The sequence below is a fragment of the Prionailurus bengalensis genome, chromosome D4 (assembly GCF_016509475.1).
Source record: "Prionailurus bengalensis isolate Pbe53 chromosome D4, Fcat_Pben_1.1_paternal_pri, whole genome shotgun sequence".
Classification (NCBI taxonomy): Eukaryota; Metazoa; Chordata; class Mammalia; order Carnivora; family Felidae; genus Prionailurus; species Prionailurus bengalensis.
Window position 1 is genome coordinate 58,296,833 of NC_057359.1, and position 144,179 is coordinate 58,441,011.

General features: G+C 40.9%; 2 protein-coding genes across 2 annotated transcripts; one reads left to right on the plus strand and one right to left on the minus strand.

The window, feature by feature from the left end:
• The first annotated feature begins 2,115 nt into the window (after positions 1-2,115).
• On the plus strand, positions 2,116-94,332 carry MELK (maternal embryonic leucine zipper kinase). Its single transcript, XM_043565613.1, has 18 exons — positions 2,116-2,272; positions 9,075-9,170; positions 11,903-11,988; positions 14,176-14,292; positions 17,710-17,853; positions 19,780-19,848; positions 21,622-21,714; positions 26,477-26,575; positions 47,834-47,902; positions 49,486-49,584; positions 60,737-60,823; positions 68,015-68,146; positions 72,011-72,133; positions 76,797-77,028; positions 80,415-80,511; positions 82,581-82,749; positions 91,571-91,674; positions 93,809-94,332. The coding sequence occupies exons 2-18, from the start codon at positions 9,113-9,115 to the stop codon at positions 93,984-93,986; spliced, it is 1,956 nt and encodes a 651-aa protein (XP_043421548.1). The 5' UTR covers positions 2,116-2,272; positions 9,075-9,112; the 3' UTR covers positions 93,987-94,332.
• Positions 45,302-47,543, minus strand: LOC122475103 (14-3-3 protein epsilon-like). The gene is made up of 2 exons (XM_043566785.1): positions 47,533-47,543; positions 45,302-47,065 (listed from the first exon to the last, which is right to left on the minus strand). The coding sequence occupies exons 1-2, from the start codon at positions 47,541-47,543 to the stop codon at positions 46,186-46,188; spliced, it is 891 nt and encodes a 296-aa protein (XP_043422720.1). The 3' UTR covers positions 45,302-46,185.
• Positions 94,333-144,179: the final 49,847 nt, after the last annotated feature.

Sequence of the window (144,179 nt, forward strand, 5' to 3'; positions counted from 1 at the left end):
GCAATCAAAAAGAACAAAATCTTGCCATTTGCAACTAGGTGGATGGAACTGGAGGGTGTTATGCTAAGTGAAATTAGTCAGTCAGAGAAAGACAAAAATCATATGACTTCACTCATATGAGGACTTTAAGAGACAAAACAGATGAACATAAGGGAAGGGAAACAAAAATAATATAAAAACAGGGAGGGGGACAAAACAGAAGAGATTCACAAATATAGAGAACAAACTGAGGGTTTCTGGAGGGGTTGTGGGAGGGGAGATGGGCTAAATGGGTAAGGGGCATTAAGGAATCTACTCCTGAAATCATTGTTTCACTATATGCTAACTAATTTGGATGTAAATTTTAAAAATTAAAGTTAAAAAAATTATATATTGTACACATATATATTGTACACACATACATATTTATATATAATTATATTAATTATACATATATTACATATTATGTACATAATTAAAAAAAATTTTAACATTCATTATTGAGAGACAGAAAGATACAGAGCACGAGCATGGGAGGGGCACAGAGAGGAGGAGACGCGGAATCTGAAGCAGGCTCCAGGCTTTGAGGTGTCAGTACAGAGCCCGTCACGGGGCTGGAACTCACAAACTGGGAGATGGTGACCTGAGCCGAAGTTGGACGCTTAACCAACTGAGCCACCCAAGGCGCCCCTATATATAATGTTTTACTGCAATGAAGTAAAATAGAGTGCTGGATATATATAATGTATACTATATATATATATATGTATATATACACACACACACACACATATATATATTGTACAAATATGTTATATATAGTACACATATATATTGCATATATAATTTGTTACTGCAATGAAGTAAAATAGGCATATACAATATAAGTAAAATAATATATACCATATATACAATATATGTTATATATTGTACACATATATATTATATATGGGTAGGTAGAGCAGAGAATTTTTAGGGCAGTGAAACTACTCTGTATGATACTCTAATGGTGGATACATGTCATTATACATTTGTCTAAACTCATAAAATGTACACACCAAGAGGGAACCCTGATATGAACTATGGTCTTTGGGGGTCAATGTAGGTTCATCAGTTGGAACAAATGTACCACTCTGGTGATTTGATGAGGGATATTAATAATTAATTAATATTAATAATGCTGGGCTATGCATGCGTGGGAGCAGAGTGTTTAGGAGCCCCTCAAACTTCCTGTGAACCTAAAACTGCTCTAAAAGTCAGGTCTATTTTAAAAATAGATATGCAGGGGCATCTGGGTGGCTTAGTCAGTTAAACGGTGGACTTCGGCTCAGGTCATGATCTCACAGTTCCCCAGCTCAAGCCCAGCGCTGGGCTCTGTGCTGACAGCTGAGCCTGGAGGCTGCTTTGGATTCTGTGTCTCCCTCTCTCTCTGCCCCTCCCCCACTCACACTCTGTCCTCTCTCTCAAAAATAAACATTAAAAATTTTTAAAAATGCATATGCAAATTTATACTTAATGTTCTTTCCTGTGGCTATAATTTTTAATTTTTTCTTCCAGATAGAGTTACCATTACCATTGTAATTCATACAGCAATGAAAATCACATAAATAATGACCAGATAGTGAACTGTATAAGAAAGATTTCCAGTGTGATGCTGGGTTAGTGATTTTGGTACCCTTAATAACCTAAAGGACAATTAATTTGGCCCCTGAGGGTTTTACACCTGGTGGCAATACATTTTAGTGTGATTTGGAGCGGTGAGAGTATACTAGTATTTGATGGGTGAGAGAAGGGCCACTAGGCAAGGGTAGGACGAAATGAGAACCATTAAGACCAGCGACTTCTCTGCAGATCAGTTTTAGGAAGCAGGGCGTAAGAAGGTAGAATTACGTGGAAACTTTGTATGTCCACGCCCCCTGCAGACTCTTTACATACCCTCCGGTGAAGGCGTACCCCGTCTGAAGACCAAGACGTCACGTCACAGGGCCTCGCCTAGCCGACAAAAACTGGCCTCCCGGTTCCCTGCCCAGCCCTTCCGGTCCCGGTTAGAGCGAGCCCGCGCGTCCCCGTCTCACCCACTCCCGGCGCCGCGCGCGCCCCCGCCGCGCCCCGCCCCGCCCCTTCCGGCCCGGGAGTTTTGATTTCCTTGGCGGGCGGAAGCGGCCAGAACCAGACGATTCCAAAGCTTACCAGGGGCTGTGGGCGCTCGCTGCTTCGCTCGGGACGGCTGGCCGCCTCCTGTGTGCTTCTACCCGGCCCCGCCCCCCCGGCTCTCCACCCCTCTGCCCCTCAGGTCAGTGTGTCCCGCCATAGATGAGGGCCAGGGTCGGAGCTATGCGCGGCGTGGGGGAGTGGCGGCGCGAGCCCGGCTTGTTCTTGGCTCTCCGGAGACTGGAGAATTTCCCCGGAACCCCACCTTGCGAACCCACTTCCCGGTTGGTATAGTCAGCCTTTCCGACGCCCCAGTTTTCTCCTTTGTGAGTGGGGATAATGATCCTACCTACCTCAGGGTTACTGAGGTGCAGGCAAAGCGTTTGCCGCTCAGGAGACTGCGAGAGTTGTGATTTCCATGCCTGCCACGTTTCCGTGACCCTGTCTCCGCGAAAAGAAGTTGAAGGAAGGGTTCCAAATTAATTCTGTTCGTACAACCCAGTTTACTGGGGCAGTGCAGTTCAAAAGGAAATGTGTTGTGTGTTACCACCCCCTTTTCAGAGTTCAAATCCTTCCTCTTCCTTCGCCTTCCCAAAGTAGTGGCTTAAGAGGCTTACGCAAAAAGGGATATGCCCTGACTGCCAAAGCAGTACAAGGAGCAGCACCACCAAGAAACCGGTGGGAAAAAGGGGAACTCCTAGAGGCGAGCGTCCCAAGCAAGCACCTTGGATGAATAATCGTACTTGAGCTTTACCTTTGGTATTTCTCTTTGGTGGTGGAACGGGGTAAAGTGGCGGTGGGTTTCAGAGGTACCTGGAGTTTTGCTTAGAAGCCTGTTTTCCCTTTTTTGTTCATATTTTGGTTTCTGTTTACTGTGTTGTTTGGGAGAAATCAGAAACTCCTTTACTACACCCTCACGGGCTTGTTTCACCAGTGGATCTATCTTTCCTCCGTATCTACTGTGGACCCACCAGATGGGCAAATGAGTCCCTGAACGTCTTTAGGAATGAATGCCTCTTCGTTGGTGCTCTCAGAAGCCAATGCAAGGGAGCAAGACAGGATGTTAAATGTATCAATTACAAGGCCACATTATAAGCTATTCGGTATTCTACTTCTCATTTGAAAGATCTTCAGCATCAGTATCTTACCAAGCTCATAGATGAAGTAAACGTATTACCCAGCAAGTAATAGCATAGCCCAAATAATACTATTAGTAGGAAATTGCCCCTAATTTGTTGCTCTTCTATAAACTTTAATAATAAACCTATTATCTAAGCAGTGCTTGTTTCCTCAGGGAAGTGCAACATCCCAATTGTTTATGCCCCCAGTTCTTCTATTTAGTCACACTCAGAGGACGTTCAGGTAACTGATTGGAGTCTAGTTTTCTTCATTATCCACAGGTGAGAGGCTGCCTTCCACATTGATCATACATCTCCTTTAAGCAGCTACAGAATTGGGTTCCTCTAGCCCTGTTCTTCTTGTGTTGTATATTTCCAAACTTTTGAGGATAAACAGGGCACTTAAGAATATTTGCAACCAGCTCCACATCCACAAAATTTGAAAACCAAGTAAAATCTGTTGTCATTAAAGCAGTTTGCAACGCAAACACCAGTTTTCTTCCAAAAGCATCAAAAATGATGATCCCTGGATTCAGTAGATATAATTTAGGCCCACGTTTGTATTACTCATCCAAAGGCATGGTGTAATAGGAGGGTGGGGGGAGTAGATAAAAAGGAAAGAGAAAGAGAAGGTGCGTGGTTCCATCTTAAATTGGCACAAGTTGATCTCTGCTAGTTGACTCGAGGCCATGACCTGGAAGTTCAAAACTCACTTGGGAGAAATCTATTAAGAAAAGTTAATGGTGAATTCTTATATTCCTCATCGGGGGATGTGACTTTCAACATCATACAAATGATTTTTTCCTTTTGAGTGTGGCAATTGGAATCGCCCAGTTCTTTATATGGAATTTAGATATGGGCAGTGGTGGCAAGTAGGATTCTTATACTTTGTGAAGCTTTTGCCCATTTCCATTTCTTTGTCTTTAGGCTTTGAAATGTCTCTTTGTGTTTCCTCTTTAACCCATGTGTTCTCAATACCCAGTATTAGTTGGGCTTTGCTCTAATGAACCTGATTGTCTACTTTTATAGCAGGCAACTTTGTAAACAGATTTATAGCCTGACCTTCCCCCATTTCTAATCTGCTCTTTGTCCTCTCCCTCATGAAGATCCCAAAGATTTCCTTTCTTTTTCTTTCCTTTCTTTTTTTTTTTTTTAAAGATTTTATTTTTAAGTAATCTCTACACCCACTGTGGGGCTCAGATTCACAACTGTGAGATCAGGAGTCGCATGCTTTACTGACTGAGCCAGTCCAGGCACCCCAGGAGCCCAAAGATTTTTTTATGTTGACTATACCTTTACTGCTGTTGTTGCCTGTTTTGAAATTTCTTAGTTCCTATGTTTCCTGCCTTTTTGGGGTGGTTCCACTTCATTCCCATCTTTGCCCCGCTGACAAATACTCTTTAAAAGATTTCTTAATTAGTACTGCTGTTAAGGATGTATTTTATCCTGTGCCTTAGGTGCCAGTGAGAATAAATATGACCACTGTGATATCTCCTTGCCTGAAGTAACTTGCCACTCCAGTGGAAGTAGAACTGTTCCATTGTGGGGGCACCTGGGTGGCTTTGACTCTTGATCTGAGCTCAGGTCATGATCTTGTGGTTTGTGAGTTTGAGCCTGGCTCTCTGCTAATGGTGCAGAGCCTGCTTGGGATTCTGTCTCTCTTAATCTCTGCCCCTCCCCTGCTTGTGCTCTCTGTCTCTCTCTCAAAATGAATAAATAAACTAAAAAAAAGTTCCTTTGTATATCCCCAACTTTACTGTGGCCTGACGTTGCTTCTTCTGTTGCCCTACCCCATTCATGCAGGTTCAGCTAGATTAAAAATTCAGTCTGCTTATTAAGTTGGCCCAGTGCCGTCTCTTCCTAGGAAATGGCTACTCTTTATTGGATCAGAATGTCTTTTGCCCATGATCTTTATCTTTCTTGCTATAATAGCTTTGACGTTGAAATTAAAACTTTTTTTTTTTTTAAGGCTGATGTTTTTCCTTGAGTTTGAATTTCCCTTCCAGAGCTTCTGCTATAGCATTCTGTTCACTGAACAAATTTTTGAAGGCTTTATACTCACCATAATTTATCTTTTATCTCTAAGTAAAATGATTCATGGAATCAGAGTGCTTTATGCATTTTAAAAGGAGATTTAAAAGGATCTTTGAAAAAATATCCTTTGAGGCTCCTAGGCTTTTTTTGATTATTTCATTCAGTTTTTTCTCTACTTTGATTTAAGAAGATGCCCATCCTCACTGTGTTAAGGACCTCCTTTTCTAAAATTTTTTTAAATATTTATTTTATTTTTGAGACAGAGACAGCAAGCGAGCATGAACGGGGGAGGGGCAGAGAGAGAGACACACACAGAATCCAAAGCAAGCTCCAGGCTCTGAGCTGTCAGCACAGAGCCCAATGTGGGACGTGGGGCTCGAACTTGGCAACCGTGAGATCATGACCTGAGCTGAAGTTGGACGCTCAACCAAATGAGCCACCCAATCACCCCTCTCCTTTTCTTTTATAAACTTACCACACTTCTGAGGTTGAACGTGCATTCTAGATCTTCCAAAGTCATGACCATTATTAAGGCTTAGTAACATGCTGGCCACTCAGCTCTGGATGAGACAGGACGAAGAACAGAGAATGTGAAGGTAGTGAACATGGTGCTGGCCACCCATCAATCTGAGCCTTCGGTGGCTTGCTAGAGGTCTGCCTGTCGGTGAAGGGAGACTGTCTGGTTCTAGAAATGAGCGCCAATACCAGGTGTTCACTACTGAGAGGCAGTAATGAAGTTTCCAGGTGGAACTTGCTTCCCAAGTCCCAGTTGGATATGCATGTACTCACTTAATGTTTTGAAATGTTAGCGAGAATGGGTCTGAGGATCCTGAACGCTATTCTGTCACAGCTACTCCACTGCTAAGTCACCAAGGGAGATTTGTGCATAGGGGTGAGGCCAGGCAAAGGGAGGATTTCATCTCTAGCTGGGCATTGGCTTCAAACCCCTTTGTGAACTTTAGAGTCCTGGTGTGCTGTGCTGGCCTAGATGGGACATTCTTGGTGCCTGACTCAGTGATCTCGGCTTTCCTGGGCCTTCTGATTCCTGCTTGGCTTTCTAAGGGGTGTCAGGGCATCTCCTCCCAAGGTGAAATCCCTAGTCCTGTCCTTCCATACCACCCTCCAGAAAGGAGAGTCCCTTAAAGAAACCATTTCTCTGTAGGTTCAGAGATCTTTCACCCCATGTCTACTCATAATGAAAGCTCCACTTTGCAACACCAAAACTCATGTCCTAGGACTTGACCTATATATAAATGCGCACTTTTAGAAAATTTTAGAAATCTGCTTCCTAGAAATTATCTTTTACTGTTTTACCTTTTTCCTTCTTGGCTTCTATGAAACGGTATTCTTTTAATTCTTTTCCGTTTCTTTCTGCCTTTTCCCACTCCTAGATATAGGTCTGGTGTGGGCAAGACCTTAGCTGTCTGCATTTGAAAGATTTGTCTTTCACTTTTAAGTCTTTGTACTAACTGTAACTGATTTTGTGTGTGGTGTGAGAGAGAGATCCAGTATTCTTTTTTTTTTCATGTGGCTAACCCATTGTCCCTGCTCCAAATCTGCATTTCCATTTGCTGGTACCTCTAAAAGCAGTTTCAGTTCAGTACATGTCAACTTTTTTTTTTTCCCCCTGGAATCTTTGCACCTAAAATTCCCTCTTTTCCCAGTGCTCATCTTCTCATTCTTTTTGGGCTAATGACTCCTGTTAAGGTCTATCGACCAAAACCACTAAGAACACATCTGTAGTAAAAAATATTAGGTGTAGTAACCTTGCTGCAGCAAGAGAAACCATACTTACTAGGAATTGAGAAGGGCCTTCTAGGATCTGAGTTTATGGTGGTGATTTTAAGAAAGGATTAGGGAAGCAAGAACCCGTTTTAGAATGGATGCTGTCAAAGAGCTGGGGCATTTCAGCACATGGGTATCTTAGGAAGCAAGAGGTGGGAGGATGTCATGGATGAGAAAACAGCAATCAATGTAAGAAAGGATTATTATTTTAACCACCTCCAATTTGATTGCCTGAGGGCTGATTTTCTTTTTCTCACTTTTCATCCTTTGAATCGGATCTTGACTTAAATATTACCGTCTCAGCAACCCATTCTCACCATTGTTGCTTATTTCTTTCCCAGTACTTATGACAAATTTTAATTATTTGCTTACTGTCTTTTCCGCTAGAATGCGAGATTCATGAGGGCAGGAACCACCTTTCTTTCCTTCTGCATTTTAAGGCTTAGTGCAAAGCGCAGGTCTGGCACAGCATAGGTGCTCAGTAAACACATCTGTATGATAAATGAATAAACAAAAATTCGGGGTTGACAGTCTGATTGCAGTAGCACTTCTGTCAGATACTGCTAATCTCTAGTTAAAATCAACTAAGAGCATATCTTCCACAAATAAGACAAAGCTGATAAGAGTGTGACCTTATGCAGTCATGTACACAATAGGGCCCTACTTGTCCTTGGTTTTTTTTTAAATTCTACCTTATTTTAAAATGCAGGAAGACAAAATCAAACAATATCTACCAAAGACGTTTTTACAACTAATTTTTATATATTTTTTGTTACATGCTTGAAAGTATAGCTGACCCTGAACAACATGATTTTGAAATGTGTGAATCCACTTATACCTGGATTTTTTTTTTTGGTAAATAGGGTACAATACTGTAAATGTATTTTCTCTTCCTTATGATTTTCTTTTTTTTTTTTTTTAAGTTTATTTATTTTGAGAGAGAGACAGTGCATGTGAGCAGGAGGTGGGGGAGAGAGAGAGAGAGAGAGAGAATGAATGAATCTCATGCAGGCTCTGTGTTCCACACAGGGCACAGAGCTCCACATGGGGCTTGATCCCACGAACCTTGAGATCATGACCTGAGCCAAAATCAAGAGTTGGACAGTTAACTGACTAAGCCACCCACATGCCCCTTCCTTATGATTTTCTTAATAAATTTTCTTTTTTCTAGCCTACTTTATTGTGAGAATATAGTATATAATGCATATGAAATACAAAATATGAGCTAATTAACTATGTTATTGATAGGGCTTCCTGTCAACAGTAGGCTGTTCGTAGTTAAGTTTTAGGGTAGTCAAAAGTTATATGTGGATTTTCAACTCTGCAAGGGAGTTGGTGCCCTTTACCCCTGCATTGTTCGAGGATCAACTGTATATGTAACATACATAAGTTGAGCATAGCAATAAAATATGTATCATATATTTTTTTAATTGTATATCATTGGAATCTTAATTTGCATTTCCCTGATAACTAATAAAATTGAATGTTTTTTCATGTTTTTATTGGTCCTTTGTGTTTCTTTATGAAATGCTTTTTATTTCATTTGCTTATTTTTTCTTTTGGGTTGCCTTCTATATTGTATATAGTATGTTCTGGATAAAAACCCATTGTTTATAAGTGTTACAAATATTTTCTCACATTTATGATTTTCTTTTTTTTTAAGGATGTCTTTAAATGGGCAAAAGTTCTTAATTTTAACATTTTTTTTATGATTAACACTTTATTTAAAAGATTCTCTTCTGTCCTGAAATCATGACAATATTCTTTAAAAATGTTTTAAAGTTTATCTTGCATATATAAGTCGTTGCTTGATCTAGAATTGATTTTTATGTGTGGTATGAGATAGGAATCCAGGCTTTTTGTTTGTTTGTTTGTTTTTTACCATATAGTAAATCAGGTTTTTTTTTTTTTGTATCATTTATATGCCCAAGACTTATTTATATTTGCACTTATAAGGTAATCTCATAGTAGTTCCTTTTTTGGTCATGTACTATTTCTGTCTTACAGGTTCCTTTTGTAATTTTGTAGAAACTTCCAGGAGGACTATGAAAGATTATGATGAACTTCTCAAATACTATGAATTATATGAAACTGTTGGGACAGGTAATCTTTTTTTTTTTTTCCTGGAGGCAGAGGACAGATCAACTATTTGGGAATAACAGTGCATTTGGGCAGTCATGAGCTTTTCAGTTTAACCTGTGTAGTTTTAAAATTCTTCAACTTACTTTAGAAAGAAAAAGCAGAGCAAGAGAGGAGAATAGTAGCAGGGGCCTTGTAGGTCATTTTATTTAGAATAAAAGTCACTGGAGAGTTTTGAGCCAAGGAATGATCTATCTGACTTTTGTTTCTGCTTTTTTCTTATTTTAAAAATTTTTTTATGTTTTAATTTTATTTTTGAGACAGAGACAGTGTGAGTGAGGGAGGGGCGGAGAGAGAGGGAGACACAGAAGCCAAAGCAGGCTCTAGGCTCTGAGCTATCAGCACAGAGCCCGATGCAGGGCTCGAACTCATGGACTGTGAGATCATGATGTGAGCCAAAGTCAGACGCTTAACCAACTGAGCCAACCAGGCACCCCTGACCTTTGTTTTTAAGGGTCACTCTAGCTGCTTTACTGTGAAAAGATTAGTTGGGAAAGGCAGGGGTAGAAGCAGAGATATGTTAAGAGATTATTGCATTAATTTAGGTGAGTGATGGTAGAGAATATGGTGACTTGGATGAGGGTGATAGCAGTGAAAGTAGTGAAAGGGGTGTGATTCTGTACGTATATGTGTTTTAATTTGTTGAGGTATAACGGTAAAATATGCAAAGTGCATTAGTCTTGATGGAGTTTTTTGTTTTTTGTTTTTAAATTTTTTTTTTTAACGTTTATTTATTTTTGAGACAGAAACAGAGCATGAACGGGGGAGGGTCAGAGAGAGAGGGAGACACAGAATCTGAAACAGGCTCCAGGCTCTGAGCGGTCAGCACAGAGCCGGACGCGGGGCTCGAACTCACGGACCGTGAGATCGTGACCTGAGCTGAAGTCGGACGCTTAACCGACTGAGCCACCCAGGCGCCCCTGGAGTTTTTTTTTTTTTTAATTTTTTTTTTTCAACGTTTATTTATTTTTGGGACAGAGAGAGACAGAGCATGAACGGGGGAGGGGCAGAGAGAGAGGGAGACACAGAATCAGAAACAGGCTCCAGGCTCTGAGCCATCAGCCCAGAGCCCGACGCGGGGCTCGAACTCCCGGACCACGAGATCGTGACCTGGCTGAAGTCGGACGCTTAACCGACTGCGCCACCCAGGCGCCCCTGGAGTTTTTTTTTTAATGTTTGTTTATTTTGAGAGAGAGTGAGAGACCATGTGCGTCTGCACACAGGGGAGGGGAGAAAGAGAGGGAGAGAGAGAGTCCCAAGCAGGCTCTGTGCTGGGGGACCCAGTCTCACAAATCGTGGGATCATGACCTGGGCCAAAATCAGTGTTGGATGCTTAACCAACAGAGCCACTCAGTTGCCACTTGATGGAGTTTTACAAACATGTCCACCTATATGTTCCATGCTCCCATCAAGACAGATTTCTTTTTTTTGACAGATTTCTAGTCAATACCTGTCTGTTTTCCCCCAAGGTAACGACTGATGTATTTTGAAGACAGAGCCAGTGGGATTTGTTAATGGGTTGGGTATGTAGTGGGAGACAAAAGAGAAGGGCTAAGGATGGCTTCTAGATTTTTGGAAAATGTTGAGTTGCCATTTACTGAGATGGGGAAGACCATAGCAGGGACCTCCAGCGCTTCTTTTTATTTATTTATTTTTAATGTTTATTTATTTTTGAGAGGGGGGCGAGGGGCAGAGAGAGGGGATCAGAGGATATGAAGCAGGCTCTATGCTGACAGCAGAGAGCCCAACATGGGGCTTGAACTCACAAACTGTGAAATCATGACCTGAGCCAAAGTCAGATGCTTAACTGACTGAGCTACCTGGGTGCCCCAGGAGCTTCTTTTTCAAAATATGAAGTTGGCAGTTTGTTTTAGATACCAAAGTGTAGACATTTATCTAGCATTTGATCCAGTTTTGAAAAATCATATCCTTTTGATTCAGTTTTATTTATTTAAAAAAAAATTTTTTTTTAATGTTTACTTATTTTTGAGACAGAGAGAGACAGAGCGTGAACAGGGGAGGGGCAGAGAGAGAGGGGGACACAGAATCTGAAACAGGCTCCAGGCTCTGAGCTGTCAGCACAGAGCCCGACACGGGGCTCGAACTCACAGACCATGAGATCATGACCTGAGCCAAAATCGGACGCTTAACCGACCAAGCCACCCAGGCGCCCTGATCCAGTTTTAAAACAGTAGATGTTTCCCATTGTCTTTTATCTCAACAACTTTATATTGTGTTGTAGCAGTTTTAATTATAAAGCAAATTTATTTGCAATGTTACTTGTAAAGCAAATTTCTAAACAGTGAATTCTGTTTTCCTACTTCTTCATTACAAAGTTAAAGATTCTATCATGGTAAAAATCTTCAGCTAGACATCGGATGAGGAGAGGTTAAAGTCATGGCTAGTGCTTTGGAAGCGATAGGAAGAAAAAGCCACAAACTTCCAGGAAAATATGATTTATAGAGCTTTTTAGAAGCATATGGAGGGGCACTTGGCTGGCTCAGAGCATGCAACTTTTGATCTCGGATTCAGTTTGAGCCCCATGTTGGGTGTAGAAATTACTTAAACATAAAATCTTAAAAAAAATAAAATAAAAGCATGTGGAGAGGTATTTGTGCCTGAGTCCTCAGGTTGTTCTGATGATGATTTTAGGTTACTCTTGCTTATCTCTTCGTAACACATTTTTCTATACTTAGGTGGCTTTGCAAAGGTCAAACTTGCCTGCCATATCCTCACTGGAGAAATGGTAGCTATAAAAATCATGGATAAAAATGCACTAGGGGTAAGTTAAAATTATTTAAAAAATATCTATAGATCAGTTTTGTAAATTAAAACCTGAATTTGCTCTATGTTCTAGTTACTACTTTCATTAGAATGATCTTTCTATGGCTTGTTGGGCTTGTTTTTTAGATTGCAAGTTAGGTATAAATCTCTGGTTTTATTTTTTTTTTATTTTTTATTTTTTTTAATTTTTTTTTTTCAACGTTTTTATTTATTTTTGGGACAGGGAGAGACAGAGCATGAACGGGAGAGGGGCAGAGAGAGAGGGAGACACAGAATCAGAAACAGGCTCCGAGCCATCAGCCCAGAGCCTGACGCGGGGCTCGAACTCATGGACCGCGAGATCGTGACCTGGCTGAAGTCGGACGCTTAACCGACTGCGCCACCCAGGCGCCCCTAAATCTCTGGTTTTAAAAAGTAATCTGGGGAAGGGGTTACTTTGTCCTTAATTTTAATGCCAGGCCATGGTACATATCTGGTCTGTGGAGTCCATTTTCCTACAGATGTTTCATAGTATTACAGGTGTTTCTGGATATTAATATCTCCTGTACCTTCTCACGATCCCCTTGCTAAGTGTTGATCTCTTTTATGATAGATAGATGTGAGCTCTAGAATTTTATTCAAATTGACGTTCGAAGTTATATCATTAAGTCCTTTTTGTAATCAGCCTCTTGCTCATATACATGGGTGTTTCCAGGACTGGGCTGATTGTTACCTCCTGAAACAGCTCATTCAATATGTGGTTTTGGTTTTAATGTACATAAAGTTTATTGTTTTTATATTAAGGGAAGATGGGTCTCTTTTGATGGTCTTTTGGGCCTATTAAACCCTTTCTAGTGTTTGAAGTCACCCTGAGTGGTCTTTTGTTTCTAATTTTTTTATTGTTGCTCATATCATTTGGTTTCTTAGTTTTGGTCTCCTGCTGAGAATTTACTAGTCTCTTTGTATATATGTGTGGCTGTTTCTTCTTTTTGTTTTAAAAAAAATTTTTTTTAATGTTATTTGTCTTTGAGAGAGAGAGTGTGAGCAGGGGAGGGGCAGAGAGAGAGAGACAGACAGACAGGGAGACAGAATACGAAGCAGGCTCCAGGCTCCAAGCTGTCAGCACAGAGCCTAATGCAGGGCTCAAACCCAAATACTGCGAGATCATGACCTGAGCGGAAGTCTGACACTTAACCTAACTGTCTGAGCAACCTAGGCACCAGTGTTTTTTTTTTGAAGATAAATTAGAAAACAGTAAAAAAATTATTTTTTCCTCTAACCAAAAATCTGAGTGTTAAACATTTTTTTTCTTGTGGATTGAGTTAGCATTATAATTATTAGTAGTGTACCACTGAGTAAAACAACGCGAAAATTTTATAAATGTTGGTAATTATCAAACATAATAAGTAACATTTTTTAATTTAGTGAAGATTTTAATAAAGTAAGATTTTTTAATTAGACACATAGGACTTTTTTTGGACTCCCTTGTTGGAATGAGACAGAATTTAACATCAAGTGTTCATATCTATTTACTTTTATTTTTTTCTTATTTTTTATTTTTAAGGATGTAAGTGTTGATTAACATGAATAAATTAGAGAGAATGTGAGGAGTTCTAGTGCAGCAGTGTCCCTCAATTCTTTGAACTACTTCCAAATTATATGCCAAAATACAGTGACCTAATCAGAAATTATTTCTAATAATCCGTCAACTGACAATTCAGGCTCTCCTTCAATTTTTTTTTTAAGTTTATGTATTCATTTATTTTGAGAGTGTGTGCGCATAAGCCAGGGAGGTAACAGAGAGAAAGAAAGAGAGAATCCCAAGTAGGTCCCACACTTGCCAGCACAGAGCCCAAATCAGGGCTTAATCTCACAAACTGAGAGATCATGACCTGAGCCAGGATCAAGAGTTGGAAGCTTAACTGACTGAGCCATCCAGGCACGCCCCTGGAATGCTAACCTAAGGGGTTCTCAGACTGTTTTGATTTTTCTGGACATTGTATTATTCACCCACATCAAACTGTCTTTCATAAAACCCTCAAGGCCTTTCTTTATGTACACACAGATAATTTTTGTTGTATTTTTCTGTGCTGTTGAACAATTTGGCTATTGGTTGCTTTTGCTACTCAGTAGTAAAGCTTTTGTTATTGGTGCTTGGAGCACTTCCAAAATAGGTTTATTGCTCATGTACTGTGTTTTGTCACAGAGTGATTTGCCCCGTATCAAAACGGAGATTGAGGCCTTGAAGAACTTGAGACATCAGCATATATGTCAACTCTACCATGTGCTGGAGACAGCCAACAAAATATTCATGGTTCTTGAGGTTAGTAGTATGGTCTAGAGACTGAAAGGTATTTGGTTTCTGTCTTAGTCCACTTGGGCTGCTATAACAAATATCACAGACTGAGTAGCTTATGAACAACAGAAATTTATTTCTCATAGTTCTGAAAGCTGGGAATTCCAAAATTAAGGGGCTGGCATGGTCAGGTGAAGGCCTTCTTCCTGATCCATAGCTGGCACCTTCTTGCTGTGTCCTTAATGGTAAGAGGGACCAAGGGATCTCTCTGGAACCTCGTTTATAAGAGTCCACTTATAAACAGATTTTTTTCAGTATGGTATTGTAAATGTATTTTGTCTTCATTATGTGTTTCTTTTTTCCAGCTTGCTTTATTATAAGAATATAGTGTATAATACATGTAACATATAAAATATGTATTAATTGACTGTTTATGTTATTGGTAAGGCTTCCTGTCAACAGTAGGCTTTTAATAGTTAAATTTCAGGGAGTCAAAAGTTATATGCATATATAAAACATTTAAAAATAGAACTACCATATGATCCAGTAATTCCACTATTGGGTACTTACCGTAAGAATATGAAAACACTAATTCAAAAAGATATATGCACCCCTATTTTACAGCATTATTTATAGTAGTCAAATTATGGAAGCAGCCCAAGTGTCCATTGATAGACGAATGGATAAAGAATATATGGTATGTGTATGTACACACACATACACCACACGCGCACACACACTGTGGAATATTATTCTGCCATAAAAAAACGAAATCTTGTCATTTGCTACAACCTGGGTGGATCTAAAGAGTATAATGCTAAGTGAAATAAGTCAGAGAAAGACAAATACCATATGATTTCACTCATGTGGAATTTAAGAAACGAACAAAAAAGAGACAAACCAAAAAACACTTTTTAAAAAGATTTATTTATTTTGAGAGAAGGAAAGAACAAGCGAGGGAGGGGCAGAGAGAGAGAGGGAGAGAGAGAATCCCAAGCAGGCTCTGCACTGTCAGCATGGAGCTTGATGCAGGGCTTGAACTCACAAACTGTGAGATCATGGCCTGAGCTGAAGAGTCAGACACTTAACTGACTGAACCACCCAGGTGCCCCTCTTAACTATAGAGAAAAACTGATGGTTATCAGATGGGGGGGGGGGGAGGTTGGGTGAAACAGGTGAAAGAGATTAAGAGTACTCTATCCTGATGAGCACTGAGTAATGTTTGGAATTGTTGAATCACTACATCCTACATCTGAAACTAATGTAACATATATGTTAACTATACTGGAATTAAAATTAAAAAAAAGTTACATGCAGATTTTTGACTGTGAGAATGGTCAGCACCGCCAACCCCTGTGTTGTTCAAAGGTCAACTGTACTTACATACAAATCCCTACATGTATTTTAGGTGTGTGTGAATACATACATCTGTGTGTTTTCATATATATATAAATATATATACACACATAGGTGGCTTATTAGTTTCTGTCACACAAGTGGTTGCCTACTATAATATTCTGTACCTTGTTTTTTTTTTTTTTTTATGCACTTAACATTTTAGCTTGGAGACCATCTGTGTATATTTGTAGAGGTTTTTAATGTTTTTGTTTCACTTCATTTTGCATTTCTTTCTTTGTGTATATAAAGTAGGCTGTTTATATAAATCTTATTGGAAAGCATTTAAAAAATTGAGGTATAATTTTTATATGCTAAAATGCACACATTAGGTATACAGTTTGAAAAAGGTAGACATCTATGTACTTCCCACCCCAGCCTAGGGATAAAACATATCCGTTATGCCCGAAAGTTTTCTCCTGACCCTTTGAAGTTAATCCCTATAACCCTACCTGTCCACTGTACTTCTCAGTGACCAATGATTTGATTTTGGTCACCATAGGTTAGTGTTACCTGTTGTAGAACTTGATATAAATAGAATCATACAGTCTGTACTCTTTTGTGTTTGGTTTCTTTTGTTCAGCATAATGCTTTTTGCAAGTCACTGTATCAATGTATACTCTTTTATATCTTGCTTTTTCACTTAATACTGGAGATTGTTTCATATCAGTTTGTAAAGAGCTTCCTTTTTTTTATGGCTGCATAGAATTCCATTTTATAATGGAATTTAAATAGTGTGAACATATTTGGGTTGTTTCCAGGCTTTGTTACAAAACAATACTGCTGCAGTGGATAATCTTGAAAGTGTATCCTTTTTTAAAGATTTATTTTATTTTTAGAGGGCGGGAGCAGAGGAGAGGGGTACGGGGGAGAGAGAGAGAGAGAGAGAGAATCCCAGGCAGGCTCCACACTCAGCATGGAGCTTGACACAGGACTTGATCCCATGACCCTGGGATCATGACCAGAGTTGAAATCAAGAGTCTGATGCTCAACCGACTTAGCCACCCAGGCACTCCCAAAGAGTATCGCTTTTGATGTTAGAGTATATCTGTAGGAATATTTTCTAAATGTGGAACTATGAGGTCAAAAGCTATAGATATCTGTGATTTTAATTGGTACTGCTAAGGTGAAGTGAAATCTTGAAGGGAAACCCCAGTTTACAGAAAGGTAGAGTTGCTTTGGAGAAGGGATGGAAAGCTTAGAACTTTATATTCTGGTACCTCTTCTCCTGTAGCTTCTTATGAACCTCTGTAGAACTGGGCTCCTTCTGGTACAGACTAAAAATCTCTGGTCTTCAGGATGGAAAAGCAATAATTGCTTCTGGGGTGCACCTGGCTGGCTCAGGTGGTAGAGCATGTGACTCTTAATCTTGGGGTTGTGAGTTTGAGGCCTACATTGGGTATAGAGATTACTTAAAAATAAAATCTTTAAAAAAAATCTTTAAAAAATTGTGCTTTTTTAAAATTGTTTTTGTTTTAGGGAACTACACTAAATATGAGTGCATTAAGATGAGAATGGGTTTTAATACTTTGCTATAAAAATATAAAACCCTGAGTGAACTTAAAAATCACAGTGTCAGGGGGTGCCTGGGTGGCTCAGTCTGTTAAGCATCTGACTTTAGTTCAGGTCATGATCTCACAGTTCATGAGTCTGAGCCCCATTTTGGGCTCTGCGCTGCCAGTGCAGAGCCCGCTTGGGATCCTCTGTCTTCTTCTCTCTGCCCCTCCCCTGCCTGCGTGTGCACGTGCTGTCTCTCTTTCAAAAATAAAATAAACATTAAAAAAAAAAAAATCACAGTGTTAGTTGGTTCTACTTCTACTTACTGGTCATAAAACTGCTTGAGACCAAGAGCTGTTGTTCTGTGTCCTGGAGTAATTGTTGACCTGTTTGATCGTGACAGTGTATTTTTGACTATTCTTCACTTGGTTCCCTTGCCTATTAAGTTGAATTAAAGATATCTCTGAGTTAAGTATAATTTTTTGTTTTAATTCCTCTGAAGTGATTTTTGTCAGTAGTAATCATACCTGCATGCCTCTGTTGTTATTGAAGTATTGCCCCGGAGGAGAGCTGTTTGACTACATAATTTCCCAGGATCGCCTGTCCGAGGAGGAGACCCGAGTTGTCTTCCGTCAGATAGTATCTGCAGTTGCTTATGTGCACAGCCAGGGTTATGCTCACAGGGACCTCAAACCGGTAAGTGACTATCACAGATGCTCACCTGAGAGTTCAACATCATTTACCAGTTTTTACTAGTGTTCTACAGGTTCTTTCTGTTTAGGGTCTATCTTGGCTTTGCTTCTTTTTTTGTTCCACTGATAATGTATCACTTTTCTTTCTTTTCTTTTGACTGCCAGTAGGCTTTTTTGGATCTACCTAATTGTTGATATTCTGTATGTTTGTCAGTTGTGGGTGACATTATGAATGTCTTTGTAATCAACTGGGGAATATAAACTTCAGGATTTTATCTCTAGGAAAGAAGAGTTTTGAGTATTTTCTTTGAGAATATTGTCATTGAGTATTTTCCCTTTAATACTCTTTTCCTGACCTCATCTTCCTTTAATTTTAATTCCATTACATCTCAGAAAGGAATAGTTCAATGGAATGAACAGTCTCTAATTTTCAAGGACAGAATGAAAATGCAAATACTTTTAAGTCTGCAGGCTCTGACTAATATGGATGGTAGTGAACATGGGTTTTATGTTACTTGGTATTAGGGCCAGGAGTCTAGAATTGGTTGACAAAACATGGCAATGTTACTTTCCTTTTGCCTCTGTTTATATACAGCCCTCTGATTTGAGCTCATTCTTTTGGTTTGGCACACGTTGTGTTTGCTTGTAGTTGAATCTCAGGGTACCACAGAGGGGATGGTTTATGCTGAAGTGTCTCAAGGGGAAGCAGAATAGTTCTTGCCATTCCTCCTCTTTCCCTTTCCTTACTTCTTGTCATTTCATTCTTTTTTAGTGATTTTCATTCTGTTGTTCCCAGGCTGCTTGGTATAAACGATCTTAAATCTTATCTATTGGTTTTGCTGCTGCCTGGACTGCATCACACAGAGCCTCCAGCAGCAGGGCCTGCAGGCAGAGAATGTAACTGTGACAGAGGGCTTTAGAAGAGTGGAAAGTGCTTATTTTATGGAAGCAGAGGTCTGCGTTACATTTACTGAATTTGGAAAAGTGTAAAATATTTATAACTTTGTTAGTGAAAAGCTAGATAGCTCTGTTGTCATCAGCCAGCTCCATTTGCATCATCCTCCAGCTTCTGTTGAATATCTAAGATGGCAGGCCTGTCTTATTGCCAACGTGTGGTACAAAGCTCAAGATGTCTGTAACCTTATTGGCCAAACTCGAGGAACACCTTTATTCATCAAAGAAGAAACAATAGGGGCGCCTGGGTGGCTTGGTCGGTTAAGCGTCCGACTTCAGTTCAGGTCATGATCTCACGGTCCGTGAGTTCCGTGAGTTTGAGCCCCGTGTCGGGCTCTGTGCTGACAGCTCAGAGCCTGGAGCCTGTTTTGGATTCTGTGTCTCGCTCTCTGTCTGCTCCTCCCCTGTTCATGCTCTGTCTCTCTCTGTCTCAAAAATAAATAAACGTTAAAAAAAAAAAAAGTAACTGCTTTCTAAAAAAAAAAAAAAAAAAAAAAGAAACAATAGAATGGGAAGGCCAAATAGATGATCCCCAGTCATCCAGACTCTCAAGTTCATTAACTATACAACCAAAAATCAAAAGTGCAGCAATATATGCCTCTTCAGAAGTATTCATAACTGTTGAGGTAAAGGGGAAGAGAGGAAAAAAAATCTCTGAAATTCCAACCAAAATATATTGTTTGTATCTTTTCATTTTTGTACTTTTTATAATGTTTGCTTTAGTCCTGAATATATATATATTGTATAAAGTATTTCCCCCCCAAAAGATGTCACTCCTTGAATAAAGTCCCACAGAATACTCAAGTTTACTTTCTATTTTTAAAAACTTACTATGGCAAATACTCCGGAAATAAATGTCTTATATGTGGAAAAAATAAATCTTGTTCATTTAGAAACTGTTTTTAGAAATGGCTAGAGGTAGGATGTGATATAAGGAAGTCAATATACAGTTATGAAAATATCTTTGTTTCCCCAGGAAAATTTGTTGTTTGATGAATATCATAAATTAAAACTGATTGACTTTGGTCTCTGTGCAAAACCCAAGGTAAGTACAGAAATAAAAATGTATTTATTTCCTTTGTAAATATACCTTTTTAGGGTATTATCTTGCACTGGCTTCCACTTAGCCTTTGTTGAGCGTGGTTGCATCCATTGAGAAGAATGTTAAATTGCATCCCCTTTAGAAGTTCTCTAGATGATTCGAATAGGTAGCCAAGATTGAGAACCACTGCTCTAGGTCCAGGGTTGGCCCTGCTGACGCCCCCATGGATGTGCTGTGAGAGAATTTGCAGTGCTGAGGTGACATGAGGTCATTACAACATGAATTCTGAATTGATTCTATGTTTGCAGTTTGAGTATGTTGCCACTAGGTGAAGCTTTTGTTCATTTAGATAGGAGTTTTGGGAATTTAGTGCAAATCTATTCTTTGTTATCCAAATGGTTCTGTAACTAATGGTTACGTTTTGAGAGACAATCCTCTTTCCTTATAAAAGAAGAAGGAAAAAGTCCATATGCACTATTAAATATATATGGGTATATATTTCCTTAATTTGTAGCCCACAGTTAAGTACTGGTGTTCTCCAGCGTACCTTCTCTTTGAGGTGACTTTGAACTTTACAGCTGCGCTGTCTGCAGAGCTCCTGTGTGACTGCCTGTTGGAGGCTTCCTCCTGAGTTCTCTAATGATGGTACTCACAGTCTCTAAAATGAGCTGTCTACACTCATTAGGAATGTTGAAATTGCAGACCTGTCTTAGCCCTTTGTAGTCCCATGATTATTTCCTGCCCCAATCAGAATTAGCTAAATGCAAAGGGAAGCAGATTTTGCCCCTTCAGCTGAATGTCTGATTCTTTCTGATTTTCCTCTTCTTCCCTTGGCTCTTCAGAGATTGTCAGTGGAGCCTTGTGTCTGGGAGCCAAATGCCCTATGGCATTTTTTTGATCGGCAGTCGTATAAAGATAAAACATACTTTGAGCAGATAAACTGGTTTAAGTCATGTTCTCCACAGGAGGCAGTGGAGAAGGTTTGTGACAGACTCCATTAGCTTTTATTTATGGCTGCCACAGATTCGACCCACACAGACACCATCTGAGAAAGCAGCCTTGGCTGGGAGAGGATTGCCTCTGCTTTCTGCTGAGAAGTTCACTTCTGGGCACGTTGTTGCAGTTGTAAATGAAATTTCGCAGTTTCACAAGTCATTTGCCAGTTGTAGGACTACACAAATGTTGGGTAGTCGTATCATGTTCGTTATGTCTTGATGTTTCTGTGCGAGAGCAGAGGATGTCGAGCAGATTCTCATTTTCACAGATCTGGAAGTTCAGGTGTTTTTTGTGTTACGACTGGGTCTACAAAACAGACTCCTAAGGCACTGTTCTATGTAGCAGATTCCTCTCTTCCCTCTAAGGAAAGAGAAACTTTTCTGTATTTGTAAAGATTTGATATTGGAGATAGAGTCCAGGAAAGAAATAGTCCTTTTTCTTGGAGTACTTGGGAGTGGGCAGACATGGGTGCTTGGATGTTTGTTAAACTGATTATTTTGTGAATGGATGTCTAGGAGAGTATGAACCTGACTTGATTGAGCTAAGGGGAAGAAGATTTTGTTCATGCCAGGTTGTAGTGGTATTGGAAATCCAGAGAAGAGTAAACTACACGTGTTTGCATGCATATAGCATAGTATGGGGTTGGCTGCACAGAGTCTCTCATTCTTTGAGATAATTCTTCATCTAGTTTCTCTCTGCTTGTGCCAAAAGAATGTTTATCAAGGTTTCAATTTCTTCAGGGCCGTAATTAAGGAGTATTTCATTTTTTCTTGTTGGCAGGGTAACAAGGATTACCATCTTCAGACATGTTGTGGGAGTCTTGCTTATGCAGCACCTGAATTAATACAAGGCAAATCATACCTGGGATCGGAGGTAATTATTCATTGATTAAGTCAATATGTAATCAATATACATTTATTGGTGACCTGTAGTGAGTCAGACATTGTGCACTGGGGTATTACAATAAGGTAAGAAATAATCTTGTTAATCAAAGAGTTCAGTTTATTCAGAGAGTAAGACTTAAAGTAACACATGAAATGAATAACTTGCAATAAATATAATAATATATATTATACTTATGAAGCAAAGGTATATTTCTGGTGTCCTTGTTTTGGTTACTTTCATGTTAAAACAATACGTAGTTTAGACTGGTTAGCCCAGCCAGGTAGAGCACAAGGCCAGGGTTGTAGCCTCAGTTTTCAGAGATGCTTCCTGGTTAGCTCTGAGAAAACTTGGACTTTGTTCATAGCCAGATAGTTATCTGAGGCCAGCAGGCCTTTGCAGAAGGCCCAGGCTCAGAAGGCCTGGGCACAGCCTGTTTTACCTACCATTAGCTACTGCGAGCCCATCAGTCCTTTCTGTTCTGTGGAGTACTAATACTGCTAATATTAGTATTATAAGACAAAGTTGAGTTATCAAAAGCTCAGGAAATGCTGGATTGAATAATTTTTTTAGTTCAGGACATCTCTAGATCTTTAATATGTTCTCATCCAATGTGATCCTCTGGGAGGGGAGCATCATAGATAGCAGTTGGCCTTGATTTTACCTGCCTACAGAGTCCATTTTTTTATGTGCTGCATCTTTTGGAACTAGTGTTATGTTGGAGAAACCTTGACAAATGCCCATTTACTTAATTGTAACAAGAGAAGATGGGAACTGACTTCTTTTGGTGATTTTTGATGTGGATATAATCTCAAACTTACAGAACAGTTGCAAATATGGAATGAGGAACTTCTGTATACATTTAGTCCTATTCACAGTTGTTGGCATTTTTTTTCATTCTGTTTGCGTTTTCATTCTCTTTCTATGTTTGTATATATGCATATTCTTAACCAATTAAGAATAACTTTTAGACATTATTCCCCTTTATCATTAAATACTATGTATATATTTCCTAAAAGCAAGGGCTTTCTCTTTTATACCTACACTATAGTTATCAAAATCGGGGATTTAATATTGATACAACTTATTTAATTCATAATTCATAGTCACGTGCTGTTAATTGTACCACTAGTGTCCTTAGCTATATTTTCCCTCCAGTCCAGGATTCAGTTCAGGATCACGTATTGCTCCTTTGGCCTGCTTTTTCATTTTATTAAAAAAAATTTTTTTTGAATGTTTATTATTTTTGAAGAAGAGAGAGAGACAGAGTGTGAGCAGGGGAGGAACAGAGAGAAAGGGAGACACAAAATCCAAAGCACACTCCAGGCTCTGAGCTGTCAGCACAGAGCCTGACACGGGGCTCAAACTCACAAACCATGAGATCATGACCTGACATGTCCGACCTGACAAGTCAGACGCTTAGCTGCCTGAGCCACCCAGACACCCCATCCTTTGGTCTTCTTTAATCTGGAAGAGTTCCTTATCCTTTATCTTACTTGACCTTGACATTTGTGAGGAATCCACTTATTTTGTAGAAAGTATCTCAATTTGAATTTATCTGATGCTTATGATTAGATTTAGCTTATGCCTTTTTGGCAGAAATACCACAAAGGTGATATTGTGGCCTTCTCAGTGCATCATAGGAAAAGGAACAAACTTTTACTGAGCATTTATTATAGTCCTGGAATCATGCTAGATCCTTTTCTTGTTCAGTTGTGGTATAAATACATATTACATAAAATTTACCATCTTAATTTTAACTATCTTAACCATTTTTAAAAAAAAATTTTTTTTTTTTCAACGTTTATTTATTTTTGGGACAGAGAGAGACAGAGCATGAACGGGGGAGGGGCAGAGAGAGAGGGAGACACAGAATCGGAAGCAGGCTCCAGGCTCTGAGCCATCAGCCCAGAGCCTGACGCGGGGCTCGAACTCACGGACCGCAAGATCGTGACCTGGCTGAAGTCGGACGCTTAACCGACTGCGCCACCCAGGCGCCCCTATCTTAACCATTTTTAAGTGTACAGTTCAATAGTGTTAGGCACATTTAGGGGCACCTGGGTGGCGCAGTCGGTTAAGTGCCTGACTTGGGCTTGGGTCATGATCTCATGGTTGGTGAGTTTGAGTGACGCATCAGGCTCTGTGCTGGCAGCTCAGAGCCCAGAATGTGCTTCGGGTTCTGTGTCTTCCTCTCTCTGTCTGCCCCTCCCCTGCTGATGCTCTGTCTCCCTCTCTTTCTCAAAAATAAATAAATAAAAAAAAGAAATAGTGATAGGCACCTTTATATTGTGCAAGCAATCTCCAGAGCTCTTTTCATTTTGCAAAATGCAACTCTATACCCATTAAATAATTATTCTATTCTTCCTTCCTCCCACCACTGGCAGCTACCCTTCTACATTCTGTCTATATGAATTTGACTACTCTAGGTACCTTATATCGTGGAGTCCTACAATATTTGTCTTTTCGTGACTGGCTTATTTCACTTCACACAGTATCCTCAAGACTCATACATGTTGTAGCATGTGTCAGAATTGTTTTCCTTTTTTTTTTTTTTCAAACATTTGTTTATTTTGGGAGAGGACGTGCGTGTGCACAGGGGAGGGGCAGTGAGAGAGGGAGAGAGAGTCTCAAGCAGGTTCCGTGCTGTCAGTGCAGAGGCTGACATGGGGCTTGAACCCACAAACTGTGAGATCATGACCTGTGCCGAAATCAAGAGTCAGATGCTTAACTGGCGGAGCCATTCAGGCGTCCCAATGCTAGATGCTTTTTATAATTTTCATTTAAATGAAATCCAAAAATCCTTTGGAGTGAATACTGTCATTCATTTCATTAAGGTAAGAAGTTGAAGAAACTGAGGCTCAGAAATTAAGTGCCTTCGCAAGGTCACACACCTGGTAAACAACAGGTCAAGATTTGAACTGAGGGAGGCTTTACTGCATACCTGTACATTCTCTTTCTCTCTCTCTTCTAAATTATATGGTAATTTTTTTAAATAGGCTCCACACCCAATGTGGTGCTTAAACCCACGACCCTGAGATCAAGAGTCACATGCTCTACCAACTGAGCCAGCCAGGCACCCCAATAATTTTTAATAGAATTTTAAAAGCATATTTAACCGCTTTTATTTTAATTTTTTAAAAGTTTATTTATTTTGAGAGAGAGAAAGAGAAAGAAGGAGGGGCAGAGAGAGAGAGACAGAGACAGAGAGACAGAGAATCCCAAGCAGGCTCCATGCTGTCAGCACAGACTCCCCCTACACTGACTTGATCTCATGGTGTCATGAGATCATGACCTGAGCTGAAACCAAGAGTTGGATGCTTAGCCAGCAGAGGCACCCAGGTGCTCCTTTCCTTATCTTTTTGTTTAACCTCAGATATAACCTCTCTGTTGACCTCTTCTTGTGGCATTTGATGAGGCCATGCTAGCCCAGTATTTCCTGTGCAGCCTCTTTGCTTTGAATTGAACACCCTGGTCAGGGGTGCCATACTATCCAGGCTGAATTTATAGATCAATTATTTGACATCTCTGAGTCGTAAATAGTTAATTTCTGACCTCCTGCAACTGGGAAGAAAAAAATGGGAAGAAAAAAATGAGGTGTTTGCCTAAAAGTAGATCATTCACTTGGGGCATCTTAATGATTTGATGTGACTTGGTAGACAGGACTAGGCATTAGATTTGGGTTACTAAGTATAGGTATTACTTAGATGTGATGCCGCTTGAGTTATTTTAACTCTTGTTTCTCTCCTCTGCCTACCCCTCCTGCCTTAAAAAAAAAAAATGCTGCTCTTTTTACCTCTTAAAATTTTCCTAAGTCTTAAGTGATAGTGGGAGCTGTGATTTCTCCTCAGTCAGCAGCCGTGTCATTATTGACTAAGGCCAAATACGCTTGAATTAGTAGTTCGTGCTTAGGACTCACGGGACACATGGATATCTTATACAAAGGTTAAGCTCCTTTCTGGGATTTTGAGATTTGTAGGGGTGTTTATGCTGGCAGGCTAATTTCTAGCTTCTATATTTGAGAAGTCAATCGTTGAACTTTATTAAGTTTTCTTTACGTAGAGAGGAATTTACAACACAGCTTAGTTACATTTGTAGATTATCAGTAGTAAATTTTAAGGCTTGTTTTGACATCCTCATGCATGTTTATATAACCCTCAACAGCACTACAGAATTGTCTTTCAGAATCAGAGACCTGGCCTCATCTCCTTTCTTTTTTTTAAATTTTTTTTTTTAACATTTATTCACTTTTGAGAGAGAGAGACAGAGGGTGAGCAGAGGAGGTTACAGAGAGAGAGACACACAGAATCTGAAGTAGACTCCAGGCTCTGAGCTGTCAGCACAGAGCCCGACGTGGGGCTTGAACCCATGAACTGCAGATTCATGACCTGAGCCCAATCAGATGCTCAACCAACTGAGCCACCCAGGTGCCCCCTCATCTCCTTTCTTATCATACCCAATCCAGCCCAGCCAACTGGGAATTATTTTCTATTGAACATTACAATCCAACACTGGGAGAGAGTGCACTGAACTAAAATTCGGGAGACCTACCTGGGTGGCCTGCCATTGACTGGGTGACTTTGAACAAGCCTTCCTTTCTGGGCTTTAGGTTCCTTGTCTGTAGAATGAGCAGGTTGAATTGGATGATCTCTGCACCATTTTTCAGCTCTGTGAAGATTCTGTTAAGTGTACTGTCGCTTAATATGTCTGTAATATGTTCTCAATTTTTAAAAAAATATTTCTTTCTCCCACTCAGGCAGATGTTTGGAGTATGGGCATACTCTTATATGTACTTATGTGTGGCTTTCTACCATTCGATGATGATAATGTCATGGCTTTGTACAAGAAGATTACGGTGAGTGTTACAAGGCATGCGTAGAATTTCACTGTAACAGTTCTGTTAACTATTTGCTTCTATTTATAAGGCAAAAACAGGCAGAAGTAATGTATGCTGTTAGAAGTCAAGATGGTGGTTACACTTTGGAGGAGGGGAGTGACTGGAAGAGGAGTATGGAGGGGGATTCTGTTCTTGATCTGGATGTTGGTTATGTGTGTGTATTCAATTTTTGAAAACTTGCCATGGTGGACCCTCAATACATATACTGTTCTGTATGTATATTGTACTTCTGTAGTAAAATGCTTAACAGAACAAAAACAAATGGGAACACAAACATGGAAGATGATTTTTCTGGTAACAGTTTTTACTTTGTATCCTGAAATGATACCTTAGTAAGTTACTGTGTTAAATCACATTTTTCTGTTGGGTTCTGATAAAATAAGAAACTGCTTCTTTTTGAAGGTAACATTTGGCTTTAAGGTTTAATAAAACCATAGTTAAGAGTGCTGTAGGCTTTGTTAAAATCATATATATCAGAGACAGAAAGATTTGTGGTTGTGGGGCTTGGGGATGGAGTGGCAGTGGGGAGTAACCCTTAATGAACACAGGGCTTATTCTGGGGGTGATGAGAACATCCTGGAATTATATGGTGGTAATGATTGCACAACTTTATGAATACAAAAACTAAAAATCACTGAATTGTACACTTTTAAAGGGTGAATTTTATGTTTGTGACTTAAATTCAATTTTAAAAACCCCTCAAAGCCATATATACCAAGGAAACAGTAAAATTCATTTTAAAGATTTAACATTCAAAGCAAGCTAACACAAGATATGTAAAGAGGAAGAAAGAACACCATTTTGTATCCCTGGCAAACCAGGATCAGACCAACAGGGCAACTTCTCTGTGTGTGACTTGAATTCAGTTCTGTTGAACAAATGTTTCCTGAAGGTTTTCTTTGTATAAGATACTGGAAGGCATGAACAAGAATCTGTGAAACTTGATCATTGTCCACCGGGGCCTGATTTCTTGTTGGAGACAGATACAAGGCTATCTAAAAAGGACAAAGGGTCAGGGATGCCATATTATTACAGAGATATAAATGAATGTAATACAGGAATGGGTGAGGGGTTTGGGAGAACATGTTAGAGGAAGTGAGGTTTGAGCAAGGCTTTCATAAGGGGTAGAAGCGCTTCAGAAAGTGCTTCAGAAGTGGGAGAGAGCATGTTTGGTAGAGTAGACAGTATGAGCAAAGACAGAGGATAGGAGAAGCATGGGGGAAGATGGTCGGATATTTTATGTGGCTGGACCACTGGGTCTCTAGCACCCTTTAGGTAGGGAGACTACCTAAATCAACTCGCATTTTGGGGACACAGTACACTGAATTGAAAGTGGTAATCCCAGTTGGCTCATTGCTTGCCCTATAGAACAAGTTTAAAGGCACTGAGTTCAATCTTCAATTTTTAAATTTACTTGACTTAATAGTTGTTTCCTATATCCCCTTCTCCCAGAAAAACCTTTAAAATCTATGCCAAAATTAGAAATGGAATTGTAGTAGTTTCAACTCCTCGAAGGCTAGGAGTTCTAATTCTGCAGAGTCAAACGGAAGTTAGGTCGACATAGCTGTTACCACTGCTTTGGGGAACTGTGTGTATATGCTTCTTCTTGGGAAGGAGAGATGGATGAGGCAGGAGGCTGGAGGCCAGCTTCCTGGGGCTGGCTGGGGTAGCCAAGACAGCCTGTATTTCCTCCCATCCCCTCTCAAGAAGCCTCCCCTAAGCTTCGCAGGGTAGCAGTTGTCGCTTTGGCTGAACTCGCTCACTGTGGCCGCAGTTCTGACTACACAGAGCCACACCCTACTGTGTCAACAGCAGGATATGGGAGAGAGTAGCGGTAGGATCGCTTTGTAGCCTCAGCTTGCTTTAACAGAAGTAGAGTGGGAAGGAGGCTGGTCTTTGGGCAGCTCAGCAACAATTTTCCAGTTACGCTTTTTCAGAAAAATATTAGGTTGGCCTCTTCAATTATTCACTCTTTTTGCTACTCTTTTCTGTAAAGCAGAGCTATGTTTCTCGCTCTGAAAATAATTTTAGTATTATAAGCTACTAGTATATTTTACTACACTCTTTTTTTGGGCATTCCATGTCAGAGAAATAAGCTGACAGACAAATTTCTCCAAAGATGAACTGGAATTGGATCTGTTAGGTGGTGGAGCATGAAATCTTACACCTTTTAGAATTCTAGAAAGTGTGGGGACACATAATCATAGAATTGCACTGTTGGAAAGGATCTTATAAATCATGTTTTCTCACCTCTGCTTTTTGTTTCATATTTAAATCTTGACTAAAACATCTGCCTTAGCTTTGTCCATGTAATTTCTCTCAGGGTGGGGGAAGCCTTAGATACTGGATGTAGAACGGTGGTTCACAACACTGGCTGCACATTAGCCTCTCTTGGCGTGGGCTTTAAAATATATTGGGTCCAGCCCTCAGAGCAATGAAATCAGAATCTCATTGGTATTACTAAAATCCAGGATCTCTGCTTTCTGTCTGTGGCCAGAATTTGGCAAGTTACTTTGCCTTTCTGAGCCTTAGTTTCTTCCCCTATAAAATGGGTAGAATGATAGTTTTTATGGTATAGCGTTGTTAGGGTTAAATGAATGAAGCCATGCACAGTATTTAGAGTAGTGCTAAGTAAATGTTAGCTAGTATTACTAACATACCTGTCTAAATTTGGTTTGCCAGTATTTTGTCCAGGACTTAAAATTTGTTCAGAGATTAAGATGTACTTTTCTTCCTCAAACTATTTTATTTGTTTGTTTTTGTTTTCAATGTTTTATTAGCCACATAAAGTTAATTGAAGGGTTTTCTCCCTTTTACTGTTTTTTTTTTTTTTGGCGGGGGGAGAGTTTAAAATTAGTACTTTTAGTTCCTTTGGTATCTTATGGAATGTGCTTGTAAGTCCATCTCCACCAGGGTCTTCTTTATGGGAAGCTTTTGAAATAGCGTCTAAGTCTGATCAGAAACTTTCCAGTGGCTGCTTTTTCATCTCACTCCAAGTATAAGCCACAGGTTGCGCTGTAGGCTGTAGGCTTCATCCCTTGTGAACTGGCCTCCTATTAACCTCAGTGCCCTCATCACCTACTATTCCCCTCCTCACTTGCTCCGTGTACCTGTACTCCTTGTTTCTTTTCTTCCCTCAGTGGTTACTTGAATGTGCCAAGCATGCACCTGCCTCAGGGCATTTGCACTTGCTCTTTCTTTCACCTGAAATGGTTTTCTCCCATATGGTTGCTTTGTGCTCTCCTTTCCTTCAGGTCTCTATTTGAATGTTCTTTAATTAGAAAGGCAACCCTACACTGTATATTAACTAACTTGAATTTAAATAAATAAATTTAAAAAAATAGAAAGGCAACCATTCATGTGTGTTTGTTTGTACTTTTGTTAGTTTATTTCTTTTTTTATTCATTCATTCAGTATTCTTTCAACTTTTGAAACAGTTAGATATTTATTGAAAACCTAATCTGTGCAGGCATTTTCTAGATACTTGGGATATATCACTGAGTAAAACAGATGGAAGATCCCTGCCTTCATGGAGTTTACATTCTGGTGGTAGGGATATAGAAAAAAACAATAAACACACTAAATAAGTAAATTATATTAAAAGATGCTACTTGCTTTGGGAAAAAGAAAAAAAATTGAGCAGGGTAAAGAGTAATCAGAACAGATTGGGGAGGTATGGAGGAAAAGGGGGGCAAGTTGCATTATTAAATATTAAGTAAGGTGGTCAGAATAATCCTCACAGAGGTGAGATTTGAGCAAGACTTGAAGGAGGTGAGAGTGTCAGTCAGTGGATATCAAGGAGGAGAATGTTTCAGGCAGAGGAATTGGCAAAGACCACTAGCTAGAAGCACCTACTGTAGTCCAGGGAGGGCAAGAGGGCTGGTGTGATGGACTGAGAAATCAGGAGAGTCGTAGGAAATGAAGTCTCAAGAAATAGGATATCCAATTGTCATTGGGCTTCATAGCATGTCATAAGGACTTTGGCTTTTTCTCTAAGTGAAACAGGGAGCCATTGGAGGAATTTGGGCAGAAGGGTGATGTCTGGGTTAGGTTTTAATAGGATCATACTGGCTACTGTAGGAAGCAAAAGAGAACTAGGGAGACCAGTTAGGGTATTGTAGTAATATCCTACAGATAAGAGATGGTGGTGAGAATGGTTGGATTCTGGGTTTCTTTTATATTAAAAAATGTATTTAATTTAAAATGTAATTAAAAAAAATTTTTTAAAGTTTATTTACTTTGAGAGAGAGAGAGAGAGAGAGAATCCCAGATGGGCTCCATGCTCAGCACGGAGCCCAACATGGGACTCAATCCCACAACTGCAAGATCATGACCCTGGACCAAAATTAAGCACTGAACCACCAAAAAATTATTTTCGCTTTTATTTTTTTAAATGTATTTATTTTTTTTAATTTATTTATTTTTGAGAGAGAGCATAAGCAGGGGAGGGGCAGAGAAAGATGGAGACACAGAATCTGAAGCAGGCTCTAGGCTCCGAGCTGTCAGCCCAGAGCCTGACGCAGGGCTCAAACCCATGAAACCGTGAGATCATGACCTGAGCCAGAGTCAGATGCCCAACCAACTAAGCCACCCAGGAGCCCCCCAAATTATATTTATTTATTTATGTATTTATGTATGTATGTATTTTTAATGTTTATTTATTTTTGAGAGAGTGAGACAGAGCATGAGCAGGGGAGGGGCAGAGAGAGAGGGAGACACAGAATCAGAAGCAGGCTCCAGGCTCTGAGCTGTCAGCCCAGAGCCCGATGTGGGGCTCGAACCACAAACCATGAGATCGTGACTGAGCCGAAGTCAGACGCTCAACCAACTGAGCCACCCAGGTGCCCCCAAAATTATTTTTAAATTAACAGAGTCAAATTTACTTTTTGTGTATGTGTACAGGTCTACAAATTTTAACATGTATCTAGATTCATTTAACCACCACCACAGTCATGACACATGTTTAGACTAGTCCATAGTCTTTTGAAGGTATAGGTAACATGATTTGCTGATAGATAGGATGGGAGAAATAACCTGAGCGATTAGAAAGTTGGAGCTTCCATGAACTGAGATGGGGAAGACTCTTGGTAGAGCAGGTACAATCAAGAGCTCAGTTTTGGACACAAAAAAATGTGCCCAATTTGTCTAATTTCTTGAAGTTATTGGTATAAAGTTATTTACCTGTGACAGAGTATCAGAATTTTATGTACTTTTTCTGCTTATATTCATATAAGGAATTATGTATTTTATCTCTTTATGCTATTCCCTTTCCAGTTTTTTCCCACAGATGGGAGCATACAACAAACACTGCTCTGCATCTTGTTTTCCTCCCTTCCCAGTGGGTCTTGGAAATCATACCCCTTCAGAACAGCTCAGAATAGAATCGAGGTATATACATGTACCTTAATTTTTTTAACCAGTCCTAGGTTAATGGACATTTAAGTAATTTCCAAGTAGTCATTTTTTGTACATTGTGAATAGATCTGTAAGAAAATTCCCTGAAGAGTGTCTGGGTTAAAGGGTATGTGAATTAGTAATTTTGATAGATATTTCTAAATTGCTTCCTGATGAAGTTCTATCAGTTTTAGCAATAGCATGAAAATGCATGTTTCTCTATATCCACATCAATAAAGTGTACCTTTTTTTTTTTAAGTTTCTTTATTTTTTATTTTTATTTTTTTATTTATTTTTGGGACAGAGAGAGACAGAGCATGAACGGGGGAGGGGCAGAGAGAGAGGGAGACACAGAATCGGAAACAGGCTCCAGGCTCCGAGCCATCAGCCCAGAGCCCGACGCGGGGCTCGAACTCCCGGACCGCGAGATCGTGACCTGGCTGAAGTCGGACGCTTAACCGACTGCGCCACCCAGGTGCCCCTAAGTTTCTTTATTTTTGAGAGAGAGCAAGAGTGAGTGCATGCACAAGTGGGGGAGGGGCAGAGAGAGAGGGAGAGAGAGAATACCAAGTAGGCTCTGTGCTGTCAGCTCAGAACCCAACATGGGGCTCAGTCTCACAACTGTGATATCATGACCTGAGCCAAAATCAAGAGTTGGATGCTTAATCAACTGAGCCACCCAGGTGTCACTGAGGCTAATTTTTAACAGTAATGTGCATAAGTCTGTATTTCAAATAGTCTTGGTAATTTCAGGGTTTGAGACAACTTGTTAGATTTGTTTAGGTCTTTTTTTTTTTTTTTTTTACTTTGTGTTTTGGCTGGTGGGCTCACACTAACCATTGAGGTGTTAACTCTGGTAATATTCACTTGTGCTTATATTCCTAGTCTTTAATCTGTGGGTTTTTTGTTTTTTTTTACAAGAATCTTTATAAGCCATTTGGCTATTTTGTGAGGATTTAGTTTAAATTAAGTACTATGATCTGTAATTAATTTAACTGGGCTCAGGTAAAGCACAGTACTTTGCAGTATATGGAGAGTGGTGCAAGATGGAGCCACTCTCTGTCTGATGTCATTCTCAGTCAAGGAAGAATTACCATATATTATAGGTTATATAGGACTAGTGAAGGTGCCAGTGCCAAATGATATAGCAAATATTAATAAAGAGTAATTTTTGTTTTTAGATAGAATATGAATATAAATAGAAGTCCTAATTAGATAGAATACGAATATAAATAGAAGTCCTAATATACTCTTTCCACATCTTACTGTATCTTTTTTGTATGTAAATTTGTAAATATTCATTGCTTACAAATAGTATTTTGTCTTGACTTTTTTCCATACCATTATTTATTTAGTTATTTTTATTGAATTATAATTGGTGTACAATATTATTAGTTTCAGGTGTACAACATCATGATTTGACCTTTGTATACATTGCAAAGTGATCACATCAATAATTCTAGTTATCATCCATGACATACAAGTTAATACAATATTATTGCCTGTATTGCCCATTTTGTACATTACATGTACTTATTACATGTACATTACATGACTTATTTTAAAACTGGGAGTTTGTACTTCTTGATCTCCTTCACCCATTTTGCACTCTCCCTCAAGCAGCTCTCCTCTCAGGCAACCATCCATCTATTCACTGTATCGATGAGTTGGGGTTTTGTTTTGTTTTGTTTGTTTTGTTTTTTAGATTTAAGTAAAATCATACAATGTCTTTCTCTGACTCATTTCATTTAATGTAAAAACCTCAAGGTCAGTGCTGTCACAAACGGCCAGATTTCATGCTTTTTTATTGCTGAGTAGTATTCCATTGCATGTGCATGCACACACACAGACACACACACACACACACACACACACACACAGACACACACACACACACACGCACTCTTTATTCATCTGTTGATGGGCACTTAGGTTGTTTCCATATCCCTGCTATTTGCTAATTGCAAATAATGCTGCAGTGAACATAGGGGTACATATATCTTTTCCAATTAGTTTTGTTTTTGTTTTCTTTGGGTAGACACCCAGAAGGGGAATTATTGGATCATGTAGTAGTTCTGTTTTTCATGTTTTGAGGAGCCTCCCTATTGTTTTCTATGGTGGTTGCACCAGTTTATATTCCCACCAACGCTGCACTTTTTTCTACATCCTTACCAAAGCTTGTAATTTCTTGCCTTTTGGGTAATAGCTATTTTGACAGATGTAAGGTGATATTTCATTATGGTGCATGTGCACTTGAGACAGATGTGTATTTTGCTGTTGTCGGATAGAATGTTCTATATATGTCTGTTAGGTATATTCAAACAACAAATGTCTGTTGTTCAGATCTACAGTTTCCTTATTGAATATCTGTCTTTATGATCCACCCAGTGATGAGATTTGGGGTATTAAAATCCACTACTATTGTATTTCTGTCCATTTATCCCTTCATGTCTGTTAGTATTTGCTTTATATATTTAGGTGCTTCAGTTTTAGATGCACAAATAGTTCAATTGTTATATCCTTTTGTTGGGATTGACCTCTTTACATAGTGTATCTTCTTACATTCCTTCTGGGGTGCACATGCCCCACCTTTGAAGACCACCATTCAGGGAGAATGGATGGTTGACTCTATATATTCTTTTTTTTTTTTTTTTTTTTTTTTTTAAGTTTAAGAGAGGGGGGAGGGGCAGAGAGACAGGGAGAGACAAAATCCTAAGCAGGTTCTGCACTGTCCATGCGGAGCCTGATGCGGGGCTTGAACTCACGAACCATGAGATCGTGACCTGAGCTGAAATCAAGAGTTGGATGCTTAATCGACTAAGCCACCCAGGCACCCCGACCCTATATATTCTTTAGTAGACCCTCAATTAATGTAATCCCTCTCAGCCAAATTATTGAGTGTGTCAGTAAATTAGGGATTATCGTCCCTGGAAATTTCCTGAAGTTATGGCTATGCTAAGGGGAAAAGTGACTGTCAATATAACCAGGGCTAGGATTGACATTCTTTTGTGAACATGGAGTCTTCTAAGGATACTTGGATTCATGATAATGACTGTTTGGGAATTTCAGTAAGACATTATGCCATAAAGGATCACTACAATGATTTTATCCAGGAAAAGGTTTGAATTCTCACCTTGGCTGTTCAAAGTCTTAATAAAGATATCTGACTTTGAAAAGTCTAATTTCTATATACTCCGTAGATAATACACCTAGTAAACCAAAATGAGGTACTGTATGGATTTACCAACTACAAACTTTAGTTTTAGAATAATTATATCTCTTCTTTATAGTGATGAGTATACAAGCTGTAATCTTTGATTTGCAATGTTAAAACGATGTAATCCACATGTAAGGACATTACTTGGCAGGAGGGCATGCATTCAGCTCTTCCAAGTAATATCCAGCCATTAAGGGCAAGTTAAACAGAAGAGGTAGGTGGGCCAAGGATTGAAGGGGGGATATATTGTTGTCTTATCCTATTGGAAAATACTGGTTGATCTGTCAGGAAATTTTTCCTACGGACCCTGACTCAAGTAAGTAGCATGATGCAAAATCCTTACAGATATGTGAATAGCTGGGAATCTGTGTTGCAGCTTAATTTATTCCTTTCTAGGGTGCTAAAGGCAAGGAAAGGTTGGTTGAAACTTCAATCAGTCTTCTTGGCCAGGTGATATAAAGTAGAGGATGGCAAACTATGCTACAAGCCAAGTCTGGCCCACCACCTGTTTGTTTAAATAAAATTTTTATTGGAACATAGCCATACCTATTTGTTTATGTGTCATCTGTGGCTGCTTTTGCACAACAGTGGTGGAGTTGAGTAGTTGTGACAGAGATTGTATGGCTCACAAAACCAAAAGTATTTACTATCTGTCCCTTTTCAGAAAAAGTTTGCTGACTCCTGGCTTAGTTGTAGTGACCTGTAGCAGAATGATCCTTCCCAGAGCCTGCCTGGTCTTTTCCTAGAAAATTGGTCTGAAATGCCCAGGCTTGTAGCTTATCAAGAGCTGACATTTAGTTAGTTCTTTTTATAGTGAGACATTTAGTTGATTGTTTTTATAGTGAAAAACAAAGCATATATGGTAAAATGCTAAAACAGTACTAAGAAGTATATAGTTAAACCCCAAAACATCCTGCTCACCTAGCCCTCTGTTTTCTTCCACAGAGACAACTAGTTAGAAATTTCTTCTATACGTTTATAAGAATTATTTGTACTTAAGCAAATCTTTATATATCTGTATATATCCTTTGGGATTATATAATCTGCACAGTGTATGGATCTTGCCCCCTCCTCCTCTTTAATTTTAATACTTTACTTTGAAGATTGTTTCATATTGGTACTTAGCAGCATGTGTAGGTTTTCATTGTTTCTTTAATGGCTGCATAGTATTTATTGTGAAATTTCCTTTATTCTAAGTTTGTGGACGTCATTTAAAAAGTTTTGTAATTACACAAGTAGTGTGTGAAAACATTCTCCCTATAAAGAACTAACACATCACTGGTAACTGAAGTTCTCTTGGCCTCTCACATAGGAAATTACAGTTAACACTTTGGTTCTTCCAGATGTTTTATTTCTATTTGTAGTCATTTATATTTTTTTCTTAACGTAAATTGTATCATACTGATATTATTTTACATCTGTCTTTACTCAATATTGTATGTGCCAATGTACATATAATATTAACTCATTTTTACAAATAGTTTAACCATTTTCTTGTTGAACATTTTAGGTTATTTTCTAATTTTTTCACTAATATAAGTGATGCTCAGTGAGCATCCCTGTGCATATCTTCTTGCATGTGCGTACTGAGTAGTAGAATTGCTGGATCCTAGGGTATGACATTTGAAAACTTAACAGATATTGTCAAATTGTGCTCCAGCCTTTTTTTCCCCACATTACACTTCCACCAGCAGTGGTTGAGAGTAGCTGTTTCCCCGTGCTGTCTTTAACATTATTATTTATAAAAATTTTGGATATTTATAAAACTTTTGGATCTTGGTCAGTTGAATGGGTGAAAATGGCATTTGATTTTTTTAAAATTTATGCCATCTGATGTTTTATTCATGTCTTTAGTAATTAGAGTTTGAACAGAGTTCCCATATATTCCTCACCCAGTTTTCCTGTTATTAACATCTTACATTACTATGGTACTTTGTTACAACTAAGGAACCAATGGTGGAATATGACTATTCACTAAACTGTTTACATTATTTCTGTTTCACTAGTTTTTCCCTATGTCCTTTTTCTGTTCTAGGATTCTTTCAGAATATCATATTATATTTAGTTATCATATCTTCTTAGCCCTCTCTGATCTGTGATAGTTTCTAGGGATCTTTTATTTTTATTTTTTTATTTTTTTTATTTAAAAAAAAATTTTTTTTTCAACGTTTATTTATTTTTTGGGGGACAGAGAGAGACAGAGCATGAACGGGGGAGGGGCAGAGAGAGAGGGAGACACAGAATCGGAAACAGGCTCCAGGCTCTGAGCCATCAGCCCAGAGCCCGACGCGGGGCTCGAACTCACGGACGGCAAGATCGTGACCTGGCTGAAGTCGGACGTTTAACCGACTGCGCCACCCAGGCGCCCCGGATCTTTTATTTTTAAATAAATAACGACTTATTTATTTTAAAACAAGTAATTTGTTGTCCTAAGACTTCTTACTCAATAGTCCATCACTTTCCTATTGATTTTAAAGGATAGTTTTATTATATATTGAATTTCTACATTTACTATTTTTCATGGTTTTTAATTTTCTGTCTATTTTTGTCTGATACATAATTATTTTAGTTGCTGTATCTTTATAATACCATTTCTTTAATGTCTCGTAGAATTAGCCTTTCCTTATTCTATTTTTCCTTGGTGTACTGTTTGTGCCACTTTGCATGTTTCTTAAATATCTCTAATCCAAATTGTCGATTAAAAACCTGAATAGAATAAGTGTTTTGAGAATTGGGTTTTGGTCTGTATAAGGTACACTTAACCTAGGTTTTGTGGTCTTATCCACAACGATAAACTGACTATTAATGCCTTACTGAAATTGAACTTTATTATGATGTTCCTCATTTACCAACTTAACTCTAAACTTGGCTTTTTTTTTTAAACCTGTCTGGACCTAAGTTTCCATACTGTTTATTTGCCTTTGCTTGCTGCTCTTTCAAGTTCACATTTATGTGGCAGCCATGGCATCGGTACCCTTGATTATTAATATATTATTGCACTGCTACAAGGTGAATGTATCAACACGTAATAATCTTCAGTGTTCTTTACATTTATTTATTTGTTTGTTTATTTTAATCCTTTGGGAGGGTAATTTGATATTTTTGGTAAATCAAATATTTCTTCTGTGGGATAAATATGGTATAAAATGTCTAATTCTTGTTCAGTAGAGATTTAACCTTCCTAATTAATATTATTTACTAATGCTGTATATTCTTTGTTTCCCCTACTCTGAATTTCATCTTTTAGTTTTTCATGTATTTGCAAGTTGAAAATTGATTCAAATTAGGACTTTTATGCATTATTGTGGAATTTAATTTCACACATTATAGATTTTGAAATTTATTGTAATCTTGGCTCAGAACTATTGTTCCGAGGCACGGTGTAATACAGTCTGCTGGTTGAATCTAATTAAGGTGTCGTATCACTTGCATGCAGTATGTATCTTTGTCTAGAATGTTCTAAAATTCCTCAGTTGGGAATAACACTTCCTTCGGTTCTTGGTCGATAGAAAACCCCAGCAATATTTGATATACTATATGTAACTATTTAAGAAGCAGACTTTGTTTATCTTTTGCATTTTTTGATTATTTTAACCAAAATGCTCAGTTGCAGTTTCTAGCATGATTACCGACAGATTGGGCATTAATCTTATTAATGTCACCTATATTCATTTACCATCACTGTGTTCAAAGACAAGCATGACCATACTCCAGTTTGGGGTACACAAATATTATAGAAGTATAAATAATTTAGTAAATGAAAGTTGAATAGCTTGCAAGTAAAATTGCTTTCTAACAAGTATAATTTATAATTTTAAAGAAAATGAGAACATTATCTTTTTATGAGATTATATTTTACAATTATTGAGTTGACTATATACTGTAATTATGTGTTGGAGAGATGGCCTGCCTTTCTTACAACCATGTGAAAACGAGCAATTTCAAGCTGTCTAGAATTCCCAGGATTATCTTGCTTGGCCCACAGGGTTTTTTCCCCCCTCTTTCTTGGTTTCTGTCTCTATTACCCATTTCTTGCTCTCATTTGCAAGGTAATTGTCCCTTAAATAAACAAGAATTCTCTAAAGACTGAGCAGAAACCAGGGTTAAGTTGCACAGCCTGGCTGACAGGGCCTTTTGTGGACATGTTCTTCTCCAGCAGAATTGCTTGTCTCGAGGTCTTTTCTATTTGCTCTTTGCGTATGCTTCCAATATTTAAATAAGGAGCCTTTTCTCCCTGTTTACGTCTAGGCTTCCTTAGACTTTCCAGCACAGTACAATAGAATAAGTATTGTATGTCTCTCCTAGTCCCATCTCCACCCCTTTTTACAGTGTTTTCAACTTAGGCACTATTGACATTTTGGACTACATGATTCTTTGCTGCGGGGGCTGTCGTATGCATTGCAAGAAGTTTAGCAGCGTCCCTGCCCTTTACTCACTAGATGCCAGTAGTAACTCCCAAGTCATGACAGTAAGAAATGTCTCCAATTGCTAAGAGAGTAGATCTTAAAAGTTTTCATCGTAAGAAAAACACTAAGCAAACAAAACTAGTAACTATGTGTGGTGATGGGTATGAACTACACTTATTGTGGTAATCATTTCATAATATATACATATATCAAATCATTATGTGGCACACATAAAAAAGTCTCCACACAGTGCTAGATGTCTCCTAGCAGTGGGGAACAAAATCGTGCCAGCTGAGAACCAGTGCCTTATGATATTGAACACATGCTTGAATTCCATGGCTGAGACTTAGATTCTTCATCTGTGTTATGTGGTTAATAATCCTTGCTTACTGCACAGGTTAAAATACAATAAAAATGTATTTTAAAGTATCATGTACAAATAAGAGGTTGGGTTAAGCCTGGCAGCAGAGCTCGGCTCTGAATTCCGTTTCTGTCATATCCCAGTGCAGAGAATGAAGCTGAGAATGTCAGGTCTTGGTGATGGGCCACAGGCCTCATGACTTCCAGTAGATGGTACTCTGCAGAGCTCTTCTGTCCAAACAGGGAAAGTGGGTGTACACTTCAGGAAGTAAAAGGAGCAGCGCTTGACTAGATGATGTATGTGTTCCTTCCCAGGCTGTCTGGTGGCAGCTGCAGTGGGGCAGGGCTCCATTGGGAGGACACGTGGCATTCCTCAGAATGACTCTAGCCTTTCTTACGATACTGAGTATTTAGCACTCTGGCGTGCATGGTTTTTGGCCAGCCTACCCATCTCTGGTCCGTTACTATTTTGGGCATCCCTATCTCCTTCCTATGTATTTCAGGTTCAACAAACATTTATTGTGTCTAATGTGCAAGGCATTGTGTTGAGTGCTTTCACATATTCTCTTTTACTCCTTTTATAATCCTATAGGTGGAATTACTTGTTTCACAGGTAGTAACAACGATAGTAGTAATACTAGTATTAGTAATAGAGGCAGCAGTAGTAGAAACTAACATACAAGGAGTTCTTACTGTATGCCTGGCACTGTGCTCAGTGCTTTTCTGTATTAAAGCACTGAATCCTCGCAACATTTTTGTGTGTGGGCACTATTATTTTGCTTCTTTTTACAGGTGTGGAAACCAAGGCACAGTGAATTCAAAGGCTCATCCACACGGCTAGTAAGAGGTAGATTTTGGATTCGAATCTAGGCAAATTGTCTCCAGAGCCTATTTTCTTAGGAAACAATGTCAGAGAGATTCAGTAACTTGTACAAGTTCATGGAACTACTATGAAGTAGGCTGGGATTCACATGATGACTCCGGTCCATCGCTCTTTCCAGTGTGCCAAGCACCACACTTACCATTCACCTGTTCTTGCCTCTTTCTGGGTAGGATAGCTTCTGTGGTGCTTATAGCACAATAAGAGGATCTATTAGAAGATAGGTCATGAATTCAAGATGGGATGATAAAAGGGGTGATAAAAAGAGGCAGAGAGGAACTTGGAATCAGCCTGGGGGAGCTTTTCTTATTCAGTACTTTGGTCTGGAAGGTACTTTCTGAATTTAAAGTCATAACATTTATTTTGATAGATCTGGTGATGGGCCTATTATCTGTGTTGGAGCAGACCAGAAAGGGCCAGAACCTAGAACCAGACTTATCCCCGGGGTGGGCAGGTGCTGGTGGGAGAGAAGTATGCAAGGAGTTAAACCCTTATAGATGGTGTATTAGTTTCCTAGGGTTGTTGTAACAAAGCACTGCAAGGTAGTGCCTTAAAGTAACAAAAATTTATTCTCTCACAGTTCTGGAGGCTAGAAGTCCAAATCAAGGTGTCGATAGGGCCATGTTCTCTTTGTAGGTTCCAGGGGAGAATCCTTCTTGGCCTCTTTCTAGCTTCTGGTGTTTTCTGGCAATCTTTGGAAGTCCTTGAATTGTAGACGCGTCACTCTAGTCTCTGCCTCTGTCTTCACACGGCCTACTTCCTTGTGTGTTTGTGTCTTTGTGTCCAGATTTTCCTCTTTATAAGGACACCAGTCATACTGAATTTAGGGTCAACTCCTACCCAGTATGACCTCATATTAATTTAATTACATCTGCAAAAGACTCTATTTTAAAATAAAAATGCATTCATAGGTTCTGAGTGGACATGTGTTTTGAGGAGCAGCATTTAACCCAGTGCAGATGGTATCTAGGGAATAAGCAGCAAAAGGCTCCACAATCAGCTTGAGGGGAGACCCACCAGAGTACATGGGGGTTCTGACCAGTGAGTGAAGCATGACAGAGGATATCTAGGAACAGGTTGTGATCAGAGATTCAGCTAGGTCAAAACCATTTATTTGATCAGTGTAAGCAGATAGGAGAATCTTTACCCTAGGCCGGTCTCTACTTTCTTTAGGACAATGGCAAGAGCAAGGCAAACTGTTTGAGAGAACAGGCAAATGATCAGGTTGTTAAGAAAGAGAACAAGTTAAGACACCCAGGATTTGAATCATGAGAGACCTTGGTCTCAGGAATAAGGAAAAGCTCAGGCATGAGGGTGGGACCAACTAGGTCAGGGCCAGTCCCACAGCAATTGATTTACTGCTCAGTCCTAGAGAGTTGGCAGAAGCAGCTAAAAATCCCCACTTCCTAGGGATGCACCTGGAGACCAGGTGGCATGGAGCAAGGAGTGAATGGAAGTCTTTATCAATGTAATTTGGAAACAGATTGTCAGTTTTCAACACTGGCTAGTGTTAAGGTGCCCTAGTAAGGTGTAAGTAATAGTGGGCTCTCTGGATGATACTGAGTGTGCTGGACAAAGGATCTTGAAAAACTTAATGATACTAAATGTCATTTGTAAAATGAAAGAAAGCTCTTATCCTTCCTGGGAAACACTTTGTAAGGTTAGCCTCTCTGCTCTAATCAGAGAAGCTGAGTCAGAGACTGAGTTGTTATGACATTGACACCTTTTCTTTTTTTAAAAAAAATTTTCTTAATGTTTGTTTATTTTTGAGAGAGAGAGAGAGAGAGCGAGCGAGCACGAGTTGGGGAGGGGCAGAAAGAGAGGGAGACAGAATCTGAGAGGGAGAGCTTCAGCACAGAGCCCGATGCGGGGCTCAAACCCAGGAACCCTGAGCTGATGTTGGATGCCTAACCGACTGAGTCACCCAGGTGCCCCATCGATACCTTTTCTTTTAAAATTTATTGCTTGATAATGCTTCTTTGGAACTTTGATTATTTCTTTAATACAATTAAAATCCAGCCTGCCATGTAGTTCTAGGACTCTGAGCAACCCATATTGTGTCTGTTTCTCCTCTTACCTTGGAGTTGGGCTGATTTCTGTGAGGATTGTGTCCTAGACAGCTTATAAGAACAGAGAACCCCAATGCTTGTGCTAGTCAATGGCTTCTCCATCTACCTGCCTCTACTCTTCTAGCCTTATTTAAACACTAGGCTTTATGCACGCACGTGCATGTTCATGTGTGCTTGCCTTTGTCTCCCTGGATGTATATCATATTTATTTCATTTTAATTTTTTTGTTTTGAGAGAGAGAGAGGGCATAAGTGAGTGAGGGGCAGAGAGAGACAGAGAGAGAGAGAGAGAGAAGTGGGGTTCACCTGAAGTGGGCTTGTATTTACCCAAACTGGGGATCAAACTCACCCGATGTGGGACTTGAGCTCATGAATTGTGAGATCATGACCTGAGTCAAAATCAGATGCTTAATGACTAAGGCACCCAGGTGCTCTTGTATATTATATAACTCAGGATCCTTTAAAAAAATTTTTTTTTGACATTTATTCATTTTTTGAGAGAGAGAGACAGAGCATGAGCGGGGGTGGGGCAGAGAGAGAAGGAGACACAGCATCCGAAGCAGGCTCCAGGCTCCAAGCTGTCAGCACAGAGCCTGATGTGGGGCTCGAACACACAAACTGTGAGATCATGACCAGAGCTGAAGTCGGTCTCTCAACTGACTGGGCCACTCAGGTGCCCCTCTAACTCAGGATCCTTATTCAGTACATTTTGTCTTCTGTCATTAGTTTTGGTGACCCTCTGGAATTTGCCAGTAGTCTATGTCCCTTAGTTCCCAAAATTATCATAAGCAATTCTGTGATGAATGTTACTGTTCATATATTTTATATACCAAATTATTTGCTTAGGATAAATTGCTAGAAGTGAAATTGCTGGATCAAGGATATGCAGTTTTGAATGTTTTTTAAATGTATTTCACAATTATTCTCCGGGAAAGCTTATATTTTTTAGTTGTATATATATAAGCCCTCTTGTTCCTGAACTCTTAGTAATACTAAATGTTTTTCTTAAGTTTGTCAGTTTGATAGATAACAGATGGTACCATATTCTTTTTTAAATTATTACTTTTTAATTACTTGATTATTTGGACATATTTTCATGTTTATTGGCCATTTGAAAGTTCTTGTTTTAGGAATTACCTGTGAATAGTTTTTGCTCATTTTCCTTTGGAGTGTGCTTTTCATCCTCTTCCTTCATTTATTAAACAAATATTAATTGAGTACCTTTTCTGTGCCAGGACCAGGTAGTATTCTTTGTGAGCAGCCCTGATAAGATCTCTGTGATTAAGGAGCTTACATTCTATTGTAGTGAGACAGAAAATAAACAAATATGTAATACGATGAGTGGGGATAAGGACTGAAGGTAAAGTAGGCATGAAAGGGAGGTAGCAAATGATTGTGGGGGATGCTGTGTTATGAAATGGGTCATGGGAGTCCTCACTGACACCACTAGTATATAAGTGGAGACCTGAAGCTAAAGGCAAAAGCTCTGCTGATTTTGGGGGAAAGCATTATAAGACAGAGGAGACAACCAGTGCAAAGGCCCTGAGGTTGGACTGTGTTTGACATGTGACCATAGTTTGGTGAATGAAGGGGAGAGTTAGGAGGCGAGTCTGAGAGGCAGACTCAGCAGCAAGGAGTTGAATGGATGTGGGGATGTAGAGCATGCATGCAGGGCTTTGGAACCAGAGTAAGGTATTTGGATTTTATTCTGAGTGATCTGGGGGAGCACTGAAGAGTTTTGAGTGGTGAAGTGGCATATTTTAAGAGATGTTTTAAGAGAACATTGGTGGTAGTAAGTGGAGACTAGACTAGGAGGTGGTCAGTAGTGGAATCTGGAAGATCAGTCAGGAGCCTCTTGCAATATGCCAGATGGGAGACACTAGTGGTGTGGTGGAAGAGGCAAGTGATTCTGGATAGATTTTCCAACATAGAACCAATGGATTTTGCTGATGGAGATGATGTGAAGTGTGAGAGAAAGAGGAGTTAAAGATGACTCTGGTTTTTGGCCATTTGAGGAGATGGGGGAAATGTGGGCAGAACAGGTTGGCTGGTAAAATCTTAGTGATTTGTAAGAGCTTTTTATGTGATGAAGTTTATTAATATTTAGTCATTTAGGTGGAAAAAGTCTTTTTTCCTCAATTTGTTGTTAGTTAACTTTGTTAGTGCTTTTTTGTTGTACAGAAATGTCAACTGTTAGACTTTACAGGTTTTGGTTTTGCTGTCATGTTTAGAAAGATTCTAAAAATAATCACCTAGTCTTGATCCTCTGTGGCTTTGTATTTGCATTCACTCTTTAATCTGGATGGAGTTAATTTTGGTATAAGCTTAATTAAAATCTTAATTTTTTTTTGGCATTTTAAATTTAGGTTTGTTTTATTTAAGTTTAATGTTAATTCCATGCTGTGTTTCAGTAAGAACAATACAGATTCTGTATCTGTGGCTCCAGTCAGATATCCAGTAGTACAAATTAGCTTCAAATTACACATACTGAACAAAAGAGGTTGAGTGAGCGAAGTAGGGAAGGGGGGGCTCAGGGGGGAGAGGGAAAGAGAAGAAACAAAGAATTGAGCACGCATGCAGGCTTTTCCATACCACCTTCATTGCTAACCTGCTTTAGAGGGAGAGTAAAAGTAGGCAGGAACGAGCAGCCACGGATTGTTGAACTGTTACCAGCACCATGCTTTTCAGCAACATTTCAGCAGAGTTTGAAACACTTTTTACAGCAAAACCATTACAACTCTCCGAACAACTTTTAACCACCTCAAGCTAACACCCAATTAATTTTAAACATTGGTATAAAACTCAATTTAAACAATTAGAAAAAGGAAAAATAATACCACAATGCCTCATAGTGTGATTAACCTCTTTCTTAGATGCTCACGTCACCTAGAAGTCTAATAGCTTTCAAATATCATTTCCATTTCTAATGGTGATCTTGCCCCACCTGGCAGGAGACAATACAGTAATGCTGAAAAAGCCTCTATGCAGTCCTGTTAGTGTCTTAAAGAACCTAAAAGCTGGGACCAGTAAAATCCACAGAAATTCACTCTTGCCTTTAAGAACTTTTGAAAATGGTTTAAAAAAAAAAAACCAAAAAACCAACAGGGCAGGAACCTAAATTCTGAGACCAAATGTAAAAGTCCGATTTGGTGGTTCTCAGTGACAATGGGGGAATTTCCAGTGGGGGTGGGATGGGAAGGAATGGGGTGGTCAGAGATGGTTTCTCTTGTTGGCTTTTATGTCTCACTGATTTTCGTCTTCCACATCCTGCAGCGCTTCTTTATTCTGCTCTTCACCATCACCCTGCATGTCTGAAGTCCATAGTGTCAGATTATCACGTAACAACTGCATGATAAGTGTAGAGTCCTTATAGCTTTCTTCACTCAGCGTATCCAGTTCTGCAATTGCATCATCAAAAGCTGCTTTTGCCAACCTGCAGGCACGGTCAGGGGAATTAAGAATTTCATAGGAGAATACGGAGAAATTGAGAGCAAGACCTAAGCGAATAGGATGCGTTGGTGGAAGTTCTGTCATTGCAATATCACTAGCAGCTTTATAAGCCACCAGGCTGTTCTCCGCAGCCTCCTTCCTGTCATTTCCTGTGGCAAATTCAGCCAGATACCTGTGGTAGTCCCCTTTCATTTTATAATAGAAAACCTTGGACTCGCCAGTGTTAGCTGCTGGAATGAGGTGTTTGTCCAGTACATCCAGAATGTCACAACAGATTAACTTTAGCTCAGTCTCAACCATTTGCCGATATTCCCGAATCATTTTTAGTTTGTCTTCTCCTCCCTTGTTTTCTTCTTTCTGTTCAATGCTGCTGATTATTCTCCAGGAAGCTCTTCTGGCTCCAATCACATTTTTATATGCAACAGATAGGAGGTTTCTTTCTTCAACTGTCAACTCCACATCCATCCCTGCTACTTTCTTCATCGATTCCACCATTTCGTCGTATCGCTCAGCCTGCTCGGCCAGCTTCGCCTGGTACACCAGATCCTTCCGATTATCCGTAGCGGAAGTGGCTCCGGAAGGGTCTGCGCGACGGATGGAAGCGGATAGTGTCTCCCACTCTCTCAGCCTCTCGCTCTGTGTCTGGGCAGCAAAAATGGCGGCGCCTCCAAATCTTAATTTTTTTCAAATACTTAACCTTTTATTCTAGCATCATTAAACAATTTGTTCTTTGCTAAGAGAAATGATTGTATCATTGCCTCTGAATTGGGAAAGGGGTATGTGGCAAGTTGTGTAAGAAGATATTTTATTACATATTAGTGTTTGGCAAGCCCCTTGTCTTATCTTTGGCTGATGACTTGGTGCCTATAATTTCTGATTATCCTAGATTGTAAACATTTGTCTCCTGAGTCTCTTCGATCCCCAAAGAAGGTACTTGGCTTAGAAAATGGCTTGCGTCAGTTTCCCTCATTGATTGTGAATTCTGTCCTGTGGATGAAATGTGACCTGTTTTTAACCACAGCCTATGACTTGCCACCAAATACTATTTTCTACTACTTCATTTTTTGTCAACTGATAATTGTTCTGAGATTATGAACTAAAATTTGCTCTAGCAATGCAAAAATTGACTACAATGTATACTTGTTGTCCATTTAATCACACTACAGATTCCAAAGCCCTCCACATTTACGTATTCCATACATTCTCCCTGCTCTAGTCCTTCTCTGATATGTGGATAATTTAGAGGGGACGATATTTAATTTACTGAATTTTCTTTAGGGTAAGAAATATATTTCCTATGTTGTTAATAATGTTTACCAAATCTTATAGTTGGGTTAAGTCTTTAAGCTTGGAAGTACACCTCCAGCATTTTGTTACTTAGAAATTTATTTCAAGGCTGATTGAACCTAAATCTCTTAACTGTTTCTTTGTTTTTTTGTAGCGAGGGAAATATGAGGTTCCTAAGTGGCTCTCTTCTAGTAGCGTTCTGCTTCTTCAACAGATGCTACAGGTAAACTTTGTTATTTATATTTAAATAATAGAAGTCTACTGCAGTTGTTTGATCCAACTTTAAGATGTCTGTGGTGCTGCTGTATTTGGAAGACAACACCGTTTTCCTATTGGCTTAAAAAAACTCCCTACTGCCCTCTACTAGATGCTTTCTTTTCTTTTTATTTATTCTAAAGTTTTATTTATTTAAGTAATCTCTATACCCAGTGTGGGGCCCGAACTCTCATGACCCCGAGGTCAAGAGTTGTATGCTCTTCCAACTGAGCCAGCCAGGTGCCCCTTTTTGAAAATGTATTTTTATTTTATTTTTTTTAAGTTAGATGTTTTCTTAATTATGTTGCAAATGCATTTTCTTTTAGACCTCTACCATGTCTTTGCTGATGTGGTTTTCCTTCCTTTTTCTTGAGCATTGTCTGTTTTCTCTGACTAATTCGACCACCGTGTTCCATTTTCTTGCTCCCACTCTTGCACATTAAGTGTATAGTAGATAGGGAATAAATGCTTGAATGAGCTGATACACAGTCAAGTGGACCCTATGACCTAATGCGATGATTCTCAAGCTTTAGCACGTATCAGAATTGCCAGGGGCTCGTTAAAACACAGACTGCTAGGTGCCACCCTGAGAGAGTGGCTGATTCAGTAGATCTGGGGTAGGACTAGGAATTTGCCTTTCTAACAAGCTTCCAGATGCTGCTGATGCTGCTGGTCTTGGGACCACACTTTGAGAACCACTGATTTAGGGGAATGGCTTCTGAGGTCTAGGTATCTACCCTGGCAATCAGTAGGCATGCCACTAACCTGGTTCTCATCTGTCAAATGGGGATTCTGACACTGGCCTTACTGCTATGTGGTGTTATGAGGGTAAAATGAGATAAATAGGAAACACTTTGAAAATAGGAGTACCTTATTAGTGCAATATTTTTTTCATTATTATGTATTCAGAATATCTTCCAGTTTTTCCATCTATTAAGCCATCTCCAGTTTTTATTCAAAATTTACTTCAGGCTCACCCACCTTGATTAAGTAGGGCCAGACCACCAAATCTCCATAATGAGATTGAAAACACCTCATCTTTCTTCTGGACTCCAAAAAACTTAATCTTTGTTGATTAATTCTCCTCTCCTCACATTTGAAAATTACAAATGGAAAAGAAAGGTGTGCTTTTCAACTTGTTCTATGTGATTGTAAGCTCATCAGAGGTAGAGATTGCATATTCACCATGAATGCCCTGCATTGTGGCTGCTTGAATATTAAATTGGTGAATATTTCCTGTGAATAGGTTTTCCAGCAAAGACTATTACATCATACAATAGATTGACTGAACTTCATGAATAATGTCCATACCAATGAAGTTCATGTTTGTTAAACATTTATCTTCTAAGCCCGTGTTGGTTGCTATAGTTTTCTTGCCTCTATTGCCTTTTTTAAAGAATTTATTCCAAGGCCATTTTAAGGTCTTTGACAGCATTTTTGTGATGATAAAGTTTACATCTGTTCTGATGAATTTTGAGTTCTCAGGAGTAAAGGAGTTCTGTGTTCCCTATTTGAAATGTTAACCTCTAGCTACTTCTCAATGGCCACTAGGTGGACCCAAAGAAACGGATTTCTGTGAAAAATCTATTGAGCCATCCCTGGATCATGCATGATTACAACTGTCCTGTTGAGTGGCAAAGCAAGAATTCTGTAAGTAAAATGAAGTCTGGTAGAATTTTTCAAAAAACCTTGTTTGATCTTTCTGTGGATTCAGGAACTACACTGATGTGGTTTAAATATAAAAGAAAATGTAGTTTGTAGACTTGTTCATCAGATTGGTGTTTGTGAGGCTTGTAACCTAATTATATATTTGCCTGTTAATCTCTAGGACAGTGGCTCTTAACTTAGGCTGCACATGAGAATCATTGGGACCTTAAAAAAAAATGTCAGGGCATCTGGGTGGTTCAGTTGGTTGGGTGTCTGACTTCAGCTCATGTCATGATCTCATGATTTGTGAGTTTGAGCCCCGTGTTGGGCTCTGTGCTCACGGCTCGGAGCCTGGAGCCTGCTTCCGATTCTGTGTCTCCCATCCCTCTGTCCCTCCCCAGCTTGTGCTGTCTCTCTCTTTCAAAAAAAATAAAGAAATATTAGAAAAAAAATGCCTGTGCCCCATCCCAGAACAATTAGTGGATATTTTTAAAGCCTTCCATGTGTTTCTTGCCTGTAGTCAGGATTGTGAACAGTGCTCTGGAAACCAAAGCAAGTTGCCTAACTCTGCCAAATCTATTTATTTGTCTATAAAAAGCAGATTAAACCAGTCCTGTCTACTTCCCAGAGTAGTTATGAGGTTATAGTGGTTCTCAAACTTTTAAGTCAGAGGACTCCTTTATACTCTTAATATTTATTGATTGATTCATTTAAAAGTAACAGTAGCAAACCTATTATATTTTGTCTCAATATCTTCTGAAAAATAACCTTAAAAAATAAATGTAGCAAAAAGAGTAGCATCTTTGCAAGGTTCTTTGTAGTCTAGCTTGATAGAAGACATTTGGATCTCATCTGCTTCTGTATTCAGTCTGTTTTGATATGTTGTTTTGATTGAAGCATATTAAGAAAAAGCCTCACAGATATGTACTAGGAAAAGAGATAAACACTTTAAAAACTTTTTCAGATAATTAGGGATATTCTGTGATAGTCCATTAAAACTTGACAACTGGTAGTTTCTGAAAGGTTAGTTGATTGTGGAATATGAAAGCACATCAATGAAGCTGTCGTACTCTGTTCCATTCAAATCCATCGGTCTGTCCATTGGATTCCTTCCTCATGTAATATTATGCATTGGTCATTTGGAAACTATTGGTTCACTGAGTTATGCATATCTTCCAAATGTTAACACCTTTCAATCATACACTAGAAAAAAATCATATTCCTTTTTTTTTTTAAGTTTATTGATTTGAGAGAGAGAGAGAGAGAGAGAGCACGCACATGCTAGTGGGGGAGGAGCAGAGAGAGGGGGGAGAGAGAATCCCAAGCAGGTTCTGTGCTGTCAGTGCAGAGGCTGATGCAGGGCTCGATTCCACAAACCATTAGATTGTGACCTGAGCTGAAATCAAGAGTTGGATGCTTAACCGACTGAGCCATCCAGGCACCCCAGAATCACATTCCTTAAAATCACTATTGATCTCATCAGAAAAGTCTTTAAGATTTGGAAAGCTGTTAAACTAATAGTGGCAGATACAAATTTTCCAAAATGTTAATTTTTGCTTGAAAGCTCAAATTATATCATTGGCAGCAAATACTGTCAGTTTGTTTTCCTTGAAGTGGCAAATTCATTTTGTTCATTTTTGAGAAAATGCCAAATACCCAAGTCTAAATAATTATAGTTTGCCATTGTTCTTTCAAGTAAAAATGGTGTTTTATGAAGAAAACAGGTAATTCAACTCATAACTCAGTTACACAGGCACTTTTCCTCTAAGAACCATCATATTTTGGTATACATAAGTGCTTTATGCACAGTTCCCATTTTGTCACACAGAATGTAAAAAATACATGTACTCAGTGTCCAAGATTTAATAAAATTAGTACTTTTTACTGCTTCATCAATGATATTCTTTTTTTTTTTTTTGAATGTTTATTCATTTTGAGAGAGAGAACGTGCATAAGCTGAGGAAGGGCTGAGAGAGAGAATCCCAAGCAGGCTCTGAGCTGTCAGCACAGAGCCCAACGTGGGGCTTGATCCCACGAAACATGAAATCATGATGAGCCAAAACCAATAGTCGGATGCTTAACTGACTGAGCCACTCAGGCGTCCTACATTAATGATCTTCTTAATTGAAACTGACTTAAAAAATTTTTTTTTGAACTGTAAGTGCATGACAAAGAATATTGTATTTTAGTATAGTTTGGTGCCACTGCATTGATTTGTACTAAGGCACAGCAGTGTTACTCATCATTGCTTTTGCACCATCACTGCAAATGTTAACATTGTGAAAAATGAAAAACAGTATTATTATAAAAAATAGTTTTGACCTTGGAGATCCTCAAGGGGTCTGTGGACTACACCTTGAGAACTAGTCTAATATATATATGAAATATATATATGTGAGCTATTTAAATAATTATCATTATATTAATATTTGTCTTTTTTAACCAATAGCAACTTGAACTTGGCAAAAATGTGACTATTGCGAAAGGATATGTACTTTGATATTAACTATTAGTATGTAAAATAAAATATCAAAATTTAGTGACTTAAAATAATTATAACCTCTAATTTTGTGGATCAGCAATTTGGGTTGGCTCAACTGGGAAGTTCTTGCACCCGTCTTACCTGGGGTCACTCATGTGTCTGTAGTCACCTGTGACTTAATTGTGGCTGTATGGTCCAAGCCTTACTCAGAAGATCAGCTGTTTGTGCTGGCTGTTTGTGGGGCTGCATTGTGTGCAGCAGGCTAGTTGGGGCTTCTTTTTTTTTTTTTAAATTTTTTTTCAACGTTTTTATTTATTTTTGGGACAGAGAGAGACAGAGCATGAATGGGGGAGGGGCAGAGAGGGAGACACAGAATCGGAAACAGGCTCCAGGCTCCGAGCCATCAGCCCAGAGCCCGACGCGGGGCTCGAACTCCCGGACCGCGAGATCGTGACCTGGCTGAAGTCGGACGCTTAACCGACTGCGCCACCCAGGCGCCCCTAGTTGGGGCTTCTTGAAATGGTGGCTGGATTCCAAAAGAGGCAAGAAAGTGGGAACGCTCTAATACTTTTCAAGCATTTTCCAAGTCTCTGCTTGCATCATGTTTGCTTATATCCCAGTCACCAAAGTGAGCCACATGGCAAAGTCTGGAGCCACTATGAAAGGTGTGCTATTCTAAGTCCAAACAATTCTTATCCCCTATGTATAGATAAGGAAATCAAGAAATGAAAAATAATGACTTAAAAAATAAATTTGAAAGAGTGGCATCACTTTACATCTTTGCAGATTAAGTCTGACTTAATAGAAGACACTTGGATTTGTATCTGCTTTTGCATTCAGTCTGTTTTGCATTCTGTTGTTTTGATTGAAGCGTATGAAGAAAATGTAGCCTCACATAGGTATGTGGTTAGAAAAGTATTTTAATACTTTAAAGGAGAAGTATTTTAATGGCCTTTTCAGATAATTTGGCATGTTCTCTGATAATCAGCTCAAACTTAGGCAGCGTAGTGGGGTATGTGCATGGGTCAACAGAATAGCTTGGATGTTTCTCAGACATGTCACAGTGTGGACTTGGTACAGCCGTGAGGTATTTGCTTTCTGGAGTAATCACCTTAGTACATGCAGATACTCTTCCCAGTGGCTACCTGGTCTTGGAAAAATAAATGAAGCTTGTTTTTAGCTTCTTCTTACTAGTTTGCCCACTGTTAGAAATCCCTTCTGATTCTCCTATGACTGTCAGCTCCTAACATTTTTCTTCTCCATGTTCCCTTCAGTCCTCCAGGACATCTTTAGTATTTATTGAGGAAATGCAGTTAGAGAGGCAACTTAATTCTTTTTTTTTTTTTTAAGTTTTTATTCACATTCCAGTTTGTTAACATAGTGTAGTATTAGTTTCAGGTGTACAACATAGTGATTCAGCACTTCCATATAGCACCCAGTGCTCATCAAACAAGGGTACTTCTTAATCCCCATCACTTATTTAACCCATCCCCCCACCCACCTCCCTTCTGGTATCCATTAGTTTGTTCTCTGTAGTTAAGAGTCTGTTTCTTGGTTTGCCTCTCTCTCTCTCTCTCTCTCTCTCTCTTTTTTTCCCTTTGCTCATTTGTTTCTTAGATTCCACATATGAATGAAATCATGTGGTATTTGTCTTTCTGTGACTGACTTACTATGTTATTGCAAATGGCAAGATTTCATTCTTTTTTATGGCTGAGTAATATTCCATTGTGTGTGTGTGTGTGTGTGTGTGTGTGTGTGTGTGTGTGTGTGTATATGTATATGTGTGTGCGTGTATATATAAGCATGTGTGTGTATATATACACGTATATATATGTGTATATATATATACACGTATATATATATATACGTGTATATATATATATATACACACACACACATACCACATCTTCAATTGATGAATTGATGGACACTTGGGATCTTTCTGTAATTTGGCTATATGCTGCTATAAACATTGGGATGCATGTATCCCTTTGAATTAGTATTTTTGTATTCTTTGGGTAAATACCTAATAGTGTGATTGCCAGATCGTAGGGTAGTTCTATTTTTAACTTTTTGAGGAACCTCCACATTTTCCACAGTGGCTGCATCAGTTTGCATTGCCACCAACAGTGTACAAGTGTTCGCCTTTCTCCACATCCTTGACAACACCTGTTGTTTCTTGTGTTACTGATTTTAACCATTCTGAAAGGTGTGAGGTGATAGCTCATTGTAGTTTTGATTTGCATTTCCCTGATGATGTGCAGAGTTGAGCATCTTTTCACATGTCTGTTGGCTCTCTGTGTGTCTTCCTTATAAAAATGTCTATTCATTTTCTGCCCATTTTTTAATTAGATCATTCATTTTTTGGGGTTTTGAGTTTGGTAAGTTCTTTATATAATTTGGAAACTAACCTTTTATCAGAATATGTCATTTGTAAATATCTTCTCCCATTCCCTAGGTTGCCTTTTAGTTCTATTGATTGTTTCTTTTGCTGTGCAGAAGCTTTTTTATTTTGATGTAGTTCCAATAGTTTATTTTTGATTTTGTTTCCCTTGCCTCAGGAGATATATCTAGAAAGAAGTTGCTACTGCTGATGTCAAAGAAGTTACTGCCTGTGTTCTCTTTTAGGATTCTTATGGTTTTAGGTTTCATATTTAGGTCTTTAATCCATTTTGAATTTATTTTTGTGTATGGTGTAAGAAAATGGTCCAGTTTTATCCTTTTGCATGTCGCTGTCCAGTTTTCTCAATAGCATTTGTTGAAGAGACATTCTTTTTCCCATTGGATATTCTTTACTGCTTTGTTAAAGATATAATTGTGGATTCATTTCTGGGTTTTCTCTTCTGTTCTATTGATCTATGTATCTGTTTTTGTGCCAGTACAATACTGTTTTGATTACTATAGGTTTGTAATATAACTTGAAGTCTGAAATTGTGATGTCTCCAGCTTTGTCTTTCCTTTTCAAAGTTGCTTTGGCTAGTTGGGGTCTTTTGTGGTTCCATACATATTTTGGGGTTGGTTCTAGCTCTGTGAAAAATACTTTGGTAGTTTGATAGGGATTGCATTAAATGTGTAGATTACTTTGGGTAATACAGACATTTTAACAATGTTTGTTTGTCCAGTCAGTGAGCATGGAATGTCTTTCCATTTCCTTGTGTCATCTTCTTCAGTGTCTTTCATCGGTATTTTATAGTTTTCAGAGTACAAGTCTTTTACCTCTTTGGTTAGGTTTATTCTTAGGTATCTTATGCGTTTTTGGTGCACTTGTAAATGGGATTGAGTCCTTAATTTCTTTTTCTGCTGCTTCATTATTGGTGTATGGAAATGGAGCAGGTTTCTGTACATTTTTATCTTGTGACTTTAGTGAATTCATGTATCAATTCTAGCAGTTTTTTGGTGGAGTCTTTTGGGTTTTCTATATACAGTATCATGTCATTTGCAAATAGTAAAAATTTGACTTCTTCCTTGCCAATTTGGATGCCTTTTCATTTCTTGTTGTCTGATTGCTGTGGCTAGAACTTCTAGTATCACGTTGAATAAAAGTGATGAGAGTGAACATCCTTGTCTTTTTCCTGACATTAGAGGAAAAGCTCTCATTTTTCCCCATTGAGGATGATATTAGCTGTGGGTTTTTCATATATGGCCTTTTATTATGTTGAGATATATTCCCTCTAAACCTACTTTGTTGAGGGTTTTTATCATGAATGGATGTTGTACTTTGTCAAATGCTTTTTTCTGTGTCTACTGGTCGTATGGTTCTTATCCTTTCTCTTATTGATGTGCTGTGTCACGTTGATTGATTTGTGAATATTGAACCAGCCTTGTAACCGACTAATAAATCCCATTTGATCGTGGTAAATGATTTTTTTAATGTATTGTTGAATTTCGTTTGCTAGTATTTTATTGAGAATTTTTGCATCTATGTTCATCAGGGATATTGGCCTGCAGTTCTCTTTTTCAGTGGAGTCTTTATCTGGTTTTGGTATCAGGGTAATGCTGGCCTCATAGAATGAATTTGGGAGTTTTCCTGTTTTATGTTTTGGAATAGTTTGAGTAGTATAGGTATTAACTCTTTAAATGTTTAGTAGAATTCTCCTGTGAAGCCATCTGGTCCAGCTCTTTTGTTTGTTGGGAGTTTTTGATTACTGATTCACTTTCTTTGCTGGTTATTGGTCTGTTCAAGTTTTCTATTTCTTCCTGTTCCAGTTTTGGTAGTTTATATGTTTCTGGGAGTTTATCCGTTTCTTCTAAGCTGTCCAATTTGTTGGCATGTAGTTTTTCATAATATTCTCTTTTAATTGTTTGTATTTTTGTGGTGTTATTTCTTCTCTCTCATTTGTGATTTTATTTATTTGAGTCTTTTTTTGATCAGTCTGGCTAGAAGTTTATCACTTCTATTAATATTTTTCAAAGCACCAGCTCCTGGTTTCATTGATCTGTTCTATTTTTTTTTTTTAGTTTTTAGATCATTTATTTCTGCTCTAAAATGTATTATGTCCTTCCTTCTGCTGGCTTTAGTCTTCATTTGTTAATCTTTTTCTACCTCCTTTGGGTGTAAGGTTAGGTTGTTGAGCAGCAACTTCATTCTAACAACTATCAACACTGAGAGCCTAAGAAAAGCAGAGCGTGCAGGTGTGAGAACGGTGCAGTAGCAGGGCGGGGAAACTGGGATGCGCCCCTTGTGAGGTGGAGGGAGTGGGTGGTGCAAATGCCTGTGTTCAGCCATTGGGGGTCATTGTTTCTCCATGTGTGGGAGGGCTTTGCATGTCTTCTCAGCCATAATCCTAATAGAGGATCCACTATACTTGCAGTAGAACAGATGCCTAAATGAAGAAGGTCTCTGATTTCACCAACACAAAAATTATTTTAAATTTGGGTGCAGTATAAAGTAAAATATATAGTTTTGAGTGTTCAAAGAATTTGTAAATTTTCTTATATCTTAGTATAGTAATTGTTTTTTACTGAATACTTACTATAATCATATAGTGTGCTATTATAGTAAGAACTCTCTGTGTATTATACCACAATGTAATACAGAGCCCTTAGGGTATTACCTATAAGAGTCAGGTGATGTTCTATGGCTTTGTGTTTTTAACTCTTTTAACTCATTTAATCCACATACCAACCCTCTGAAGTAGATGGTATTGTTGTCCCCATTTTGCAAATGAAGCAACTGAGACACAGAATCATAAGGTAACTTCCCCAAGATCAAACAATTAGTAAGTGTAGAACCAGGATTTGAACCTAGACATAAGGCCTCCAGAATGAAATGGATCTGGTAGGTCAAATAATTCAAATTTAGGGCCTGCATCCTGCATAGCTGTGGCCTTTGTGACGAGGACCAGGCCATGCATCTGGTTTCTGTTGAAATAGCTATTGGAGCAGCGTCATGGAGAGGTGGCACTGTGGTGTGACAGAACAAACTCTGGGCTAGGAATGAAAAATGCCAGTCTTAGGTACATTACAGGAATTTTTCTGAGTATTTTCTCACCTCTAATGTGCGTATTCTAACATCAGTCTCTTGTGTATATTTGGGTTATATTTTCCCCTTTATAGAGTGCCTTTACATGTTGTGTCATTCATCTGTCTCGCCTGCCTTATAGTATTGCTTCAGGGATCAAATGAGTTATATACAGAAGAGCTATAAGGGTTTATTGTTGCTTTTCAAAGTATTTGCTTTTTCTCCCTCATTATTATGTTTTGTCAAGAGTGAATTATAAAAAATAATTCAGATTTACTTGGATATTTAATGTATAGGTGCTATTCTATAACTCTATGCATGATCTCCTTCTATCATTTTCACACATAACTCTAGTACCCAAGTGTTGTATCAAATAGAAGTTATATTCAGTTCCATTTTCTGCCCTACTGAACAGGAAATGTAGTAGGCACGGATAATCCAAAATAATTGGCTAGCTTTTGGTATTCATTTTTGTACTTAATTTAACTTGAGTCCGTGTGGCTGAGAATTTAGAGTACGGATCTTCCTTGACTTAAAGGGTTACACCCCAATAAACCTGTCGTAAGTTGAAAATATCTTAAGTCGAAGATGGATTTAATACACCTAACCTGCTGAACAGCATAGCTTAGCCTGATCTACCTTAAACATGCTCGGAACACTTACATTAGCCTACAGTTGGGCAAAATCATATAACACAAAGCCTATAATAAAGTGTTTAATATCTCTCGTAATTTGTTGATTATTGTACTGAAAGTGAAAAACAGAATGATTATATGGGTACAGAATGGTTGTAAGTGTATTGGCTCTTTACTCATGTGGTCGCGTGGCTGACTGGGAGCTACAGCTTGTTGCTGCCCAACATCACAGAGAGGATCATACTGTATATTGTTAGCCTGGGCAAACATCAAAATTCAAAATTTGAAGTATGGTTTCTACTGAATGTGTGTCACTTTTGCACCATTGTAAAGTTGAAAAGTCATAAGTTGAACCATTGTAAGCCTGGGACCATCTAAAAGTATTGAGCCTCTTTGGAAAACCCAGCTGGAGACAAGCCATATCTATATATTTAATGTTTATTTATATTCGAGAGAGAGAGATAGAGACAGACAGACAGAGTGTGAGCTGGGGAGGGGCAGGGAGAGTAGGAGACACAGAATTTGAAGCAGGCTCCAGGCTCCACAGAGCCCGATGTGGGGCTCAAACTCTCGAACCATGAGATCGTGACCTGAGCTGAAGTCGGATGGTTAACTGACTGAGCCACCCAGCTGCCCCTAGACAAGCCATAGTTTTAAGACTTGATGTCTTGTCTACCACACTCTTCATTCGTTCCAGTTCAAGAGTCCAGTAAAGAAGCTAGCACCTTCTTCCTACCCTTCCCTCCTTTCCCACACACACCTGTGGTAAAGGCACAAAGTAGGAGGCTATGGGAGAGAGAGAAAGATTGTTTGTTTGTTTGTTTGTTTTTAGGGTAGTAACTTACAATTATGGAGGGAACCCCAGAAATCTTTTCCTTCTCATTTGAGCAGTGGTGGCATCAACTGGTGTCAAAGAAGATGCCCAACTGGTGGTAAAGTGTCTGGGCTTCTGAGGTTGGGACCTTCCTGAAGGGGGAATCTATAGTAGGGGAAACTGCTAAGGTCAAAGCAATACAGTGAAAACTTACCTTAGCATTTTGGACTTTTATAGAGCCATTAGTATAAGCCTCTGTGTCTCCACATTCTCTGTAGCCCATGAGGTTGTGCTTATACAACGTTGTTTCTAGTGTTCTTCTATTTTCATGATGGCAGCATGACTTTCTCTTGAGTCCGTTATTACAAGTGTGGGGTCCGGAACAAGGGAAGGTTCATGATATTGCTCTGCTTTGCGCTGGGCAAACCTCTCTTGGCATACTATGTTTGGTTGGCATACTATGTTTGGTTCTCAGCACTTCACACTGAGGGTCAGTGACAACCTAGTGTGTGTGATCTAAAGAAAGGGCCAAGATGGTAAGGGACGTTAATCATTGGAATGGTGGTTAAAGGAAGTGGAAAAGAGAAAACTTGAAGAGGAAATATTGTTATAATAGGAATATTCAAATTTCTGAAAAGCTCTTACACCAAAGAGGAAGTAAAATTATGATTGTTAGTAAAATTAGTTAACCACTTTTTGAGAGTCTGCTCTGTTTAGATATTGTACTAGGCATTCCACGTATGTTGTATGTATTGCAAGACAAAGTTCCATTTCTATTTTATAGATGATGGAACTGATGCTCCGAGAGGTATAGTAACCTGCTGAAGGCCACACAGTTATTTAATGATTTCACAATTCAAACCAAGATTTTTCTGATTCCAAAGCCTGTTAGCTGTAAGAGTGTATGGACTCACAGCAAATACAGATCATAGGGAGACAGACCTTAGGGGACAGGTGCGAGAAGCTAGCCATCCCTGTTCCCTGGAGAGGAGGGCTAGGGCAGAAAGTAAGAGATCACTTATTGGGACTGCTGTGAAGAGAATTCATACATGGAGAAGATGACTTTAAAATTACATTCCTTTGAATCTCTTCCACTGTGATCTCCTGAACTCCTGTTCCAGGTCCAGTCTAGGCCCATTTGGCCTTTTGGTTCTCAGTGATTCTCATTTGGTTCTCGGAACCTACTTCTGTCCCCTTGTGCATGGGTCAGCATACTTGGATAACTTCTATCCTGAAGCAAAATAAAGCTTGTACAGAGGCTGTTTTTTTTTTAAATCATGCTTTGCTAGTACCTTCAGCATAATGGTGATTGTGTATCACCTATGGCACCATCACAAGGGCTTCTTGGATTGTTGTGGAACCCAAACACAGTGCACTGTACTGCAAGTTTGAGCCACTCTGACCAGTCTGTTGTGTAGCTGCTGATTTTAGTGCCTAGATGCTCTTTGCTGAAGATGCCATGCTGGCCTTACCATGTAGGGAAGGAGCATGTAGGGCCTTGGCTAGATAACAGTTTTAGCAATCGATCACATGGTGATGGAATGTGAAAGGCTGGGAAAGAACTCTTCTTCTTGAACTGCTTATTGTCATCTGTTGATATCTTAAAAAATTCTGGAGAATGTTTATTGTTACTGAAGAATTTGACGAACTCCTATTTTTTTACATATTGGCATTGATTTTACAAGGCAGTTTTGCTAGTTTAAAAAGTTTAAAAACAAATATGTTTATAATTTTTTGTTAATAAAATTTGTATTTTTTTGTAGCTTATTCACCTTGATGAAGATTGTGTAACAGAACTAGCTGTACATCACAGAAATAACAGGCAAACAATGGAGGATTTAATTTCATTGGTAAGAAATATGACATGAATTTGAAAATAATATCTTTTGTTTTATTGTTCTTTATTGATAAAAGAAATATCCTGATAAAGTACATGGAAAATAGTATAGCGTTTTTCAGACCTATGATATTGTCATGGATGTAACTATTCCACTCAATTCTTTTCTCATGTCTGCTGGAGATCCTCTTTAAAAATGACATTGATTTGGGTCTGACTCTTGATTTTGGCTCAGATCATGATCTCTTGGTTCATAGGATCGAGCCCTACATCAGGCTGTGTGTTGAGCATGCAACCTGCTTGGGATTCCCTCCTTCTCTCCCTCCCTCTTTCCTTCCCTCTCTCCCTCTCTCCCTCCTTCCCTCTCTCCCTCTCCTCTCTCTCCCCTTTCCTCCCTCCCTCTACCCCCCCATGCATGTGCACTCTCTCTCAAATAAAGTTTAAAATAAAAAAATATGACATTGATTAAAGAGAATTACAGTGGGAAAAAAAATTAAGAAATAGAAAAAAACTAGTCCACAGAGAATTGACAGAGTTCTGATTTTACTACTTGAAATTCTATACATGGAACTATGATTCTGCTGTAGGAATAGGTAAACACAAAGCAGCTTTCTTCTTACCCGAAAGCAACTCCATAGCACCACATCACCCCTAAGCTTATGAAGCAAATACCATGAAATCATTATCAAGTTATTTCAGAAGCTTAATCTCTAGATCACACATGTGTTTTTTCCTAGAGATGGAGGCACTCATAGTTGACTCCCATTATAATCGAACCTGATAGGCAGGGATTGAGCCCAACTTTGCTCCTGGTTCAGTACTGTCTTTCATTGTCTCTGATTTGTGTTGTGTTGTGTTTTTTTCTTTCCTAATTTGCAAGGTAGAGACTTAAGCAAACATTTTTTTTCTAAACAAAGCTTTGCTAAGCCACAATTCTTTTCAATGAGGAGGAGATATAAAAAATTTCTTTTGGATGACATAATAAGCAAAGGTTCCAGAATGTGTATACAAAACAGAATGATAATGTGTTTTGCATGGAAAATGCCTTTGAAGGAATGACAAGGATTGGGAATTGCTGCAAGGCCCTTCCTTAGTCTTTTATAATGAGAACTTGAAGTTTCCATTTAAGCAACTTAAAAATAAAAGTATGACTTTTTCTTTAGGATGATCTTTCATAGAGACTTTCAGGTACCTAAGATTTCTTTTAAATTTTTCATTTTAGAAGTTTTTAAATGCCTGCAAAAGTAGAACAGTTTAACAATGATCTTCCACGTACTCATCATCCAGGTTCAACAGCTAATGACATTTTGCCAGTTTTATCTATATCCTAGTCCCCTCTCCCATTTGCCTTTTCTAACTAGGATATTTCAGAGCTTGGCCCAGACATCCTGTCATTTTATTGAGAAGAGATTTGGTGTGTGATCACAGACTTTTATTTATTTATTTTTAAACGTTTATTTATTTTTGAGAGAGAGAAGAGAGAGAGCCGAACAGGGGAGGGGGAGAGAGAGACACACACACACAGAATCCGAAGCAGGCTGTAGGCTCTGAGCTGTCAGCACAGAGCCCGATGCGGGGCTCGAACCCCCAAACTGTGAGATCGTGACCTGAGCCAAAATCAAGAGTCAGATGCTGAACTGACTGAGCCATCCAGGTGCCCCATATCACAGACTTTTAAAATCTGAATCCTAAAAGTCATATATGTAGAATTTCAAGAACTATTGAAAAATTATCTTTAAAATAGTATCCTTTATGTGATCTTTACATAATTTTCAAACTTAAAAGTGAAATGGGAATAGGAATTATTTTCTTTCCTTCTGATATAGGAAAAGTAGATAATGAAGCACGATATTGTTTTCTGGTGTTACATCTCTAAAGCTCTCAGTGATTCTGAAAGCTAGGCACGAACAACATCAAGAATGCTGTGAAAAAGAATAGTTTTTCTTCCTTTGGACTCTTCTCTCATTCTTAAATGTCTGCTTATACTTACTTTCCAGTCCTAGGGATGAGTAGAATATAGGCTATTCATTCTAAATGTGAGATTCTCAACCTTGTGTGGATCCTCTGGGAATCTAAACTAATCCTGATGCCTAGGACCCACCCCCAGAGATTACGGTTTAATTGGTTTGGTGTGTGGCCTAAACATCAGAATTTTTAAAAGCTTTCCAGTGATTGCAGTATGCAGCCAGGAGTTGAGAAGTACTACTCTAAATTCTTGCTATTCAAAGTATGCTTTGACCAGCAGCATTAGCGTTACTTGGTGCTTATTAGAAATGCAAACTCTCAGAGCCTACTTCAGACTTAATGAATCAGAATCTGTATCTTAATAAAATCCCTAAGTGATACATATGTACATTAAAAGTTGAGAAGCATTGGTCTCAGTCAGTGGTTTTCAACTGGGAGTGATTTTGCCCCTCGGGACATTTTTGGTTGTCACAACTGGGGTGTGTGTACATGATAATGGAATCTAGTGGTTAGAGGCCAGGATGCTGCTAAATATCCCACAATGCACAGAACAGACCCTCACAAGAAAGAATTATCCAGGTCAAACATCAGTAGTGTTGGTTGGAGAAATCTTGGTTTAGGTAGTCTCAGGGAATTCACATTGGTCCTAAGAACTTTCCAGTTTAAGGAGCCTCAGGAACAGCAGGTTTGAGATCAGCTGTGTCTGTTATACTTGTTTTTGGCACCTCAGGAGCTTTGCCTTTACTTTGGGGTCTGGTTAGACAGGACAGACAGAGATCAGGTTAGTGTGATCCATCCTGGGATGGTGCTGCTGATCTTTGTGCAGAGAGAGAAACACTGTTATTATCAAACATTGGCCTCCTAGAAGTCCCGCTTTTATATTATATACATGAGCACTCTTAATCTGCTTTTTACATGCAGCAGTTAGAGTTTCACTGTGTCATGATTTCAGGCTATCCTGCTGTAGCCTGCCCGAGAGCTTCCAGTAGTGGTGCCAGAGCTTCCTTCCACCTGATTGCTTTCCTTACTGCTCCCCTCTTCTTCCAGCTGTGAGTGGCTGTGATTTGTGGGGGCAGCCAGTCATCTGGTATGGGGACTTCATTGAGGGTCACAAGTGCATATGAGAACCAGTTCAGACCAAAACAGATCCCTTCCCCCATCCCTGTAGTGCAAATCTCCCTGTATTCTGGTGGCAGAAGTTTAAAGGCCTCAAGGACCAAGGTCAAGGGAATGATAGTGAGCCACTCCTCAGTTTCTCAAAACACTCTGTACCAGTAACTTGCCTGCCCTCAGCCCAGGTGCCTGGGCAGTTCTTTAACATTTAGCCTGTGTGAGCAACAGCTGGGGATTTTTAAATGTTTTTTCTTTTTTTAAAAATGTTTTTAGTTGTTGTTTTTAGAAATGCAGCCTTCTTCATAATAGGTAAACCTGTTGGAGCTGCCTAAAAGATAATGGAGACATTGGTTGTGTTAGACTTGTGGATTGACATCACCTGAAAATGTAACTAATGTGCCGACTCATCTGTTATTGAACACAGAACTCCCCTGTGCATCTGATTGTGACGAGTTGTATGCAGTGGCTATGGCCAAAAAAAGTTATAAAAAGGATGCTTTTTTTTTTTGCTTAGGGGCAAAGAGGGGTTAGAGTATGGTTGTAAAACTCTGAGGCAGCTTTAGAAAACTCCATCGAAAACTGTCCAGGTATTGTTTACAGTGCCTGGATTGTGCCAGACCATTGTTGGTACGCAAATGGCAACTTGTTTCTGAGCCATTCTGTAATCAGTTTATGGCATCTCTTTCAAAGAGGCAGGGCTATCATACGTGAGACCATAGATGTGGCAGGTGGGGAAAAAAAAAATCTTGAATGTAGTTTTTGGAAAGTGGAGAGCGGTTATAACTACATAGTTTTTACCCAGTTCCCAAGTACCTTCTCCATGAAACCTTTTCTGACCTTCCCCTGATCCTGTCTGGATTAAAGGCAACATTCTGTGGTAATTTATCACAGTATTTTATACCTCTTCCACTCGATTGGTAGGTCCGTTATAGATTTCAAAGCATACATGATGACTGTGGCCATCTAAAATATTAACTGATAAAATTTAATAAAAACAGGGTTTTTATTTAGACCTTTTTGGTAGTAGACCTCTTTGGATCATGTGCCTTTTGAGGAGATACATGCATTAAATATTATTCAATGTTGGGGCGCCTGGGTGGCTCAGTCGGTTAAGCGTCCGACTTCGGCTCGGGTCATGATCTCACAGTTCGTGAGTTCGAGCCCCGCACTGGGCTCTGTGCTCACAGCTCAGAACCTGGAGCCTGTTTTAGATTGTGTGTCTCCCTCTCTCTCTCTACCTCTACCCTGCTCATGCTCTGTCTCTCTCTGTCTCAAAAATAAATAAACATTAAAAAAATATTATTCAATGTTATTAAAATTTAACGCTCTTATAGGTTAGAGTCTCCTAGTCTTATGAGTGCATTATTTAGAAACTTTCAGTTATACATAATGGATCGAACAGATATGTTTACATCCAACACTTGCTAAAACCTCACTAAAATAATAATAAAGGGGTAAAAAGGTAAAACATTTCGCAAGGGTGATTGGAATAAAAGAGGAGACAAAAAGTAATGTGAGTAAAATTTTGGGAGTTATAAAATAGGTCAGTGGCAGCTGACATAGCATTTTAGAGAAAGCTGAAAGCTAAGTGCCTGCATTGGGAAAAGAAAATAAACAAATTGATTAGGACCTTAGGCTCCAGAAAAGCTTAGGAATCAGAGGTACTCAGAACCTCTGAAGTTAGGGAAGTAAGTAGGGTAGAACAGGAAGATTGGTTGAAAGTCTGTATGAGAAACAATTGGACCCCTAAATCCCTTTCTTTACCTTGAGCTGCATGATAGCCACGTCTTCCTCACCCCAGCGGAAGATAGGAGATATTGACCAAGAGGCACTGTTGTACCACACACAGCTTGTCCATTTTGAAATGGACGCATGGGCACATGCAGTCCTCATATTTAAGAGTGAACCACTACCTCTAACCCCTTTCCCTCTTCAACTCTGAGAATGCTGGAACCAGGAATTTATCCTGTTTGCAGTGGGGGTGGGGAAAATATTGGAAGACTCATTTCTAGGGAAAAGCCAAGGGGGAGGACCTACTATACCTAATGGTTGGGAGTTTAGATTCCTGTCTGTTCATTATAGAGGGAAGCCCCCAAGCTGATGAGCAGCCTCAAACTACACACAGACCCTTTAATTAGCTGTGCTTTATAATTCCTCCCCTTTAAATAGAGACAGGCAGCCAAAGATTACTAGACATTTGAGGAAAGCCTCTAACATGAAAATCGGAGATCAAAACAAGTGGTGGGGACCAGGGGTGGGGGAAGAGAAAGAAAAGTAAAGATATTCAGAAATAGAAGATAATGCAGGGAGTGGAAGAAAATGGCTAAGAAATGATAATTAATATTCTCAGAGATAAGAGAAGCTATTTCTTTTTCGAAATAAGAATAAGATGACTAAAAAGGAACATTTCAAGAGATAGCTCTTGAAAGTTTAAGATATGACGACAGAAATGAAAAGCTTAGTAGAAATGATTGAAAATGAAATTAAAGGAAAATCTTTCAAAAGTAGAACTTAAAGACAAAGAGATGCATAAATAGAAGAGAATGGGTAAGAAAGGTCCAACATACAAATAATAGAAGTTGCAGGAAGACAAAACAGAAGGAAGAAGGGAAGAAAGCATCAAAGAAATAATACAAGAAGAAATATTCCAGAACTGAAGGTTTCTAAGGTAGTAGAACTGAGTTTTTAAGAATGAAGGGGCTTAGCCAGGGTTTGGAAATGTGGATGAAAATAGATCTCCACAAAGTGGAATTTCAGAAAACTGGGGGAAAAGGGAATATCCAGAAAATATCTAGAGCCAAAAACAATCCCCAAAAGATCATAAACAAAGGCTTGGAATCGGAAAGACTTTGGATTTTTCATTAGTTATATAAGACGTGAGAATACCATGGAATAGTGTTTTCAAAACTGAAAATTATTATCATCCTAAAATTGTATATTCAGCCAAACCAGAATCAAGTGTGAGGATGAAATGCAGTCAGTCACCAGGCATGCAAGATCGCAAAAAATTTACCTCCCATCCATCTACCTTCAGGAAGTTACTGGAGAATATATTGCACCCAAACAAGTGACCAAGAAAGAGGAATCCTTAGGATCTAGGAAACTGGGGACACATTGTAGAATAGAGGTGAAGGGAATCCCTAGACTGACAGTTAAGTTGCAGGTTGAGAAAGAAGCCAGTCCAGACTGGAGCATGGAATGCACACATCAGGTGGAATGTCTCCAAAATGGCAGCGGAGTGGGGGTCAGATCAGCTGGTGTATGTGGACATGTTGAGGGGAGGTGAAGAGTGCTGGAGAGTGTGAAGATGAATTAGTAAGACGAATAACTGCCTCTTTTTTATTTAACTTCAGGAAAAACCAAGATATTAAAGAAGGAAATGCGAAGAGAGTACCCTGCATGGTTTAGGTGCAATTCCATATTGGTTGTTAAGATATTAGAATACTTATATACTCACTGGTAAAGAACTGCTACGAGTGCCCTCCCCGTAGCCCATTACCTCCCTTAGGTCCCGTGGGCACCTCCCTCCAGTCTCCCCTGGAACCCAGTGATTAAAAGGTTAATAATTGTCATGGCACAGGTCCCCCAGGACCCTACTCACTCTCAGCCTCTGTTCTAATTGCTTAGAGTCACGGTACCAATTAAATATTTCGAACATTACCCTTACTTAGTTGTGAATACTATTTACATAATCATAGTAGTATAAATATTGATTTAACTAAAAATTGTCATAAAATTATAGTGGGAGGATACAGGGAGGAAGAATGTATGGGGCAGGAAGGAAAGTTCTTATTTTCCATACTAGGAAATTCATAGATAATATCTGAAGCTGAAGAAAAATTTTAAAGCCATTTAAATTTAAATTAAATTATAAGCAACATAGAAACATAGACAAAATAGCTTAAAGTATTTAAAAGTGGTTCCCTTTGGGGAGTGGAAAGTGTGTGTGTGTGTGTGTGTGTGTGTCTGTCTGTGTCTGTCTGTGTCTGTGTGTATGAGAGAGTGAAGGAGACAAGGTACAAGGGACGGTTATTTTTTCTGAATGGAAAAAAGTTAATGTAAAATAAAACATTATTTCAAAAAACAACTTTAGTCTTGTAAACAACTTTGATTTTCTTTTTTCCAGTGGCAGTATGATCACCTCACAGCTACCTATCTTCTGCTGCTAGCCAAGAAGGCTCGGGGAAAACCAGTTCGTTTAAGGCTTCCTTCTTTTTCCTGTGGACAAGCCAGTGATACCCCGTTCACAAACACCAAGGTAAATGTTAGAACCTTTTGTGTGAACACCGACTGCTCTGACCTCACGCCCGCTCCATTCATGAGTGGGTCCACCACTGGTGTCAAGGAGCCAGAGGCAAGACATTTTATGATTTAAATATTTTTGGTGAGGAAAATGGGAAATTCAGAACTTGAACTGTAAAAATTTCAAAGTTAACATGGTATGGAAATAATCCTCTCTTCCCCTTTGTTTTTCATGAAAATAATTTTTGATTGTTGTAGAAGAATTTTAAGTCACAGATAAGCTAAAGGAAAATAGAACTTACGGATAAACCTACTCCCTGTAGATAATATAGTTTTATTTGACTGTGACTTTCCATTCTTTTTTGGTGTGTTTATTTATATAATTTATTTTAAAAAATTTTATTTTAAATGTTTAGTTTTGAGAGGCAAAGTGTGAGCAGGGGAGGGGCAGAGAGAGAGGGAGACACAGAATCTGAAGCAGGCTCCAGGCTCTGACCTATCAGCACAGAGTCTGACACGGGGCTTGAACTCATGAACCACAACACCATGGCCTGAGCTGAAGTTGGACGCTTAACTGACTGAGCCACCCAGGTGCCCCTATTTATATAATTTATGTATATAATTAATACAAGTGCTTTTAAAGGACACTTGTATTATTGGGTTGGGGATAAAAATTTTTAAAAATTATTGGGAGTAAGATTTCTGAAAATAGGATGTATTGTCTTTTATATGACATGAAATACTTTAATGAATATTTTGATACTCATTTATGTTGATGGTTTAGGTTTTTGTTTTGAGCAATAGTTATAGCTCATATAACTCAAATACCTTATATGAATTTGTTGTGACCATATTTTTTCTACTTTTGTCCTTTTTGTCTCATTTTTCTTTGTCATGAGTGTTTAGAATGATGGAGAAGCTTTACATTTTTGGAAGCACCATGTCATTCCTAAGAACTCCCATTAGTCTCTATCTTCTGAGTTTTTGTTACCTCCCATGGTTTAAAATACTGCCTTCCAAATCCTTTGCTGGATGGGTGTGGGAACTTTGGAATATAATCAGTCTGATTAATTTAGGTTGCAATTTAAATTATTCTAGCACTAGGAATTTGTACTTTTATTATTCTCAGAGAGAGAGGTAGTTAGCTCTCTTTATTTAATCCAGTATAGCCCAAATGACTATGTGTGAGGTGATTTTATTTCTCTGCCTCTCAAAATTATGTCAAAAGAAAAGCTACCTTTTTCAGGATCTTGTGTTGAATCTCCCTCTGACCTCCCTGAATTCCTTTAATGTTTCATTTAGATCTCTCTCTCTCTCTTTTTTTTTTTTTAAATGTTTATTTATTATTGAGAGACAGAGACACAGAGCGTGAGCAGGGGAGGGGTAGAGAGAGGGGGAGACATAGAATCTGAAGCAGGCTCCAGGCTCTGAGCTGTCAGCACAGAGCCTGATGCGGGGCTCGAACTCACAAACTGCAAGATCATGACCTGAGCTGAAGTCGGTCGCTTAACCAACTGAGCCACCCAGGCGCCCCTAGATCTCTCTTTATGGCACTTATCAATCATGTGCTGCAGGTATAGGGAATCTTATGTCCCTTCCAGACCCTGTCAATCTCTGCCTCTCTCCTTTCCTCCCTAGTTGGTCTTTTGGCCAAACTAAGCACTAAAAGTGCCAGGAGCTTTACTTAAAAGTGTACGGGTTTTTTTTTTGTTTTTTTTTAAGTACCAGGAGCTACACTTAAAAGTGTAAAGGGATCTCTGAAGTGAAATAATGTCATTCCTGGGATGGTTTTCTAGTCTATTCTTGGAGAGTTTTGTTGGATTGGTGAATACACCATGCCCAGACAGATCTTTTACCCATGGACTCCATGAGTTGTCCTGTCACTCATCCTGCCCACATTTCCAGACCCTTTAAACTTTCAGACTGAAGTGAAGATCTTGGGGTCAAAGAGAACACAAAATCATGAACTCTGTTTCTGATCAAGGTAGTTGCAGAATGGCATTAGATAAGTCTGTACCTAGAATAAACTTCAGCAAAATTTTTACATTTATAACACCTTTGTTAACAGTTCTGAGATATTTTCCTAAGCCATTGAATTTTCTTACATCTGGATTGGCCCAATCTCAATTCACCTGCTTCTAAGAATTATGAAGTATTCAAGTATCTGGGAAGACACTTACTCTTCTCTTTCAACTAATGAGCATTGACCCTGATCATGTAATTATTTGGGCATTATTGAATCAATTTTTATGGTAGGTCGATATTTTAATAATAAGAAATAGTGTAGAAATAAAATTTTGGGTTATTTTCTGCTTTTTATGCAAATCATTAAAACTTGAAACATAGTTTCTTTGTACTGTTCTCCCCTTTGGTAGAATCACCCTTTTTCTCTGAGGTGTTGTTTATAAGAAAGTAAGTAATCCTGAACTGCTAATCAGCAGATGGCATTTTCAGCAAGACAATGATGCAGTCTGATCCAGGAATCAGATTGGTTAAAGATTTGGTTTGGCTAAAGATTGAGAGGTCAAGAGGGCGAAAGTAAGAGGAAGAGAAGGAGGGAGTGAGTTGGGAGGGTAGGTGAGAGCTAGATTGTAGAGAGCTTTGAAATGCCATGTCAGAAGGGTTAGACTTTATGCTATAGGTAATGGGAACCATTGATTTTTGAGCAAGATAGGATAAGTCACTTGACAGGACTGTAATTTTGAAAAATGTATCCAGTGGTATATAGACTTGTTCAGTTAGGGATGTGTGTGTGCTGTTACTCTCTATGGCAGTGCTCGGGATGGCCATCGTTCGTTACTTTTCTCCACTGAGCCTAGATTTAGCTTTAGTATTTTTCTCTGGCTAGCACTCCATGTAGCCAGTTCTAGTTGATGATAATTGGAGAACTCTGTCATCCCTGGTTGAGAGGGTAGAAACACTGGTGGCACAGACCATACTGTCTGTTTGAATAGTTCAGGTCTGAGAAGATGTGTCCTTGAATTAGAACAGTGGCAGTGGGACTGGAAAGTAAATGGTGACGTATGAGAAATTCAAGTAAAATTGTCTGGCTGGCTTAACTAGATGTTGAATTTCGGAAATGGAAGGAGGGAGAAATAAAAGATCCAATTACACTCCATAGTCTTAGAATTTAGGGTGTGTCTAGTATACCCTTAGTTTATGGAGGGGGGGAGATAAATGACTGTGGGGGTATTGTTAGCACAGGACCCCAAATACTCTGTCCCCAGCTGACCTGTCTTAAAGCTAGTTTATTCCTACTGGGAAAAATTGCTACATATTCTGCATGTATTTGCAAAAAAAGAAACCTGTATTTCAAAGTCATTTCTTTTATGTTTTCTACTTTGTTAGAGCGCTTTTTTTTTTTTGAAACATTTATTTATTTTTTGAGAGACAGAGTGAGCAGGAGAGGGGCAGAGAGAGAGGGATTCACAGATTCCGAAGCTGGCTCCAGACTTGAGCTGTGAGCACAGAGTCCAATGGGGGGCTTGAACTCACGAACCATGAGATCATGACCTGAGCCAAAGTCGGATGTTTAACTGACTGAGGCACCCAGGCACCCCAGAGCTTTTTTATTTGTAGATTTGCAGTCGAGTTGTTTCTCTGGTGTTATAGTGATTATCTGATAATAAAGCCAAATTTATCTTTGGCTAAAGAGTATATATGTAAACATGTTCCAAGACATGTTTGAGAGTCAGAGATTCTCCTCATAATTTGTGTTGGCATTTTTTGACTTCCTGTTTTCTGTCCTGGACGGTGAGCTCCTTTAGTATACTATCTGATTTGTTTCTGCTTCCAGGGCCTTGCCCTGTGCCTCGAACATAATCTTTTAAAAATTGAACCATGATGGCGTTGTCTCTGAGTTCTTCTATTTTTTGAATAGTCAAAGAATCTGAGTCTAGAAGATATGACAACAAGTGATAAAAATGATGTGGCTGGATTGATAGACTATGACTGGTGTGGAGACAGTTCATCAATAGGTGTGACCACCCCACAAACACCACAGGTTGGTTATTTATTTTACTATTTAAAGCAGTGTATGTTGCCTAAATTATAAAAACATCTAGACTCTAATGTGAGTATGTATAGTAAGTCTGTGTAATATACGGTATTGGGTGTGTGCTTGCAAATTTAATGAATTCCTAAGCCATTGAAGACATTAATGAGAGATTTGTTGGAATATGAACAAAAGGGAAGCCATTTATTTCCAAGTTGAACAAAGCCAATATTCCATTTTAGAGCACTGTTCCTCTTTTCGCTTGTCTTTTTTTCCCCCTGCCCTCCCTTTCCCTCCCCTCCCCCTTTCCAAAAATGAAGTACAGCTTACATATAGTTAACTATTTGTTAACACTGTTTTAGTGTGCAGTTCTGTGTGTTTTGACAAATGCATACAGTCCTGTGACCACCATCAAAATCAAGAACAGTTCTGTTGCCCCCTCTCCTAGAGTCCCTCATTGTAGCCAACTCCCTATTCCCCCCAACTCAGAGCAGCAACTGATCTGTTTTCTTCTCCTTTTGATAATCTTTTTTTTTTTTTTAATCTTATTTAGCATTTGTTGAACTTATTGGATGTACAGTGAATGTTATTCCTCCACTCTCTCTGAGGGGGGCCACGCAGAGTGCACTCTCTTTGACAGCAGTGAAATACAGGAGCAGGTGTGCATGTTTCTACTCAGGGAAGCTCACTAGAGACTTAGAATCCAAAGTTTTTACTGGGGCTGGTTACACAGGCTCTCTATGTTGGTGGAATTCGTCACAATCACAGAAATTCTAGACTTCTAGAAGAAAAGCTGTCGTTCATCATAAATCACACTGCTTGTAGTCTGTACAGTCTGGTACAGCAGGGTTTGGTGCTCCAGCCCTACAAACAAACTTATCCCAACAATGTTGGGAATTTTCTAAAAGCTGGGTTACCCAGCTTCCATCCAGGACCTGCTAGGCTAACTCTTGTGTGCAGCGGGGCCCCTATTACATATGTGTAAGAGTGCTACCACATATATACTTAGGAGTGGAATGAGTATCTTCAGCGTTAACAGATAATGCCAGTTTTTTCCCCAAAGTGGTTTTATTAAGTATACTTCAACCAGAAGTAGAAGACTATTCCCATTGCTTTACCTATTTATTAATACTTGATATTTTTGGCTATTTAATATTTTAATATTTAAATATTTTGTAATCTGGTGAGTATAAAGTTATATCTCCTACATTGAAAAGTCCATTCTTTCACCACCAGATCTACAGTGGTGCTTTGATCATATATCAAGTTGTCATAGGAGTGTATCTGTTTCTGGGCTATATTTTGTTTTATTGATTTTTTTTTTCACCACTACCACACATCTTAATTACTTTAATTTTGTAATAGTTCTTCTCTCTGGTTGGCCAATTCTTCTTTAAGAATGTCTTGGCTACTCTTGTCCCTTTGCATTTCCATATACATTTTAGAATCATTTGGACAAACTTCACATACACTCAAAAATTGAAATTGCATTGAATTTAAGATTCAACTTGGGAAAAATTGAAATCTAGACCCTCAAATCCCCCTATCCATAAACATAGTATATCTCTTCATTTATTAGGTTTTAGTTAATTGCTTTTAATAAAGTTTTATAAATTTCCCCAGAAAGGTCTTATATTTTTATTAGATTTATTCCTAAATACTCTTATTTTTTTATTGCTGTTAGGAGTGGTAGGTCTTTTAAAATCACAGTTTTGTGTCTGTTACTGGTGTATAGATATGAAATTGATTTTTGTGAATGATCTTATATTCAGTAACTTTCCTAAACTCTTAAATTCTTATAATGTGTCTGTATATTTTTTTGAGTGTTCTGTGTACAAAAGTATATCATCTATGGGTGACAGTTTTGTTTCTGCTTTCTAATTCTTTTATTAACATTTTTTTAATTTTTTTTTTTTTTTTGAGTGATTGAGAGAGAGACTGTGAGCAGGAGAAGGGCAGAGAGAGAGGGAGACACAGAATCCAAGCAGGCTTCAGACTCTGAGCTGTCAGCACAGAGCCTGATACGAGGCTCGAACTCATGAACCATGAGTTCATGACTTGAGCCAAAGTCAGATGCTTAACCAACTGAACCACCCAGGCACCCCTCTTCCTTTCTAATTCTTAAACCTTTAATATCTTTTGTTTTTTTTTATAACTGCACTTAGTAGACCTAGCAATATAGCAGACACTGTTTTTCCAAGCTGTAAAAAGAATACTTCTTTTATCATTAAGTATGATGTATGTTCTCTCTCTCCCTCTTAAACCTTCCCCTTCCCACTCTCCTTCACTCTCCTTCTCCTTGTCAGCCTTCCTCTCTCTCCACTGCACCTCCCACCCTGTCTTTTTCAAGTTAAGACCTGTTTTTCATTTAGTTCTGGTCTGCTAAGATTTGTTTAAATTTTTCTTTTATAGTGTTTGTTTATTTTTGAGACACAGAGTGTGAGCAGGGGAGGGGCAGAGAGGGAGGGAGACATAGAATCTGAAGCAGGCTTCAGGCTCTGAGCATAGAGCCTGACGCGGGACTTTGAACTCACCAATACGCGAGATCATGACCTGAGCCTGTGTTGGACGCTTAACCAACTGAGCCACCAGGCATCCATCCCTAAGATTTGTTTAAAGTCATGAATCTGTATTGTAGAAAATACCTATTGAGAAAATCATCTATTTTTGTTTCTTTCACTAGTTGATATAATTAACTACATTAAATAATGTAGTTTGTTATATGTTATATCAATAGTTATGATGTTAAGCCAGTCTTGTATTCTTTATATAAGCCCAGTTTACTATCTTTTTAATACACTGCTGGGGTTAGTTTGCTAATATTTTGTTTAGAATTTTTGCTTCTTTGTTCTTAAATGAAAATGTCCTATAGTTTTCTGTCTCATATAAGTCTTTTTTTCTTTTGAAAATTTTAGTTTTATTACAGACATTATACATGGATACATTCATCTTGTAAAACATTTAGACAACATAGAACAATGTCAAATAATGCATGAAAGTCTTTCTTCTCCTCTACTTGCATTCTATTCCATCCATCTGATTTTGGTATTGTGATTATAGTAGTCTTCTAAAGTGAATTGGGATGTGTTCCTTTTTTATTCTCTGGAATGGTTTTTAAGAGCTAGGGATTGTACTTTCCTTGAATGCACATAGGACCATGCAGAAAGTATGAATTTGGTCCCTAAACTTATGTGAAATTGCAAATTATTAAAGGAGAATTTTGCTTCTCCAGAGTTAAGCCTAGGGTAGACAACATTGTTGTGCTGTCCTCTTTACAGGGCGGATTTATATTTAATTCACAGTTTGATTTTAGATTTTTTAAAATAATTTTTTTAATGTTTAATTAATTAATTATTATTTTTAATGTTTATTTATTTTTGAGACAGTGCAAGAGACAGAGTGCCAGAAGCGGAGGGGCAGACAGTGGGAGACACAGAATCTGAAGCGGGCTCCAGGCTGTGAGCTCTCAGCCCAGAGCCTGACGCGGGGCTCGAACTCACAAACCGCGAGATCATGACCTGAGATGAATTTGGACGCTTAACCGACTGAGCCACTCAGTCACCCCAATGTTTATTTATTTTTGAGAGAGAGGGAGAGAGAGAGAGGAAGGGTGGGAGGGGAAGAGAGAGAGGGAGACACAGAATCTGAAGTAGGCTCCAGGCTCTGCACTGTTAGCACAAAGCCTTATGTGGGGCTTGAACCCATGAACCATGAGATCATGACCTGAGCCAAAGTCAGAGGCTTAACTGACTGAGCCACCCTGGTGCCCCTAGTTTTGTTTTGTTTTTTAAGTCTATTTGTTTTGGAGAGAGAGAAACCACAAGTGGGGGAGGGGCAGAGAGAGGGAGAGAGAGAATGCCAAGCAGGTTGTGTCCTATCAGCAGGGAGCCTGACAAAGGCTTGTCGTGGTCGTGGGGCAACTGTGAGATCAAGACCTGAGCTGAAGTCGGATGCTTCACTGACCGAGCCACCCCACCCCGCCTTTCATTTTAGTTATAGCCCCCTCTGGCTTTTCATGAGCACTTTGGTTCTAACTTACCACCTTGCATAGGCCTAAGGCTTCCATGGCTGTTAACGTCCATGCTGCCGGTTATCCGAGGTGGTAGGTAGATGGCCTTAGAGCAATGGACAGCTTCAGCCTTTATTATATCTCTGGATTCATGCTCCTCTTCTTAGTTTAGCCCCTGAGGATTTTCCTTACTTTTTTGCAAACTCAACCATAAATCCAAAATGATTAAAAAATATTTTGTGTGCAACATTTCTGTTAAGAGTATTTTAACATGTTTTTTCTGCTGTAATCACTAAACACTTAGTTTTTGGTACACATTAGAGACAAACCATAGGAATCTAGGCATGGGAAACAATTCCTCAGGGATTTAATTGTGACCATTCTCAGTATAGCCTGAGATCTGGGTGTGTTTGATTTAACACTCAGCCTAAAACATGTTGAAAATGATCTGTCAGTAGAACAGACTAAAGTGATCTACGTGTACTAAAGAGAATTGAATATACATTTTTAAATTTCCTGGTATTGCCAATAATATCCTTTTGAGAGTATTTCATTTTAGTAAAAATGGTGCATGGTAATTTGCAAATGATTAAGGCATGTTGTAGAGAAATTGACTTTTCTTCTTCTTCATTGTGCTTTATCCAGTAACTTTGTTTTTTCCAGTTTGCCAAGCATTGGACAGAATCAAATGGTCTGGAATCTAAATCATTAACTCCAGTATTATGCAGAGCATCTGCCAATAAATTAAAGAACAAAGAGAATGTATATACGCCTAAGTCTGCTGTAAAGAATGATGAGTGCTTTGTATTTCCTGAGCCAAAGACTCCAGTTAATAAGAACCAGCATAAGAGAGAAATACTCTCCACACCAAATCATTACACTACACCCTCAAAAGGTATTTGCTATATGTACTGATCAGGGTAAAGTACCTTCAAATTCTATTCTTACCATCTAAGCACATAATAGGTCAGAAATGGCTAGCATTGCCCTCGGGAATTTATGCTTTTTTTATCCTATATTATTTGCATTGGTTGAAATGAAAGCATATTAGTCAACTTCTATTGATATTTTTTCTCTTTTTCACATATGTAAAGTTGAAGTATAGCATCATAGAATATCAAAGCCGAAAGGCAAGTTAGAGCTCATTTCATCCACCTGTTATTTTCACAGCTGAAGAACACAAGGCTCAGACGAGTGATTTGCCCAAGGTCATATATCCAGATTTAGACTTTGTTTTCTCCTTTGCTCCCACTTATGGTGACTAAAACTGAAGTCTCTGCTGAGCCCTGAGATCTCACTCATTTGGATCTCTAGTTCTGGTATCTGATCCTGCTCTTGCTCATATTTCAGAAGCACTCATAGTCATGTCCTTCTAGAGATCTAGATCTGCGTCCAGATATTACAACTTTCTCATTGCCCTTGGTTTCCTTATCAGCTCAGTCATCACCAATTATTTAAGTGGTTTCTTTTATGACACCTCAGTGTTTTCTTGCTGGCCTCATTTAGGCACATTCTATTTTGTCAGTTCCTAGAACTGAACCCAGTTTTCTGGTGCTGGATCTCATCAGGATGAGACTATAAGCATCATGAGAGTAGAGATTCTGTCTGCCATTTTTGCAACATGGCATAGTACATGGTAGGGGTTGTCTTTATTGTCTGGTACTTAGTAGGTGCCCAGTGCCTGGTATATAGTGGGGCCATATCTGTTGAAAGAAAGAATGAATTAGAGAGAGCCTGAAGGGGTTTTATTTATTGTGATCTAGTCTATGTCACTTTTTTAAAAAATTGTTATTTTTAGAGAGTGTGAACGTGACTGGGGGAGAGGGGCAGAGGGGGAGAGAGAGAGAGAGAGAGAGAGAGAGAGAGAGAGAGAGAGAGAGAAAGAAAGAAAGAAAGAAAGAAAGAAAGAAAGAAAGAGAGAGAGAGAGAAAGAAAGAGAGAGAATGAATGAATCTTAAGCAGGCTCCACGTTCAGCATGGAGCCTGACACAGGGCTCGTTCCCACGACCCTGGGATCATGACCTGAGCCCAAATCAAGAGTCGGATGCTCAACTACTGAGCCACCTAGATGCCCCCAAGTCACTTTTTAAAATGACTCCTAAACCTTTTTGGCCTTTTTTTCTAGCAATTGTAACCTACTCTTGTTTTATGTTAAGAGCCTGATGAACCCAAACTCCAAGACCTTGCCATGTGAAGTGCTGCTAAATCATGGCCTGCCATTGTGCTTCTAATTTGCTAATGGGCCTGATAGCCAGTTCCAGAGCTCTACTTCTTGTAAAGATATTATGATCAACTTTGTCAGAATATTTACTGGAAGTTCTGTTATTCTGTTAATTGCATTCCCTCGTTCATCAGCTCAAACAACACTTTCCCCAGAATTGTGAAGCTAGCTAGTTTGGTGTGATAAGCATGTATAGCTGCCTGGGGTTGTTATGAGGGTTCAGTGAGGTAACGTTTGGATACTAAGGTCGGATATTACTAGTAGTAGCTGCTATTGCATTTTTTTGCTAATGGGGTATTTCTCTTCTGTTACTTGTTAATATAGCTACAGTATCGTTTGTGAATTGGGGTTGGGTAGGGAGATAAGATGGACTTTAACTCATTGAGGGCTTTTTTTTTTTTTTTAATTTTAAATGTTTATTTATTTTTGAGAGAGACAGAGACAGACTGTGAGCGGATTAGGGGCAGAGAGAGAGGGAGACACAGAATCCGAAGCAGGCTCCAGGCTCCGAGCTGTCAGCACAGAGCCCGATGCGGGGTTCAAACCCACGAGCTGTGAGATCATGACCTGAGCTGAAGTCGGAGGCTCAATAGACTGAGCCACCCAGGCGCCCCAGAGGGCTTTTTTTTTTTTTTAAGGCTTTGATGCTTATGGTTCTTTCTATTATTGAGTATGTGTTTTTAACTTAAAAAAATTTTTTTTTAATGTTTATCTTTGAGAGACAGACAGACAGAGTGTGAGTGGGGGAGGGACAGAGAGAGAGAGAGGGAGACACAGAATCTGAAGCAGGCTTCAGGCTCTGAGCTGTCAGCACAGAGCCCGACACGGGGCTTGAACCCACAAACCACGAGATTATGATCTGGGCTGAAGTTGGATGCTTAACCAACTTAGCCACCCAAGTGCCCTGTGTGTTTTAACTTTTTATGTAATTCTGAAAGTTTTGAAACATGGATAGTTTGGAATTTATAATCTTAATGTATCATCAGTTTGCATAGAAAACTTCCTCTCAGTTTGTGAGGAAGATTGTGTTGGTCTAAAGTTATTATTGGCTATTTTTCTTTAAACATAAGAGCCACCTACAGAAGCTACTGGCTAAAGCCCCGATTGATAGCTTCCATTAGTGCTGTGTACTTTACTTTCTTTCATCTGAGTCATTTTTCACATAAGCATTAATCACTTTTCTTAATCTGGTACAATACAGTCAGCAATACTTCATCAACGAGTAACTATGTATAATAGTAGATACTCCTTGTATACAAAGATGAAAATATTTTCAGAGATATTATTTTCTTGTTCTCATGGAACCAGTGAAAATAGTCCTGATAGTCATAAACAAAACAAAACAAAATCTTTAATGTCATCTTAAAAACTTGATATCATATGCTTGTTATAAAGTGTTGTTCCCTCTAAAGGGTATGCAACTTTTAGATCATAAACAAAAAGTTAACTAAATAGTGGTAACCAGATTTGTTACTGTGAATTTGTCACAAATTATCTGGATACAAATACCCTACTAGAATGAAACACAAAATTCTAGAATAGAATTTATATTCTAGAATATAAAAATAACAAAAGCTCACACTGTTTAAAGCTTTTGTCAAGCCTTCACGGGGACTGTTCTCTTTGCCTAACAGGAGTTGAGTAGGGCAAAGAATTGAATGAATACCTCTCAATACTATTTTCAATTAAAAGCACAAATTGGATCCTTGTATAAATACAGATTGACTTTTGTTTATAGAAAGGAGAATCAGTAGTCATAAAATCTGTATTTATATGATCTATTTAAATTTATCATATAATATTTATAATAAAATTTTAATCATGGACTCGGTTTTGTAGTGAAGGAGAAGAAGAGCCACACATGCAAAGCCAAAATGATTTTGTTTTTATTATAAATCACATGGAAATAATTCTTTAAATAAGTAGAGCCTTAACACCACTGGCCAAGTGATTACAGTATTTCTGAGTCAATGAATAAGTGATGTATGCATTATTGACAGAAAATTTGAAACCATAATATGTCAGCTACATATGGTTTGTGTTTGTTGTTTTTCTAATAGCCAGAAACCAGTGCCTGAAAGAAACTCCAGTTAAAATGCCAATAAATTCAGCAGGAACAGAGAAGTTAATGACAGGTGTCATTAGCCCTGAGAGGCGGTAAGTGGTCTGTTTTTTAGGTTCTTTGATCTTTAGTATATGCAGCCAGATTTTCTTTTTTCATGTATGATCAGCCTGATTAAGGTAACAAGCCATTGTGTAAATTATGTCGGAGACTGCAGAAATGTCTAGCTGAATGCGGATGGTCTATGGCCATCACTGTAGCTGTTGTTGCTGCTTTCCTCATGGGGAAGAAATCTGAAACTCTTCAACAGTAGGACTGGCATCTTAACGTACAGCAGCTTGGGAAGACAGTGGCTCTGGCCCCATCCACATAGTCCCCTTTCTGAGGCCCATCTTTTCTTTCTTTCTTTTTTTTTTTTTTTATTTTATTTTATTTTTTATTTTTGGGACAGAGAGAGACAGAGCATGAACGGGGGAGGGGCAGAGAGAGAGGGAGACACAGAATCGGAAACAGGCTCCAGGCCCCGAGCCATCAGCCCAGAGCCCGACGCGGGGCTCGAACTCACAGACCGCGAGATCGTGACCTGGCTGAAGTCGGACGCTTAACCGACTATGCCACCCAGGCGCCCCGAGGCCCATCTTTTCTGATGCTTCTCCTGGTAGAGTGTAGACATCCACTGATAGCAGTTCTTCATATAGTAAAGATACCAACTGGTGTGTCAAAGAAAACTCATCCCTCTTGTATGGACATGGACAGTTTGGCAGCATTGGCGTCTCTTCATTGTCTTTATTTTTTAATTTAAAAAAATGTTTATATTATTTATTTAAGTAATCCCTGCGTCCTGTGTGGGGCTCGAACTCACGACCCTGAAATCAAGAGTTGCATGCTCCTCTGAGTGAGCCAGCCAGACGCCCCTCATCGTCTATAATAGCTATTTTTTATTTTTATTTTTAAATGTTTTAAAAGTTTATTTTGAGAGAGAGAAAGATAGTGTAGGCACATGAACAAGGACAGGGGCAGGGAAGAGAGAGAGGGAGAGAGAATCCCAAGCAGGCTCCACACTGTCAGCACAGAGCATGACATGGGGCATGATCAGACACTTAACCAACTGAGTCACCAAGGCACCCCTATAATAGCTATTTTTTATTTATTAAAAAAATTTTTTTTAATGTTTATTTATTTTTGAGAGAGAGAGACTGAGTGTGAACAGGTGAGGGGCAGAGAGAGAGAGGGAGACACAGAATCTGAAGCAGGCTCCAGGCTCTGAACTGTCAGCACAAAGCCCGATGTGGGGCTCAAACCCACAAACTGCAAGATCATGACCTGAGTGAAAGTTGGATGCTTAACCGACAGAGCCACCCAGGCACCCCAGTGTAATAGCTATTTTTTAAAGCAGGATCCATTTTGAGGGCAGTTGAGGAAATTAGACTGTGAACTAGATATTAGACAGTACTGTGGCATTATTATCAATTTTTTTTTTTTCAACGTTTATTTATTTTTGGGACAGAGAGAGACAGAGCATGAACGGGGGAGGGGCAGAGAGAGAGGGAGACACAGAATCGGAAACAGGCTCCAGGCTCTGAGCCATCAGCCCAGAGCCCGACGCGGGGCTCGAACTCACAGACCGCGAGATCGTGACCTGGCTGAAGTCGGACGCTTAACCGACTGCGCCACCCAGGGGCCCCTATTATCAATTTTCTTGATGGCATTGTGGTTATGTAGAAAATGTCGTTATTTGTTGGGTATGTGTGCTGAAGTGTTTCAGAGTGAAGTCTCATGGTATCTTCAGATGGGTTACCTTTAGATGGTTCAGCAAAGATGTGCATATATTTAATGTATTCATTTATATATGTAGAGAAGGCAAATGTGGTGAGAAATTAACAACTGTTGAATCTAAGAGGATATATATATGGGGTTCATTGTACTCTTCACCCAACTTTTCTGTATATTTTTTTTTAAAAAGCTAGGGGAAAAATAGTTTTGCCAAGGGGCAGTTGGCTGAGGGGAGAGGTGATGGCTGTGTTCCAGTGGGAGATGGCTTTTGTGCTTCCTGAGTAGTGAGCTGGACTGGCCTTGGCATTCGCCTTGGCATACTTGAACGGCTTGTGACAGCCCCGACTGGCAGGAGGCCCAGTTTTACTCATGGATTTTTTTTCTCTTTAAGATGTCGCTCAGTGGAACTGGATCTCAACCAAGCACACGTAGAGGATACTCCAAAAAGAAAAGGAACCAAAGTGTTTGGGAGCCTTGAAAGGGGGTTGGATAAGGTTATCACTGTGCTTACCAGGAGCAGAAGGAAGGGCTCTGCCAAAGATGGGCCGAGAAGACTAAAGGTAAGTGCACTGGAATTCTTTAGTATGGATTTCAGAAGCTGGCTGCTAACCAGACTATTATTCTTTTCCAAGAGAAGTACTGAATGAATGAATGAATGAATGAATGGATTTTTTATTTTATGCGTTTTGATGCAGTGGGCTTTGAGAATGCAGAGGTAAATTATACAAACTTGCTCTTTCCAAGGAGCGAATAACTATACTCCAAATATTCAAGTGGAGAGATTAATCACAGAGGCAATATGGAGGCAGGGAAACATGGGGCATATGGAGGAACTGAGAGCTGCCTTAAGGATGGGGACTTGAGCTTAATTGTCTTATCTCTGGCATGTAGAAGGGTCTCTGACACATGGATATCTCTGTAGGCCCTCACAAAATATTTGAATGCATGGGAAGTGAATTTGAACTTTGAGTGTGGTGTATGTGAAGAAAATACTGAGCAGCACACTGGGAAGGTAGGCTGAGAGGTCCTCACAGGCCTAAGAGGTTTGGAACTTTGATAGTCCTGTCATGCTTTCAAAAGGCATAATGTGTCAGTGGTATGGGCAGTATGTTCAATGGGGAAAGGAAAGGAAAAAGAAGTGATTAGTAGATATAAAATACTTCGTACTCTCTTGGATTCTCTCTGAGCATTCCCTCAAACATCTAATGAATGACATTTTTGTTTGGGGGAAGTAAGAGGTAAAGGTATAAATAAGACTCCACTTGGAAATGACATAGCCCATGTCATGAGGATCTCATAGAGTGGCAGTGAAGACAGGCAGGGATATTACTCTGTGCTGTAATAAAAACATGTTCCATGAGGAGGGAAGAGGAGATGGTAGTGTTCTCTGTGATTTGGGGACTGGGTCTCTTCAGGTTTTGCACTGAGACTCTCATTTGGGACAAATCTGGGCCTGTTTGGGGAAGGAAAATGATGAGCTGTTGGATAGAAGTGTGCTTCCGGGGAGAATATTCAGATACGCCCTGTTTTAAAGTGGAAGAAGATAGGACTTATCCATTAATATCTGTTGCCTGTTGAACTTGTATAATGTACTGAAAAGTTTTGCATATGGCTGTTTATTAGTTATATTTTGTTCTTTTGTTCTAAGATTTCTGTAGATGGAGACAGTTATGAAATATTTCAAACACTGACATTGGGATCAAGAACACCATAGTGCTGGGGCGCCAGGGTGCCTCGGTTGGTTAAGTGTCCGACTTCAGCTCAGGTCATAATCTCATGGTTCATGGGTTCGAGCCCCACATTGGGCTCTGTGCTGACAGCTCAGAGCTTGGAGCCTGCTTCAGATTCCATGTCTCCCTCTCTCTCTGCCCCTCCTCTGCTTGTGCTCTGTCTCTTTCTCAAACATGAATAAACGTTAAAAAAAAAAAAATTAAGAAAACCATAGTGCCATTTTCCTGAAAAACATTAAAGAAAATTAAGGAAACATGTCCAATCATATACATTATTGAGAAGCTAAGCAGTTGTCAAATACTAGTGGATAATACCCTAAAAATGTTCACCTGTGTAAACTGGTTGGCCCCTGAATGCATTTTCCAGTAGGAACTGCTAAGATGTTAGTTGATTTTCCAGGGATTCTCCACTACTTCCAGGATGTAGGAGAAAAACCACAGATTGGGAATGAGAAGACCTGAGTTCTAGCTTCAGCTTCGTACTTTGTAGCTTGGATAAGTCGTTTTATCCCTGTCTGCCTCAATTTCCTTATTTGTAAAAACTGGAGATAATTTCTACCCCAGCACCTTCATAGAGCCGGGATGCATAAACAAAGCTGCCTCTGTGAAATATACGTGAAATGCTCTATTATATAAGGTATTCCAGTTTTTTTTTTAATTTTTATTACTGAAGTATAGTTGACATACCATGTTACATTAGTTTCATGTGTACAACATAGTGACTTCATGATTGTGTACATTATGCAGTGCTCACCATGATGAGTGTGATTATCATCTGGCACCATACTATGTTATTAAAATGTTTTTGACTGTATTCCCTATGCTGTACTTTTCAGAGAGAGAGCACATGCACAAGTGGGGAAATGGGGCAGAGAGAGGGAGAAAGAGAATCTTAAGTAGGCTTCATGCTTAGTGTAGAGTCTGATATGGGGCTCTATCCCACAACCCTGGGATCATGCTTGAACCTAAATCAAGAGTCAGATGCTCAACTGACTGAGCCACCCAGGCATACCAAAGGTGTTCCAGTGTTGAGTGAAATTATCATCCATGTTGAGCATTTTTAACCCTAATGTAGCAGAACCATAGTCCTCATTAACACACATCTAACATCAGAAACTTGATCTAACTTTGGATCTCTAACCCTTTTAAATGGTTTAAGTTTTTGCAGAACTGCAGGCCTCGCTTTAGGAAATTTGTTTCATTTTTTCTACCTACTTCTTTTTATTTTTTAATGTTTATTCATTTTTGAGAGAGAGAAAGAGAGGCACAAGTGGGAGAGGAGCAGAGAGAGAGAGAGGGAAACACAGAATCTGAAGCAGGCTCTGAGCTGTCAGCACAGAGCCTGACATGGGGCTCAAACCCACAAACCGCGAGATCATGACCTGAGGCAAAGTCAGACTCTTACCCGACTGAGCCACCCAGGCGCCCTTCTACCTATTTCTTACATTAAAAAATTATAAACTTAGAAAACTTAGAAGGATGGTACAAAGAACACCTTAGTTTGTTAAGATGAAGATCATGTATAGTTAAGCATCTTGTAGGCTTTTTTACAGATTGTTGAAAAAAATCTGAAATATGAATAGAATTAGGATTAATTTTTTTAAATGTTTATTTATTTATTTTCAGAGAGAGAGAGAGAGAGAGAGAGAGAGAGAGAGAGAGAGAGCGCGCGCGCATGTGCACAAACAGGAGGGGCAGGGACAGAGGGAGAGAGAGAATCCCAAGCAGGCTCCATGCTGACAGTGCAGAGCCTGACATGGGGCTTGATCTCACAAACCATGAGATCATCACCTGAGCCGAAATCAAGAGTTGGATGGCATCCAGGCGCCCCAGATTAATTCTTTATTTTACACAAGGAATCACTTAAATTGTATTTGGAAGTGTTCTGTTTATTATCTTGACAAAGCCAATTTAGTTTGGTGAAACAGCCCTGGATGGGGACCCAGCAGACAGGGGGTCCTTGTCATAGCTGTGCCACTTGTTCCTTTTATAACTTGAAGCTGGGTCCCTAAACTCTGGTCATTGAATACTCACCTGCAGATGGGCATATCATCTGCCTGCTATTTATCTGGTATTTTCTTTATACTGACTCTTAAAAAAAAAAAAAGATTTATAGAGGTATAATTGACCTAAATAAATGACCTGTACCTCTTAAAAATGTGTGATTAATATACTTTGGCATTATATAGACACCTGTGAAACTGTCAACACAATCAGGAGGACTAGCTTTTTAAAATCTTACGTCTATTTATTTAAAAGTTTGTTTATTTATTTATTTTGAGAGTGAGCGAGTGAGTGCAAACGGAGGGGCAGAAAGAGAGGTGAACAGAGGACCTGAAGTGGGCTCTGTACTGACAGCAGAGAGCCCAATGTGTGGCTCAAACTCATGAACTGTTAGACCATGACCTGAGCTGAAGTTGGACTCAAAATTTTAATTTTTTTTTTTTACATTTATTTTTGAGAGAGAGAGATTGAGAGAGAGAGAGAGAGAGAGAGAGAGAGCGAGTGAGCGAGTAGGGGAGTGGCAGATAGAGAAGGAGACACACAATCTGAAATAAGCTCCAGGCTCCGAGCTGTCAGCATGGAGCCTGATGTGGGGCTTGAACCCATGAACTGTGAGATCATGACCTGAACTGAAGTCAGACTCTTAACTGACTGAGCTACCCAGGTGTCTGATCTTAAGTTACTTTTAAAGAAACTATATGTTACTAGTTTTTGCTGATTATGTTTTTCTAAATCAGATTGGAACAAATATATAAATACTAAATAAAAATACAGTTGACCCTTGAATGACATGGGTTTGAACTGCATGGGTCACTTACATGTATATTGTTTTAAACAGGTATATTGGGAAAATTTGGGGGGGACTTGCAACAATTTGGAAAAACTCAAAAACGGCATGGCCTAGAAATATCAAAAAAATTAAGAAAAAGATATGTAGATATTAGTCTATTTGATCATTTACCCTACCATAAGATATAAACAGATATAAAAAGTTAAAATTTATCAAAACTTATGCACACAAACACATACTGTACATGGTGCCATTCACAGTTGAGAAATGTAAACAAACTTAAAGATGCAGTATTAAATCATAACTGCATAAAATCAACTGTAATACATGCTTTACTACTGTAATAATTTCGTAGCTATTCTGTTGCTCTTGCGGTGAGCTTGTGTTGTGAGTATCTGCTTAAAAACGCCATGTGATGCTAATCGTCTCCACGTGAGCAATTGGTCCCTTCAGTGAATTGCATATCACAGTCAAAAATGATCTTTTGTGGTTCTTGCATATTTTTCACATTTAAATACGTTTAAAACGTATAAATCACGTGTAGTGCAATGCCATACACCTTGAGTAACACCAGGGGACCTGTATGAATTGCCAGTAGTGATGCTGGATGTGCTCCCGAGAAGCAGAGAGAAGTCATGACTTTACAAGAAAAAGTTGAATTGCTTGATATGTACCATAGATTGATGTCTGTGGCTGCGGTTGCCCACCATTTCCAGATAAATGAATCCAGTGTAAGGACCATTGTTTAAAAAAAAGAAAAGGGAAACTCATGAAGCCATTGTGGCAGCTATGCCAACAGGCACAAAAACCTTGCATTTTTTGCAAAATACTTTTTTTTAATCTCGTACTGAAAATGCAGCTTTAACGTGGGTGTAGGATTGCTGTAAGAAGGGCATACCTATAAGCTTTATATGATTTGAGAAAAGATGAAGTCATGTTATGACTACTTAAAGCAAAAAGAAGGTGAGGTATTTAAAGCTGGAGAATTTAATGCCAGCAAAGCATGGTTTGATGATTTTAGAAAGAGATTTGGTTTAAAAATGTTAAGATAAGGGGCGTCTGGGTGGCTCAGTCGGTTGAGTGTCGGCTTGGGTCATGATCTCGCAGTTGACTAGTTCGAGCCCCGCATTGGGCTCTGTGCTGACAGCTCAGAGCCTGGAGCCTGCTTCGGATTCTGTGTCTCCCTCTCTGTCTGCCTCTCCCCCGCTCATGCTCTGTCTCTCTCTGTCTCAAAAATAAAGATAAACATTAAAAAAAAAAAAAAAAAAGTTAAGATAACAAGAGAATCAACTTCTGCTGACCAAGAGGCAGTAGATACTGGTTCCCAGATGCCATTAAGAAAATCATTGAGGAAAAAGAATATCTTCCTGAACAGCAGACAAAATTACCCTATTCTGGGGGGGGAAAAAAAAAGCCACAAAAGACATTGACCAGTAAGGAAGAAAAAGAAGCACTAGCCTTTAAGGCAGGAAGGGATAGGCTAGCTCTACTATTCTATGCAAATGCAGTTGGGTTTATGATGACCACTGCCCTTGTCTTATAAAGCTGCTAACCCCTGAGTCTTGAAGGGAAAATATGACCATCAACTGCCAGTCTTTTGGTTGTACAAGAAGGTATAGACAATGAGAATTCTCTTTCTGGGGGCGCCTGGGTGGCGCAGTCGGTTAAGCGTCCGACTTCAGCTCAGGTCACGATCTCGCGGTCTGTGAGTTTGAGCCCCGCGTCGGGCTCTGGGCTGATGGCTCAGAGCCTGGAGCCTGTTTCCGATTCTGTGTCTCCCTCTCTCTCTGCCCCTCGCCCGTTCATGCTCTGTCTCTCTCTGTCTCAAAAATAAATAAAACGTTAAAAAAAAAAAAAAGAATTCTCTTTCTGGATAGATTTCATCAATGAAGTCAAAAAGTACCTTGCCAGTAAGGGAATGCCTTAATTTTTTTTATTTCATTTTATTTATTTTTAGAGAGAGAGCAGGGGAGAGGGGCAGAAGGAGAGAGAGAGAGGGAGAGAGGGAGGAAGGAAGGATCGATCTTAGGTAGGCTCCATGCACAGTGCAGAGCTGAACGTGAGGCTCCATCTCACCACCGTGAGATGATGACCTGAGCCGAAATCAAGAATCCGAATCAGATGCTTAACTGACCGAATCACCTAGGTGCCCCAAGGACTGCCTTTTAAAGTTCTTTTGAACAAACTGAGGGTTGATGGCAAGTGGGAGGGAGGGGTGAGTGATGGTATTGAAGAGGGCACCTTTTGGGATGAGCACTGGGTGTTGTATGGAAACCAATTTGACAATAAATTTCATATATTGAAAAAAAAAACAAAAAAAACCCCCCAAAAAACCCAAAAAACAAAAAAAATAAAGTTCTTTTGATATTGGACAATGCCGCTGACCACCCAGAATCCTATGAGATCAACACTGAAGGTGTCGAAGTGGTGTGCTTGTCCCCAGACATGGTATCTCTAATTCATCCCCTGGAAGAGGGGGTCATAAGGACCTTTAAGGCTCATTACACACAGTACTATGGAAAGGGTTGTCAGCATTATGGAAGAGAATGTCATGAAGGTCTAGAAGGATTACTTCATTGAAGATGCCATTGTTGTAGCAGAAAAATCATGAAAGCCTAAGCCTAAAACAAATTTCTGCTGGAGAAAACTGTCCACATGTTGTGCATAACTTCACAGGGTTTACGGCAGAGCCAAACAGAGAAATTATGAAAGAGTTTGTGGATATGGCAAAAAAGGGTGTTTGTGGGGCTTCAAGATATGGGGAGAAAGTCAAGAGCTGATAGACACCACGCCAGAAGAATTAACAGAAGATAAGTTGATGGAGATAAGTGATCTGAACCAGTGACGTGATGAGGAAGAACATGTAGAAGAAGCAGTGCTAGAAACCAAATTGACATTAGACAAACTGGCAAAAGGGTTTTGATAATTCAGGACTACTCTTTACTTCTTTTATGACATGGAGCCTTTTATGACATGGGCACTGAAACTGAAGCAAATGATAGGAGGAGGATTGGTACCGGACAGAAACATTTTTTAGAAAAATGAAAAAGCATGAAGTCAGACAAATTGCGACCTATTTCCAGGAAGTTCCACCAAGTGTGCCTGCCCCTTCTCATCCCCTTCTACCTCTTCCACCTCTGCCACCCTGAGACAGCAAGAACAACCTCTCCTCCTCAGCCGACTCAACATGAAAAAGAGGAGGATGAAGGACTTTATGATGATCCACTTCTACCTGATGAGCAGTAAATAATCACCATGGCATACACTTAAACTTACCTGTGGTGTATGTGTGTGAGTGTCATGTGAATGTGTAGTAACTGTATGACAAGAGCCACAGGAGACGTTTTTGTGCCATCATCATCATTACCTAAGTGATTCCTCATGTAGAACCTTGTGTGCAAGACTCATATGGAAGTGGATAACCTATCTTTACTTAGACACAAGGTGAGTGGTATTTAATATAAAATTAATAATGTGTTAGTTTTCTTACTGTTTCATGACTTTGTTTTCAAAGAATAACATTACTGTACAGTATGCTTCTCTTGTCTTTGGAGAAACTGCTTATCAGCCTATCATCACCAGTAGGTGTTTTTAAAAATATATATAACAGTGTTTCTATACTGTATTATGAATGTGACTGTATTACTGTATCCCATAAAATTTTATCACCATTTATTCATTAGTGTGTAGGCTAAGCTACTGTGAAGCAATCATATTGATTACATCAGGCTACCATGAAGCAGTCATATTGCTGGTTTTTCGTTATCAATGCATGAGTAAATAAATAAACATAACTGTAAATAAATATGAATTTTTTTTCATATTATCTTTTCATTTTTGATATCTAGTGTTAGTAATACATGTAACATCTGTCATGTTTTGTATCATATAAGACAGTATTTTTGTAGGTACTAATAGAAGATAGAGGATTCATCTTGTAAACAGTGTAAACTTACAGTATTGATAAATATGCTATAGTACTGTAAATATATGTTCCCTTCCCTTTTTAAAAAAAATTTTTTTTAACGTTTATTTATTTTGAGAGACAGAGAAATAGAGCATGAGTGGGGGAGGGGCAGAGAGAGAAGGAGACACAGAATCTGAAGCAGGCTCCAGGCTCTGAGCTGTCAGCACAGAGCCCGATACGGGGCTTGAACTCACGAACCACGAGATCAGAACCTGAGCTAAAGTCGGATGCATAACCGACCTAGCCACCCAGCCTCCCCCTTCCCTTTTTATTTTCTTAACATTTTCTTTTCTCTAGCTTATTATATTGTACGAACTTAGAATATAATACACATAACATACAGAATATGTGTTAACTGATTGTTATGATATCTGTAAGGCTTTCGGTCAACAGGCTATTAAGTTTTGTGGGAGTCAAAAGTTATATGTGGATTTTTAACTGCATGAAGAGTCAGTACTCCTAGCCCTTGCGTTTTTCAAGGGTCAGGTATATATTCAAACCACATTTCCTGGGCCATTTGTTTCATCTCTCACAGTTTACATCTTAGGACAATCAATGTTTCTGGCATAGCACAAGAAGGGAGAAACAAGTAAAGCTCAAACAGATAGATGTTAATTAATATTTATTTCATTAAAAAGATTGGTAGGAGAAGAGGATGAAAAGTTAAAAAGGATGATATGGATGTACTTGCTAGTGAAAGTTAATTTCTCCAAGCTTTCCAGTGCCATCTTATTCCAGCTTACCAAGAATTGGTTGTAAATTCAGTATTTTTCTGGAAATGCTTCCATTTGAACTGGTGCTATAATGATTTTGGGATCTCTGAGTTAGGTAGGAAGGTGTTTGTGTTGATGTAAAGATTTACTTCATACCCCTTCTTTTTCTTTTTTAAGCTTCACTATAATGTGACTACAACCAAACTAGTGAATCCAGATCAACTCTTGAATGAAATAATGTCTGTTCTTCCAAAGAAGCATGTTGACTTTGTACAAAAGGGGTAAGAAGCACACTTAGAGGCTGTTGCATTTATTACTTGATATCTTTTGAGCTTTGAGAAGACATGTATTGATTCTTCTCTTTTTAAAAAAATTTTTTTCCCACCTCATTTTCATCAAAAAAGCTTTTATGGCAGTGTCATTGTTCATAATTTAGCTTCTTTGGTTTTGTATGAGCTAGTGCCATATTGTCACCACTTTCAAAATTAGACTTTTCAAAATAGGAAAAATCTGAACTCCTTCCAGTTTTTTTTCCAGTCGAGACACCTCAGACCAGGGGTTTATAGAATCCTTTTGTTTATGACTTGCTGTTGGACAGGACTGGGTTTTCACCATTTTAGGAAATTATTTCACCTTAACTCTTTCCCACCGTTCAGTGAGCTGCCGGCAAAGCCTCCGTAGCTGTGATCTCATGGTCTGAATGGCCAGACCTCTTCTCGTTACCTAAGATGTTCATATTTCTAAGTATTTCCAGTTATGTCTTTCAAATTTCATTATTGAGGCAGATAAAAAGAGCCACTAATTGATATAAAAAACATTTAACTAGATTTCAATGTTCAATAAAAAACATTTAACTAGATGTTCAATTTAGAGGAAGATTTTAAGAAACAGTCTTTTGCAAAAGTAATTTTACTTTTCATTATCTGTACATGTTGGGAAGCATTCCTTACCTGGACCCTGGCTTTCTTCTTTAGGCATCATCAGAACACATATAACTCACTCTGACCCGTTCTTCACGCTTGCAGTTTAGCGGTGGTTCCAGAACCTCTAGCCAAATCTATGTTAGAAAGCCTTCAATAATTCCTTCAGCATGTGATCTTTCTATCAGATTGCCAACTAGCTGTTAACCAATAATTTATCCATCTAACTTACTCATCAACAGCAAAGTGTCTGCCTTGATCCCTTTTTTCCCCTTTTTATCTCTTCTGTTTGTTTTTAACTTCTTTGTGACAAAGAAGAACATCAAAAGCTAAGTTTTTCAGGGATGTGATGTTACTAATCTCAGGTATATTCTATTATTATCTTTTTTCATTCATGAAGAATTGGCTTTTCTCTCCATATGACTGAATTGCCCTATGCTTCATCTTCCCGTCAGGAACCTTAACTACAGAATACTTCTTTTGGCATGTCTGATGATGACTGCTCATTTTTAAGAGATGAAGACCCCAAACACATAACTAAGTAAGAGAAAGAATGATATTTTGCAAAACCTCAAATACATAACAGATACAAGTAATTTCTCCACGCTTCTGTGGAACAGTACCTAATCACGTGCCCCACATATTTAGGGAACTGATATTTAAAATTGATCCTGTTGTCTATTATTTAGTAAGACAAATAAAATGAAAAAATTTTGCAAACTAATTAAAAAGTTGATTTACATGAATTCAATTTATGTAACTTTGCAAGAACATACCTGATTCTTAAGTCTTAAGATGTCTTTAAGGCTTCATTTGGCCTGGGCTTTTCCATTTTCAGAATTGTTATATGGCAGTTCTAATTTTATTTCTACACACACACACACACACACACACACACACACACCATGTGTTTCAACCATGGAAATGGACCATCTCCATGGGCTTTCTGTTATAACTCTGCCATAAAGTGTAATGATCATAACCTCTTATTACTATTAGAAAACTTCAGAAACACACACCCTTCTGACAGTTGGTGGCTTCAGCTTTATTTATATGAAAGAATTTTCTGATGAGGTGCACACAAAAAAATATTCTTAATCTTCCCTGTGCTTTCCTTTGTTGTGAACATTGTGGAAATGGCCTACTGTTCATGGATTACACTGTTGAAAGAGTTGCATAAGGAAGACCAGAAGATTTCTTGAGCATAAATGGCATTGGTAGCTATGAAAGGAAGGCTTTTCTTTGGACAAGAGAAAGTTCTGGTAAAGCCTTTCATCTTTATTCTTTCTTAAGATCTTAGTTCAGCTTTTGCAAAAACACTAGTCATGCTCCATGATTAAGGTATAGCTAAGTCATTTGGAAACTGTAAGCAGTAAGATATTGCTTAATGAAATAATGGTTCGTTTTCTCCACTGGCCTCCTATGGGCTTAGAGATTTCTTATACAGAATATTCATGGTTCTGCTACTAACTGGCTTCTTATCTTGTTTTCATAGGTATACACTGAAGTGTCAAACACAGTCAGACTTTGGTAAAGTGACAATGCAGTTTGAACTAGAAGTGTGCCAGCTTCAGAAACCCGACGTGGTGGGTATCAAGAGGCAGAGGCTTAAGGGTGATGCTTGGGTTTACAAGAGATTAGTGGAAGACATCCTGTCTAGCTGCAAGGTATAATTGTTGGCTGGTTTACCCCTGCTGGATGAATATGGGTGTGATACAGCCTGTGTGGAGAATGGTATGATTGGTTTGATTTTTAAAGTCCATTGGAACTCTAGACTTGTTTCTAAAGAGCGGTCTTAAAGACAAATATCTTTTTGTTTTTAAACAAAAGATATTTTGCAGATGAGTCTAAGGCAAGCCCATCTGTCATTATCTATTACTGTCTTTTTTAATCATGTGGTTTTGTATATTAATAAGTGTTGACTTTCCTAGATTCACTTCCATATGTGAAAATAAGCTCTCAACTATGTCTCCTTTTAATGTGTAATTTCTTTCTGAATAAAATCATTTGTGAATATGGCAGGCTTCTCCTTTTCTTTGTATTTGGTTTTGATACAAATAAAACCTCAAATGGCTTCCTGACAATTAAGTAGAGACTATTTGGAGATGTTTTATCTGTTATCAAATATGCCTTGGGCAGAAAAAACAGATAAGAATTCATTTGCATAATTTTTTCCTGTCTCTGATTTAAGTAGGATTTATTGAGATCGTTAACTAAGTCACAGCTGTGGTTACCAGAGTTAAACAACACATTTAATATGTTGAATAAAAGAGTATTGACTTCAGTAAGTGTGTTCGGTCAACAATGATAAGTATCTGAACTATGAGCCCCCATGAAATGTTACTTTATGGTAATTTTCCTTAAGTCTCAATGTTGGCCCCAAATTTGTATTTTTATTTCATTTTATTGGTCTCTAAAGGCTAGCACTCTAGTTGTATCTGTATGGATTTTACCAATTAAACTAGTTGGAGAAAAAATAGCTGACTACTTCTAGTCAGTAGTGAGGGAGTATTCTGTCACTCATTTATTCAGTAAACATTTACTAAATGGTTTAGGTCCTGGGGCTGAAGATAATACTGTCTAGTAAACTCAAGGAGTTCAGAATCTATTAAGGGGAGATGCTTAAACTAGTATTTATAGCATAGAGGGGATGACCAACTTTGTCTGGAGGACTAAGTGTGATTTTTTGGAGGAAACAGTATTTGTCTTGAAGGATATATAGACGTTCATGAGAAAGAGAAGAGGGAATATGACATTCTTGACAACAAGAAGTGTATGTGCAAAGGCATGGAAATCTAAAATGGTCATGCCGTGTTGAGGGCGGAGGCAGAAGGTGGTGCAAGGGGGAAATAGTAGGAGACGAGGGTTAAACATTGAGTTGGAAGTAAGTGACAAAAGAATTTGAAGGAAGCTCAATGCTCCAATAAACTGTTTTGGCAAAGGGAAGCCGTTCAAGGGTTTTAATTTTTTATAATAGCTCTATTGAAATATAATTCACATATTGTAATATTCACCTCTTTAAAGTGTACAATTCAGTGGGTTTAATTATAATCACATTTGTGCAGCTATCCCCATAATCTAATTTTAGAACATTTTCATCATGTCAAAGAGAAACCCTGTATCCAGTAGTGGTCACTCCCAGTTCCCCCACCTTACAGCTCCTGGCACCCACTAATCTACTTTCTGTCTCTGGATTTGAGTATTCTGGACATTTCATATGAATGGACTCATACAATATGTGCCTGTTGCGTCTGGCTTCTTTTTCAAGATTCATTATTTTCTATCATGTGTCACTACTTCATTCCATTTTACAGCTTAATATCCCATTGTATGGATATATCACATTTTGTTTATCCATTTATCAATTGGTAGACATTTGGTTTGTTTATACTTCTTGGCTATTGTGAATAATGTTGCTGTGAACATTTGTGTACAGATTTTTGTGTGGTCATATGTTTCCAGTTCTCTTGTGTGTATGTATACCTAGGAGTGGAATTGCTGAGTCATTTAACATTTTGAGGAACTGACGAACTGCTTACCATTTTATGATCCCACCAGTGATCTATGAGGGTTCTAATTTTTCTCCGTTCTCTATAACATTTGTTATTGTCTGCCCATTTTATTTTAGCTCTGTGAAGTGGTATCTCATTATGGTTTTGATTTGCTTTTCCCTAGTGACTAATGATGTTGAGCATCTTTTCATGTGCTTATTGGTCATACATCTTTTTGGAGAAATATCTATTCAGATCCTTTGGCCATTTTTAATTGGGTTGTTTATCTTTTTATTATTGAGTTGCAAGAAGTCTATAGCTCCAGCTATAAGTCCCTTATCAAATATATGATTTGCAAATTTTTTCTCTCATTCTTGTAGGTAGTAGTTTTTTTACTTTCTTGATGGTATCTTTTGAAAAGCAAAAGTTTAAAATTTCCTAAAGTCTATCTATTTTTATTTTTATAAAACATAAGAGAAGAATCTCTCTTCTATCTCAATGGCAGATGGCATGGTCTGGAACAGTGTTTTTCAAAAACTTTTTGCCATGAACCACAGTAAGAAGTCTGTTTTACTTTGGGATGCATTACACATAAATATATTTATAAAACACTGCTTAGCCTTACTATAAGCGTGATACTATTTTCTATCCTTTTTTCCTTTGTAAACATCTATCTTACAATTGCAATCCTTACATTGGAGTTTTTTAGTATATTTACTTTAAAAATTAAAATTAAAAACAATTTTTTTTGGTATTAATTCAGCCTAGAAATGCTGTTATTGGCTCCATCAGACTGGATCAAGTAAAAATAGATACCCTGACTGCTATTTAGCCTAAATCTTCCTTTTCTTTAAGGAAAAGAAATGTTAATGTTTGCCATATCATCTAAGATCTATCACTTAGCTCAAATATTATAGAACCACTTGGAAAATTAAAGGAGTATAGTTGTGAGTTGAGGAAATGAGGCTGCCTTTGTTCGTTTAGATTGTTGGTGCTAAGCTAAATGTGCATAGTTTTAGGTTGGCTTCACTTTCCGTTGTCCAGCCACACCTGGACTTCTTTGGAGGGTGTGTGTGCATTTTATGTCCAGAGGAAGGCAGTGTGAAGTGGGGAGGGAGCCTCTGAGGAACGGTTGAAGGAATTGGGAGTTTGGGGAACAACTTAGGGCACCAACCTCCGAATACCTGAATGTCTGTCGTGAAGGGAGAACATGAGGCTTGTTTGGGTGACAGTGGCAGACAAAGTCCAGTGAGAAGTTGGAGGTAGAGGTTATATCTTATTCATCTTTGTGGTCTCAGCATTTACTCAGTATATACTTATGAAGTTGAACCATATTGAAGTTAAGCTTACAATAAAAGGGCTTTCAGAAAAAGTCCAAGCTACCTGACAAGAGAAAGGGTGCTAGGAATTTGGTGGTTTCCCTGTCATTGGGGGTGTTCAGACATGTTGGACAGCCATTCATAGGACAGGTCATAAAAGGGATTTAAGTATTGAACTGAACCAGTAGTCCTGAACCTCCTATCTGAACCTCTGTCTGTGATCCAGATGACGGTGTGGAAGATAATGAATCACTTGTTTGCATACTGGGAATAGAATGACCGAGAAACTTTGGCAGCAGCAGTTTAGGTAATATTGAATATTTTACAAAGTGGGAATGATAGAACGGCAAATGAGTCGTATGAGCAATAAAGGATTGTGTTTGTTGGCTGTGATAGGGAAAAAGAGAGTAATGATCATAGTACCTAGTATTTAACACCCACTATGTGCCAGCCACTGCACTGGATGATTTATGTCAGGCATTAGCAGACTGTGGCCTATGGGCCACCTCTATAGCCTCTTTTGATAGTTCTATTGAAACTCATCTATGACTGTTTCTGTGCTACAGTGGCAGAGTTGAGTAAATGCGACAGACTGTATGTCCTGCAAAGAATATTTACAATTATAAAGTGTTTACAGAAAAAGTTTGCTGACCCTTGATTTAGATAAATGTTTTTAAATCTAAACATATGAACTCATTTAGTCTTTACACTAACTCTGCATGGTTGGTGGTATCCCTTTTTACAGAGGAGAAAGCTGAGTCTCAGGCAAAGTAATGACTCTCTCAAGGTCGTGAAACCTGTAAGTGTATTGGACTTGAATCAGGCATGACAGGCTCCAAAGTCCATGTTCTTTCCTATACTAGAAATAGACGTAATACCTCTCTCCTGAACTTGTATCATATAGGAAAGCATTATCATATATGATACTTATCAAAAGATTGCTTCTTCGTATAGCAGCAATCTTACACAAACCGGTTAAGATGTAGGAAAACTTGGCTAATTCAGACCTTATTACAGTGTAATTTACTACAGCTGAGTGTGTTATGTGATTCTTCTTGGTGAAGGTAATTAGTAAGAATATAGTCTACTAAGGAAATAAGAACTGAAAGACTTTCAGCTTCTTGGTTCCACAGTGATTTTATGCATTTTTTAAAGAGCTTGTTTTTGATTATTGTGTAATATGGGCCTGTAGAATTATATATTTTAAAGCCTTTCTGTAGGTTCTGGGTTAGGATCCATTTCCTTACATTTTCTAATTTCTGGAGGCTGCCCACATTTCTCAGTTCATGGCCGTCTTCCTCCATCTTCACGTGAAGGCAAGTTGGGTCCTTTTTGCATCACATCACTCCCTCCACAGTCACGTTTCCCTCTGACTCAGAACTCTTCTCTCCCTCTTCCACTTTTAAAGACCGTAATGATTACATTAAGCCCACTTATGTAACGCAGGAGTATTTCCCTGTCTTAAGGTTAGCTGTTGGCAACCTTAACTCTGTTTGCAAGCTTAGTTCTCTTTTGACATGTAACATCATATTCCTAGATCCCAGGAATTAGGATGCAATGTCTATGGTGCAGGGGCATTCTGCCCGTCACAATTGTCAACTGATTTTTTACAAAGACACCAGGACAACTCTGTGGGGTAAAAGAACAAATGGTGTTCAACAAATGGTGTTCAGGGGCGCCTGGCTGGCTCAATTGGTAGAACATGCAACTTTTGAACTTAAGGTTGTGACTTTGTGGGTGTGGAGATTACTTAAAAATAAAATCTTAAAAAAAAAAAAAATGGTGTTCCGGTAATTGGATATCCACATGCAAAAAATGAAGTTGGACCCCTCACACCATATTGAAAAAATTAACTTAAAATGGATCAGAGCCTGAATGTAAAGGCTAAAATGGTAAAAATTCTTAGAAAAAAAATGTGGGACTAAAAGAAACCTTTGATTAGGCAATGGTTATATAGATAAGATATGAAAAGCAGAAGCAACAAGTGGAAAAATAGATACATTGGACTTCACCAAAATGAAAAACTTTTGTGCTTCAGAGGACACCATCAAAAAAAAAAAAAGAGAACCTACAGAATGGGAGAAAATATTTGCTAAATACATCTGATAAATGACTTGTATCCAAAATATAAAAGAATTCTTGTATGCCTGGGTGGCTCAGTCGGTTAAGCGTCCAACTCTCATTTCAGCTCAGGTCATGATCTCACAGTTTGTGAGTTCAAGCCTTGCAGAGAGCTCTCTCTCTGTGCCCCTCCCACATGCCCCTCCTCTCAAAATAAATAAATAAACCTTAAAAAAAAAAAAGAATCTGAAAACTCAACTGTACGAAAACAGCACAATTTTAAAAATGGGCAAAAGATCTGAACAATACTTCACCAAAGTAGATACATGGATGGCAAATAAATGTATGACAAGATGTTCAACATCATTTGTCTTTAGAGAATTTCAAGTTAAAATAAGATGCCACTACACACCTATTACAATGGCTAAAATCCAAGAAACGGACAATACCAAATGCCGCAAAGGATGTGGAGAAACAGGAACTCTCATTCATTGCCGCTAGAGTGCAAAATAACACATCCACTTTGGAAGACAGTTTGACAGTGTCTTATAAAGCTAAACATAACCTCACTATGTAATTCAGTAATTGTGCTCCTAGGTCTTTGCCCAATGGATTTGAAAACCTAGGTCCACAAAAACTTGTGTGTGAATGTTTATTCATAATTGTCAAAAATTGGAAGCCACAAAAATATTCTTCAATATGTGAGTGGATAAACACACTTTGGTACATCCATATAATTGAATATTTTTCAACAATAAAAGAAATGAGGTATCAAACCACGAAAGGACCTGAAGGAATATTAAATGCATATTACTAAGCGAAATTATATGGCATTCTGGAAGGGGTAAAACTGTAGAGACATTAAAAAAAATCAGTGGCTGCCAGGGGATGGGAAGTAGTATTGAATCAGTGAAGCATGGGAATTTTTAGGGTGGTAAAACTATTCTGTATGATAGTGTAATGGTGGATAAGTACTATTACACATTTGTGAAATCCTATCGAACTTTATAGCACAAAGAGTAAACTCTAGTTTGTCTGAATCTGTTCAGGCTGCTATAGCAAAGTACCATAGCCTGGGTGGCTTAAACAGCACTTATTTAAGGGGCTCCTGGGTGGCTCAGTCTGTTAAGCGTCCTACTTTGGCTCAGGTCATGATTTCACGGCTCGTGAGTTCAAGCCCTAAATTGGGCTCTGTGCTGACAGCTCAGAGCCTGGAGCCTGCTTCATGGTCTATGTCTCCCTCTCTCTCTGCCCCCTCCCCTGCTCATGCTGTCTCTCTCTGTCTCTCAAAAATAAATAAACATTAAACAGCACTTATTTTTCACAGTTCTGGAGGCTGAGAAATCCCCCAAGATCAAGGTGCTGGCAGATGCCTGCTGCCTGGTTCAGGCAGCTATCTTCTCCCTGTGACCCTACATGGTGGAAGAAATGAGGAAGCTCTCTGGGGTCTCTTTTGTAAAGGAACGAATCCCATTCATAACAGCTCCATCCTCATGACCTAATCACCTCCCAAAGCCCTACCTCTGGACACCATCACATTGGAGATCAAGTTTCAACATATGAATTGGGGATGGAGGGCAGGCACAAACATTCAGTCTGTAGTATTACTGTATGTGAATTACATCACTTGAGAAGTTGGGCTATCTCAGGAAGGAATGTATACTGTGACAAGAGAAACTATTAAAAAATGTATGAAATAACCTCACTGAAGGCGGTGGGGGGAAAGGTACAGATCCGAGTAACTTTGGAAATGAGGAAAGTGTGTAAGAAGACAAAAGGAGTCACACATAAACATTGATGACAAATGGTTTCCCATGAGAAGACAGGTTAACAGTTCTGATACTTGTATACTGGAATTGAAGTAGATGGATGGTAAATGGTAGAAGCTAGATTTCTCACTGTTGGCGTGGGAATTTACAGATAAGCAAAGGCAGGGGGCTAGAATGATCGATGCCCATGTGGTGATGGATTAGGGAAGGAGACATTAGTAAGAACTCATTTACCTTAATATAGATACAGATGGTTGCATATAGAAATAGTTATAGATATGTATATATTTACAACTTAGTGTTTCTTTGTTCTGTTAGCTGAGAAGGTCTGAAAGGCACTCTGGTAGCAACAAGCAGACCTACTGCCCAGATCTTGGTTTTTCATACCATTCTCCAATAAAAGGTACTAGGACTCCTTGGAGAAATGGCTGACCCTAGGACTGAGGCAGGAAATATGCAAGATGGGTCTGAAACAGTGCCAGAAAGTAAGGAAATGCTGATAACAGCAACACTCACCTTGATGGGAATGTGTCAGTAAGTGGAGAGAACTTGGAGCTGTTGGCAGATTTTTAAAAATGTAAGATTTTTGAAATGACAGTTATTGTGAAAGCTCTGTTACGTCTGAGCAGAGAGACTTGGGCAATTGCTTGGCTTCGGGAAGCTTTAGGTTTTCAGCTGTTAAAGGGGAAAAAAAACTGACTCACAATACAGGATCTGTCCAAAGTAAGCCCAGAAGATGAGTTTCACAGCATCCTAACTGCACTCTATGTGGAGTGGTCTTGTTAAAACATAAATCTGTTATGTATGCCCATTCTCAGTCCTTCCACTACTGATCTTAATGCCTTCCAAATGATTAGCCCATTGACTCAAGGCCATTTGTTGAATATGCATTCATTCTTGACTCACTTCTAACTTCATTTAGTTCAGTTATTCAGTTGACATTTATTGAAATTGAACTCCACAGTTGGTGCTAGGTGAGACATGGGAAAGAATACATGTATTGTACTGCCATCAGGGTGCTTAGGGTGTCCATGAGGAACCTGTTGGATAGCGCCAAGATGCATTGAAGTTCTCACATGCGGTTTGGGCGTCTCCTTTCCACGGGATCCTCTAAGCCAACTTCCCAAGAGCCACTTGTTTCTCATAGCATATGAGAAGGGTCTAGAGTATGACCTCTTGTTCCTACTTTAAGCATTTTGAAGACTTCTCTAAGACCAGCTCTGGCGTTTTGTATCACTGTGAGACTGCGCTTTAGCAGGAAGAACACTAGATTCTGGAACTCAGGTAGATGGACTTCAGAGTTGATTCTGCTTATGACCTTAGGTAGGTTTCTAGCCATCTCTAGGTTTGTTTTTATAAACTTGATACACACATGCAAACACATACAAACCTCTTAGGGTCTCTCCTAGCTGGTGACACAAATGACATTGATGTTTGATGTGTAATTAGGAGTGACGATTTAAAGTTTCAGCTACGATAAGTAGCTCCAACAGAGCAGCTACAAACACCTCACCATGTGACATAAGTGTATACTAAAAATACAACAGTCCTTACAAAGGACACTCTGGCTTATCCAGAGGACACTCATCCTCTATATTTAGGTGTTTATTCTGCTGATCTGTTTGGTGTTCTGAATTCCCAGTCTGGTTTATACATGCTGAGAAGCCTCAGGCATTCACTTGATGGAGAGAAATAACTTGCATAGGAAAAATATTTAGAATTACTTAGCACAGAGTTATAGAGCAGAAAGATTTAATTCCAAGGGAAACCACAAAGTTCGGTGGTTGATGGGAAATTTCTTGCATTTGTTCTAAAAGACATAAATCATCCAGAAGTCTCGTGTAGTCAGGGTGTACACAGAAATGAGAGTGATACACTTTGATATTTTAATGTCAGAGCTGCAAAAAAAAAAAAAAAGCCTTTGGAGAAGGGTATATCTCTCAGGATTTAATATTTTTATTTTAATATTGTAATGTATTTTTAATGTTAAATTGTATTGTTTTGGGCTAGCTATTAGAAGGAGGAAACATTGATTTATACAATTTCAGAGCTGAAAGTGGCCCTTGAAATAAAAGCCTACTGCCCTTCTCCCCACCCTACCCCGTCCCTGCCATGTCCTTAGCTGAGAGGAGGATCTTTTTTTTTTAGAGAGAGATGGAAAGAAATCATAGGGGACAAGTCCAGGGTGACAAGATCCACCATCCATCATTGCTCCTGACCACGAACAGTTGGAGCCTTTCTCTTTACTCTGTGGGTTTTTTTTTAATTAACCTTTTTTCATTTTTCCTACTTTAGAATTTCACATTATAGTCCTTTGTTCATTCTCCTCTTTTCTCTCGATAATGAAAATGGATATAATATGAACTTAAACTCACTTGCCCTGGGTCATTGCCAGTGCTTAATAAAAGTGTATTAGTATTTGTAGTAATGATAATAACCCGCAGATAATGATGTCGCTAAAGACCAAAGGGTCCCCTTGCATGAGAAGCCCCCCCTTTCAGTCTCCTAGCTTTGCTGGATTTAACGGAGACCTTGACTGCTTCAGATAGTCATTGTCCCTTTTAAATTATCAAGGTTTCATGGAGACAAGCATTCTTCACTTAAGAGTTTTCCAGACTGTCTGATGTGCTGGGCTCTGGATAACCTTGTTCCTATGTCATCATATGTCATGCTGCCTCTCGGAAATTGTTCCCTGATGTTTGCAAAAATGAACTACTTAAGGGAAAACCAGAAGAAATTCCCTTTGTTCACTTACACACACACACACACACACACACATGCACGCATGCACACACACCTCACTATTGGAAATGGTTACACTCAGATAAGTGAGTCAGGGTCATGAGGAGATTTGAAGGTGTGTGATATGAGGAATGGCAGAAGGAATGGAGATAGCCAGACTTTACGGAGACAAGACCAAGGAGCAGATGTGACAGGCATCTTCAAAAATCTGAAGATATGTGGAAGCGCATTTGGACTTTCTGGGTGGACCTATTGGGTATAAAGAAGACCAAAGGTATGGGTATAATAAGCTGGATTTGGTTTGATTCGAGGTAGGCCTTTCTTCTTAGTTGTCTAAGAAGGAAACATGCTTGCCCGGAAAGTGGCCAGTCCCTTATCCCTGGAGTGCTCAAACAGCAGCCTCCCAACTGGGACTGTTGAGGGTTATAAGGAGTAGGTTATGTTTGAAATCAATCCCTCAAGGTTCCTTCTAACCCTGAGGGACAATAATTCTGTTAGGTTCTTGCTATGAGAATTGAGGATCCAATTTCTACATTGTGGAGAGGGGGCCCCAGGGTTTCTTGGTAAAATGTTCAAGTCTGGGATCTGGCCTTAAGAAGGGGAAAATGGCCCTTTCCAATGGCCCAGCATCTCCCCTGGCCCCAGGGTTATATGAGTAGATCTAAGCCCTGGACAGACTGCAGCCATTGCCAACTACATGTCTGAAGAAGAGCGGAAGGAGTTGAAGAGACACAGGAGAGGAAACAACAAATCATCAAAGTTAAGAGAGGAGGCCTTTGAGGGAAAGATAGCAGTCCTGGAGGCTTCTGAGAGGACAAGAAGGCTAAGGAATGAGAAAGGGGCCTTGGATTTGTCAAGCAGGAACCAGGGGTAGGTTCAAGAGTGTGCTGGGACAGAAGCTTGACCTCTGAAACACAAGAGAATTGCTGAGAGGTAGAGGCAAAAAGTTCAGATGACATGTTCATGGATTTGGCTGCAAGAGTGATTGGATGGAGGCTAGACAGGTAAGACCTATGCAGATGAAGACTGAAGGCAGGAGGGAAGGAGAATGAAAATGAGGAGAAATAGCTGATATTGGAGGCAGAAAGGATGCTGGGTAGGGGAGAAGGATAGAGAGAGAGTGAGAGATCATTTCTGTTTCTCGGATCCACAGATAGACTCCGTGCAGATGGGTTTAGGTTTAAAGGGAAGGTGAGAAATCCTTTGGTCTAGGGGCACCTGGGTGGCTCAGTCGGTTGAATGTCTGACTTCAGATCAGGTCATGATCTTGCAGTTTGTGGGTTCAAGCCCCTTATTGGGCTCTGTGCTGACAGCTCAGAGCCTGGAGCCTGCTTCAGATTCTGTGTCTGCCCTTGTCCTGCTTGCTCTCTGTCTCTCTCTCTGTCTCTGTCTCTTTCTCTCTCTCTCTCAAAAACAAATATTAAAAAAAAATCCTTCTGTCTAAAGAGGATATGGAGGGGCACCTGGGTGGCTCAGTTGGTTAAGCATCCCACTTTTGATTTTGGCTCAGGTCGTGATCTGTTTGTGAGTTCAAGCCCTGCATCGGGCTCTGCACTGACAGCGTGGAGCCTGCTCAGGATTCCCCTTCCCTCTCTGCCTCTCCCCCACCTCAAAATAAAAAAATAAACTTAAAAAAAATAATAAAGAGGATATTGGAGTGTCACTGTGGAGGGAACTGCCCAGAGGTACAGCATCTGAGGGTACCATTGTCATGCTTGTTGCTGAGCTCAGTGACTGCGTTGGCTGTTCCCGGCCCCTGACACTGTTGACCATTTCCTCCATTTGGAACTCTCTCTGCTTTTGATTTTATTCTCTTCTGTTTTTCCAGTCATTCTTCAGCCTCACCCTCTGTCTGCCCTTTAGATGTTAATTCCAGGCTTCTGGCTTTGACCCACTTCTCTTTTTGCCCTTCACATTTCTCGTTTCTCTGTGGCTCATGATGGCTCCCAAATCTGCATCTCTGGCCCAGGCCCCTCTCCTCTCAGCTCCATCCTCCTCCTTACTCCACCTTCACCACATAGCTCCATTTGAATCTTCCATAGGCACTTAAAAGGCAGCACTTCTAGACCCACACGTATTATACCCCCAGACTCTATTTTTTTCCCGTAGTCCCCATCCTTAGGGTGACCATACATCCCGGGTTGCTGAAATAGTCTCACTTGAAGCCTGTTGTCCCAGCATAATTATTAATAATCCGTCTTTTCCTTTCAGAAATGTTCTGGTTTGAATGATATGTTATAAGGTCACTTTACCCATTTTGGACAACAGCATGACTGCTTAAATGCCCAGGCCAGAAATTCCATGCTATCTGAAACCTCCTCTTGCTCAATTCTCATGTTCCATATCATTTGCCTCATTCCAGTAGGCTCAGGCAGGGTCCACCAGATGACGGGGACAGTGTCTTATGCACTTGGATAGTCCAGTGCCAGGCAGAGAAACTGGCCTATAGAAGATCCTCAGTAAACGTCAAGTAAAGCACATGAAGATGGAGGTAAGGGATGGAATTAGAAGCCATAGACTGTTAGCTTTGGAAAGAGTGAGCTGTTAAGCCTATCTACTCATTTTGTAGATAAGGAAATTAAGGCACAGTGTGGTGAATGGACTTGACCAAAGTCATATGGCCCATTAATGGCAGGGTCAGTGTTGGACTCCACATCTGCCAGAACCTATCTAAGGTTCTTTTCTAGATGGTTTAAATCTTCTTCATTAAGTAGTGAGTAGAGGGACAGCTCAGCAGTCTGCCTTCATTAGACCCTGTGTGTGTGTGTGTGTGTGTGTGTGTGTGTGTGTGTGTCCTGAGGGTTCGGGGATGTGGCATGGAGGGGAAGAATAGATATTCTTGCTTCTAGTAATGTTCAAAGGAGCTGAGGGGCGCCTGGGTGGCGCAGTCGGTTAAGCGTCCGACTTCAGCCAGGTCACGATCTCGCGGTCCGTGAGTTCGAGCCCCGCGTCAGGCTCTGGGCTGATGGCTCGGAGCCTGGAGCCTGTTTCCAATTCTGTGTCTCCCTCTCTCTCTGCCCCTCCCCCGTTCATGCTCTGTCTCTCTCTGTCCCAAAACAACAACAACAACAACAACAACAACAAAACGTTGAAAAAAAAAAAGGAGCTGAGGAGGCCCGTCAGGGTTTATTTGGGAGGTGCTACACTGCATTTCCGCTGGAGACATTTTCACTTTCTTAACATTGCCAGACCAGGTTAAAATAAAATCTGATCTGACAGTAGCTCAGGTGGTGTGTTTTGTTTTTGTTTTTAAACAGAGAATCAGATGCTGTGAAACACATCCTCAGTAAGGCGGGTAATGGGAGGCTATCATATCATTTACTGCTCAATCTGACACTTTTTTGGTGGGCGTGGGGATTCTGGGAAAGAGGATGTCTGCCCACCTTCAGTGAAGTCATTCCCCCTTCTTTTAATTCACCTCCAATTCTTCCCTTAGCCCGGTCTTGGTGAATATATAATTTGATTAAAAAAAAAATTCTCCTTTTCTGAACTTTGCGTTCCTTATTTGTAAATGAGTAGGTTAGACTAGATACTCTCATAGCTGCATCTAGCCCTGAGTTCCATCATGTTAAGGCTCCACTGCCCATTGCTCGGAGCTGACTTAGACATTCTTATCTACCACATGTATTTCTAATACACACACACACACACACACACACACACACACACACACACACACATTTAAACTATCAAAATCTATGTCTCTGTTTTGTTCTTGGCCAGACTGAATCTCTCCCCTCCTCTTATACTTGATACTTAAATCCATCATTCCTTAAATGCCCAGTCCTCTTTCTTTATAAAACACTCTAAAACGCTTATTATTTCAACCATTTATATTTAACATTAAAGTTTAATCATGAAGTTGTTAACCATAGAAAATTATTAAATAAGTGAGTTTGGAATGAGCATAGAACAGCTGAAAAAAATGAGTGAGTATTTCAGAATGAGTACTTTGGAAAAGAAATTTATGCATAGAAAACAATGGAGAATTACAATTAAGAGCTCTGGGGATCTCAAACTGATTTGTCCAGCTATTACATAGTCATTTCAATTTAAATTAAAATTGTAACTATTTTCTAGTCTACTAAAAATATGAGGTGTCACATTAAGAGTTTTAATGGTGCGTTCTCTGGGGAATGCAAAAATGTGAGATTGTAGCACATAAATAACTATATAGTGAAGAGTGAATAAATTCTCTGCCAAAAATGAATATGATAAAAACAGAAATGACAGTGGATTATTTTATTCCCTCTAGTGAAGCGCAGCTCACACATTAGAGCAAAGAAACAGTTCACAGGGTGTCTAATTCCATATCACTTTGTCAGAGCTGATGAAAAGAACAACACAAAAAATTTTAACTGGTTGATGAACTCAGGCATAAATGAGGCCATATATTTTGTTCCCAAAGTAAAATATTTTTTTTTAGCCACAGAAAGCAGGTTGATATTAATATTTGATAGCCCTGATTCATAGAAAATTGGATTAGTCAAGGTTTTAACCACTGTAGAACATGTTTAAGGCAATCAAAAACTTCTGGAGGGGAAAAAAAAAGATTAAAGTCAAAGCAGATGTGGCTTCCTGGAGTAGGTGGAATCCTGGCACGCGCATGTGTGTGTGTGTGTTCATGTGTGTTCATGTATGTTAGAATGGTTGGTTAGAGTGTGTGGAGGGTCTGGTGATAGGACACAGAAGATTTGGGATTACTGTAGTATAGTGAATTATACACGAAAGAAGTGACATCTGGACATCTGGATAATGGAGAGAGTTAACTGAAGTAAGAACTAGGGGCAAGAGAGTTACTATAACTAAGTTTGGTTGAGCTTCCAGGTAGCTAGAATAAAAAGGAAATTGGTGGGTTTCATAAATCTTGTCGTCGTATCAATGTTTTCCTGTTCCTAAGCTCTTGGAGGAATTTGTTGTTTAGAGCAGTGGTTCTCAAACTTGAGTACACTTAAGAATCATCTGGCCTCTAGAGATTCTGTTTAATTTGTCTAGGATGGGACATGTGCATCAATATTTTTTTAAAAGCTCCTCAGATGGGGAAAAAAAAAAAGAAAAGAAAAGCTCCTCAGGTGGGTTTGATGCACAGCAAGGCTTGTGGGTTAGTGGTGTAGAACCTTACGGAGAATAAATGAGTAATTGCTGTTCAGCAGAAGATGCAGAAACTCTTAATACAACCAATTATCATATTGATTCTTAATACAAGAGGAGTATTGATTTGTAGTTCAGTGAAGGCATCTCTAAAACAATTCAAATTTAGTTTTCCTGCCACATAAAATTACAGGCATCTGTACTTTGAGTAATCCATTCCTGAAAATCAGACATTTTGCACACACATGCTAACTGGGAGCCAATTTTTATTATTTTAAGTAGGCAAAAAAAATGCAATATGCTCCATGCAGTCCAAATCCCTCAATTAAATTTACTAAAACAATCAAATGCCTTTATAAATTTGAGTTACAAATTATCACATTAGGATATGAAAAGGCTTACAACATTCCATCCTGTCGTGAAATGATAAATAAGGTTTTGAGCAGTCATCTGTGCACGGTGACAAAGCTCCTTTTCTGGCCAGCTCCGTCTGAGACACACCTCCTTTTTATTGTTTCCTGATGTGCTGTTCGAAATTTTGTGAAACTCTGATGGTCTACCAATTGTAGTTGGAAGAAATTTGAGGCTTTTCTCAAGCATAAGGTCACAATGAGTTTTTGTGATAAAGTTTTCAATGAGTTAAAATTTTTTTCTTTTATGAATATTAGCTTACATATTATATTGAAAGATATGTATATTCTATGATATTTGGGCATTCCTATTCCAAGAGGCATTCTACCAATAAAATGCTAAACAGGGAGAATTCTATTTAGAAATGTACTTAAGGGGCGCCTGGGTGGTTCAGTCGGTTGAGCGTCTGGCTTTGACTCGGGTCATGATCTCGTGGTTCGTGAGTTCAAGCCCCACGTCAGGTTCTCTGCTGTCAACACAGAACCTGCTTCAGATCCTCTGTCTCCCTCTCTCTCTGCCCCTCCCCCCCTCAAAAAAATATACATTAAAAAATGTATGTAAAAAGTTCAACCTGGATAATCAGGGTTGAGAATTGAATTAGTGAGGATCTTTTTTGGCTGCAAGTAACATAACAGCCTCCCTCATTAAAGTGGGTATTCATGGCATGAAGTCCGGAGATGGAAGGTCACAGAGTTGGTCCAGCAACTTAATGTTGTAATCAAGGGCTATGGCTATTCCCACCTGCTTGATGCTTTACTCAATTCATGGTATTTGTGATGTCTCCTCTCTCAGTCACAAGATGACTGCAGTAGCCCAGATACCATGCCTTCTGTCAGCAGAGTCCAGAAGTAGGAAGGGAGAGCAGTGAGAGAACTCATCTTATTCAGTCTGTCTCTGTATCAGGAGCAAAGTCCTTCTCACAAGCCTTGAAACAGAATTCTAACATCTCATTAGCAGAAATGGGTTATATGGCCATCCATAGCTATAAAGGAGGCTGGGAGAGTGGTTATCTTGCATCTGCAACCTCTATCATGCAGGGAAGATGGGGGAGAGGAAAGGCCAGTGGGAAGGTCAGTAGAGTTCGAATTCTATCATTAATGAGCTGTGTGTCCTTGGGCAGGTCTCTTACCCTCCATAAATTGACAGGGTTTTCTGACAGAACATTTGCTTGCATTTTAAGACGTTACTTATAAAGGTTTGTCTTGATTGAAAAAGACTCTTTGGAGATAGTCAGGACACCTTGGCATATAAAAATTGCTAACAAGTTCTGCAGCAAAGAGAACAATTTAACTGTCCAGCCCAGTGTTTCTAAAATGGATTTGACTATAGAACCTTTTTTTTTAAATGTTTACTTATTTATTTATTTATTTATTTTAATTTTTTTTTTCAACGTTTATTTATTTTTTTTGGGACAGAGACAGAGCATGAACGGGGGAGGGGCAGAGAGAGAGGGAGACACAGAATCGGAAGCAGGCTCCAGGCTCTGAGCCATCAGCCCAGAGCCTGACGCGGGGCTCGAACTCACGGACCGCGAGATCGTGACCTGGCTGAAGTCGGACGCTTAACCGACTGTGCCACCCAGGCGCCCCTACTTATTTATTTTTGAGGGAGGAAGGGAGAGAGAGAGAGAGCACAAGCGGAGGAGCAGAGAGAGAGGGAGACACAGAATTCGAAGAAAGCTTCAGACTCAGAGCTGTCAGCACAGAGCCCGATGTGAGGTTTGAACCTATGAACCATGAGATCATGACCTGAGATGAAGCTGGAGCTTAACTGACTGAGCCACCCAGGTGCCCCTGACTATAGAACCTTTTATAGAAACCAGGAACTTGTGCATCCAGTATTCTATGGAACTCATCAGGAATCACTGCCCTGTTAGACTGAAGTTTCTTAAAAATAGGGTCTTCATCTCTAAATGTCCCAGAGTCCGCAGCAGTTTCCAGATACACTACTTATCCCTCAGGCAAGGCTTTAACCTCACTTCCTCAGGGAAGATATCTCATCCATCCAAACTAGGTTAGTATATATCCTGACCTATATTGGCATGTATCCCGTATAAATATATCCTGTCCTCCTCCTTTATGACACCTCAATTGCAGAAAATTGTGATTTGTTATTATGATTATGTACAGTCTGTCTTGCCAGTGGACTGTAGGTTCCCTGAAAGCAGCGGTACTGTCTTATTTACTGCCTTGAACCCACTGCCTACTGCAGTGGCTAACACATACATGCTCAATATATATTTTTGAAGGAATGCCTCACACATGGTGGACTATGATCCCAGCACTGATGCCCCAACCATTCTCTTTTAGGATTGCTGCCTCCCACTCCATTCCATCTGTAAGGTTGTTCCCACTAGTGATTGGCTCAGGAGATGGGTCCCTGGGCCAGTAAGCCCTCTCTTAGGGCTTATAAAATTTGGGAAAGAAGAAGGGCCAGATTTATTTCTTCCCAACGGTTGAAAACATAGGTGGTAAAACTCAGGAATTGTTGACCACCATATTTCCTTCTGTTTGAACCAGAGAAGTGGAGAAGACGATCAGGGAAGACAGAGAGAGAGAGATGATAGATAGATAGATAGATAGATAGATAGATAGATAGATAGATAGATACAGAGAGAGAGAGAGAGAGAGAGAGAGAGAGATACAGAGACAGAGAAAGAGAAGTCACTGATACCCAGCCAGAGAAGGGAGATGAAGACAGCGCTGAGCAAGACTGAGCTGCTAGGTTTTATACCTGGGACCCTGCCACCTTCTTATTCTTGGGTTTCATGAGACCTTCTTTAATACTTCCTCTTTTTTGCTTAAGCTTATTTAAGTTGGTTTTTGGCTTCTTGGGAATCCTAACTAGTTTAATTTGCCAAATGAATTAATTATTGAATATGGATAAAGAAAGGAGATATAGGGCATTTGGGTTCATGAGTGTATATATAACAGTCAGCAGAGGGACCGAGTTGAATTCAAACTTGGTGAACGAGGACGCAAGCAGAGCGTGCCAAATTCAGGATAAGGGAACATTCAATCTATTTATGTACAAGGTGGTTTTGAGGATCAAATGAGTTAGGAGGCGTAAATGTGCTTTAAAAACTGAAATGGAATTTTTTCAATACACCCAAAATATGCAGTCGGGGGCGGGTGGAGGTAAAAGACTATAAAGAGCCCCAACCACAGGCCTTACCATGAAATCTGATGGCCATCATTCTGCAGCCGTCATCATCCCCTTGAATGCCTAGACCTCTCCTGCCTTCTCTGCAAAGAGCACTCAGCCCCACGCTGCCACAGCACCTGGCTCGTCTGCACTCTGCAGGTGTGTTCAAAGTCATTCTGCTTCTTATTCCTTGTCTGCCCTACCTGGAGACACTCAGACTGTGTGAAGGACACCATCAGGGCCACTGTGGGGTGACTCTGGTGACTGAATAATGCATGAAACCAGCAGTGGCCAAGGGGGAGCCTTCCGAAGTGGGTGGTGGGTTGAGGACAGGGTCTGGTCTCCATCTGTGGGGACCCGACTTTCCTATCCATGGGGTTTTTCAGATTGATGGCTCAGTCCATATGGATGAGGTTCCTTTAGTAGGTTTCCTGGAATGTTTATTAGCCGTGCCGGAAACAGGTATGGACTGACAAATTAGACAGCAGTGCTTAACGGTTTGCAAAGGATGTTCATGTCCCTCCAGTTCATTTCATCTGGGCCTCACAAATGCTCTGGGAGATAGAGGGGTCAAGGGTTGTTGCCTCTCATCTGTTGACAAGGCAACTGAGACCCCAAGAAAGCATGACTTGCTCAAGAGAAGATCAATCTTCTGGGGTGACTTATTCTTTCTTAATGTTCCTAGATTAACTGAATTCACAGTATTTTTCTGTTCTTAAAACAAATTGGAATGCTTTGCCTGCTCTCCTATTCCTATTTAATGTTTTTAAAACTCGTGGTGAAATATACATAACAAAATTTATCATCTTAACCATTGTTAAGTGTATGATTGAGTAGCATTAAGTACTTTCGCAATGTTGTGCGTCCATCACTTCTAATTTCAGAGCTTTTTCATCATCCCACATAGAAACCCTGTACATTAAACATTGACACCCCAACCTTCCTTCCCGCCAGCCCCTGGCACCCATCATTCTACTTTCTTCTCCATGAATTTGCCTGTCTTCGGTCCCTCATGTAAGAGGAGTCATACACTATTTATCTTTTGTCTCTGGCTTTTTTCACTCAGTGTAATGTTCTCAAGGTTCATCCATGTTGTAGCATGTATCAGGCAGGATAGCCTTCCTTTTTAAGGCTGAATAATATTCCATTGTAGGTGTATACCACATTTTGTTTATCCGTTCGTCCATTGATGGATCTTTGGGTTGCTTTCACCTTTTGGTTCCTGTGAAAAATGCTGCTGTGAACATGTGTACAAGTATCTGTTAGAGTCCCTTTCAGTTCTTTTGGGTATATGCCTAGGAGTGGAATTGTTGGATCATGTGGTAATTCTATTTAACTTTTTGAGGAACTGCCATGCTGTTTCCACAGCGGCTGCCCCATTTTTACATTCCCATGATCCTTTTCTATTTTTAAGCCAAAATTCATCCTCTGCCATGGCTCTCCAGCATCTCCTATTCATCTCCACTCCCCAAACATCCACCCTGTGTACAAAGCGGATGTGCCTGTCCCACTTATTAGAGAAAAAAAAGTTGCATTAATAGTTAAAAGTGTGGTATTACGCTGGGTCTGGCAGTAGGTGATTGATGGCCTCCATTACACCCCATTAGATATTTTATTCTTGTTAAATGAAGAGCAGCCAACTTTGTCAAGTATTTTTAGTTCCCTCTGGTCTTATTGGTCCGATCTATTCTTCAGGACGGCCTGTAAATGGCCACATATGGCTGAATGTCTGCAGGACGGATGGCCGTGCAGCTGGCATTCATTGGCCACCAATTTACCCCGGCCCCCTTCATTGTGAGCCTGACAGCGCCGGGGAGCCTTGTAGATCTAACCAAATATATCTATTTTCTAATTGTCTATTTATCACCTTCTGGGGATGTGTGGGCCTCCTATCTGAAGGCAAAGGGGGGATGGCCTTGAACAATGATCCTTGTCAAGGCTCTCGCTCGCTCTAAATTAGGGCCTAGTTGCTAAATAACTAATTTAGTCCTGCTATCAAGCTGAAAAAGTGGGTATTCAGCGCAAAGTGCCAGCTGGGGAATTGATTATGTCTTCTCTCAGCGAGTGTGATAAACCTGCCGCCGAGCCACTGTGGAAGGCTGGAGATGGCTCCCCCGGGGCAGCGGCATTTCATCATGGAGAATTGGCAGGGGGTGCCAGGCCCACTGCCCACGTGGCAGCTGAAGTCCGGGGCACAGGACCTGCCCCATCAGAGCGCCCATGGGGAGTCTGGCCAGCCCAGCACCCTCCTGGTCTGTGGCTTCTGGTTGGAGCCACGGGGACGTTTGCGTCTGTCAGAGACAGGACCAAGGTGAGAATTGGGGAGGGGAGAGGAAAGTCATCCTGACAGCCCCAATTCCAATTAGAGTGAGATTATGGAAGGTAGCTCAGGCCTGGGGTGGGGGAGGTGGGAAGAAATAAAAGGGAATAGGAGCTTCTTAGGGTATGTATTAATAACAGCTGCCAGATTGGAACAGCCTGCTAGCTGAAAATAGAGAGTTATGGTTTACTGCCTGAGAAACCTAACAACAACAAAAACAATAACAGCCGTCAATTACTCAGCCCTCCCTTGTATCAGGCACTGTGCCAGGAATTTTCAGATCTTTGATCTCTTTGAATCTTCTTAGTATCCAGACAGATCAGGGTTCCTAGCTCAGTGGTACCTGGAGAAAAGGAATTTCAGAAATGTTACCTAATCAACTTGTTGAAGGCTGAACTCTGCTGGTAAATCTTTCCCCAACTCAATTTTTTTTTTTTTTTTTTAATAAATGCCCAAAATGCCTCTATCATTCCTTTACTCAACTGGTCTGGGTGCTGGGGGCCAGAGTGGGGATTCAGTCAGACCAGGCCCTGCCTTCATGGAGCTGATCTTTCAGTGGAGGAGACAGACCACACCAGTGGCTCTCAATCCAATCAGACCCAAAGGCCCCTGTGTAACTCAAATCTTTTGAATGGCACCTTTATCATCCTGAAATTAAATCACAGATAATACATTATACTTATTTGCATAATTAAAAAATCAGTATATCATTTTCACTGTAACTTAATGGATAAGTGAAAGTAATTGTAATAAAATAATGTGTATTTCAGTGTTCATATGTTTGGTCATAAGTGCACCAGAAAGCATCATGACACATTTAGATGCTTATACTTACTTATAATGAATGTTTGAATTTAACAAAGGAGATAATGTCAAACTGAATGCTGATGACTTTTACTCTTTCTCTTTGACAATTTGAAATAAGGGCTAAAAAAAAAGATATTGGTCAATATATTTAGAATTGCTTTGAATGTGAAAGCTGCAAGGTCAGACAAGGTAAAAGATTCAAACACCATGAACATTGGTATCATTTTCTGAAATGAGAAAACTCCAAATTAAAGAAAGTAAAATAATCTTTGTGTTTCCATGGTGGTTGTATACCTGGGAAAGCCAGTGTAAGTTAAGCCAAACATAGTGTTCTTGTGTTTGTGTGTAAGATGGAGTTTGAGTCTAGATTTAGAGAAATGTTTTTTTTTTTCTTTTTGAGAAAGAGAGAGAGCACAAGAAAGAGTGCATGAGTGGGAGAGGGGCAGAAGGGGAGAGAGAGAGAGAGAGAGGGAGAGGGAGTGGGGGGGAGAGAGAGAGAGAGGGAGAGGGAGTGGGGGGGAGAGAGAGAGAGAGAGGGAGAGGGAGTGGGGGGGGAGAGAGAGAGAGAGAGAGAGAGAGAGAGAGAGAGAGAGAGAGAATCCCAAGCAGGCCCCATGCTCAGTGGGGAGCCCAATGTGGAGCTTGATCCCATGACCCTAGGATCATGACCTGAGCTGAAATCAAGAGTCGGATGCTCAACTGACTGAGCTACTCAGGGACTCCAATAAGAACTACAAGTGGTGTTTGACCCACACAGATGTTATAAGTTTGCGACACAATCCGTGCCTTGCCTCCTGATCATTGGGGGTTGGTTCTGCCCCACTGAGAATACTGGGCTATATAAAAGACAATAAATAAACAAAATAATAAGCAGCAGTAACTACAATGATCAAAAGAAAACTGAGTGGTGGGTTAGAGAGTGTTTGAGTAGCTACTTGGATTGGGAGGTCAGGATTTCTGTTTTGGGTTAAGGGGCCCCTCTCAGCCCAGATGTTCATGGGGAGGAAGAGACAGAACAGGCATAAGCATCCTTTGGATGATTCACTACTCCATGAGGGCGGGGATGGGGGAAAGAGGGTCAGGAAATTGGCCTGGCTGGAGGCCCAGAAGACCCAGATTGGGAGCTGCTCTACCAGTTACTGAGTGACCTTGGGCAAACCATTTTTTTCTTCATGAGCCCCAGTTTCCTCATCTGTCAAATGGAAAGAGTGATGATCTCATTGCCCTCTTTCCAAGTTAATAAGAAGATCCAAAGTGATGGGAGCAAGTGCATTGTACGCCCTAGAATTTGAACAGGCTTTAGTTTGCAATGGGAAACATTGGAAACAACTCAAAAACTTCCAGAAAGGAGGACTGAAAACAAAGGCATGACAAAATCACTTAGTAGAGCATTATGTAATCATTAAAATGTTGTAAAATAACAGTTAATTCTGTAGAAATGTTCACATGGTGAGAAAAGCAAGTGACAAAATGATATGGAGAGTATGGTCCTTTGTAGTTAGAAGAGGAAGAGTAAGCAAACAAAAAACTAACCAACAAACAAACAGAAAAAGAATTGGAAAGATATATACTGAAATACTAACTGATATTATCTCTGGGAATTAGAGTTGATTGTAATTTTCTTTTTGCTCCACTGTATAATGAACTGTATCATTTTTGTATTAAGAGAACAAGCCACAAACACAATTTTTAAGATGCTTGTCACACACCAAGACCCATGCTAGAATTACTGGTGCTGTGTCTGGGTTGGGGGGCCAGGATGCCGTCTTCTTTCTTGCATTTCACATGTGCAGAGAGAAACACTGTGGCCACTTGCTGTCCAGTGAAGCTATGTCCTCCCCAGAAGCAACTGGCTCTCTTTTTGTATTACATTCTCTGCCTTCAGAGCTTGAGTCAGGCAGCTCCAGGGACTAACAGACAGAGCTTATGATATACCAGATTCTGAGCTAGGTGCCATTATTTTAATCCCGATAACCCTATGAGGTAGATATCGCCCCCATTTTATAGGTAAGAAAAAGAAAATTAAAGGCTAGAAGATTAAATGAATCAGTACTTGCCATATGTCTTCTAAGTGGAAGAACAAAGATTTTAACTTAGGATTTCTAGCTCTGAGCCACCGACATACATTTGTAACCAGTTGGGAGATTAATTATTGGCCAAGTTTCCATGTCTCTATACATGCAGGTGAAAAATGTGTCGAGCTTCCATTTTATATTGGCTACATGTTGGTAAACACCCACCTCACAGCCTGGCTGGGAGATAGGGGATTGGAGAAGGGTCCAGTGCTCTGTGTGTACAGAGGACGCACATGGTTAACATGACTTCCTTTCTCTGGCTTGGGTCTGTGTCCGAATTACAGCCCTGCCACCAGGCTCCCTCTGCCCAAACTGGAACCCATCATGCTGGTTCCAATGAAAGGAAACTAGAGACCTGGAGGGCAGCCCCTATTAAGCCCCAACGTGGAAGGGGGATGGGGGGGTCTCTTGAATTTAGCCCAAGGCTCCAGTATCCAACTGCTCATCCACCCAGCCACTCACTCATTATCATCTCTGAGAAAAGGGAGATTTACCTTCTGTGCAAGTCCTTACTCAGTTCTCATGTTATGAGGCTTTCTCTCATGTAATTTTGACCCAAAAGCACTATTTGGGGAGGACATATTCATCCCCAATAACTCCAGTGTGATGCTTCCAATGCTTATAAAGCAAAAATGGAGACAGAAACACTAAGCACAGATTTAGTCATTTTTCCTTATAATTGCAAGTATTGTACATTATAAACAAGCCTTTTAAAGATCACTTTAAAAAACAATACACTAAGTGTTTCCTTTGCAGAGATCGTAAATAGAGAATGGGTACTTGGGGCTAGGAGTGTCATTTCCAGTGACAGCATCATCCACAGATCCAAAACATCCTGTATCTTCAATGATTTGGATGGAAGTGAAGATGATGCGCTCTGGAAAGTGGTGTTAGATGACTTGAAAAGTGGCTCTAGGGGTGACAGAGATACCAGTGTGAAAGAGGTATGTGAAGAGAATGGATATAATTGTTTCATGACTTAAATGTGAGCCGGGAAAAAAAGCAATGTCTCTAAATAGCTTTCTAATTAATGTAAGACTTGATGTTAACATGTTAATTTTAATGAACATATTGATTTATAATTACTACTTTCCTATATTAATATATTTTATGTAAATTACTTCACATGAAACTAAATTTTTAAGTTTATTAGTAGTTAGAGCTTTGACTATCCCATCCATATTTCTAGAAGTTGATACATGCAAGTTGGTCAAAGCTTTGTTTTGGAACTCTCTGTTGGCAAAAGGCAGATCTGTCTATACTGGGGTCATCACACGGATAGGCATGTTTACTGTGGGCCTACTATGCGCCAGGCGTGGTGTCAGGCACACAGTGAGGGAGCCCTGGGGGAGGAGAAACCAGAGTTCCAAACCACCACCCAAGTCCTGAGGGTCTGTATGGGAAGAGGCCTGATTGAACCCCTTAATCTTCACCCTCCCCAAAGGTGAAATATATTCTGCTGTGGAGAGAATGTACCCAGCTGCTGGGGTAGCCTGTCTAACATGGTGTTGGCATAAGTGGGGTTAACCGTTTTTGCTCAATGCTCCCTAAAATAATTTTGCAAATCTATGTCCGTTCTTGAGCATTTTAATGTTGACTTCTAGAATATCGTAAACAATTTGAAATAATTTTAAATAAGCAGTTTTAAATAACTACAAAGGATATAATGTCTGGTGTATTATAAATATATAAACTGTGAGATAAGACTCTCCCATTGCTGTTTAAATGTGTCCAATAAAATACAAATATCATAGCAATTTGATACCCACCACCATCCTCTTTAAAAATACACGAATGAGCTCTTATTTAACAGTAGGAAATTGTATTTCCAATCCACTTCCCCTACAGAATTTTATTCTAATGTAATGTATTTTTATGCTTGAAAGTCTTTTATTGATTTTCCTATCATACTTCTCTGCGACAAAAAGATGTATATAAATTGAACTTTTTTATTTCCTAAGACCATAAGCCTGTAAGAATTAAAAAAAAAAAATCTTCTGGATTGAGTTATCATTTCAACTATTAGTAATACAAACCTGATAAAAATAACATGAATGTACTGCAAATTTTGATAAATAATTATTAAAGAGTTAAAAATTATTAAACAGAACAGGAAAAACTTCTCTTAATGGGGGCATATAGCCATGTTTTCTGTCTACTACAAAACTCCACGGAGAACCATTCATATAGACTGCGATATAGATGACAACCCCTGGAATTACGCAGTGAACAACCTACACAACTGTATGTGGTAGGCCTGGATTTGGGCAGTGGTGGTTATAATGCCTTGATTAAAGGTGACATTGAGAACACCATTTGTTGAAGTGTCCCTTTATATGATGCCCCAGGTTTTTTGACGAAAAGGACAATGCAACCATAATAAGCTTCAGGGTGAAAAGATACATGAGTCTGTTTGTACAGTAGAAGAAGGGGGATTATAGAAGGTAGGATGGGAATGGAAAGCTGGCATGATGTTTCCATCACAGGCAGATCAGTCTTAGGAAAGAAATTCATATGGAAGTGGGGAACCAGGAAATTGATTCCCTCAAAGTTATCTTTGCTGGATATGCCTTGGAAAGTTTTTATAGCCCCAGGGGGCTGTGAACCCCTTGGGTATCTCCACAGTCCAGACGGTCATGCCTGCGGAGCTCTTGGTGGTGCTGACCAGACTGGAGGCTTTCTGCCATTAACCAGCTCCTCTGCCTCGTGGTCTTGGCAGGCACTCTCAGCCAGGATCCCCAAATCCACTGAGCCCACCGCAAAGCCCAACCCTGTCTGTGGGCCTGGTTGATCCTCATACCGCCCTAAGAAAGAGCATGATAATAGCTCCCACTTGTTTAGAATTGAATAAATTCCAGACGATATTCTTTGCATTTTGCTAATCTCATTTAATCTTCCCTCAAACCCAATAAAGTACGTTCTATTACCCTCATTCTACAGACAAGTGAACAGAGGCTTCCATCTATGAAATAACTTACTCAACATCACAAGTACATGTGGAGAAGGGTGCTTTCAAACCTAGTGTGGGTCAGCGAAGCTCTGAAGCCTGAGCCTTTTTCTATCCTACCATGTCTCTTTGAAACATGAAAGGAACTGTTTTACTTAGGAGGCTGCTATGAGCCAGGTGCTTTGCACATTATCGAACTTAAATCTCACTACTATCCTGCAAGGTAAATACTATTACCTTTTTGTTGCAGATGAGGAAAATGAAGCCCAAGGGAATAAGCGGTAGAGCTGGAGTTGACCCTAGGTCTGTCCATTGCCTAAAAAACAGTCTTTTTCCCCTCCTGGAGGCAGCTTCCTGGGCTGGGCTGATGGCTCTCTAGCCACTGCCAATCCCATGACTGAACAGGTCCATTACCTTTACTATAAGCTCTTCGGTATGAACTACCTTGGATTTCCCTACAAAGAATAAGAGATATAAAAACAATAAAACCGCCTTTGGAAAATTTGGCCTCTGAATCCATTTGGCCCAGCCCCACATTTCCCACAATTATTTAATTTAATTCTGAGAATGCTTTGGAACCCTGGCCATGTGCCAGGTACCAGCTAGACGCTGCTAAAGGCACTGGGGATAAAGGGAAAGGTGGTCCCTGACCTCAGCTGTTGCCACTTGACACGCGGTCTTGTTTTAAATTTCCACAAAGACGGCGGTCAACGTGGGGTTGCAGCAGGACGTGGAGGAGGAGTTGATTGTGATGGGGATTTCGGGAAGACTGTATGAACATGGCAGAATTTGAGCTGGGGTATCACTGCTGTTTGGTTAATTCAGTCAAAACAGGTGAACCAGTCTGAAGAATCTAGAGGAGGTGGGGCCATGTGTCTAAGCCTGGAGTGCCTGAGCCTGTCTTGTCTGCTGACTGGGAGTTCCTAGGTCATGTCTGTGCAAGAGCTCTAAGCATAATAGTTCCTTGGGCAATAGACTGCTAAGCTCTTCATGGTATTGTTTTGTGAAAATAATTCCAGCTAAATACACTTTGGCTTCTCACAGGACTAGGACAAGAATTAGCTCTTGACCAGGCTACTCTTGTCATTTCCCTTGCAAGTAGGATTACTCAGGGGTCCGCTGAATGGAGCCACCTCAGGGCTCTGTGCATGGGGATTTCCAAACTTGACCTCCACAAAATCCTCTGCCCTAGCCTGACAGCCGCTGCAGGACCGCTCCTGGGCTGGCCCTGGGACAACGGTGCCTCCCTGGGGCCCCTGCAGCGGGAAGTAGGACCTCCTCACCAGGGCCCCTCTTGCCCGTTTCCCCCGAACCACACCCACACAAGTGAACCCCAGTCCCCTGCAGAGTGGACACCTCCAGTTACAGGGGCGGTGTTCTGTAGAGGGACCCCCATGGCCAGGACCTTGGGAAGTGGGGGTCCTAGTCCTCAGGAGCACCTCAAGGACCTAGCTAGGAAAGAGAGGCCAGTGCTTCCTCAGGCAGAGCTCACTGTTGGAGTATATTTTTTCTGTAATCCTGGGATATTTGACTTCTCTGAGGAAAGATAAAGTGTTGGGCCACACTTCATTCCTAATTTCTTTCTGGCAAACCTCTAGTTCTGTCATGATGTTTTTGTTTTCCTTTTATTGCCATTAAAAGGTTTTTGTTGTTGTTGTTGTTGTTGTTGTTTTTTCTTTTTGGGCAACTATAGAGTTTGAAGGTAATGAATTATGGTCATGCCTGTGACATTAGTGCCATTTACTGAGTACCTACCAAGTACAAGGTACCTTTCCCGGGATATCTCATTTCATTCTGCAAAGTAGGCAGTGTTGGCCCCATTTTAGTGATAAGGAGACTGAAGCTCAGAAAGATGGGGTGACTTACAAGATCACAGCTGGTAAGTGGTAGGGTGAGAATTTGATTTTAGAAAAGTGCCTGACTCCAGAAAGTGTGTTCTCTGCATGGGGACTCTTGAGCTAGCTCCTCTGTGCCTGTCCCCTACCTGTCAGCACCCCTAAGATATAACCCCTGTCACTAAACCCAGCTCAGAGTTGGATGGAACTATGACTAGATGCACATGTGGCATGAATGCAGCATAAAGATCAGTACCCACCTTGCTGTGTGGCCTTAGGCAGGTCACTCACCCTCTCTGGCCCTGAGGTTCTTCCACTATCGGAAAAGAGCAAGGAATGGATGATTTCTCAGGGACTTTGTACTTCCATAGTCCTGCGCTTCAAATGCCACAGCAAATTTAGGAGCTTTGTGGAGCTGTAGCCCATCTGATATTCTTCCCAACTTGACCTTTTCTTAAATTCATTTCATTAATTCTCTTATTCATAAGAATGCGTTTTCATTTCATGGTTCCTATGTTTAGTGCTTTCTCCTGATGATGCTTCTCTTCCCCGGCATAATTTTTTGTTCCATTAATTTCCAAGGACCATTTTGCCAGATCAGAGTGTTAAGAATCATTCACACCTCTTCCATTTGTCTAACCAACCGCTCATCCATTTCTCTCCAGAAATAATTGTATATGGTTCAATAAGTTTATTGTTCAAATCTGTTTACACTTCAGGATGCATCTCATCAGGATTTGCTATAAAGGGTGGAAAGCCAGTTTCCAATTATCATTATTATATCTGTTTCTCCAAGTTCTCCAAATATACTTTTTCCTCATCTTCGGGAGCTATTTTTAATTTTTTAAAAAATGTATCTTTCTTTTATCCCAAAGACAGACTTTAAACAAAAAAAGCACTAATTCTTTTCAGTGTTTCTTTGCCTCTGTTTCCCTGACTCACCAGGGCTAGTGAATCATCTGGGTGTGATGCTGGGCTTTTTCTGGCTCCAGCCACAACTCCTGCCTTTATTTTGAGAAGTTCCCCATTAAGGGCACACCGGATCTTTGTGACTCTCTCAGGCTGCAGACACAGTGGGCAAAGGAGGTCTGAGAGGGAAAGGGGGGTGGGGACAAAAGAAAAAAAGAGAAGCAGAAACGGAACTCCAGGAGCAAGAACAGGAGAGAGAATTTGCAAGTGAAGACACTGCCTGGTCTCGGGACAGCTGGCAAAGGCAAACCAGTTCCCAAAGTAGCCCCAGGTCTGGCTGCTCCTGAACCCACCTCCAGGTAGAAGTAGAGCTTGGGGGTTTGAGGCCGGCAAAGTGGGTTTCAAGGCTGTTCTGCCAATTAGTGGCTAGGCAGTGTGAGTCCATTCCGTCACCTCTGCCTTGGTGCCTTAACTGTAAAAGTGGGGATAATAATAGTTCTTGCTTCATAGGTTAATGTGGGGATCTATTCATATAGCCATTTATTCAGGTATTTATTAGGTTCCTACAGTGTTCCAGACTCTGTACTGATCAAGGAGGAGATAGTAGAGAGCAAACCCCAGGCCCCATCCCTGTGTTTACGGAGTTGAGCTCAGGGTGGGATGACATATTAATATATTAATTACTCATAAAAAATTTACCAGGACTATGGAGGACCCACGATGCCCTTCGGGGAACTCTGGGAGCATACCAGTTGAGGGGAGGGGAGAGCCAGCGGGCAGGTGTGGCTGTGGGGTAGAAAGGATGGGGAGCCCAGGTCCCTGTGAGGCTGGTGGGAGAGGGCACCAGGCAGGCCTGTACGTGATAAGTACAGTAGTGCCCAGCTCTGAGTAGCTGCTTCTCTGAGTACTTGAACTGTGCAGGCTTCCCAGGGACTGCAGCCATTGCCCCCTAAGTGCGAATGGAGCTATTTAATGCCTCCTGCCCAACCAAGGGATGCAGTGATAGACCCAGGAGGAAAGAGCTGGGGTCAAGGGTCCCAGTGGTTGGGGCACTAGAAATCTGCATCTACCTGAATTCCTGAAGGGGCCCAGCTTCAGGAGTGCCCGGAGTGAGGTGACATAAAGCAGGGCCATGAGATTTTCTGCAGCTGTCCTCAGCTGTGGTTTCAACTTTTGGCCCATATCAGAACCACCAGCAGAGTTTATTGCAGATGCAGACGTCTGGGCTCCATTCCTGGAGGTTGGTTTATCATGTTTGGGCCAGGGGCCAAGAATCTACATTGTCATGAGAACCCCAGTTTGGGATCCCCAGAGGAGCACTGCCCAGTGGCAGCTTGGCCTTCTGAACAAACTGGGGCCTTGTCCAGATTCCTGCAACCTCAGCGGACCTAGGAGGCTTCTCGCTGGAAAGGACTGTTCCCACTTTGGTTCGAATGTGCTAGTATTAGCAGTTTCCCAGAACCTGAAAACATTGAGCTTCTTGTCAAAGCCATGTGGCAGCATGAAGCCAGAACTGAGGAACCATAGCCTGGTCCCTAATTTCAATGAGCCCAGCCAGATGTGTCGTAAGCTGTGGGAACAGTCCAGCAGGTCCACTGAACATCCAGATCCGGCATCAGTGGGTGGCAGACATTCAGGGAAGGTGGGACATGGACAGCTTTCTTGCCTCTGAAGAGTGGTGAGCCACCACTGATTCGGAAAGGGACCCAGCCCTGGGAATCCTGCCAGGCCCAGGGTCTGTTCAGGTACAGGCCCTGGAGGAGGTGGAGGCAGAGAAGGACAGAGGGAATAGAGGACTCTTAGACCTGGTGGCAGGGTGACCAATTTATCCTGGTCTTTTCCTAGTTTTAGCCCTGAACTCCCATGTTTTAGGAGATCCCTCAGACCAGGGCAAACCCAGATCGTTGGTCATGCTATTTGCGGATAAGGGAATGGCATTCTCCTGGGAAAGCTGGGTTTCTTAGTGGTCACCACAGACACTGTCTACCGTGACTGTGTGATCTTGGGCAAGTGTCTTAACTGCTCTAGGTTTATCATTTTCTGACTGTCGTATGGGAATAATATTCCTTCCTGCATAGGATTTTGTGAAGGAGTAAACGAAATGATGTACATAGAACCTTGGCACATTTATTCCTTTCACAGTCTGTTTTGGCCACTATTGCCATATTTCACCAAATTTCATTGAATCGAAGATGCATCAATTGTATGAGGCACAATGGTTGACCAATTAAGGAAAAAATGCTGCCAATTAAACTTTGACTTGCAGTTGATCGCAAGGTATATAGCCCATTTCCAGAGATGTGAAATGTGAGAAGATGCCCACCTGAGAATCTGTGCACACTGGGAACCACCGAGGCCACAGGGGTGAACCAGGCTTTGCAGTCTCTGCCTTGGCTCAGTTTTCAGCACAGGGCAAGCTTCCAGGTGGAGATATTTAAACAAACAAAAACTAAAACTAAAACTAAACAAAACAACAACAAAAACCAACCCTGAAGTGTAATATGTCTCTGAAGAACATGGCCAGTGTTCTGTGTTCAATTTAAAACATCACAATGGGGGGCGCCTGGGTGGCTCAGTCAGTTAAGCGTCCAACTTCCACTCAGGTCATGATCTCACAGTTTATGAGTTCGAGCCCTATGTTGGACTCCCTGCTGTCAGCACAGAGCCTGCTTAGGATCCTCTGTCTCCCTCTCTCTCTGCCCCTCCCCTGCTTGTGCTCTCTCTCTCTCTCTCTCTCTCAAAAAAAAAAAAAAATCACAATGGGAGGCACAGTTTCAGGCTATGTGGTGTGCGGGAGAGAAAATTCTCCGATAGAACTCTGAGTCTCATGTGGAAAAGAAGTTGATTCAGTTCTGACACCCTCCTGGCTTTGTCCTTCGGGGGCCCCCTAGATTACAGGGTGACAATGGCCTCTTTCCCAATTCCAGGAAGCACTTTCCACCAGTGAGACTGTCTGGCTGGAGCGAGCAGCCCGCACTCACTGCCAGTGCCAGACTGGGAGGGCAGCGACAGGTGTCAGAGCTTCACTGGGATTGGATGAGACCATCCTGCCTTCTCCACCTCTGCTATTTTCCCTGGAGAAACGCAGTTTTTTTTTTTTTCCTTCATTGTCGGTTTGCTTGATGGGGAAATTACATCTGCCAGACTCAAGAACTGATCGTAGAACCGTAACAGCACCTCCACTCCCCCCCAGTGTGCTTGATCATCTTCCAGAGGAGGCTTCTGGAAGGTCAGGTGGTGGGTCGTTCGGCCCTGTCACGAGGGAGATGCCAGGGAGGGCACCTAGTCTCCACCTGGTAGCTCTGAGTTAAATGCTTTGCGGGGTGGAGGGAACCCAAGCTGAGATCGCTGTTTGCTAGGAGTGTGGCCCACGAGGCATTCAGGGACAGCTTTATGTAATCTCATTAGCTGACGCCGATGCCAGCAAGAGGGGAAAGTGCTCAGTGCGGGCTGAGGCTGGAGCCACGCTTGGGTCCCTCCTGCTGAAAGTCTGGGGTGATGGCGGGAGCAGAGGGGCAGAATTAGAAACCTGTCCCAGGACCCTGGGACCCTGGTTGAGGGTAGGAAGTCATTCTAAGTTGGGATGGGATCGGAGAGTTGCCCTGGTAAAGATGCAACGTTTGAAAATATACACTTACTGTGTTGTTGTTTTTTTCTGACAAGTTTTATTGTTTTGTTTTGTTTTTACTATAGAAAATCTGGAAAAAATGCAAAGGAAAAATAACATAAAATGAAATAAAATAACATAAAATAACATAAAATAAAATAAAATAAAATAAAATAAAATAAAATAAAATAAAATAAAATAAAATAAAATAAAATAAAACAAAACCTGGCAACCCCACAATCTAAAGTCATCCTTCAAAATTCTGGTGTGTTTTCTCTGGGTATCTTTTTCTAAATACAGACCTAACCCATACATCTGAGGGGCCCCGGGCAAGAGTACTATTGGTATTCCCACCTACCACACGTTTAAATATTTAATGTTTAAATCATTTTTCTGAGAGTTACTTTTATTCTAAAATATGCAAAATTATTAGGATGAAAAGGCAAAACTCAAATTACAATTAGTAAATATTAAAAATTTAGATCAAAATTATTTTAATAAAGCTGAAATTTAGATTTAATTTTTAAACAGTTGATTAAATTAAATAAAATATTAAAAATATTAAAACTATGCTCTTTTAATGGCCAGGGTTCATCTAGTTGTCCATGTAAAGGGTTGACATCGTGCCTCATCCATATTTGCCTAGATCTGCATATATACAGATTTAAGGGTAAAATGAATTATTTAACATTGTGGGCGATTTCTCAGCTGTTACATACAGCTGTCCCAGGTATTGTGCTAATTAGTGAGTATTTCTGGAACCGTGAATTAGAACATGAAGAAAAGCAAAGAAACAGACCCTTGGCACTACAGGGAGATGATACTAGGCTATGCAAGAAAGGATTGCATTTCATGCTATCTGAGAGAAGGTGTTTGATGAATTAATCTGTCTTTTCTCTTACTTAAGCACGTCCGCCGCTCAAATCTTCCCTGTAGTCTGCAGTGGTGTCTGTGATGTCAGCAGCAGCAGTGTTGTGGCACAGGGACTCAGTCCTCTTTTGTTTCAAGGACGGAGGGCAACATCTCCTGGGGTTTGAGTGATGTTAGTGGACAGTTGATCTTTCTGGTTATGCTTTGCAACACCGGGCCCCAGATCCTAAGTAACAGAAGTGCCCATGTCTTCTGTAATAACTGTTTATGTGGATGTGTGTGTTTAAGAAATGCAGAACAGCCTGAATTGTGGGACCTAAGGCAGAGACCACCCTTGCTGAGGTATAAAGTCCAAGGACATATATGTATAATAATATGTATATAATTGTGTATGATTTCCCCCCAATTTTCTGTCATGAACACTTTCTTTATATTCTTCTGAAAATTTATTTTTAATATTTATTTTTAGCAATATTCCATAAAACAGACCTATCATCATTTATTAAACCAGACCCCCTACTGTTGAAATTTATGTTGTTTTCAATTTTTCTCTCTTATAAACAACACCACAGTGAACATCCTTACGCACATCTGGGGTACATTTCCGGAAGCATCGCTAGGTCAAAGGGGACGTACATTGTGTACATAGAATTAAATCAAGAGGGGCCCCTTTAGAAGTCCAATGGTGAATTGATAAGCTGTTTTATCCTTTGTTAAGGATTGGTCCCAGGAAGACTGACAGCACTAGAATTGGCCCAGGGAATGGCATATGGTGTTTTGGATCCTCTCTGTGTGAATTTGGGCAAAGTTCTTTCCGTCTGGGTCTCTGTTTCTCCATCTGTACAAGGAGAAGTTGAACTAGATTTTTTTCTCAGAGTCCTTGCGATTGGAAGCGCTCTGATTCTGGGAGGTTTTGCCTGCTGGGTGTGAGCAGAGCCCAGCTCAACCCTGTGGGACTCCATCCATAAGACCACCCTGCCCCCTGCTGGCCAGTTGCCAGATGCCAGTCCTGTCCCTGACTTGCAGAGAGAGGCCCTGGAATCTTGTTGAGCTCATAGAAAGTCAGCTACCCACTGTGAAAGCAGCAGGTTATGAGAGGTTGAGAAGTGGTTGCTGTTTTCTTATCAGAAATAACGTTCTTCGGGCTGTGCTCCCAAGTGTCTCATTTCATCTATTTGTTCAGCAAACGTTTCTAAGTTCCTCCTTGGTGCCAGGGCTGGGAACTCATTTTTGCCCTCGAGGAACACACAGGTGAAGAAGGGCAGAACTGGCCACATGTCACTACCATATACAGAGCAGAAAGAAGGATGTAGAGAAGATGCTCCAGCATTTAGTGATTTGGCTGTTTCTGGGTTCATAAGCCCTTGATATTCATTTATTTGGATAAGGAGCCCAAAGAGATAGCTGTTCTGGGTTGAATGGTGTCTCTCCTGGAAACTGTGAATGTGATATAGGGTCTTTGCAGATGTATTCGAGCTAAGATGGCATCATGGTAGTGGGCCCTAGTCCAACAACTTGTGTCCTTATAAGAAGAGGAAACAGAGACACATGGGGGAAAAGGCCCTGTGACAACAAAGGCAGAGACTGGAGGGATGTGTCTATAAGCCAAGGACTGACAAGGATTGCCAGGAGCCACCAGAGGGAAGCCAGGGAGAGGCAAGGAAGGATTCTTCTGTAGAGCCTTCAGAGAGAGCATGGCCCTGGCTGACACCTTGATTTGGGACTTTTAGCCTCTGGAACTGTGCTAGAATAAATTTCTGTTGTTTAAAACCATCCAGTTTGTGGATATTAGCCCTGGGAAATAAATATCACCGTGACTCCCTGGGGATGAAAGTTCGCACACCCAGGAGGACTGGGGATCTAAGTGAGAGAGAAAGAAAGAGGAAGAGGGGGAACGTGTGAGTGGGAGAAGCTGGAAGTCCTCAGTTGTGGCCCCAGGTGGCTGCTGGGTGTTGGTTTGTTTGCCTAGAGAGAAAGAGAGAGAGAGAGAGAACATGTGAGTGGGAGAACCTGGAAGGCCCCCAGTTGTAGCCCTAGGTGGCTTCTGGGTGTTGTTTTGTTGGCCAATATAGGAAAGCATTGGAATGGACCAGTTACAGGTTAAAATGTTTCATTTCCTAAAATTATTCTTTGGACTATGCCAAAAGTTTTTCTTTTTCTTTTTCTTTTTTTTTTTTCTTTCTGAGATCAGAACACTTTTCTTAAACAAAAGCAAATGTAGCACCCCATATATAAAAGAGGAGGTTTTGTGTGCCCATTATAGGGTCCTGGGGCTTGGTGGGCACTGTTGAGAGCGCCTAACCCATGTCCAAGGGTGCTGAGGTTTTGCTTGATCCTGTACCTGCCCCTCTGGTGTTGAGAAGAGTACAGTTGATGTCAAATGGTTAACAACCCAGAGGTGAGTAACTTTCTTCATTATTTAACAGGAAGATTTATTTCGCCCGTAGGGTTCACAGAACTTTCCCATGACCTCATAGAGAGTAAGTGTATTTGTTTCCTGTAGCTGCTGTAACAAGTTCCTGGTGGCTTCAAACAACAAAATTTATCCTCTTGTGGTTCTTGAGGTCAGAAGTCCAAAACCAATTTCACTGGGCCAAAGTCAAGGTGTTGGCAAGGCCACACCCCCTCAGGAGGCTCTAAGGGAGAATCTGTTATTTGCCACTTTAGTCTGTGTGGTGGCCGCTAGCATCCCTTGGCTTGTGGCCGTCTCTGCCTCTGTGGTCACATTGTCACATGTCCCATGTCATATCTCTGCCTCTCTCTTATAAGGACACTTGTGACTGCATTTAGGGCCCACCTGGATAATCAAGGATGATCTCTTCATCTCCAGGTCATTAATTTAATCATATTGGCAAAGTCTACTTTGCTATGCAAGGTAAGATTTACAGTCTAATTCAGGAGTTAGGACCTGATATTTGGGAGGGCGATTTTTTTTCTTTTTCTTTTTTTAAATTTAATTAGTTAATTAATTAATTATTTAACATTTATTTTTTGAGAGAGAGAGATACACACAGTGCAAGTGGGGGAGGGGCAGATAGAGAGAGGGAGACACCAAATCTGAAGCAGACTCCAGGCTCTGAGCTGTCAGCACAGAGCCAGACGCGGGGCTCGAACTCACGAACCCTGAGATCATGACCTGAGCTGAAGTCAGATGCTTAACCAACTGAGCCACCCAGGTGCCCAGGAGAGGGCCATTTCTCATCCCACTATACAAGTGACATGTCTATAAGTGAGTCAGTGGCAGAGACATACTCAGCCAGTCACCTCGTCTCTAATCCTCATTACTCCCATCTTCCCTCTCTGCTCAGTAAAGAAGCTGTAGAAGGAATTTGGAGCCCTTTTCTGGGTGACAGGTGAGGGAGGAGGCTGTCTACCATCAGCCTTCTGTTGAGCTGGGGGCACACAGAAGGCAGAGCCATTCCCGTGGAGAAACACAGAAGGAGGCCCAGCCAGGCAGCAGTGTCTGGAGGGGGGCTTTTGTAAAGGTTCATCTGACCACAGAGGAATTTGCATGAGCTAGATCCTGTGTCAGGAGCTTCCCCTCTGATGTAATCCCTCAACAACCCTCTGAGATATTATCTGTCTACAGGCTTCAGAATATCCATTCGGGTCTGAGATTCTGTTGCCCTGAGCTAAGAAGCATGCTCTGAGCACAGGGTTAGAGCACTGGACTTGAGTCTGGGAGCACAGGCTGCTTTTCTAAGTTGTTTTATGGGCAACTCATTACAGTTCTCAGAGCCTCTATTTCCTTATCTGTAAAATGGGGCTGAGAATCCTTAACCCTGCTGGGTTGTTATGAGGTTCCAAGGAAATCATGTCTTGTACCCCCACTGCCTGGAGAGGAGGGGCTGGAGGTTAGGTTTCCATGGACTAGCAAGCTGTAGGCAGTATTCTGGATGAATGAAGGTGAGAACAGGTGTTGCATGTGTGCCTATTCTGGGCTTGGCACAGATCAGATAAGGGCAACTGACCCATCTTGAAGGTGTCAGCAGGCAGGGTGGTGCATCCAAGGGGATCTAGCTCTAACTGATGGCCATTTAGATCAATTCAACAGATATTCAGTGGGTAGCTCTGACTGGGTGGTGATGGCAAGGCATGGTAGCCCCTACATCAGTGACCTCTAGGCCATGAGGAGGGATGGGTATGTAAATTATGTAAGAGAAATGTGTGGCCAGAACTGGGAGAGACAGAAACAGGTGAATGGCGGGGAGGGGGGATACTGAGAAAGAACTGATCAACTCTGACCTGGCACAGGGGCCTCAGGGAGGGCAGTGGGCTCCTAATCCTCTATGTGGCTCAGTTTCCGTGGCATCTGCAGTTTGAGCCTCACTCCCACCTTGGGGAGACAGAGTAAGGATAGTTATTAGTACCATAAATAACTTTGATTCTTTTATTTATTTATTTTCTAATTTTTTAAGTGTTTACTTATTTTTGAGAGAGAGAGGGAGAGACAGACAGAGCATGAGCAGGGGAGGGGCAGAGAGAGAGGGAGATGCAGAATCCGAAGCAGGCTCCAGGCTCTGAGCTGTCAGCGCAGAGTGGGGCTTGAACTCACGAACTGCGAGATCATGACCTGAGTCAAAGTCAGACACTTAACCGACTAAGCCACCCAGGTGCCCCACTCTGATTCTTTTAAAATTAAGAATGTAACGACCACTGTAGAACATGTTGAAGATGCAAATAAACAAAAAGAAGAAAATTAAAAAATCGCTTACAAGCCCATTGCCTGCTGACTCTCCATCGTCAATATCCTGGTGTATTTCCTTTTAGTATTTTGTTCTGCATAGATTTCATGCTACCTCCTGTCTTGTAGCCTGCCTTTTACCAAACTAGACAGTGAATAATTTTGTGTTACTAATGATTTTGGACAGTTAAATGTTAAATTGGATATATAATATTCATTCTTTAGCTAATTACTAAAAATCAGATACATTGTTTCCTTTTTAAAAAAAACTATTATAAGCAGATTCTGGAATAAAATTCTTGAAATTCTTACCTCTTTGTTCACTCAGTTAATTATTTCTACAGGACAAATTCCTGGGTTTGGAGTTGCTGTGTCAGAGGGGAAGCTCATTGTAACAGCCAAATTTGCCCTCCACAAAGGTCCTTCTGATTTATATTCTCAGCAACAGTGTTTCAAAGTGCTGGTATCTCCCCACATTCACCAATGCTGGCTTTTATCACCTTTTGATTTTTGCGAATTTGATAATCAAAAATGCCCCCTGGCTGGTTTAATCTATATTTCTAAGATGATTGGGATTTGGAACATTTTTTCCTGGGTTTATAGGGTGTGTGTGTGTGTGTGTGTGTGTGTATGTATTTTTCCTGGCAAAATGTCTGGTTTGTGTTTCTTTGATCTATTTGTAAGACCATCTGATATACCAGGACAGGAAATAGTGACCCTCTTTATTGATGAGGAAGCTGAGGTTCAATGAGGGTAAGTGACTTTCCCAAGGTCACTTGGGCAACTAAGTGCTAGAAGCTGAGCCCTCCATCCTGGGCTTTAAGTCACTCTCTAGCACTGCACCCACTGCGTCCACTGATAGATGACCCTCTCCTATAGTTCTGGGAGAAAAAAAATCAAGCCTGCCTTGTTTCAATTTAGTCTTGATTCTTAAAATAATCTATCCTGTAACATACAGTAGTGTTAGCAGAGAAAATATGTTCCGCCACTTACTGCTAAAGGAGCCGGAGTCCACAGTGGGCTGTGACCCTGTAAGAGCGTGCCCTCCATTCTGATAAATCAGGTCCTGGAAGGAGATTAGTGCTGACGGGTCTGGGGACAGTTAGCACGATTATTAACAGGACACCATGGCTGAAGACAGCTGGCTCAGCATGCATGTGAGCTCCTGGAGACCCCAAGTCAGGGCTAGACTCTGGGAGCAGACTGGACTGGGGGTTGTTCACCCACCTAGCCACACCCCCTAGGGATGGCTCTGCACTGCCCATTCACCCACCCCATTTGGCCCTGTTTGCACTGTGGCCACTTGTAGTGCCTGAGGTTAGAAAGAACTTGGTCCCAAACGTGGCTCTACCATGGGTTTACCTGTGCCCCTAACCACCTCCCTGCTTCTCTCTGCCTCAGTTTCCCCACCTGTCCAGCCAGGATTTGGGGCATAATAATTTCCAAGAGCCCCTCCAGATCTAGCTCCACCTGCCCTGTCCATCTGTTGCCTGGCCTTTCCCGTCTGATCGCCTGAGAAGATGCAGACCCACAAACATGCTCAGTGGGACCTTGCCATCCTCTCACCCAATTCCAGGTGACAAACTGCTTTGCACGAAAGGTGACTTTATCTTTTCCTCCAGAGCTTACTTTCTCTTTTGAGCTGTCTTTAAGCTGCATGGCTAGTCTCCATGAATTACAAGCAGTCTCATTAATCTGGGGTCTCTCTCCCCACTCTTCATCCATTAGATGGTGTCAAAATTTGGGGTGGGGCTCACTTAGTGCCTTGACATAAGAGAGTTGGTGGCTGGCTGTGTGCTGAGAGACACCCATGCCAACTGTCAGCCCTTGAGACACATGGTCCTATAGGCATCAGTGCTGATGCCCACAGGCTGTGGTTATCCCTCCCTCCCAGGGCAGACCTCTCCGGAAGTGGGGTGGCCTCAGCTACACTAGAGGCCGCTGGGGCATGGGAAAATCTAGCCGCCCTCTCATGAGGCAGGAAGCTCCCCAGTCTTCCCGAGGCCCTCTCAGCTCAGGCACACCACACAGCCATCTCTGCTCCATGCCCGCACTCCTACGTAGGCGCTCTACCAGGCTTCCCTGGACTCCCTCTCGGAAGAGGCCCAGGCCCTCCTCGCTTTCAGATCTCTGCAAATCCATCTGAGATTTCTGTTATGCCTTAACCCCCCCAGGTTTGGCTGGGTTCCTGGCCCTTCTCAAGGACCCACCCCTCCAGCATCTGACCTCTGATCCTCTTCTCTCCTCCAGCCCAGGGAGTTTTTGTTTTTGTTTTTTTTAATTTTTTTTTTCAACGTTTATTTATTTTTTTGGGACAGAGAGAGACAGAGCATGAACGGGCAAGGGGCAGAGAGAGAGGGAGACACAGAATCAGAAACAGGCTCCAGGCTCTGAGCCATCAGCCCAGAGCCCGACGCGGGGCTCGAACTCACAGACCGCGAGATCGAGACCTGGCTGAAGTTGGACGCTTACCCGACTGCGCCACCCAGGCGCCCCAGCCCAGGGAGTTTTTAATATTCGTTGGGGTGGAAAAAAATGACTGGCCAATGAGGCATCATTCTCAATCCTTTTGCCTTATACTTTTTCCCTTGTTCTTCGTAATTGCTCTCTGATTCTGCCGAAACAACCTTCTTGTCTGTGGTGCAGTGTGGGCGAGGCAAGAGCAGAAGTCATAAGGAAATATGGAAGCAGACGCCCCGATGCAAGGCCCGGATGTTATCTGGCCACACTGAGACAGAGCACTGAGAGGTTGTGGAGAGTTAGCGGCAGATCTGTGGTTGACCTTGGTTTACCCACTCTGCCTTGCTCAGAGCCACACTCACATGCTAGAAATCCAGCTTTTCTTCAGATGAAAACCATCCTTGTACATGGGCTTCCTAGTCCTCTTGCTTTTACTGCAAGGCCAAGCCCCAGGCAGTCAGAGAGCTCCCCATAGTCCCGGCAGCTGCCCAGATCATGTGTCCCAAGAGGGTGACTCGGCACCATCCTGGCCTGCTGCCCCTTCTCAGAGCTCCTGACATGCCTCCCCTACCTGCCTCCAGCCTGCATCAAAGCATGGAGGCGAGTGTGCAGGTTGGGCTGCAGTAGGCCGGTCTCTCCCGGCTTTGATCAGTTAGCATCTCCCGATTCAGCTCTGGGCCTCATACTTTATTATTGCGGTTTTTACCCTTTATTGCTTACTTCTATTACTATACAAGCAATGCACATGTTATAACATAGGAAAATACAGATAAGCCAAAAGAAGAAAATAAAAACCATGCACAATATTGATATCAAGGGAAAACCCTTTGAACATCTTGGAGCCTGTCCTTATCTCTGCATGCTTCTTTTTCACTCTGACAGAAAAAGGATCAGACTATATACATTCTTTTTTATTTAATATAATCTTTAGGTCTTCACATTCTACCAAATATACTTCTGTGATATCATTTCCAACAGCAACATCGTATTTCAGTAAGCTCTGAAACGTAGCCAGCCATCCCATTTACTGGGCATTTAGGTATTTCTAATTTTTTTGTATTATTAAACTGAACAATATGAAATTTCTGACATTTGGTTGCCCTTGACCTAAGAATGGCAATTTCAGTTGGTTTGACATAATGTAAATAATACTATGATGAACATCCTTAAGACTAATCTTCGTATGTTTTTCAATGACTCGCTTGTATTCCTAGACATTTCTAGAAATGCATTTGCTGAACCAAAAAGGATGCATACTTTTAGGCAGACCTACCCTTTAGTACACTGACCTCCAGGTATGTGTCCAAAGCAGACAAGAGAACCAAGGGATGAGGGTGAGGAACAGTTTTAGGAGAGGACTGTTGGGTGTCCTGGAAAGAGGCTTGGGCTTGGTTTCAGATGATGGACAGAAGTCCCAGCTGCTTCCTGCATGAGGCTGTGACCCTGGACCAGTTAGAGACTCACTCTGGAGAGCAATCAGCAGGGTTTTCATAATGGGACAACTGGTGTTTGTGTCAACAATATGGGTGGTTTGCCTAAGGTTTGGGCATTCCGAACTCTGTTGGACTTCCGTCATCCTTTGAAACTCTTTGCCTGAGCTTAGGACTCTCTGAGCCTTGAGATCAGAAATCCCCTTTTCCTGGGAAAGGTGATATAGAGATGAGGGCTTTTTAAAGGACTCACAATCGCCTCCATGGTTTTGAATGTTTAAAAATGCAGCTTGGCCTTGAGGGTGGACCCAGGCCTGGCTGTGGAGGGAGGTTCTGATGGATTCTGAGGCGGCAGGCCTCCTGAACCATTGAAGCGTGCAGGCTGAATTTTAAAAATAATTGTCCTTTTTAATGATGTAAAACATGTCATCTAGATTAAAAAATAAACACACTTTATTACTTTCCCAGTCCTTTCTTCCTCCCTCCCAGGGCCAGATGGGGATTGCTTGAATATTTCTGGCGTATTTCACATATTTAATAACGCCCTTGGAGGTTCTTCCAGATCTGATGAAATGTGGGATTGAACTCTGCCCATAGACACTGTTCACAGAAAAGAACGCTGGTGGTAGGGGTGTGTGTGTGTGTGTGTGTGTGTGTGTGTGTGTGTGTGTTGGGGGTGGGGACCCATCCTATTTTGGAAGCAGCTGGGTCTACAAGTCAACAATTTTGAGCAACAAAGCAAATTGTTTCCCTCCCCCCCACCCTTGTGCCTTTTGAGGGGGTGGGGTGGGGAGACAGGAAAAAAGAAATCACTGCAGCTAAGCAGACTAGAACAGCTTCTGGAGAGAGTCAGGCCTTCCCTGACAGCTTTCTGCTAGCTCTCTTGAGCTGCATCGAATCCAAGAAAATAATTAAAGCTTTAATTTATTTATACATCTTCTCTATAGATATTATAGATCCAACAATTGCCGCCTCCTAATTTATGCGCGCGGAGCCCCCCCCCCCCCCCCCCCCCGGAGCCCGCGGCGGCCGAGCGCGCGCGGGGCCGCCCGCAGCAGCAGCAGCAGCGGCGGCGGCGGCGGCGGCAGCGGCGGCGGGCCGTGGCCCCTTCCGAGCGGCCCGGCGCCGTCAGCCCCGCGGCGACGGCCGAACAATGGCCTGCGGTGGCGAGCCCGCCCGGGCTGCCTCGGAGCGGGCGCACCTGGGTGATGGGCACCTCCCGAGACTCCCCGGGCCTGCGGGCCTGACAGGCGCGAGGCGGCTCCTTAATAGACTGCGGGAGTGTTCTCCGGGAGAAGTCTGCGGCGGTCCCCGAGGAGAGATCATCAGGCAGAGTGGTCCCCGGAGCAGGATTTATTAGCAGACAGGATGGGGAAGTTGATTAGCCTCCGCGGCTGAACGGACATCCTGTCAGACAGGCCTCTTAATCCAATCACTTACCTGTCGAGGGGGAGCCTCCCGCCTGCCGCCCGCCGCCCGCCGGGCCCCTGCTAACCTGCCCGCCGCAGATCGGGAGCTGCGGGCCTCGGGCGTGGGCCCACCGAGGCGACAAACGCGCGAGGCTCGCCGTCTCGCCCTTGCCGGAACTGGGTCTTGCTGTCGAGGCAACCTCAAGGTGCGCGCCCTGGCGGTGACCCTCTCCTGCACGGAAACCTTACCTTCGGTGGCTCCCTATTCCCCACTCAGGAAAATACCTGCTCCTGGGTCCTGCCTCACCTGACCCTGAACCCCCTTTCCAGCGTCATCCCCCACAGCTCCCTCTCCCTGGGGCCTCTGCTCTGTGCAAACCCAGCTACCCTCCTCCTTTTTCTGAATCCTGTTGCTTCCCTTGCTCCAGTCATGGGATTTGGCTAGAATGCCCTCCCTCTTCCCCGCCTCCCCCCCCCCCCCCCCAATCCAACTTGTCCTTGGAGATCTGACTCACAAGCCTCATCTTCCCTAATTGCAGCTCTCCTTCCTCCGTGCCCAGGTAATCTCTCCCTCCTGTAAAACTTTGTGCCAGGGTAAGCACTCTAGCCCCCCAGTCCTGCCTCCACCAACTTCCTAGCTCTGTGACCTTGGCCAAGTGACCTCACCTGTGCTTCTCCCTTCTGTAAAACAGCATGATAGCAATAAGTTCCCCATAGGTTTGTCGTGAGGACAGAGGTTTGTGAGAGGACGTGTGTAGAAAGTTGCGTGTAATGCGTGGTGCATAGCAGAGCTCAGTGCTCAGCATGTGTCTTAGTCTTCCTCGAGTAGTGCTGGACCTATTACCTCTTTCACTGCTCCAAGTTCCATTATGATGGGGGCCAGACCTTCACCATCTCCCGCCCTCCCTTTTCTCTACCTGCCCCCAAGACCAAGGACAGTGCTTTACAGATAACACTGCTAAATGTTTGTTGAGTGAAGGAAGGAACCACTGCCACACTGCAGACAAAATATTGTGAATCATTTCAATGAGTGACCCCAGGAGGCCCCATTCTGGTTGATCTGACCACAGCAGAAGCAGAAAATTGAGGGACAGGGCCCCCATCTGCTTTTGTGTGGTGGGCATTGAGATGTGTGTGAGTTCTTGTCAAGAGTTTAGGAATTCAGACCCTATTGATCCACTGCATCTTCAAAGCCATCAATCATCATTAAGAAACAGGACCTGAGCCCCTGGATGGGTGGCTGATACTGGGTAATTTAGAGGATTTTACACACAACACACACACACACACACACACACACACACACACACACACATACTTGGCTAAAAGAAGTCAGCTAAGACAAGCACTGAACAGTTAGCAGACAGGCAGGGGAAAACCTGGGGAACTTGTAGAGACCAAGGGTAACCGACCAGGAAATACATCAAATTCCACTTCCTAGTGGAATCGCAGATTTTTGTGGTTGGTTGTAACTGTCTAATGAGCATTTCACTTTGGTAAATGTGGATGCTGAGGTCTCACCCTAGTCCTGCCACCTCCTACTGATGGCTGCCTTTCACAATTCATCAGTTTTGCCTGGGTCAGTGTCAAGGTCACTTGTCTGTGGTTTGGGCCATCTTCCTTATTTCCTTAAAAAAAAAAAAAACAAAACAGAATAGCATTTTCCTGGCCTGATGACTGCATCAGGCAACATTCCCATGCCTTGATGTTTTTCAGATTTCTAAACATGCCCCGTGATCTTGATGTGACAGAACACACCCCTGGAATTCAGAGCACCTTGGGCCTGGTCAGGCCCTGCTACTGACTAGTCATGTGATCTTGGTGGGGAGGCAATCAATCTCACTGAATTTCAGCTTTTTTTATATCCATCAAATAGTGTAATATTTGGCTTACCTTTATAGGAGGAGAAATTGAAGTTTACAGTGAAGTAATTGATAGGAACGTGATTTGAAGAACACAGTACTATACAAAATTAAAGCAGAATTGCTGTCATAAAATCATTCCTAAAATATTGATTGCCCTCAATGCTAGGTGCTGGGAAAGTAGAGGTGGTCAAGCCTCAGCCTGTCCTCAGTGGGTTCACCAGTAATGGGCTAGGAAAGGGCAATGAAACACCCCCTTCCCGGTCCCTGGGGCTGGCAAGGCTTCACAGAGGGAAGGGATTAGAATAGTTGAGGAAAAGGATCACAGGCAGAAGGACAGGAAGTTGTGGGTGGGAAAGTGGGAAGATGAAGTGAGAAAAGCAGATGGAAGCCAGATATGCAGGGCCTCGTAGCCTATGAACGAAGCTCACATCAGGGAAATGACAGAGTCAGGAGCGTTCTGGAGTTCTGGGAAGATGGCAGCCTGTGTGGAGCATGGGCTGTGTGGAGCCTGAGATGGAACATAGGCTGGAGAGGAGACAGGAGACATGAGGCAGGGAGGGAGCTAGTGCAATGTCCAGGGGAGAGGTGGTGAGGCCTGAGAACCTAGGAAGTCTGGGGCCTACCTGCTGACCCTATGGCCTGGGCAGAGAGTAAGAGGGAGCAGAGGCAGGGGTGAGGGTGGGTGAGGTGATTAGGGAATCCTATGGAGTAGAGCTGAGGAAACTCTCCCGCATTATAAACTGAGGCGGGGAAGAGGGAAGGGGAACACTCATCCCAGCCCCTCCCACCCTGAGTCTCCCTCTGCCCAGCCTGTGGGCACTTCCTTGTGACTCTAGAACCCTTCTGGATAGGCAGGAGTGGGTAAGATGTGACGCCAGTGAGACTAATGTTGCTCAGGAAAAAAATCCTGTTGTTGAGGGAAACACTTCAAGTTTCCAAGATGATTATGGCTTTAAATCAGAGCCATGTGCACAATGTAGATTGGGTGTTGTGAGGCACAGGTCCCAGTTTCTCTGCCTCTTAGGGGTTGACTTCTCCATATAAGGCAAGGGGCTGTGGCCCAGCTCTGAGGAAAATAAACCATGATTTTCCTGAGTCACTAAACCATCATTTGAAACCAGGGGTCTGGCTCCTGAATATTCTGAGGTCCGGAAGTTGTCCAGTGTGAACTTGGGACTGTGGGGGCTCCTTGGTTCCCTGTGCAGAGCCCCCTGCTGCTCTTCTGTGCCCCTCTCCCGTTCCTCCCAGGGGCTCTGGGGAAGAGCAGCAGGCAGACCCCTGTGCCTGCTCACAGCCTGAGTGAGGGTGGAAGACGAGCCAGTGTTCTGAACGGGAGGAGTGGGGAGAATGATCACCACTCTCCAGAGTGTGATGTTGGCTGGCTGTGCTCAGGAGCCCTGGCTGTGGGAAGAGGAGGGAAACCACTGGTTGGGGTTTCAGGGGAAGGGTCAATATTTTAGTAACTTCCGTATCCTCAGCACAGACTAGGTACTCAGCAAATGTGTTGTTGGATCAAAGACTCGCTGAGGAGGGGTAGTGCAGGTAGCAGAGCAGGAGAAGGGCACTCCAGACTGAAGAAGCCGCATGAGGCCTGGAGGTAGTCATGGTGGGAGATGGGGCTGAAGTGTGAGGGTCAGAGAGCTCAGGGGTAGAGGCACATAGGAACCACCCTGTTCAAATTCTCTCCTCATTTTGAACCCATTCTAGGGCAGCCTTCCAGGAGATATTCTGGCTGCCCTTGAATGCCTCTGGAGGCAGGGGGCTCATTCTTCCCTTGACATTTCTTTGTATCTTAGAGCATCTCTGACTATGAAAAAATGAATTCTTTTTAAAACTAAGTGGGCACTGATTCTTTTAGGGGCCCCTACTGTTCCTTAAACTGCCTGCTTCTTTGGTGCCACATTGCCAAGGGCCTTGAGTGCCAGGCCGGTGTGTGTGTGTGTGGGGGGGTGTTGATCTTTATTTTGCATACAGAAGGAGTCCTGGAGGCCTCTGAGCAGGAGGACTGTGAACAGGCTGAGCTTTACACAGGAAGACAACCTTCCTGGCCAGGCTGGGGCTGGAGCCCTAGTAATAAGGCAAACGATGTCTGTCTCTCTGTACCTATTCATACCCATGGCATTAATTAACAGACTTGAGGGCAGATAACCAGTGATAACCATTTCTCTTGCACAGGTGCAAGGCCAGTGGCCATGGATGGGTATGGATTGAGAGGAAGCACATGTAAAAGTTAGTATGTTAGGTTTGTCCCAAATCTGGGGATCACGGAAGTCAGTGCCCCCCCCAAACCCCACTGGGCCCCTGACATCTGTCCTTCTGCAGAATCAGAGATGGCAGGCAGGTGTAGGAACCTGGGATCTTGCAGTGAAGGGCATCTCCAGTTCTCCTCTGGACCTGATAGAGACAGGGGGCTGGAGGGCTGTAGCAGATGGCCATGGTGAGGATTGGCACTTGGTGGGAGAGGCGGTCAGCCCTCCACCCTGAGATCAGGGCTTCCCCCACCCCAGGATCCCTTCTGACCTTTGTGTTCTCCAAAAAAAAAGTCAAGGTGATGACAAGACACATCTATCGCATCTCAGCCATCATTGCAGTTGAAAGATGGGCCCGGAGCAGGTGGACTGCTTCAATTATGATGGATGAGGACGGTGACAGCTCTCGGGAGAGCCACGGGAACCTGGCAAGTGTTCACTCAGCTATGACTCCTCTGGTAGCAATTTGACAAGATCAGAGCACTTTACAGAAGTGGCAAGTTTGGGGACCTCGGGGTTTGCTTGGCCCGGGGACTCTGTCTGCGGAAGCCCTCAGCCAGCAACGCAGGGCAGGCTGCCCTCCAAGGAGGACCAACCCTGGGGAGGCAGGAGCAGCTGGTGGGAGGGGCTCTGCCTCATGAGGCCTCAGGGCCCCGGGCCTGGGCCTGGAATTTGCCTGCTTCAATCCCTTCCAGCTGCTGACTGGAAGACCCCAGCATAGTTACAGCCACAACCTCCCAGACCAACTGGGCATCTTTGAGCCAGGCCGTCTGCTGGGTCCTGGGGGACAACGGTGGACAGTGAGATTCACATCCTGCTTCATGGCACTTTCTGTGTAGACTTTAAGTGAGGGGAGGGTCTGGGGCCAGACAGCCCCATCTGTTATTAACTGTGAAGCTCCTCTTTGAGCTTCAGTTGAATCACCTCTTTTTGGGTATGGTGGCTGGGGCTTCAGTGAGGTAACTTTCAAAAAACGTCCAGCTTGTCACAGGTGTTCAGCCAGTGCTGGTTTTCCTCCCTCACTGACACCATTGTCCTCTGGCGCATTTTTTTATTCATTCAGCAAACTGGCCAGAGCACTTCTGTGTGCCGGGCATTGGGCCTGGCCCCAGGGAATTCGCTGTGGTCCTATAGATGAAGGGCTCACATCTTGATCTGCTCAGGGAATGAGGATGCGGTTGGATCGGGCAGTCCCTTGGCCTCACCACCCCTTGGTGGTTGCTGGGTGGAGGTGCCCACCTTGCAGATTGATGGCCATCACAGCCCTGGCTGCAGTGCTCCTGGACGCCTGTGCCTTCCAGGTACCAATAGGCTCCTCTGCATCTGTTCTGCTCGGAAGTCAGGATCTGAGAGTTCCTCACACCGGAGGGTCATCTGCCTAGAGTTGGGGGGACCCCTGGTGTGGGCATTTCACCTTAGAGGTGGTTCTGTTCCTCCAATTCTTATTAAGTAACTTCTGTCTGCCCTGGAGGTAGAGGTAGGGACTGGGGAGGACTAGATAAGACTTGGGTCCTGCCCTCCAGGGGCTCTCAGGCTGCAGAATGGGAGTGCAGCATCAGGCACTGAAGACCATGCATGAGCTGGTAAGGTGGTCCAGTAAGGCATGGGCGAACTCTGAGGGGGGTGTTGTCCGTTCTGGCAGGGAGTCAGGGAAGGCTCAGAGAAGGGGCATTTTCTCTGGACTCAGAGGGATACCCTTAGAAGGAGCTGAGGAAGCTCTGCACTCAGGCAGGCAAAGCCTCCTGGGCAATTCTGCTCCCCTAAGCCTCAGTGTCTCCATCTGCACAGTGACAGGGCTGCCTCCAGGGGTTTGAAGGCCCTCCTGGCATAGACATTGGTGGGTTCATCCCATCACTTTCCCCTCAGAATATATTCCCAAGGGAGCTGGCCTATATCCTCCTCAGTAATTTGGGAGTGACTTTACTTGGGACTTCCCTCTGCACCCCAGACATACCCACCCCCCACCCTGGATATATGCCATAGTCCTTTTCACTTGCTTTGGAAGATTCTTGGTGTAGTTATGCCCCCAGAGATATTGAATTACTACTTTTATGTGTTTTAACAAATGCTTGTCATTTTGGCTGGACAAGAGGAGATTTAATGATGATGACAAGAATTTTTATTTTTTTTTTTATTTAAAAAAAAATTTTTTTTTCAACGTTTATTTATTTTTGGGACAGAGAGAGACAGAGCATAAATGGGGGAGGGGCAGAGAGAGAGGGAGACACAGAATTGGAAACAGGCTCCAGGCTCCGAGCCATCAGCCCACAGCCCGACGCGGGGCTCGAACTCATGGACCGTGAGATCGTGACCTGGCTGAAGTCGGACGCTCAACCGACTGCGCCACCCAGGCGCCCCAGATGACAAGAAT

Coding starts and splice junctions, on each gene's coding strand:
- MELK (XM_043565613.1), top strand. CDS start 9,113: ATGAAAGATTATGATGAACTTCTCAAATACTATGAATTATATGAAACT. Junction 9,171..11,902: donor ATATGAAACTGTTGGGACAG/GTAATCTTTTTT, acceptor TTCTATACTTAG/GTGGCTTTGCAAAGGTCAAA. Junction 91,675..93,808: donor GTTGACTTTGTACAAAAGGG/GTAAGAAGCACA, acceptor TTGTTTTCATAG/GTATACACTGAAGTGTCAAA.